The sequence below is a fragment of the Pleurodeles waltl genome, chromosome 6 (assembly GCF_031143425.1).
Source record: "Pleurodeles waltl isolate 20211129_DDA chromosome 6, aPleWal1.hap1.20221129, whole genome shotgun sequence".
In the NCBI taxonomy this organism is placed as follows: Eukaryota; Metazoa; Chordata; class Amphibia; order Caudata; family Salamandridae; genus Pleurodeles; species Pleurodeles waltl.
In genome coordinates this window covers 770,700,447-770,844,625 of record NC_090445.1, presented here as the reverse complement: position 1 = coordinate 770,844,625, position 144,179 = coordinate 770,700,447, and positions in this window count along the sequence as shown.

Genomic DNA, 144,179 nt, shown 5'->3' with positions numbered 1-144,179 from the left:
AAGTATTTTTGATTTTTCAAATGTTGACAAATTTTTTCGAATTACTTCATTTTCGATTTTTCTAAATTGTTGTGATCAATTGGTGTAAAAGTTTTTTTTAAGTGACACAAATCTTTAGCGAGACCATGGAGCTTGAACTGGCTAGCCTACCCACACTTACTGCAGCTGAGCTTAGGGTGTTGTGTAGAAAGAGGGGATCACCTGCTACTAACCACCTTAGGAAGGCTGTGATGGTTGGGTCCCTTGAAGCCTGGGTAGTCCAGAAAGAGACAGAGGAAGCTTTAGAGGTAGGAAGGGAGAAGGAAGATGTCCTCTCCATCCTCCAGGAGGAGGATGATGATTGCCTCACTGTGATCTCAGCAGCTGGGGCCCCATCCAGAGCCAGTGGGAGGGAAGGGTCTGTGGCGTCAGACCAAGAAGAAGCAGAATTGGGCCTCAGGGAAAGGGAACTCAAGGCCCAGGAAGCCCTCATAGCTTTGGAGGTAGAGAAGTTGGCCTTAAAGAAGAAAAAGTGGGCAAGAATTGAACAGAGAGATAGTGGCAGCAACAGAGAAGTTGAAGTGTCTATGGGTGGGGTTTTTTGTCCCAGACTACCCAAGAAGGTGGTTCTTGCTTATGTAGAGGGGGATGACATAGACAAGTGGTTGGAGTTTTTTGGGAGGGCACTCCAAATGAGAAGGGTTAGGCCTCAATACTGGGGTTCACTTCTATGGGAGTTGGTCTCCAACTCAGGGAGGGATATGCTTCTAACCTTAAGTGGGGAGGAGGCAGATTCGTACCGTAGTACACTCACTTAATCACAAACAGAATACGTAACAGATAACTAATGGGCAGCATCAGTCCACATTCCCTTGCAAACACAAATATGCTGCAGTGAAGTCAGCAGTATTGAAAGCTTCCTTCACTTACTCAAAAATACTCAGCACAGGCAGCTCAGCAAGTCTATGCCACATACAGAGCATGCATGTCACAAGATGCACAGTGTGCTCTTCTCTCCACACACAGATGAGGTACACCACAGATAGCAGCAGTGGAAGCTTATGCTCCACTGACTGAACAGGTTCAGTACAGTCATCAGCATTCTAGACTCTGTCTTCACACAAAGGAACAGACACATAACAGGCAGGAATAGTGCGGGCTTCATGCAAATACTATATAGAAATGCTGGATGTGTCAGTTCTCTCTTAATTAATATGAAAAAAGTACAGTGCTGGCCACAGCACTCTGAGCTCCCTTTACACACACAGCAAATACAGCACTTTAAATCATAGTGCAATATTCCCAAACAGCTGCAGAAAAGGAATCAGCATTGTAGACCTCACACAACAACACACAGGGGGTCATTACGAGTTTGGTGGGTGGAAAAAGCCGCCCGCCATACCCCTGCGGTCAGGTTGCAGCCAGTGCGGCCGCCTTCTCGTGGGCCCCATTACGAGTTCCCTGCTGGGTCAGCAGATGGAAACTGTGTTTCTGCCTACTGGCCCAGCAGGGAACAGCCCACAACATTGACACCAGCTTATACAGACAGTGAAAAGCAGAACAGGGCTGTCCACGGAGGCCCCTGCACTGTCCATGCCAAGTGCATGCCAATGGCAAGGGTTGTAATCCCCAGGGTGGTGCTGCATGCAGCGCTGCCCTGGCCGATTAGGACTACCAGCACCGACAGTCCCACCAGCGAAGGTAACTGGCAGTGCTGGCGGTCCGACCGTGGCGCAACCGCCACAGTCATAACCGATGTCCTTTGACAATAAGACCCTACTTGAAATATTTTGTACTATAGATGGCTGTCAGGTGAAAAAGGGTGATCTTAACTGGGTGATTACTCTTAGAAATTTTCTAAAGTTATTATATCATTTTCAATGAAGAGTTGTAGGCACTAGATTCCATGCACACTTGAATGCTTTTTTGACTTTCTGTCAAACAGTAATGTGTTGGGAGATCTAGCTGTGATATATTTACTTATATTGTTACCAGCCTATTTGGTGTAGTTTCCGCTATCACTATTTTGAGTGCAGACATTTTAGTACTCAACACTGGTGCTAAGATAGGGGATCTAATCTATCCACTGAAAGTGTATACAGATCACTGAATGCTATAGAATGCACAGTGATGTCATGCATTGCTTCAGTCATGAGAGGAATTGATGGATCACAGTGTCAGACTATTGAATAAAAAAGTCCCCCATGATCAACGTATCAAATATATGCAGATAGTCAAGCATTATTAACTGTCTTTCTTTAAATCTCAATTACGTCAAAAATATTGAGATTTCTGGAACTTCAATGACTGGAAAGCAATTACAACCCATTAGTATCCCATATTTAGTACAAGTGGGGAATGTGCAACTGAGTCCATGAATGGCCACTGGTATATAGGAGTGATTTGTTACAAAGTACATATGTATGTGTCATTCATATGGATTGAACATAACTGGAAAGGAGTGGAGCACAGTTCCAAGTCAAAGGTCAGTGGGAACCAGAAATGGCATTCAAAGGAATTCAGAAACCATGCCTGAAGCCATAGTACAAAGTCAGAGCATCATTTGCCTTCCTGCATCTACTCAGCAGGTGAGCCAAAACATTAAGTTTAATTAGTGAGTGGGTTTTTACCACAGGAATATTGTTATTGTTTTGGGGAGTGCTATTGTTTGCTCTCTCTGTGTTTCCTAAAACACTTGACTTTGGGGTGCCCCTGGTTCCACAAAATGGGCATGAGTGTTTAGACCTGAAATCTGCCACTTTGAACCGGTTTTCTTGTTGAACTGCCAATAAGCAAGCTTTCTGTTACTAAAGTCTTTTTAAAAATGAATTGAATGCTCATACCTGGAAGAATGCCTTGACTGAATCTCAGGGAAACAGGTGTTGACCTCCCTCTGATCCCATGCAACCTCGGGTCGATTTGCTTTCATTTGCCTGAATTTTGTATCATACCAGAATTTGGAATTGTTAGAAAAGTCACAATCATGGAAAGATAGGCAAATAGCAAATGGGCAATGGGGACACTTCTTGCAAAGAATAGGAGTGTACATGGAGAACCCTGTGATCAAGTTCTCAATGGTCTTATCAGCCCAAACTCTCTTCACTTTTACCTCACCATCCTTACTCACTTTTCTCTTCTCTTCTATCACCCTGAATTATTTAAAGAGAAAACAATGCTGAACTCCCCTTTCCATATCTTTTCAGTTATGTGAGAGGAGGGATGCGATGTTAGTGGTCTCACTGCAGAAAATGTAGAGGACTCACTTCCAAAAATTATGTGGTGGTGGTTGGAAAGATTGGGCGCAGCCATACCCGATGTCCACCAGAGGTTAGTTGAGGATGAAGTGTACTCAGCAATCCTCTGAAATATCTAATCCATTCCAAGTAAGTGCACTGACTCCAAAAACTTACCCACAAGTATAAGTCATTCATTTTTATTGGTTCAGTGGATGAGTGCAAGTCTGTACCCCGCCAGCTTCCTGCGGGATGAACGCTTTTGGAGGGGACATGATAAGACAGAAGAAAAAAGATCAGTATTGGTCATGTTGTGGTTGGTCTTGAAGGAAGGGTCAAAGAGGTGGTTCAGAGAAGGGGACCGTCCCAAATTTATCTGATCATTTGTGAAGAAAGTGGTTTCCCCCATTAGCAGCCCTCAAAAAGTAATGTTTGAGATCTCAACCCCATTGATGTTAACTGCCAATAAATGGATAGGCACATCAGGGCAACCCTTCTCTTAATGGATGAAGGTCCCCTAAAGTGATCCAACCACAATGTACCAAACACACATATTTATAGACCCCTCAACTGTACCAGAATATTACCATTCTGAAAAATGCCTCTGACACTGCCTCCCAGAAATAGGAACCCATAAGTCAGCTGGTAAGCTGAACACAAACTGAAACTGAAAGCATGCAGCTCATAAAAGAAACCCATCCTTCTACTGGGTCTACATAAAGTTAGTGGAGCAAAATAATGATGTACTGACAACTGCCTGCCTTCTCGGGAAAAACACCTAATCCCAAACATCCTACAAACCTCGATGCCTCACAACTGCTCTCATGCACAGAATGAAGGAGAGAAAATAAAAAGGCAGCTCATACTGAGAGAACAAGAACCCAACATTCAACAAGCCCTCCTAAAGATAAAGCAGCAACCCTACAACAACATCCTCCTGTAACTTTCTCCTCCTTTACAGACAACTACCTAGCACTTCTACATTCCCAGACACATTTCTAGACACAGTTTCAAACCTTCTAACACTATACTCCAACCTGTGCATTCTTGGGGACCTAAACATTTGGTTTGACAAACCCAATATGCCCGATCTAAGAGCTATAATCACTGGCCTATTTCCATAGAACCTACATCAGATTGTACACAATCCCACACACATCATTGGACACATCCTAGATGTTGTTTTTGCAAACCCAGAAGTAGTTACCATTCAAAGCATCACACCAGTCATATGGTCAGACCACCATTTGGTAACTTTCCAACATAAAACATCACACATCAACACACCCAAGACCACCTTACATTCATCCACCTATTGACCATTGAAAAAACTCAATTTTTAACACTTAGAAACATAACTAACACCGATCTAGAAACAATAAATTCTGTTCAAAGATTTTACAAGTGGCTGCAGGAAGTTTTTGATATCTCAATACCACCAGAAAAACTAAAGAGGACAAAAGAAAACAAGCACCTTGGAGAAATACTGAACTAAAAAAGATAAAGCAACTGCTGCAAGTAATCTGTCTCAAATCAAACAACATTCAAGACAAACTTCAGCAATGCAAACTTAACAGAATATACAAATCAACAACCAAAAAAGCTAAAGAAAAGGTACTATTCAGACAGAATTCAAAATGCTATATCCCAAAAAAAGAATAATTGTGCAAGCCTAAATGCATGATAGGAACTCAACCCATTACGCAAGATTTTGCAGACAAACTGGTAAACCATTATACAATCAAGGCAGACACATTGGACTCATATTTAAAAGAAAGGAAAAACACCAGCACCAACCTGTTTCATAAAATCCCCTCCAAGAGTAAGCCAACTCAGCCTCTGCACTCCTTCAAACAAATATCACAAAGTAAATGTATTGATCTGGTCAAAGCAAGCAGGCCTTCCGGCTGCCCTTCTGGCCCTTGTCCACCAGACATCTTCAAGAATATTCTTTTATCTACCTCTGCTGCCGCAAAAGTAAGAAGAATCATCAATAATTCTTTAACTATGGGAATCTTTCCTGAAGATCTTGAAAAGGCATGCACATGTCTGTTATTAAAGTAAGCAAATCCGGTCCCACAGGACCCCAACAACTACAGACCAATTACAAATGGTCCTTCCTGAACAAACTGATAGAAAGAGCAGCTTTTGCCCAGATGTCACAATTTATTGAAGATAACTCCATACTTTCAGACTACCAAACTGGATTCCGCCCAGGAAGAGGCACTGACTCTGCCTTCATTACCATCTGGGATGATCTAAAAAACACAATAGACTGCACTGGAGTTGCTGCACTATGTCTCCTGGACCTCTCAACTGCCTTTGACACAGTTGACCATGACACTCTAATACAAGAAGTCTGAAAAGCCGGCATAGAGGGGACTGCTTGCGACTGGATCACATCCTACCTTCAAAACAAAAGTAATGTCATCCATACTCTCCCTCTCCCCGCAAACCCTACTTCACAAAAGCAGGGGTCCCTCAAGGTTCAATCTTCCCTCCGGTAAACATTGTTCACCCTATCCCTCTATAATTCTATCCTCTATCTCTACTCTCTGACTCATCCCAAACCCATTCTACTACAATGATCTTCAACAAAAACATTCCAAGACTTTTCCCTCCTCTACCTGTCCTGGCTCACCCTTCCTGGTCACCCCAAACCTCAGTTTACGATTATGATCTCCCAGACAACCCTACTAAATGTTCCCTCATCTCTCTCTCCTTCGACTCATCCCAAACCCTATTGAACTACTATGATCTCCATAATCCCTTTGTACAGAATCTCCCATCCTCCACCTCCCCTTTACTCATCCCAGACCTCATCTTACTACTATGATCTCCTAATTAACACTTCTAGATTCGTCCCTCCTCTATCCATCCATTATTCTATTCAAATCAACTAAGACTCACATGTCTTCCACTCAAATTAATTCATACCTCCCAATACTAATACTAATACTGTACTAATATTTCCCTATACTAATCTACCACTAATCCCTTTGGGTTCCAGAGTAGCGTGCTACTCGCCAAAAAGCACTTCAGCATCTCATCCGGGGTAGTAAGTGCATACAAATACAATTACAATTACAACTGCATCTCATCTTGAATACCACCACTGGAGTATCAAACGCATTTTTCACCCCTTTGCTAAAACGTAATGCTAAGAATCATACAGACTATAAATAGTTAAAGTGCTATGACAAAATTGCACCTGGCTGCCTGATCACCCTCGCCTGCAAAAAATTGCTACTCCATGAGAAGGTGATTTAGTCGACGTCAGGAACAAAAAGGGAGATAAGGGCACTGCGTAGGTATATAAAAGGCAGGCCCCACCTTCTATCCCTCCCTTGAGAAATCCCCTTGAACCTCTGTCCACCTTCAAGAGTCCCAGGCCACTGCACACTTGCTTGGCGGGATCTCAACAAAGAAAGTGTGGGATCTGTCCTTCTCAGTATAGCAGAGGGTCAGTGATGCCTCGCAGTGGCATAATGAAACTTGAGGGCCCCCCCTGCAAAGTACCTGTAGGACCCCCACCCCTGGATCCAGTCAGGGGCCTGCCACCTGTCAAAAGTGTACTGTAATAAGGGGGGCCCCTGGAGCTCTTGGGGCCCTCACACCATTGGGGCTGTGGGGGCCTTTGTTATGCCACTGATCCCCCTTGCTCTAATACTGGGGGCAAAATAGCGAATCCAGAAGGCTAACTGGGTGACCCCCCTTGGACCTGCTATTGCCTCCCCAAGCTATCTTGCTCAGTCCAGGTACATTAATGTTGGGTCGAAGGCTAAACATCACGGCACACTACTAACAATGAACCAATGGCAGAGTAAAGATATAGGGGGTCATTACGACCCTGGCGGCCGGCGGTAAGTTGGCGGTAACACCGCTAACAGGCTGGCGGTGTTCCGCCAGCAATTATGACCATGGCGGAAAAGCCACGGCCGTACCGCCGGCCCCTCCACTTTCCCGCCAGGTTTCCGCCTGGCGGTCATAATCCCCAGGGCAGCGGTGCAAGCACCGCTGCCCTGGGGATTATGAGTCCCCGACCGCCAGCCTGTCCGTGGCGGTAAACACCGCCATTGAAAGGCTGGCGGTAAGGAGACTTGGGGTGCCCCTGGGGGCCCCTGCACTGCCCATGCACTTGGCATGGGCAGTGCAGGGGCCCCCAGGCATAGCCCCGTCGCACATTTCACTGCCCGATTTTCGGGCAGTGAAATGCACGACGGGTGCTACTGCACCCGCTGCACATCAGCATTGCCGCCGGCTCTATTACGAGCCGGCTGCAATGTTGATGTGACATTTCCGCTGGGCCAGCGGAAATGTCATAATAGGGAGACAGGAATACCGCTGGCAATGGCGGTATTCTGTCTCCCGCGGCCTCAGCGGTCTGTTTCAAAGACCGCCGAGGTCGTAATGACCCCCATAATGCTGTAGATTTCCACTTTCGGTATCATTAACAGGGGTCTTGGGAAAGTACAGTGAATATCTCATTGACAGCAAGCCTTATGCAGGAAAGCATACAGCAGTGGTGTGGACATTGTGTGGACATTGTGGAGGGACAGCATCAGGGACAGAGGTACAGCCACTCCTACTCTACTGAGTGAGCCCAACAACACAGATGTGGAATGTCTTGTGGTAAAGAGGAAACCCACAGGAGGGAAGTTTAAACACTCATGGGTGCAAGATATGATTCAGTTCACAGTGCAGGAAGAGATGTGAAATCATTCGCTCAGAGTAACATTTGCATCAGTCCCAGGCACTCTCATCTGCTTTACTGCTTGCTCAGTAACAAACATAAGTGATTTATTTTGTAGTAAATGCATTCCCTTCTCATCCTGCTCCCCATCGCAGTCCATATTCAAAGAATAGGAATCTTCATACATCCTAGACAAGCACCCTAGGGCAAGCTCTGTTTCCCAAACCTCAAACTCCTGAAACCTGAAGCAATGTTAAAAGAGTTTGTCCAAGTGAATGTAGTTAAGAAATTTAAACAAGTATGTGGTAGATGTACTAAAAACTAATGTTGCTGTGCCTCATTGCCTAAGAGGGAGAGAGAAAGACAGCATCATATCTACTAGATATGGCACTGCCCTTCTCTCTCCTAGCGCTGGCGCACGATCAGGCTTGCCTCGCACAATGCACACACCTTTCCACCTTAACGAAAAGATGTTTGAGTCATGTTTAGTGCAGGTTTTGCCCTGAAAAGGTACCTTTCCAGTACAAAAGACCATGCTTACATAAACTTTCACATGTTCCCACTTTGGGTGTGTGCTGTACAGTGCACCACAGATACAAAGTTGGAAAAGTTTGGAAAATTGAATAACATTTCACCTACCTGAAAGTGATGATTTTCTGTGGCGGGAAATGCTTTGTACCTATGTTAGCACCTAGGGATTTGCATCAAAAAACATGGATGGTTGCATGGGAACACCCATATGCTAGAGATGGAAAGCACTTTGATGCAAAGTAATCTAAAGCATTGCGCAAACGCCATTGAGCGAGCCCCCCTTGGTCAAACTGCCAATACAATCAGCTGTTTGCCCAGGGGCAGAACTAAAATTAAAGCATGTAGAAGTCCCCCCATTCCTGGGTGTCCAGGCCACTTTCTTTCCTGAACTTCCAAGTGCTAAAATGTAGGAGGGTGAAGCACTGCATGTTTCTCATGCATGCAGGTACAGCAGCAGCACTAGACAGTTTATGCATGAGTTAAGTGGCAGCATTGGGAGTATTCTCCAACATCAATACCTTCATTTTGTTTGGAATTGGAAAAGTGATTGGCAAAGAAGCCAAAAAATAAAGGTAAGAAAAATTAATGTTTTTTAAAAAAAATAGAATTATATTTGATTCCTTTACGGCAGATGGGAATATTACACCCAAGCAAAATACTGTCACTATTAGTGTATGATGGCAGTGGCTGAAGTGTATTGACCCACTGCCCACAATGTATTCTCTGGTGGGCATCAGAAAATAGCTAATGACACTATACCTGATCAATGGATGAAAGCTGATGATACAAAGCCATTTTCAGATAAATATATATTTTAAAACAGTAATCTATTGGGACAGCTAAATCTATCTCAAAGGTTAGACCTATAGATATAGTATAGACCACCTGAGGTAGTTCAAAAGAAAGCAAAACAGAATTGTTGAGTTTTGCCTTGTACTGATGCGGTATCAGATTCCTGAATACTTCCAATTCGTGGCTGGATTAATGCAAGGTTTAATTTACAAACTAAATAAAAAATAAGGAATGTTGGTTATGTAACTCCCTTGGGTACTCTAAAACCCCTACATGAGCACAGAATGCATCTTGTGTCAGGTCTTTAGGCCAAAAAAACAAATTACACAGCCTGAGAGCTTACTCAGATAATTTTCTTTGGAATAGTGATTGGCATAGAAAATAATCTTTGTAGATGTGATCTACGTTGTGATAGGACAGATGTTTTGTAATCATGGCGCAAAGAGTTTATTGCACCTCTATAATAAAAGATTACATAAAGAACTGATCTCTTCTGGATTGCCTTCACTGCTCGATGCTAAGCTACTATCTCCTCTGAATGGTTTCTGAAACAGAAGAGTTGTGTATACCAATTTTTTTTCTGGATTCTTTTTCATATGGATATTGCACAGGTTTTCCTTAAAGAGCAGCAATATCTTTCATTGCTGAAACTTAAGGTTGTTCTCCCATTAGTCTATAGGACCCTTTATTCCTGAAGCATCTACTGGATATTTTTCATACCAAAGAATTGAGATTCATGTATAGCTTTATGTGCCTCTTTACGCCATTGCAAGAAAAAAGGATGCCACTGCTCAGCATCTAGCTTGTATTGGCATGATTTTGCTTCTTTTCTAAATTCCCTAATCTTTTAATATGAAAGGCACCATGTTCAGGTAAGGACTTCCTATCCTTGTTAGTGAGTCTCACCTTCTCCTTTATATATTTGCATGTGCTTTTATCATACATCTCTCATAATTCATATTGCTAAAACTGCACAATATGCAACAAACAATGAAAGGGAGAGGCAGGTGGGCTTTGCTAAGGGGAGAACAGAGAGTGAAGGGGAGGTGAGCGGGAAGACAGGATGGTTGAAGAGCAGGAAAGGAATGGCAGGGCTGGAGGAGAACCCCAGGAAACGGAGGCTCATATTTCACCTGTGAAAATAAAAGATGATGGAGGAAAGATTGTCCCAACCGGTTCTGAGTGCACCTGGTTTTATTGACCAAGCTGAGTTTCATCAGATCAAACAGAAATCCTACCATGAATTTTAGGGCAGCCCAAGAGGTTGTGCCATGAATACCCTAATCTTACTAGATAAGAAACGTCCCCATATAGATTTTCTCAGTAATGGTAAATGTACCACTTGCCCTCATTGACACTGGCACTAGTTGCACTGATTTAACAATTTCCAAATTTACACTGTTGTGCTATGTTTAACTAAACACCATCTGGGTTACAAAACACAGTGTAATTGAGCTTGCAGAGAATGTCTCTACCTAGTACTTGTGAAAGGTCAACCAACAGAAAAAATACCTCAGTACTCACTTTAGCATAAGGTGGAGGATGGTTCTGTCTTTTAATAGCAAATATAATTAAGCATGGGGTTTAAAAAACAAATGTAAGCTAGTGTATCACCCTAATTCTTCTTTTCTATCCACATTCACGAGTCACAAGGAAAGTCAATACTTCAAGACAATATTTTTTTTGTCTAATTGTGATGGTGTCAAATGTCTTGGGCATGACTCCCATAAAGATTTACAGAGTGTACATCAATGTTTTCCCATGCCCTAAACAAAAATTGGGACACATTGGTTTTCACCCTGGGTTCTCCTTTGGTTTAGTACATTGATGATCTGTTATTGGAATCTGTTTCTCTAGGTCACTGCCAGGTGGATTCCATCCAGATCCTCATCAACTTTGCTAATAAAGGGCATATAGCTTTAAAAGAGAAACTGAAATTCTGTATTCCCCAATTACCTGGGTCATGACATTTCAGTTGGAAAGTGGCTATTATCCTCTGACAGAGTTGAAACCATCCATAAGTTGCCTTGTCACATCACTGTTCCCCATTCACATACTTTTCTGGGTATGGCTGGGTGCTGTAGATAGTTAATTCTTGGCTATGTTAAAATGGGAAATTCACAGAACAATTAAATCAGAGAACATACCCTTAAACCTTTGCAATGGTCTAAATAATTTGTATTATTATTTGACAGGGAACTACCAACTTCAAAAAATAATCATAACTCTTGTCAGGGCAAACCCTTACAGTCACCAAATTAACCTGAGTGCAACCCCTGGTAGCTGTGGCACAGAGGAGACAGGCTTAACCAAGTGAAATGTGTAAAGTATTCATGCGGTTCCAAAACAGTAAAATGTCAAGAAGCTGAAATATAAAAAAATAAAATCCTAAACTGAATTACAAGAATAGGGCAACATGTAATAAACAAGGACACTAAAATGACAAACATCCATAAGAAAAAATGGGAGTTATGAATTGATAAGGTTCAGGTAGGAAAGCTCCAAGAAGCATTAACAGCCAAAGATAGTAAATGGAGGTGGTAGACAGGAACTTAGGCACAATTTGATGCTGACTGCAATGGAGCGCAGGTTGGATAAATGAACCAGGTTCATGCTAGTCAAAGTGTTTACCTTCTTTTTTTTTCCTCATAGTACCGCCATTGAGCACCAACTAGGTTTCCCCTACCCGATGTACTCATGATCAAACCTGTTGTGAGTTCACTAGGCAATGGAATGAGACAGGCTTCCCAGTACTACTGAATCAAGACGGAATAGCATGTCATATCTTCAGCAATTCCTAAAATTCACCTTCCCCTCTCTCATTTACTCCTCTCCTTCAATCTCCTTAAAGAAGAGCACTGATCTTTTCCATGCATGCCAAGTAGGGGCAGATGTTTGAGCCCAACACTTGGAGATTTCCCTCCTTGTGAGCAGTACCAAGTAAAAAAACAGGCCTTGATAATGCGCATTGGAGGACAAGCCACCCGTATCCTGATGCTCTATCGCAAACAAAATTAAAGAGGGGCTTACCTCCATAGCAACACTTGAAGCACGAGAGATGGTCGTACCCACCGCTGTCCAAAATTCCTCCAATTTTTTGGCAAGAGGCAAACATGCACATCATTTGCCTCGCTGCTGCCACACCGTTTACAATTACAGGTTGCACTCCCTTTTATCTTTGCCAATTTCTTAGATATCCAGTACGCTCTGTAAAGGGTGAAGAAATTATTTATTCTTAGTACGCCAGGCTTAACCATTGAAAATAAAGTAGAAAAAGATACTTTCCATACTCTTCCAGCTCCACATCTGGCAAGTACCAACTCCCACAGCATACAACGCTTTCATCCTTTGCTCGACTGCCATCAGGAGATGTGAGTACCACCATGCCACCTCCTTCTTCATAGCCTCACGATCTTGAAGATCCATTTCCATTTGTCCTGGTTCAGGGCCAACCCCCATCCCCAGCTCTTGAGCCACACATTCACCTGATAAATCATAAATCTGGAGACAGTCCCCTCTGTTTTATTGCTCCAATACTCTGTGATGCTATTAATTGTGTTTGACCAATGACTTTGTGTTTCACCACTGCGCATATTAGTTGCTCAATGTTCACCAGTAGCACATTATGGGCCTGATTACAACTTTGGAGGAAGGTATTAATCCGTCCCAAATGGGACGGATATACCACCAGCCGTATTACGAGTCCATTATATCCTATGGAACTCGTAATACGGGTGGTGGTATATCCGTCACATTTGGGACGGATTAACACCTCCTCCAAAGTTGTAATCAGGCCCTATATGTTTTGTTCAGTTTAGCTGCCTATTGGCTTTGACATGACATTAGACATTACATTTGATATTCAGTTTAGCTGCCTATTGGCTTTGACATGGCATTAGCCATTACATTCTGTATTCAGTTTAGCAGTTTAGCTGCCTATTGGCTTTGACATGACATTAGACATGACATTTGATATTTAGGTTAGCTGCCTATTGGCTTTAACGTGGGGTTAGACATTGCAGTTGAGACATTGCAGATGAGCTGTGTTTTTCCAAGCTGTGTTTTTCCACAAGATGGACCAAGCTGTTTTCTTCACACTAGACCTTAGCTGATAAGAGCACGTAGATTTTGTGTTTACCTCGCAATCCAGTCTGAGAGCGGAGGCTTGGGAGAATTGACCACTCTCCAAGGTTCTTGGGCTCTCACACTGAGTTTGCTTTTAAGGATGACTCTGGGCTACAGAGAAGTAGATTAAATCTGCTTGACTTCAGACAGGAACTAGACGTCAGTTGCCTGCCTCCCGTTTGGGTAGAGAATCTCTTTCTCGCAGTTTACCGGAGTCATCAACTTGCAGACCCCAGAAAGATGAAGCTGATTATAGGCCCTACCGCCTTGCCCATACGGTGATGAATTTTTACTTTTATTCTTTGCTTTGAAGTTATGCTACAATATAATCACCTATATTTGCTGTGTACATTGCAACTGAGAAGTACTTTGATATATTTTGCTTTCATTGCTGCGACTACTTTTGAACGTGTGCTTCCAATCTACTAATTTTGTCTCTCAGGAACTTTTGGGTGGGGAATTAATAACAATAAAGGCCTTCTTTAAACTCAGAAGTGCATTACAGAGAGGTTCTGTAAGCTCGGTTATGAGATAAGAGGGAAAGCAGAACATACTCCCAGGTTAAGCTCTGCCCATCATTCACCATCTGCCCCCTTATAATGACACCACTTTGTTCTAGAGACTTAGGGGGTCATTCCGACCCCGGCGGTCAAGGACCGCCGGGGCCGGGGATGCGGGAGCACCGCCAACAGCCTGGCGGTGCCCCGCAGGGCATTCTGACCGCGGCGGTTTGGCCGCGGTCAGAAGAGGAAAACCGGCGGTCTCCCACCGGTTTTCCGCTGCCCTGGGAATCCCCCATGGCGGCGCAGCTTGCTGCGCCGTCATGGGGGATTCCGACCCCCTCACCGCCATCCTGTTCCTGGCGGCTCCGGCCGCCAGGAACAGGATGGCGGTGAGGGGTGTTGTGGGGCCCCTGGGGGCCCCTGCAGTGCCCATGCCAATGGCATGGGCACTGCAGGGGCCCCCGTAAGAGGGTCCCACTTTGTATTTCAGTGTCTGCTTTGCAGACACTGAAATACGCGACGGGTGCCACTGCACCCGTCGCACAAACCCACTCCGCCGGCTCCATTCGGAGCCGGCTTCCTCGTGGGGAGGGGTTTCCCGCTGGGCTGGCGGGCGGCCTTCAGGCGGTCGCCCGCCAGCCCAGCGGGAAAGCCAGAATGGCCTCCGCGGTCTTTCGACCGCGGAGCGGCCATATGGCGGCTCCCTCCAGGCGGGCGGCGACCGCCGCCCGCGGGGGTCAGAATGACCCCCTTATTGAGGCTGTCCAATAAGTAATCCAGTGTTCCAGGAGAAACCCAGGTGGGAGATAACTTGCTATTATAAGCAATGCCCAGAAGGGATCTAATCTCGTGCCAGGTGGTGGCTGCTGCCCACATACATTTCAGCCTGACCTTCTTAAAGAATTTTGGTACCCCACATTTATAAGGGAAACCACCCTCAGACAGGTCTGAGAGCATTTCTCCAAACATTACCCCTACAAGGGTCTCATCTGGGTGTAGTAACAACATCCTATATTCTTCAACTGGAAAGCCCAGCAATAGAGCTGCAGATCTGGGAGACCCAACCCACCTAAAAGAACCCTCCCTCTTATTTTTTCCAGGATAGACGTACTAGCCCAAATAAATTAGGTTATCTTCCCTTGCAGTTTTGAAATGGCTTTTTTTAATCAAAGGTTAAAGGAATATTGTCAAACAGAAAGGTAATTTGGGGTAAAATAGACATTTTCACCAAGTTAATCTGCCCATACGTACTGAGTGGGAGATTGCCCCATTCTTGAATAAATCTCCAACTTCGCAATCCACCTTCTCGAGATTTACAGCTGCCATTTTCCCTACATCTTGGATTATTTTTATGTCCAAATATCTCATCTCAGCAACACTTCTACCTTCCCCATAGTTATGATTCCAAGACATTCTTTCTGTTTTTTCTTCATCTCATATCCAGCAAGCCTTGCAAAAACCCTAGCTTCTCTCATAAGATGTGGAAGAGCAGAGTTAACATCTGAGGTGTACACTATTAAATCGTCGGCACATAGAGTGATTTTCCTAAAATATTTCCCTACCACAAAAGGTTTTATCTGTTCATTTAATCTCAGACTCTCTGCAAAAGGTTCACTATGAAGGTCAAAAAGAACAGGAGAGATGAGGCAGCCTTGTCCCCCTTTCTATTTTCACTGGTGAGGATAAACTACCATTCACCAGAATCCATGCTGTTGGCATACTTTAGATCCTTGACAGCACATTTATCAAGGTTTTGCCCACTCCAAAATGGGCTAAAACTGCCATAAGATTTTGCTAATTAACGTGGTCAAATGCCTTAGCGGCATCAACTGTCATGACCGCTAACGGGATACCCAAGATTGTGGCTATATAAATTGAACCTATCATGGTATTATTAAGTTTTCTCATATTCCTCCGTGGCAGGAATCCCCTTTGATCCTGGTGTACGAAGTACCCCACCACTTCATTTAAACGTGCTGCCAAAATGCTGGTAAAGACCTTGTAATCACATTAAAGTAACAAGATTGGACAATAAGATGACACTGTAGGGGATTCTTACCTGGCTTCAATATTAGTGAAATTAATGCTTTATTTCAAAACCCCGGAATTGGATCACCATCTATCAGGATGGAATTGAACAACTCCAACCAAACTGGGATAATCCCCTCCGCATTTGTGGAATGAAGTTCACTAAGGATCCCATCAGACCCTGCAGCCTTTCCCTTTTCTGACTTCCTTATTATCACCAGAATATCACTGCCAGTAATTTCCTGGCACATGAATCGTTGCTGATCACTAGACAATTTCGGATACGTTTCTTCTGAAGCCACATTTCCACTGCCTCCATATATTCCTCCAGAATTTCTGTATATAAATCCTGAAAAAAGGTATTAAAAGCAGCTTTGATCTCACTACTTTCTTCAGTAACTATCCCCGAATTGCCTACCATAATCTTCCTAATACTATTCTGGCTCATTTCCAACCTTGATTTACAGGCAAGCAGCTTCCCACAACATTCCCCATGTATAATATCCCTTCTTCTACTAGTTTCCTATTGCTGTAACACTCTTTCCTCCATCTTAACTCTGAACTTTAGCTGTAAGGTCCTTTAGATCTTCTAACCTCTTCACCCTTCCTGCCTCACATGATAGGTTAGTATTTAACACATCTTCCATTCTTGCTCTCTCTTCCTCCATTTGAGAGAATTGTAGTATCTCCTGCTTTACCCAGTGTACCAATATGTTTTGTAGAGCCCGCCTCTTAACCAGGCCTTATATGCATCCCAAACTTCATTCCTTTGAGCAAATATCAAGTTCCAGGAAAAAAATGCTGTCTGTTGTTGTATCTTTGCTGCTAACTCTGCCTGCAACAAAATCTGCATGGTCTGATAAATGAAGTAGGAGATGTTCTATTTCCATCACTTTTTTCCATTTCCTTCCTATCCACAAAAAAAATCTAACCTTAAAAAATGCCCATTCTTTTTACTATGGAATGTATAGTCCCTATAATTACCTTTTATACTCCATAAAATGTCACACAGGTTAAAATTTTCCACCATATCCATCAAATATGCCTTCATTCTTGGGCAACTGATTTGGATCCTCACTGAGGATCCATCAAGAATGTTGTCTAGTAAGACATTAAAATCTCCTCCCAAGATGATAGGGGCTTTAAAATGCAGGAGATTTGAAACAAAGCTGTGACGGGGGGTGATACCATCCACATTTGTGCCATAGTAACTTACTAAGGTATACCGGATCAGATGAACCTTTACTTCTGCAACTATCCAACTCGCCCCTTCATCTGCTTTACATCAAACTAAGTCCACCCCTGACTTCACCTGAAATACCAGGGCTGTCCCTTTAGTACATTGTGCTTGATCCGTAGCTACAGAAAAAGATCCCTGCATTCCTGTCTCAAAAGATGCGTTTCTTGAAACATAATTATTTGGAATTTACAATCTTTTAAGTATTGTAAAACAGATTGCGGCCTTTTTGCTACAGGCAGCCTGTTTAGGTTCCAGCAAAGAATTGCCAAAGATTGCCTCCTGCCTGCCTCTCCTATACCCATCCCTCCCATATTCCTTTTTTCCCAAAGCCTGCCAGTTAGAAATGGGGTCTTTGGTTGACAGTCAGGTTACCCCCTGTTCAAACAAGGACCCTCACTCTAGTCAGAGTAAAAGAGAATCACCCTCAGTTAACCCCTGCTTACCCCCTTGGTAGCTTGGCAGAGCAGTAGGCTTAACTTCAGAGTGCTAGGTGTTAAGTATTTGTACCAACACACACAGTACTTAATGAAAACACTACAAAATGACACAACACAGGTTTGGAAAAATAGAAAATATTTATCTAAACAAAACAAGACCAAAATGACAAAAATCCACAATACACAAGTCAAGTTATCAATTAAAAAGCAAAAAGAGTCTTTATGTAGTTTAAAACACACACTAACACTGTTAGCGTGAAAATGTACCTTGGTTGCATCAAAAATAACCCAGCAAGGACAAGTGTGCGTCAAAAAGGGCTTGTGATGCGTCGATTTCACTCACGAGCGAGACCTTGCGTCGTTTCTCCTTTTGTCGTGTCGGGCGTGTTGTTTCTTCTCTCTGCAGGAGAGCGATGCGTCGATACGGTCAGCACTCTCAGGTCCGGGCAGCCCTTGCGTTGTTTTTACACACCTAGCGGTGTTTGCGTCGGAAATTCAGCCACACAATGATCCGAAAACCACGCAGCGCAGGTTGCGATCTCCCAGCCTCCGCCAGCGATGCTGCGCGTCGTTTCTCCAGCTCTGTGCGTCGATTCTTCAGACGCGTTTCTGGCGATTGTCAATTTTCAGCTGCGGACCCGGCGACACGTTGTTTCTTCAGCCGCAGATCGGAGTCAAGTCGATCTTTTACCCATACGGCGCTCTATGCATGGATTTCCTCTGGATGGGCACCACAGGGCAGAGTAGGAGTCTTTCCAGAGACTCCAGGTGCTGGCAGAGAGAAGTCTTTGCTGTCTCTGAGATTTCAAACAACAGGAGGCAAGCTCTAAATCAAGCCCTTGGAGATTTCTTCTCAAGATGGAAGGCACACAAAGGCCATTCTTTGCCCTCTTACTCTGGCAGTAGCAGCAATTGCAGGATAGCTCCACAAAGCACAGTCACAGGCAGGGCAGCTCTCATTCCTCAGCTCTTCAGCTCTTCTCCAGGCAGAGGCTCCTCGTGTTTCCAGAAGTGTTTCTAAAGTCTGTGGTTTTGGGTGCCCTCCTTATACCCAATTTTTCCTTTGAAGTAGGCTTACATCAAAGTAAAGTCTCTTTTGAATGTGAAATCCTCCCTTGCCCAGGCCAGGCCCCAGACACTCACCAGGGGGTCTGAGACTGCATTGCGTGAGGGCAGACACAGCCCTTTCAGGTGTGAGTGACCACTCCTCCCCTCTCTCTTAGCACAGATGGCTCATCAGGAAATGCAGACTACACCCCACCTCCCTTTGTGTCACTGTCTAGTGTGAGGTGCAACCGGCCCAACTGTCAAACTGACCCAGACAGGGAATCCACAAACAGGCAGAGTCACAAAAATGGTATAAGCAAGAAAATGCTCACTTTCTAAAAGTGGCATTTTCAAACACACAATCTTAAATTCAACTTTACTAAAAGATGTATTTTTAAATTGTGAGCTCAGAGACCCCAAACTCCACATGTCCATCCGCTCCAAAAGGGATTCTACACTTTAATCAAATTTAAAGGTAGCCCCTATGTTAACCTATGAGAGGGACAGGCCTTGCAACAGTGAAAACCGAATTTAGCAATATTTTACTGTTAGGACATATAAAACACATTATTATATGTCCTACCTTAACCATACACTGCACCCTGCCCTTGGGGCTACCTAGGGCCTACCTTAGGGGTGTCTGTCTTGTATGAAAAGGGAAGGTTACACTTGCCAAGTCAAATTTACAGTTAAAACTGCACACAGACACTGCAGTGGCAGGTCTGAGACATGATTACAGAGCTAGCTACTTATGTGGATGGCACAACCAGTGCTGCAGGTCCACTAGTAGCACTTTATTTAGAGGCCCTGGCATCTCTAGTGCACTTCACTTGGTATTTACAAGTAAATCAAATATGCCAATCATGGATAAGCCAATTACATTCACATTTTGAAAAGGAGCACTTGTACTTTATGTGAGAAAGTAGCCTCTTTCTAGCCTTGTTACCCCCACTTTAGGCCTGTTTTGTGAGTGTATGTCAGGGTGTTTTCACTGTCTCACTGGGATCCTGCCAGCCAGGGCCCAGTGCTCATAGTGAAAACCCTATGTTTTCAGTATGTTTGTTATGTGTCACTGGGACCCTGCTAGTCAGGACCCCAGTGCTCATAGGTTTGTGGCCTATATGTATGTGTTCCCTGTGTGGTGCCTAACTGTCTCACTGAGGCTCTGCTAACCAGAACCTCAGTGGTTATGCTCTCTCATTTCTTTCAAATTGTCACTAACAGGCTAGTGACCAATTTTAACAATTTACATTGGCTTACTGGAACACCCTTATAATTCCCTAGTATATGGTACTAAGGTACCCAGGGAATTGGGGTTCCAGGAGATCCCTATGGGCTGCAGCATTTCTTTTGCCACCCATAGGGAGCTCTGACAATTCTTACACAGGCATGCCACTGCAGCCTGAGTGAAATAACGTCCACGTTATTTCACAGCCATTTTACACTGCACTTAAGTAACTTATAAGTCACCTATATGTCTAACCTTTACCTGGTAAAGGTTAGGTGCAAAGTTACTTAGTGTGAGGGCACCCTGGCACTAGCCAAGGTGCCCCCACATTGTTCAGAGCCAATTCCCTGAACTTTGTGAGTGCGGGGACACCATTACACGCGTGCACTACATATAGGTCACTACCTATATGTAGCTTCACAATGGTAACTCCGAATATGGCCATGTAACATGTCTATGATCATGGAATTGCCCCCTCTATGCCATCCTGGCATAGTTGGCACAATCCCATGATCCCAGTGGTCTGTAGCACAGACCCTGGTACTGCCAAACTGCCCTTCCTGGGGTTTCACTGCAGCTGCTGCTGCTGCCAACCCCTCAGACAGGCATCTGCCCTCCTGGGTCCAGCCAGGCCTGGCCCAGGATGGCAGAACAAAGAACTTCCTCTGAGAGAGGGTGTGACACCCTCTCCCTTTGGAAAATGGTGTGAAGGCAGGGGAGGAGTAGCCTCCCCCAGCCTCTGGAAATGCTTTGTTGGACACAGATGTGCCCAATTCTGCATAAGCCAGTCTACACCGGTTCAGGGGACCCCTTAGCCCTGCTCTGGCGCGAAACTGGACAAAGGAAAGGGGAGTGACCACTCCCCTGACCTGCACCTCCCCTGGGAGGTGTCCAGAGCTCCTCCAGTGTGCTCCAGACCTCTGCCATCTTGGAAACAGAGGTGCTGCTGGCACACTGGACTGCTCTGAGTGGCCAGTGCCACCAGGTGACGTCAGAGACTCCTTGTGATAGGCTCCTTCAGGTGTTGCTAGCCTATCCTCTCTCCTAGGTAGCCAAACCCTCTTTTCTGGCTATTTAGGGTCTCTGTCTCTGGGGAAACTTTAGATAACGAATGCAAGAGCTCAGCCGAGTTCCTCTGCATCTCTCTCTTCACCTTCTGCCAAGGAATCGACTGCTGACCGCGCTGGAAGCCTGCAAAACTGCAACATAGTAGCAAAGACGACTACTGCAACTCTGTAACGCTGATCCTGCCGCCTTCTCGACTGTTTTCCTGGTGGTCCATGCTGTGGGGGTAGTCTGCCTCCTCTCTGCACTAGAAGCTCCGAAGAAATCTCCCGTGGGTCGACAGAATCTTCCCCCTGCAACCGCAGGCACCAAAAAGCTGCATTACCGGTCCCTTGGGTCTCCTCTCAGCACGACGAGCGAGGTCCCTCGAATCCAGCAACTCTGTCCAAGTGGCCCCCACAGTCCAGTGACTCTTCAGTCCAAGTTTGGTGGAGGTAAGTCCTTGCCTCACCTCGCTAGACTGCATTGCTGGGAACCGCGACTTTTGCAGCTACTCCGGCCTCCGTGCACTTCCGGTGGAAATCCTTTGTGCACAGTCCAGCCTGGGTCCACGGCACTCTAACCTGCATTGCACGACCTCCTAAGTTGATCTCCGGCGACGTGGGACTTCTTTGTGCGACTTCGGGTGAGCACCATTTCACGCATCCTTGTAGTGCCTGTTTCTGGCACTTCTCCGGGTGCTACCTGCTGCTGAGAGGGCTCCTTGTTTTGCTTGACGTCCCCTCTCTCTCCTGGTCCAATTTGCGACCTCCTGGTCTCTCCAGGGCCACAGCAGCGTCCAAAAACGCTAACTGCACGATTTGCAGCTAGCAAGGCTTGTTGGCATTCTTTTGGCGAGAAAACACTTCTGCACGACTCTCCATGGCAAGAGGGATCCGTCCACCAAAGGGGAAGTCTCTAGCCCTTTTTGTTCCTGCAGAAACCTCAGCTTCTTCTGTCCAGTAGAAGCTTCTTTGCACCCGCAGCTGGCATTTCCTGGGCATCTGCCCATCTCCGACTTGCTTGTGACTTTTGGACTTGCTCCCCTTGTTCCACAGGTACCCTAGATTGGAAATCCACAGTTGTTGCATTGTTGGTTTGTGTCTTTCCTGCATTATTCCTCTAACATGACTTCTTTATCCTTAGGGGAACTTTAGTGCACTTTGCACTCACTTTTCAGGGTCTTGGGGAGGGTTATTTTTCTAACTCTCTCTATTTTCTAATAGTCCCAGCGACCCTCTACAAGGTCAGATAGGTTTGGGGTCCATTCGTGGTTCGCATTCCACTTTTGGAGTATATGGTTTGTGTTGCCCCTATCCCTATGTTTCCCCATTGCATCCTATTGTAACTATACATTGTTTGCACTGTTTTCTAAGACTATACTGCATATTTTTGCTATTGTGTATATATATCTTGTGTATATTTCCTATCCTCTCACTGAGGGTACACTCTGAGATACTTTGGCATATTGTCATAAAAATAAAGTACCTTTATTTTTAGTATAACTGTGTATTGTGTTTTCTTATGATATTGTGCAAGTGACACTTGTGGTACTGTAGTAGCTTCACACGTCTCCTAGTTCAGCCTAAGCTGCTCTGCTAAGCTACCATTATCTATCAGCCTAAGCTGCTAGACACCCTATACACTAATAAGGGATCACTGGGCCTGGTGCAAGGTGCAAGTACCCCTTGGTACTCACTACAAGCCAGCCAGCCTCCTACACTTTAGCATTGGTTAGCAGTGGTAATGTTCCCAGAGTAACAAAAACAGTAAAATCAGAGTCCAGCACACATCAAGAACCTGGGAACAGAGGCAAAATGTTAAGGGAGACCACGCCAAGGATGAACAGTCTAACACTGCATATCTAGTTGGTGTTCCCCCATGTGTGTTAATCACCTGACTTAAATTGAGGACATTGACTTTTTTATTTTTCCCCCCATGCTCCCCACCACAAGTGTCCCCCCATACGAACCCTCCCAACTATATTACTAGCCATTTCCTAATGCTCATTCCAGTTCAGCCCCTTGGGAGTGCCAGCAACTCCCTACTTCTTGCTTTAATTTCTGCTTGGCTGCCCCTCCTTCTTCTCCTGTGCAATAAAATTATCCACGTCCCCTGGATCATAAAAATTGTGCATCTTTTTCTGCCACATAACCTCCCAACTTCTTTTGCTCCTCCAATCTGTTTCCCAGCTCCCACTGCCTATCAGCTGTCTCTTTAGCGATGTCAGATATAATCCTAAAGGTAGCCTCCAGTGCTTGCAACGATCCCGATCTCAGGACTAATCCCAAAATGTTCTCCTTTACAGAGTATGACAGAAAATTCACCAAAAACTTTTGTGGGTTTTTCTGCCCAGGGTGCATTTTAAAAGGATCTCTGTGCACTCGCTGAATTTCTGACTCATGAACAACCACAAAACTTCCTGCGAAAAGATAATATTCAGTAAATTAATTACAAAATATTTCATATTCGCCCCTTCCATCCCTTCTTTCACCCCCATGATTCTGACATTGTTCCTTCTAGCAATATTCTCCGTTCTTTTAAGTCTTGCAGACAGAGCCTTCTCACTCTGCTTCAGATACACCACCTCCTGAGTATTTTTTTGCACCACAGTTTGAAGGTCCTGGAGCCCACCTTCCAAATCCTGTGTATGGTGGGTTAGGCTCTCTATTTTAGCTTCTAAACTAGAGCAGTTTGCTTCAGCGATTGAAAAATGTTCTTTCTTCTCTTAATTTGGTTAATTGGGTAAACATCTGCTGAACCTCATCCCATCCATTAGGTCCACCGTCCCCTGTGCTTGAGACCTCAATAGCCTGGATCTCACACTGACTGCTGCTTTCCTCTTTTGGAATCTTCTCTTCAACTGGGTCTGTCTCTCCCGCTTCCAGGCCTGAAAATGTATTATAGATTGATACTACTGGGAGGGCTACAAGGGTACCCAGATCTTTGGATTTCATACTCCCAGTTCCCATACTCCTAGTTTCATTACTGCTCTCACTCATTGTACCTCCACTGCCACTTCCATCTGCCTCACTTTACCCAAACTGGAGATAATTCTTTGCTCACCCACTCCAGAGACCCCCTTTAGGTCGGACCATATTTTAAAATAAGATTTTAATGAAGGTGTAATTCTTTGGAATTTCTTAACCAAGGGGGGCTGTTTCTCATTTGGGGGTGGGGGTGGGGGGGGCAGCTGCTACTATTGTTGCAGAGGATCTCCTAAAGTGAGAGGCTTTGGCTTAGGGAATCGTAGCCCAAGATTTTACCTGTCTTGCAAGCACCTTTACTTTCGCGTGGTCCAGTTCCACGTGGTCCTTTTCAACAGCCCACTGGGAATTGCAGGACCTTAAAGTGTACCTGTTAACACTGTCCTACAGAAGCCCGTCTTATCTATAGTCTCCCTACCCTGCTGCTTGTGGGCTGCATGTCTAATGCGTTGAGAAACTGAGCTAACGCCTGCGCCTGGACCAAGCTCACCGTCAGACCGCTGATAAATCAATCTCCATTAACGTGTAGTACTGCCTGCTGTCTCTGGCTACAGGAAACTTTGGGGGTTATTCTAACTTTGGAGGAGTGTTAATCCGTCCCAAAAGTGACGGTAAAGTGACGGATATACCACCAGCCGTATTACGAGTTCCATAGGATATAATGGACTCGTAATACGGCTGGTGGTAAATCCGTCACTTTTCCGTCACTTTTGGGACGGATTAACACCTCCTCCAAAGTTAGAATAACCCCGTTAGTCTCCATCTTCTCTCCTTCGATTACTATCTAGCTGCCCCAGGCGTCACAACTCATGCTATCTCTGCCGACGCTTCCCCCTTTGTAACCTCGCTGCAGCAGGAATCACAGTGCAGCACGGAGTTCCCGGTGTGCCCCTGCCCAGTAGTCTAGCACTGCTTCCCCAGAGCCACCAGTCACCCAACCAACCTCAAGGGAGGACAAAGAAGGTTGGAGGGGGTAGCTCCTAGGACCTCAGGGGAGGCACTTAGAGACTCACAGGGTGTCAGGCAGAGGCCAAACTGCAGGGTCCAGTCCAGGTTCCATTGCTCCTGGTCATCTGGGCAGGTGCAGGAAATGCCCTCTTATAGTTTGTTGTGTCCCTATGGCTTTTACAGTAGGTCAGCCTTATGAGCCTTGAAGACCACTTCTTTTTCCTGGGAAGGTCAAGACCTTTAGGGCTCAGCTCAGGTTACAGACAGCAGACTTATTCCTCGTCTGATCTTCCTCAGATCCAAGTGTTCTAAAGTGGGTACAGGATGTGCCACATTTATGACTGGCATGGGCTTCTGGGTGGGAATCATTGCTGGACAAATCCTAACCAATGAGGTAAAGGTTCACAGGCCACCCCTACCCACTTTGTACATTTTTAAGATGACAAAAGTCTTTGCCCACACTACACTTGGGTCCTGAGGGCCTGGGGTGTGTGTGGAGTGTACTATGATAATGTTAGTGTCCTACCACATCTAATACGAAATCCAGTTGCGGGCAGTACCCACAATAAACCCAGAGACATAATTCTGGTAGAACAAAGAGTGGATACAGAAGACTTTTTGTGGCGCCCTTTATCCACTCCTTTCAAGCCTGCCCCTAGTGTTGTACATAAACCCAGCAGTCTTGTCACTGAGGATTTGACACTAATGTCAAAAAGGATTTTGGGCCAGATGTAGCAAAACTTGGTTTTGCGACTCGGAAATTGCGACTCCGAGCGACTCGCAATTTCCGAGTCGCAAAACCATATGCAGAACGGTGTCTCAGACAATATATTAATATTAATGAGGTGGGTCGCAAATTGCGGCCCCATAGCGACTATGGGCACTCACTAACATGGAGGCCTGCTGTAGTCAGAAGACCTCCATGTCTGTGACTGTTTGTCAATAAAGCAGTTTATTTTTTTTAAGTGTAGCCCGTTTTCCTTAAAGGAAAACGAGCTGCACTTAAAAAAAAATCCGCAACCTTTTGTTTCGGAATTTTTTCAGTGCAGGTAGTGGTCCACTACCTGCCCTAAAAAAATATTTTGGGGTCCATTCACAAAGGGGAAGGGGTCCCATGGGGACCCTTTCCAATTTGCGAGTGGGTTACCATCCACTTCAAGTGGATGGTAACTGCGACTCCATTTGCGACCGCGTACGCGGTCGCAAATGGAATTGCATCCCACTGCGAGTCGCAAATAGGAAGGGAACACCCCTTCCTATTTGCGAGTCGGAAATGCATTTTGCGAGTCGGTTCCGACTCGCAAAATGCATTTCTGCATAGGAAACTCCGGAATGCGACTCGCAAATGGCAATTTTTGCCGTTTGCGAGTCGCAAACTGTTTCCTACATCTGGCCCTTTGAAAGCCCTACCCTACATATTTTGTCGGCCTCAAAGGAGGCATCACTGCACATACACGTCATCCTATTGGTTGCTCCTGGGAGGCACTTTGCACCTTTTTCACACCTATTCAAATGCTAATTACTGGCTGTTAGATGTGGACGAGCAAATGCAAATGTAACTCCCAAAACCTCCAGGCAAGAAAAATATTATTTATAAATGTTACTTTTTCTTTACATTCTTTAAAAATCCAACTTCACCATTGAAATAAATGTTAATACTATTAAAACTAGTTGTTTAATTAATTTTCTAGTTAGTTACATTCAGCAGATACAGAAATAGGATTTTTAATCTGTGGTCTAGTTTTCTATAAAGAGCAGCTAGCCGTGAAACAGTGAAAAGTACCTTCTGTTTTCTAGTCACTGTAAGAACATGTGAACATTATATTTCTTTTTGGCCTCTTTTTTTAAAAAAAACAAGGGACCCTGCCTTGATGGCTCCACAAATGAAGGTTTTAACCTGTCAAAAATGTTTAAGCTGACAGGTCGAATTACAGTGTTTAAACTGCCAAAGTCGAACTACACTTGTAGTCCTGAAGCCATGCATTACACTGTCACTGTAGTGGATGGCAAAATAGGTGCAGCAGCCTACAAGTGACATTCAACTTACAGGCGCTGGGCATACTTCATTCCATACACTACAGACTCAAAAGTAAGTTAAATATGTCAATTAAGAATATGCCAATTCAACCATGCTTAAAAGGGGGAGCACATGCTTTTTACTACTGGCTAGTCGGGGTAAAATGCGCAGAGTTCTTGAGACAGCAAAAATATGGGGTCCTGCAATTAGCAAAAACGACAGGGAGACCATGCAGAAAAGGAGGATTTTCTACAGAAGTCAAAAATGCATTTATAAAAATAAAGCAAACGTTGACCTGGATAATCCAAACCCCTCGCTTTGTATTGCCATAAACATGTTGGGTTTGAGCTAGGAGTGTTAGTTTAAAGTCATGAAGGTCAGCGAAAGTAGGTAGTTTACTGGTTGATTTGACTGATATACCCATTGCCAACAGTGAGTTAATATACTGTGTATACTCTGTACCATATTGTAGAGATTTGTGGTTTCGCGAATTTAAGGTAATCAGAGACTGCTTTCTAACCACAGAAAAGATTGTAACTGTGTACATGAATTCAAAGTATGCTTTTGGAGAGACACATGACTTTGAGCTGCTTTGGGTTCAAAGTGAGTTCTTAACAGCTGCTGGAGCCATCATTATGCACGGGCAGTATGTTCAAAACCTTCACAATGCACTGCAGCTACCAAAGAAATTGGAGTGTTCACCAACGCCCCCATACCACAAGTGCTCTAGAAGAAATGCCCTGATTGATTCAGCCCATACAAATGTTGCATTGTCTTAGTCTGCTGATGTTGCCTTGTATGTTGTGAAAACTAAGAAAGATGTGGCAGGAGCAAGTCTGTGAGAGTGAGAATCAATACTGGATCGAACAGAAATATGAAAGAGACTCTGGCAGAGTGTGGATGGACAGCATTGAGTGAATGGTTGCACTGATTTTTTTCCACAACCTTACAAGGGTTTGTCTTCGTGAAGCTGTTGTTGAAAAGAATAGAGTGATCTATGCCACAGCACCTGCACAGACCAAAATTATTTCAAATCCTGTGGCACCCATCAGTCACATAATGCCGGAAAAGATATTAAGACCACTCCTACTGCACACCCTCCCTCTTGGGGACCCTTTAACTCCCCAGATGGATTTTATCCAGACGCAGAGGTGTGCTTCCTGTTCTTGGTGATAACGTGCTTTTTGAATGAGAGAAAGCGTATTCATGCAGATGCCATTACTGTAGCAACACGCCTACTTAGAGATTTTATTCCTTGGTTTTGAATTCCAAATCAACTTTCAAATGATCAAGGAACACATTTCTTTTTAAAAGGAACAGATCTGCATTTCCACTGTGCTAACCACCTAGAAAAGTAGAGAAGAACAAAGAATAAGATAGCCAAGACACGTTCAAAGATATGCCCTGCCCTTTAGTGCTGTGTTTCCTTAGAGTAGTTCCATCCAAAAAAACTAAACTCAGTCCTTATGAAATCGACATGGGCTGACCCATAATTGTGCCATTACATGCTCCAATCTCAGCTGCAAAGTTAGACTTAAATTGCTTGATGATTTTCAATATTGTCCAAAGCTTATGCAATGTCTCTTAACTTTCCATTTGCAGATCCAAACAACCTTACACAAGTGTCAAGGCCTACAACTGCTGGCAGCCTGGGGACTTGGTTTATATTTGAGTGCACCCAAAGAAAACCACACTGCAACCTTGTTGTTGTGGACGCTACTAGATTCTGCTCATCACCAACACAGCTATCAAATATCACGCTCTGAAGACATGGGTGCCCTCATACCAGTTCAAGCGTGCTGCTCTGCATAGAGATGACAACCCATTTTCTTCCTCTTCCAGGCATGCTTCCAGTCCAGTGGTATGCAAACTTTTGAATGCCTCTCCCCCTCATTGAAAAAAAAAATCAACCCCCTCCTCCTCCAACTTTTTCACCTTTGTTCTATTAAATTGGCAATTTTTTAATTATATGCAAACTTATTTAAACATTGCAGTTTAGTTATTACTGTTTTAAGAATGCAATCAAATACATGATGCCAAACACACCATTCGGGTCAGGCAGGCCTTACTAATGTATAAAGAGTGTACACAGTGTGATTATTAGAAGTGAGGGTAGGGATTTTGAAGAGGATTTGGAGTTCCTTCTCTTTTGACACATACTCCCAGCTTGGATATAAATGACAAAACATGTTAGTGATGTCCCATTACATAGCGGTTTTCTGCTGCAAGGTTTTTCAGCTTTAAACAAAGCCCTGTTATCAGCATAATATTTCCTTTGGACAGAGTCTGGCACCATTCTGGAATCATTTGAGGCACTGTTAGGGGGGTTGCCCCCCAGTCTGAAGACCCCTGTTCTAGTTGGATGTGAGGCCTACTGCTGGAACTATTCTAGTTGTCGCTTTGCTTCTTGTCATTGGGAGAAAAACCATTCCAATGATGTACCTGCCACCCTTCAACATTAGCCACTCTGTATGTGGTAAGCACCTATCTTCTGTAAACTGTATCCCTTTGTAGGTCTGGCCTGCTGCACAGAATATTTGGTTGTTGGTGGTATACATCATTGCTGTTGAATGGAAAGTTATGAAAAGGCCTAACTGTACTGAGACTCTACTTGGACTTAGATTCCGCTCTGTCTATATGAAAAATGTATATGTGCATTTGCTTGGGAAATACAAACTATTAATTTCTCCACTTGCTACATTTGCAATCACATGTCTGTGGATTTGGAAGGGAACGTACCTTTGATCAAAGTGCTCTTTGTAAAGAATGAAACTTGTTTTAATAATTTTTTCTACCATCTGTTCAAACTGCGCACAGATTTGTCCCAGACTTATCAAGGACTTGATCAGTACAACAGTCCCCAGGGTGCGTTACGATCCAATGTCACACAATTCGCTATGTCATAGCAGGAAATGGATTGTGAGCCCTGCGAACCCAGTAACTTGATTGTTTTTCTGAGTAGAAATTGGTTTTATACTGTGGTAAAGACTATTAGCTTCGAATTTCCCCCTTATAAATGCCGTCTTGCGACTGGTATGGTGTTTCACAAAATCATCAAGAAGGTTATGCTTGTTTCATCTGTGAGGCTACAGCCCATCCTCAGAAGTAGACTGTGGTCTATTACGCTGGGTATGTTTTGTGTACCATCAAACGTTCTGCTGTTCACCCTCCTCAGAGACTGTGGTGCCTCTGTGAGATTTCTGAAACAAAGTTATTATTTTCCATCCTCCTAGGAGTAGATGGAGTGGTTTCTATCACATTTTCACTTTTCTTTGACTTGCATTGAGAGAAAAGTGTATAAAATATATCAGAAATTCGTGGATGTTAGTACTAATGCTCAAACTGGATTTTAGCAGATGCTCTGGTCAACCAAATGACAATTGGCACTTATTAGTTTACTTGCATGTTGGGTATTTTGGAATGAAATTCATGTTAGACCTGTGGGCTTCCCAATTTGCTCTGTATAATTTCACAATTGAAAACCATTTTGAAATCAGGCTGGTGTAAAAATGATCAGAGCTACAACTCAAGCTAGATTTGCTTTCAATTACAAGTCATTGAAATGGTATAAAGACCATAGATGGAAAGTTCACCAGATCAAAGTAGTGACACTTACACATGGGTTTCCTGGATTTACCCAGACCTCTAATTACCTCAGACATAAAGATCTGTTTAAGACAAGCTAACCTATTTAGCTTTCACATCAACAAATCATATGTTGTGTATTTAAGGGATATTTAAAGGTGAAGTTGCCAAGTGCTGGACGCACTCACAGTAGCCAACAAATAATCCAAGATTGTGGATAATAAAATTAAGAATCACATGGAGAAACCTTTACAAGGGTTTCAATTAGTTCTTTCATTGCCATTGACGTAGTAAATTAGCTTTATTGACAACATGTCTTTTATATCTGATGTTTAGTCGGGGCTATAGTTAAATCAAAGAACAAAAACAAACAATGCTTCTGTGATTAAGAAGTTATGTGTGTTCAAGAATGTATATCTCCATTAAGGAGAAGGTTTTCTGTACATGCTTACATCATGATACTATTAATATAACACGTCATTCAAGATGAGTCTGACAACAATCATTTGCCAGCAAGATTTAAAAATATCTTAGTAGTGCACTACATGATTATGGTAAATTAGTTTATTTTGGATAATTAAAACCAAACACATATTACAAATAGATTAATTTTAAAACATTTTATTAGTTAATGGAAACATAACAGCATTTAAGCCAATTAACTAGCATTAAAACATCACATTTTATAAATCACCTTATAGAAGAAGTACCTGACTTCTGATACCGCCTCTGAATAAATAAATTAATACTGCATATTTGAAAACGGCGAATACATCCAGTCAGACTAATGAGGTGATAGGCCTTCACTCAGGCCTTTCAGGGCGAGTTCATTTGCATCTATTAGTCAACATCTAGTCGGCTAGAATGCTATAGTCATCTATGGCAAACTCTATTCCAGGATTCGACTGGAACTTTCAAACCACATTGACTACCAAATCCTACTGAACAAAATCAAAAAAACAATAAAAGTATAAATTAAATGCAAAAATTAGTCACATTCTCCCACATGGCCAGATCGTCCTGCTAGAAATCAACTCACAAAACACAGCCTCTCTATCTCTCTGTTGGAGGGATACCCGAGTTTAAATCTGTTCAGTACACTGTTGAACTTCCATGTTGTCACCTCCCTTTCATGTCCTCACCAAACCTGTCATCAGGTTCCACACATTTGTGGATAAAACCCAGTTCTTATTCACACAAACACATAATTCAAGCAAAGATTCAGAACCTGTCTATAGTCTCCTGTATACTCTCAGACAATGGATGAATACTGGCTGAACCTCAATTGTACTTTTATAAAAAAATAAAAGCGCCTACCAGCATTCTCATAGAACACTCTGGATGCTTGGATGGCTACTTCATTGACCTGTATTCAAAATTCAAATATTTGGCATTTTATTTGAATCTCAGCAAAGCATCCAGAAGGAATCGCTGCAGGCCATTCAAAGTCGTCGCACATGAGGTATCTTACAAACAATCAAAGTGTCCCTTCAGAAAAAAGAAGGTGCTACCATCACATGGTCAGTCATTGAAGTCAAAACTGACTACAGAAACATATTTTGCCTTGGTGCAAGCGTTCAGTTCCATTGACTACAAAAGGCAGGATTAAATGTAGTTATTATATCAAGGAAAATGGGTAATGAGCTTGTGGCCAGCTCTAGGTTTTCTAGTTTTATTAGTTACAGCATATCTGTCTCACTAATAGCAAATTGATATTTGTATAATGATCAACGTGTAATAAATATTTGAATCACATTTACCTGTAATATTTGAGTATAATTAAATGTATCTAATAGATTAAGAATGAAACATTATTGTACAGAAATCATGAAATAAACAAACAAAAAGCCCAGACACCAAGGGGTAGATTATGACTTCGGCAGATGGAAAAGCCTGTCCGACGAAGTCCCGATGGGCAGGTTGCCCCCAGTGCGGCTGCCTCCCTGCGGGCCCAATTACAAGTTTCCTGCTCGGTCAGCGGGTGGAAACTGAGTTTCCGCCCACTGGCCCAGTGGATTTCTGCCCGCTGGCCCAGCGGGAAACGGCCTACAGATTTGTCTCCAACTCATAACAGAGCCTGCCTTAATGCTGTAGTGTGTAGGGTGCACCAGCACCGGTCACGATATTTCACTGTCAGCAAAGCAGACAGTGAACATCGCAAAGGGGATGGCCAGGGAGGCCCCTGCACTTCCCATGCCAACTGCATGGGCAGAGTAGGGCTCCTCCGGGGTCCCCTGCACTCCGTCTCCTCCAGCCGTTTCATGGCAGTGCTACCGCCATGAAACCGCTGGCGAAGAGGGGAGTCGTAATCCCCAGGGCAGCGCTGCCAGTCCGTTCTGTGGCAGAAGAGTAGCGGTGCTGGTTGTCTGACTGCGGCGCTACCATCGCGGTCGTAATGTGGCTGTCGAACCACCACATTGGTGGCGTTCCGACCGCCACCATGACCCTGGCGGTCTTAAGACTGCCAGGGTCGTAATGAGGGCCCATGTGTTTTGTAACACTTATTACATTTTCAAGTAAACTTGTTGGAAAAAAAGCACTATTTAATTACATAATGGTCAGCCATATATTCTCCCTAAGTGCTCAAAAGGTTTCCAGGCAACAGATTATCTGCATTGTCCTTAATAATTATTGAGTTCCTGTATTCAAAAACAAAACACTCTTTATTTTCATTAGAAACATGCTGCTCATTATGACCGCATATGGGTAGTCATATATCTTTGAGAACAGACATTCCATCATCCACGGAACAAATATACACTTTTTACCAAAGTGATCACTGTCCACTCTGTAATCTCATTCATCACACCTAAATGTGTCCTCTTTCCTAGTCTTAACTTCATCTTGATATTTTAAGAGGATGTCCTCTAATATTTGATAGTTTTTCCTTGTCCCTTCCCAAGTTTTCAATCAGAAATCTCTGCTTTACTTTTATCAATTTTTATTTGTAACTCATTCATTTTGTGCTCCAATTGTTCTAAAAAAAATGGTATCGGTTTTCAGGAAGCTTCTCTAACACTATGTTCCCAGTATTCAGCCTGCTCCTCGTTGATATCCTCAACAGCAGGAAAAATATTGATCCAAAGTCCCCTCAGTGTCCATATTGCCTTCAAATATTGTCTCATTGTACGCACATCCCACCATTTTGAAGATCCTTTTTCATCAGATTTTTCAGTTTGAGAAATAATTCCCCAAGACCTTTTTCTTGATTCTGAGCATTCTCTTGACTTGATTTTGATGACCCTGAGTTGGTGTCAAAAATATTCTCAGCAAGTTCCTCTTGTTTACTCAGGAACGTAGACTTTTTATGCTTTTTAATGATGGAGAAGATATACCAATGAAAGGTAGTACTGTGCCAACTCTATTTTCAATTTCAATTAATATAGCAACCAAAAAGGTGTAAGCATATTATGCCTAGTGGTAAGTGCATAAATCAGGAAATGAACAAAATGATGTATGTACAATATTGTTCCTTTCTTTATCTAATAGTACTCAAAGAATAACAATACATGTTATTCACATATTTATTACATGTTGATGATTACACAAACATGGGTTTGCTATTAATGAGATCGATATATTGCAACTAATAAAATGAATTTTTAGTACAGGGTAGATTCTGTCTTCAGCATTTGCAGAGAAATTTGAATCCACCAATATCATCTCCACCCTGGAACATAAGCTGTAACAAACAACCCACAACATGCTACGAATCCACCAACTCGGACATTTCTGAAAAGGATGAAGCCACACAGCTGCCCATGGCCCCTGTAGTCTCTGACTCAACATCATATTGAACCCCATGATACATGCACTCAACCACTAGAAAACTGAAAATTGCCATAGTGAGACACAATCTATGAAATATACTTCCTGCTTCCATTTGAGCAAAATCCAACCTGTCAAATGTCAGAAAAAACTAAAAATACATCTCTTCAGAGGTCAATATTGACACATCAAACATATTGGGCCTGATTCCCAAAGGTAAGCTACCTATACTTTTAAGTAACTTTACACTTTGTAATAAGTTTACTACTTTTGGCATTCACAGACTCCCACACACACACACACACTAGTGCCCCTCTCACATGTATTGCTAAATCCTATACTTACATGCACACAGACTCTGCAGTTAGGGTGGAGAGCTTCACACATATAGGTATAGGATAAAAGTATGCTTTGTGGTAGATTTTTATAGTACTACAAAACGTAGTACAAATTGCAGTTTGTGAATCAGGCCTCTTCTTAATCATCGTTAGCCACCTTTCATTTAAACCGTTCATCACACTCCTACTTCAGACCTATGAAACAAACTACAGACAGTTCATTGAATATCCTAGGCCGTAAGAGCTCATTAAAATAGCCAACTCATCAATTCATAAAACGATTATAGGAGCTGATTACCAACTCAAATAACGGATCAAATCCTTCTTCTTTGAGTCCTAACAAGATCTGATCAGTGAGGAACCATTTAATCCTTGGACTCAAAGTGGAGTTAGCGTGTGGGTAGAAGCTACTCCATGAAGCTGGCAGATGGTCTGACTATTAACAAATGTAGAACACCAAATCTATCACAAGTCTTGGAACATGATGATTTCTATGGTATATGAGATAAGGAGCAGGGACAAAAGGGGTAGACCTTCAGGTTGACGCCATTCATCTCAACGCCAATAACTGTTGTGAGATATGGGAGACTTGGGGTACCCTCATCACATTCTGCAGCTCGTCCTCATCATTTTGCGTTATACCACTAATTGGTGAGCAAGACTCCGGTTGCTGCAATGCCTGATTTTTATATCAGAAGTGTTTAAAAGCTATTTTCCAGTTTGACGAAAATGAAATAGTTTCATGCTAATATTCCTGAAACTAGATTAAAACCTATCACGTGTATACAATGATTTCCTAGCTTTGACAGCGATGAGTCCTTGTTTTACAGATGAGAAAGTCACCATTTTTGATGGATGAATGGCTTCATTAAATGTCTTTACAGCTTGACAAAATGCAGCACATTTAAAATGCAATGGGCTTTTCAGTCAGAATCTGGTCTCCGCAGTCCCAGGAGATTGACTCACTGCGTGTATAGAAAATGAAAATAATTCAGCCCATTCCATAGGGACCTTGGAAAGAAAGCCTCATTATTCAAACTTGCATTGGCACTTCATTTTATTGAGTTCACAAGCCGCAGAATGCTGATCCAGGAGAACGCTGCATTGAGCCAGTTGAATGTAAAAATCCCAAAAGATGTTCTTCCCATAGCACCGAGCCAGCATTCTTGCAAAAATGACAAGAGAAGTGACTTATGGTAAGGATCTGCTGCACATCACAGAGAATTCCTTTGCATCCACAGGTAATCTTGTCATGGGGGATTATTTATGGATTACAGGCAGTGGCGAACATGCATTTTATTGTCACTATATAGGTTATTTTAAATGTTTAGCCGCACGCATGAGGATTTTCATTCTTTTTATAGAGATTTTCTTGTTATCCTGAAGCAGGAAATACGGCCCTATAGGTCCTGCCTCGCTAGTATATTTAAGATTGCATTCAACAACTTAAAGTGTGCAACTTTGATGCTTGTTTAATGCGTACAATACCCGCTGCATTGTAGAAACAATTAGATTTTTTCTCCATACCGTGGACAACAAAGGTTTTGTTTTTGCATCATGACCCATTCTCCCACAATATTCCTTGGATCTCACGAATGCCAACATGAAAAAGGTCATTACAACAAACATAACTTCTCCAAGGAATAGGAACTCGTCATTCAGGTAGAACAAAGGTATTTGCAACAAACGTACTATCTAAGCATTTAGATTGAAGTTCATACTATACACTGCTTATCAAATCCATAAGCAATAGCCATTAAAGCCTGCATTTTACAAGTATTAATTATTAATGGTCGGTCAGTGTCTCTTGCATTATGTTACGGTACTTGTTTATATAGCAATTTGTAGACCAAATCCTTGGCTCCATTGGTGCTCTAGATCCTTGTGGGTAGGCTGATCTCGGCAGTCTTGGAATAATCCCATGGAGGGTTTCTGTGAGGGAGGTGGTATTGAAATTCCCCCTAACTCGTTAAGTATGGGTAAAACGATTTGAAAGATGAGTTTTCTCCCCTGCGATGGTGAGTCACTGGGGCAGGCAAAACTTGCATCCTTGTCTACTGCACATGTGGCCCTAGTTCCATGGAGCAACATCAAATGCATTATCCCCAGTGGCACAGCTGTCATTAGAGAAACTGCTACGATGGAACTAGACCCAGAGGGGGAGGGGTAGCGCTTAATTGGCCACAACTGCTACTCCTGTGCCAGGCCAACTAAGTGCCTTTCAACGTTCTTTGCCTTCCCCACGCTATTTCCCCGTGTAATTTGCCCCCCTCTCCCTTGGAAGTCATAATTAGATTGTGCCTCATCTTTGAAACAACGGGTGCTCTATGAATATTACCAACGTCTAACAAAATGTGTGCTGCGTCATGGCGTGGGGTCTAGCCTAGCAAGCACCATGTGCTGCAGCCTCACAACACACAAAAAGACAGCGTAATAATGAGGAGCTGGCTAGCCCCTGCTAATAAAAAACCTTAGTCCCTGCTCCTCGTGTGGTTGGTGATTTAGTACAAACCAGGTACAAAAATCATATTTCATCTCATACCATATTTTTGCCATTTCTGCATTACAGTAGCTCAATGGACTTCACAATATGTGTGCTCATAAGCAGAGTGTACCTTTGACATAGAGAACCGACTTTAGCACTGATGGTGCCCCGTGCGGCAATCATTTTTGGTGACCCCCAAGCCCCCTACTCCCCATGACCTCCTCGGATTCTCTCACTACCTCCCAACAATGGTGACCCTCATCTCTCCATTACCCCACTCTTGCATACATGTTATTTGTTTTAAATCAGGGCTAAAGGCCGGCTTCACTAATAAGAATGTATATCTACCCAATCAAACTATTTTTTGCAAAATGAGGAATAACTAATGAAAGACTGGGAAAAAATATAACGTCCTACCCTATTTTATGCAGTTTGTGTGTAGCTCTTTGATGACAGTTCGTAATCACTGTTCTGTGTTAGGGTTGATAACAAAAAGATATCTGTGACAAAGCAGTAATCCACTCAGGTATTTACATAAAATACAGATCTGTGATCTGCATGGTACCCCTCATTGCAGCAGGCATATTAACTATCTGCACTACATTTTGGCAAGTCAAGAACTTACACTAGACAAAACTCAGATCTCTTTCTCTAGCAGGAACATTGATTACAAGAGTTATCCTCACGCTTTTATTGCTGCCTGAAAGGTGGGCACACAACAAATCTGCAGCTGGTTTAATTAAATCATAAGTTATTGCTTAGCACAGTGCCTCCCCTGAGGTCAGCACCCCCCTCCCCAGGTCAGCACCCAGTGCTCCTGCACCGGTTGCATCACCCTAAAGTCCTCCCTGCCCAGAAATCAGCACAAACCTTTCCAAAAAAAACACATCCAGCTCAGTTCCTTCATAAAATGATTTGCACTTGTCTGCCAAGTGGGGTTTTAAAAAAAATGGGAGTTCCAAAATGTAGTTTTCCCAAGTTATTCCAATGCAAAACTCTGCTTTCTGATACAGAAAAAACAACCGAACAGAATTGCATCAAATGTAGCAAAAGAAAAACTTTACTCAGACAGTGGGTTATATTGTTTTGGTTTAAATCCATTTAGTCGGTTTTGAGAGTTAATATTTCAAAAGGTGCTCCTGTTGGACATGAAGAGGTTGAAAAGTTGGGTATATCTGAACAGTTGGACCTATGGGAGTCCCACAATACTTAAAATTTAAAAAGTGTGCCTTCTGATTGTCTGAGGGACTTTTTTCTTTCATTGGCCAATTCGGTACTGAATGAGTGGTCCCAGTCCCATGGTATTGAGTGATCTGATTCACTGGCTGCAAATCTGAAGAGAATGTTGCTGCTGCCATTACTGGACTCAGGATTCTGTCCCTGGGTTCTGAATGTTTTTTTTTTTTAAATAGCACAAAGAGACAGGTTATGGACACTATGGCCCAAGGCGCTTGTGGGGGATCCCAGAAGAAACACCAAAAGGTAAAATAAAATAAAAAAAATCTTAGCCCATGATAGTAAGGTACTCCTGTGGGAACCAGCTTGGCCCCCCTGTGAAGTACAGCTGTACTATTTAGGGAGGCACTGCACAAACACCCACCCCCTGGTAGAGCACTATTCTAGCTTCCTTGGGGAAGCTGGTAAATTACAGCAGTGCCAAGGTACGGAAGCTTGTGTGACACATACCAAAGGAGTACTGCAGTACCTGAAAAACAATTCAAGTGGAAAAGGCTATGTAAATGTTAGTTGTATGCCAGTGGGAGTTTTGGCATCCTTAGGGGTTTGGATGGCTGTGTTGGAGTTGAATGCAGGATGTGGCTGGAGGTCAGGCTCGGTGGCCAACCTGCGGAAATGTGTAGTGGGGGATTGGTTGCCCATGTCAGCGATTGATGTAGGGCCTGACGCTACACATGGCTGAAGGTCATGCACAGTGGGGGTTGGATTGAAGTAGAGGTGTGGGTGCGAAGCCAGGCCCTACTGCCAACTCATTGCTCTTCATGGCTGAAGGCCGTGAAGACTGTAGGGTACATCGGGTTGCCAGTCACAGGGGTGTAAGGCACAGGTCTGGCCAGAAGATAAGTCCTCTGGCCATACTCCTGCTGCACATGGCCGAAGCAGGGTTGGGCCAGTGACTGACAGAAATACAGTCCTCCAGCCAACCCCCAACGTTGCACAGCTAAAAGTGATGCAAAGTTGTGTACTGGATTGATGTGGCAATGCTGGGTGTAGGAACTGGCCGGAAGCCAGGTCCTGCTACCGACTCCCCACTGGCTGTGGGAGGTGGGGGACCCACAGGGGTATTGGAGCAGGGTCTTGCCAGAGTCAGGCGTCAAGGTGTTACAGTGACTGTAGGTTTCCCAAGGGGGCTGACTATACTCTGGTTTGAATATGATTTAAAAAAACTGAAATGTACTGAAAAAAACAAAGGTTAAATTGATGTTATTCTTAGGTCATAAAATAAGATCAAAACACATTTTTAGAAAACAAAAATATCCTGAATTTCATTAGGTATAGTTTACTGAGCTAACAATAACTTGCAGTTCCACCATGCAGTGCATATGATCTAACATATTACATCACTTATGACTTATGAAATTACATCATTGAGGTGGGCTCCTTATTAGGGTCATTTAAACTGTGCTAAATGCAGATTATTTGTACAAAAATCAGCAGAGGTCCCACATCAATCAAGATTCCTCCACCTCTTTGTACTGATGAGGCAATCATTTGTCTCCAAGAAAAATCAGTATCGACCCCTATGCATTAAAAGAAAACTTACAGCATGTTAAGGCCACCCCTTCATCGGAGCTTTGTTTCTATGAAACAAAACCAGTGCCAATAGGGCAGGTATGATATGGCGAACCTCCTGGCAGTGCATTTTATCTGAAAGTTCTTTCACCAGGTTGACACAAGTACTTTGAGTAAATATGTTCTTGTTGTTTCTTCAAGAAACTTCAGATTCAGTAGCAGGCCTCTAGTGACCTGGAAGAAGCAGTCTATCGCCATCCCTATGGCTTGACAGAGCCCACCACTGTGGGCTAAATAAATCCCTAACCAGGTGCTACATTTTACCCTTTTGGGGAAATTTCACCAGAATTTTCATGTGACAGGATTCCCTTCCCAGAAAGCCCCGTAAAATTGACTTTAATTCCTAACTAGTTTGACTAATTTTTGTTCCCATTAATGCATTAAAATGCACCATTTGGCACAACATTTTTTTAAATGTGTCTCCACGAGAAACTTAATTATTAATTTGTGTGGGTAACTACCCAACTCAGGGAACAATCATGACCCGTGTCAGGGTGAACCTTTGAAGTCATTAGATTAACTTGAGCTCAAACCTCTGGTAGCTATGGAAGGCTTACCTAAGGGCAATGTTTAAAGTATTTATGGAGTACCAAAACAGTGATAAAGTAAAATAGCAAAATTTTTAAAAACCCAAACTGAATTAGGAAAATACAGCAAAATTTAATAAGCAAAATGATAAAAAAATAATAAGAGGAACCTGAGATGTGTGTTTTTTCAAACTTTTAGGTAGAACGAGTGCCAGAAAGCACCATGCACTAAGGAGAGTCAGTGGTAGCTGTAGGCCAGGACCTAGGCACAATTTTAGGCTGATCACATTGGAGCTCAGGTCAGATACACCAACTAGGTTCACCCTGATCAAAGATTTTACCTTGTGACTAACAGCCATATTTACGCTACGTGGTGTCAGAATGACGCAAACCTTAAGTGAGAATCATGAAGCCATGCAAGACCACTTTGCATGGCTCTTTGTGGCCTCATAAATCTCGAGTAATGTAACACAGAACAAATCACTGTGTTGCATTACTCTGGGCCTGATTATGACCTTGGGGGTTGGGATACTCCGTTACAAATGTGATGGATATCCCATCCACCATTTTACAATTTCCATAGGATATAATGGTACTTGTAATATGGCGGATGGGATATTCGTCACGTTTGTGACGGAGTATCCCATCCGCCAAGGTCGTAATGAAGCCTTCTGTGCCAGGAAGGCATTTCCAAGGGTGTTACGTGGGTGTTCCCATGCAACATCCATGGAATTTGAATCATTCTCAGATTTACAAGAACTTGTGAACCTGGGAATATGCCAGAAAGATACTCCTCCCCAGGAGAGGGATAATGAGGAGAAATATGTTTATTTCTCCTTGTTTTTCCTCTTTCTATGTGTGCTGCAACTTGTAGCATACATTTAAAGAGGAAAACGCCTCTCAAGATTGTTTTTGTTCAATAAGATGTCCCTTCCTGAACAAAAACACTCCTGCATTGGTGCTAGGCTGCCAAAGGGGCACCAGTGCAGAGGGGAAGGACAGGAATATGCTGTATTACATAAATACAGTGCATTCCTGCCCTTTTCCTGTGATGTAGGGCAGTGCAGCATGGTGACTTGCTATGCTGCCCTGCACCATAAAGTCCATGAATCTGGCTTCAGTCTTTTAAGTCCCATTCCATCACAGGGGTACACTTTTACAGCCCCCCAGGACCTCAGGGGAGCCACGTAGAGATTCACATGGTGTCAGGAAGAGGCCAACAACACAGTGCAATTCAGGTCTTTTTGCAACTGGTTGTCTGGCCTCCTGTAGCCTGGTGTATCCCTGTAACTTGAACTGGGTGTCAGAATTAGAATTATAACCCTGGAATCCACTTCTGTGTCATTGGTACAAGAGGGAGCAATGCCAGAGCTTCAGGGCTCTTTTCAGGTCATAGACAGAAGGTCCAGTCCTCTTCTGCTTGTCTACATGTTTTCTGAAGAGGGTGTCTGGAGGTGCCATATGTGTCCCAGACAATAGGTAGTGGATGGGAATGACTCCTGTGCACATCCTAACCAAGGAAGTGAAAGTTCCTGGGGCCAACCCATCCCACTTTGGGCATTTTCAACATGGGAATTGCTCTGACACACTAAACTTGGGCTCTGATGGCTGAGGGTGTGTGTGTGGTGAGAGTAATTTGGTAATCTTAGTGTCGTCCCCCATTCAACACAAAAATCTAGTTTGAGGCAGCCTCTGTACCCACATAAGCACAGATGGAAAAAGAACAGATGATGGATGGAATACTGAGTGGCTGAGATTAGTTCAGGTATTCCATCCATCATCTTGTTGTTTTTGCATTTGCCACCCAAAGTGTGCCGGTCATGCCCAGGCGTAGGTCCTGGGCTTACTGTGCCACTGGATTCAATCCTGACTGAGGGGTTTATGACCCCAAAACTGGTCCCAGGATGTTTGTTTCCAGTCCAGGGAGAACCTACCCTGGCAGGTCAGGTTTGACTGTTCCCATGGGAAGTAGGGTCAAGACGCACAGTCAAGACTGATTTGCATATAGCTGGGTCCAAACTGAGGTGGCAAAAAAAATGATGGATTGGGATGTGGCCCGAGCGATTGCCAGTGGCTAAAATTAATTTAAGCATTCTTCCCATCATCTTGTTGTTTTTGCATTTGCTGACCTTAGTGTGCCAGGTATGCCCAGACATGGGCTCACTCTGCCACTGAATTCAGGCTAGCCTGGCTGATGTGGGGTGATTCCCCAAAACCCGTCTGTTAAACCTGGCATCCTTGGCCTGGCCTTTTTTGCCTCTGCTTCCCATGTTTAGACTGTGTGCTGACTCTGTGTTTGCAATTTTTGGTACTCTGGGCACTTTACCCCTGCTGACCAGTGCTAAAATGCAAGTGCTCCTGTGTAAATTGTATGCTTATTCCTGATTGGCATATTTGATTTTCTAGTAAGTCCCTAGTAAAGTGCACTAGAGGTGTCCATGGTGTGTAAATCAAATGCTACTAGTGGGCCTGCAGAAATGTTTGAGCCACCCACATGAGTAGCCCTGTAAACATGGCTCAGACCTGCCACTGAAGTGCCTGTGTGTGCAGTATTAAACTGCCAATTCAACCTGGCAAGTGTACTCACCTGCCAGGACTAAACCTTTCCTTTTTCTAAATGTAAGACACCCCCAAGGTAAGCCCTAGGTAAGTAGCTTGTTGAAGTCTCAGGGCCATCAAAGACTTCTTCTGCCAGCACCTGGACTCTCTTGTGAGGCTCCTGTCATGCTAAGTGGTGCCCCATTCAGTCCCTAGGCCTTTGAAAGATGAAGCTGGTGGAAAAGGATGAAATCCATGCAAAGATTGATGCACCATCTGCAATGCGGCTGATAAACAACGCGATGCAAGCCTCATGGCTGGAATCAACATTCCACCTGAATCGCAGCTGGAAGATTGATGCATCGGGGCTGGAGAAATGATGCGCAAAACCCACTTGTGGCTGCTGATAATGACACGAACCCCACGCAGCTCAGTTTCCTGACACCGTGTAACCAGATTTCGAATGCAACATTGCTGGATGTAAAAAATCGATGCAAGGCCTGCCTAGATGCGAGGTGCCCGTCTGGAAATCGACAAATTGCTCTCTTGCAAGGGAGAAAAATGACGCATCGCCGACCCGACGGGGGAAGAAATGACGCACGGCCTCACTTGCGAGTAAGGAATTGACGCATCGCTGACTTTTCCGATGCACGCTCGCCCATGCAGCTTTATTTTTTATGAAAACAAGGTACTTTGTGTAACAACAATGTTTCCCTTGTTTTCTATGGAGGATGACTCTAATTCATTTGAAAATTCATATCTTGACTTGTGTATGTTGGATTTTTGTTGTTTTGGTCTTGTTTGATTTAGATAAATATTACCTATTGTTCTAAACAGGTGTCGTGTCCATTTTGTAGTGTTTTCACTGTATTACTGTGTGTGTCAGTACAAATACTTTACACATTGCTTCTGGGGGTAAGCTTTTCTGCTCGTGCCAAGCTAAAAAGGGAGTGAGCGGGGGTTAACAAGGTATGTTTCTCCTTTCCCCTGACAAGAGTAAGGGTCTCTGGTTGAACAGGGTGCAAACTGACTGCCAAACAGAAACCCCATTTCTAACACCGTCTCAGGATTCTCGTTTCTGTTCAGGGTGGACCTGGCCTGGTAGTTAGGCTGGACTGTTCCTAAGGGGGGGCGGGGTCAAGATTGATCTACATATGGCTGGGTGCAAACTAGGGTGGCATAGTGGACAATAAATTGATGGATTGGGATGCGGCCCAAGCAATTGCCAGTGGTGAGATTAGTTTAAGTATTCCATCTATCACCTTGTTGTTTTTGCAATTGGCATTCTAAGTGTGCCTGGGCTCACTGTGGCACTGAATTGAAACTAGCCTGGCTGATGAAAGGTGCTAACCCCAGAGAGGTCTCAGGATGCTTCTTTCAGGTCCAAGACTGATTTGCATATGATATGGCTAGGTCCAAACTGGGGTGGCATGGTGGGCAAAAGAAATATGGATTGGGATGTGCCCAAAACAATTGTTAGTGGCTCGGATTAATTCAATCATTCCATCGATCAACTTGTTGTTTTTGCATTTGTCGCACTAAGGCCCATATTTATGGGATTTGTTGAGCAAGGCAGTGCAGCAAGTCACCTTGCTGCATTGCAGTGCATCACAGGGAAAGGGCAGTACTGTGCTGTATTTATCCAACATGGTGCATTCCTGTCCTTTTCCCCTGTGATGTCACCCTTTTTGGCAGCCTAACACCAATGCAAGCACCATTGCATCAGGGTGCAATGTGTTTGCGTTGGATACAGGATTGTTGCTGTGCAGGAACGGGCATCTTCATACACAAAAGCAATCCTGAGAGGCTTTTTCCTCTTTCTACGTGTGTTGCAAAATGCAGCACATATAGAAAGAGTTAAAAATGAGGAGAAATAAACATATTTCTTCTTGGTAACCTCTCCTGGTGCCGCATATTTTTATGGTGCATATTTAGGCTTACAAGTTCTAGTAACTCTGAGAATGAGTCAAAATTCACAGATATTGCATGGGAACACCCACACAACACCCATAGAAATGCCTCCCTAGTGCAGAGTAATGTAACGCAGCAACTTGCACTGTATTACATTACTCAAGATTTATTGAGGCACAGAGGGCCATGCATGGTGGCCTTGTGCGGCTTTATAAATCTCACCTATGGTATGCATTGCTCTTGCACTATGTTGTGTGGTACAAGAGCGATGGAAACTGGGTCATAAATATGGCCTTAAGTGCACTGGGTATGACTAGACGTAGGACTCGGGCTCACTGTGCCCCTGAGTTCAAGCGAGCCTGGCTGCTGAGGGGTGATACCCCGAAACAGGTCCCAGGATGCTTGTTTCTGGTCCCGGGGGGACCTGGCCTGGCAGTTCAGGAAGGACTGTTCCCATGGGAGCAGGTTTCAAGACTGATGGCTGGATCTAAATGGGGTGGCATGGTGACCCAAAAAATTATGGATTGGGATGTGGCCGTGAGCAATTGCCAGTGGCTGAGATCAATTCGAGCATTCCATTCATCTCCTTGTTGTATTTAATTTTGTCAGCCTAAGTGGTATGCCCAGATATGGGTCCTGGGCTCACTATGCCACTGGATTCAAGCTAGCCAGGATAATGAGGGGTGATACCCTGAACCTGGTCCCAGTTGCTTGTTTCAGGGCCTAGATGTCAGGCCAGACTGATCCCATGGACAGCAGGGTGAAGACTGATTTGCATATGGCTGGGGTTAAACTAGGTTGGTATCGTGGGGAAAAAAATTATGGATTGAGAAGCAGCCCGAATGATTGCCAGTGTCTGAGAATAATTGAATCAATCCATCCATTACCTTGTTGTTTTTGCATTTGCTGACCTAAGTTCTCTGGGCATGCCCAGACATGGGTCCAGGGCTCACTGTGCCACTGGATTCAAGCTAACATGGCTAATGAGGGGTGATACCCCAAAACCATTCCTTAGACATGTTTCCGGTGCAGGGAGGACCTGGCCTGGGAGTTCAGACTGGACCATGGGGAGCAGGATCAAGACAGATTTACACATGGCTGGGGCAGCATGGTGGGCAAACAAATTATGGATTGGGATTCGGACTGAGCAATTGTCAGTTATTGAGAATAATTCAAGCATTCCAAAGATCACCTTGTTTTTTTTGCATTTGCCACACTAAGTGCACTGGGTATGCCCAGATGTGGGTCCAGGGCTCACTCTGTCACTGGATTCAAGCTAGCCTGGCTGATGAGGGGTGATACCCCGAAACCAGTCCCATGATATGTTTCCGGTCCAGAAAGTACTTGGTCTCGCAGTTTGGTCTTGACTGTTCCCATGGGTAGCAGGTTCAAGACTGATTTGCATATGGCTTGGTTCAAACAGGGTTGATATGGTGGGCGATACTGGATCTGCTAGAATTGTCTTGGCATCCTGTTCTCTCATCTTTAAAGTGTGGCCCAAGGGTTATATATAAACCCAGAGACAGATGTCTGGGCAGACAAAAGCAGAGACCTTCAGCAGCCAGGCAGAAGATTTGCAAGAAATGTCTTGACAACCTGTTCTCTCTCCTGTCAAGTGTTCCCAAAGTATGATATGTGAACTCAACAAACCTGTTAAACAGAATTTGATTCTCAAACAGAATTTGACACTGTAATGTCAAAATTTATGCCCACACCCCCCACCCTGCATATTTTTTGGGGCTCAGAAGAATCATCTCTGCCCGCATTGTACACCTGGTCAAACCTTTTCAAGGCTAATTACTGTCTGGTAGAAGCTAGAGAGCAAATACAAATGAGCCTCCAGGAATTCAGACAGGGAAAGGTAACTTTCTGAATGTTATTTTTTTAAAATATTTGTTAAAAATCTGACTTCCCCATTGCAATGGATTTTTAAATATTTAAATAGTTGTTTAATTATTTTTCTAGCTGATCCCTTTCCAGAGATATAGGGTGTCATTTTGACCCAGCGGTAAAAACCGCCTACCGCCGTGGCGACGGCCGCCAAAAGACCTTCGCCGTGGCTAACAGCCATCTGCCGGAATATGACCACTGCCGGATTTTCGCTAGAAAGATGGCCGAAATCCAGCTGTGGCCATGCCAGTAAGGTGGCGCTGCTGCATGGCCGGTAGATGGCGTATAGGTGGCGCTGCTGCCAGAAGCACCGCCACGCCAGTAGACCTCCGTCAGCCGTATTTTGAGAATAATACAGCTTGGCGGTGTTCTGCTGGCAGCAGCGCCCCGTCCCGTCTCCTGCTGGAGGACCCCCTGACTTCACGTAAGTCATGTGCTCCGACGGCAGGGGGATGGGGGTGTTGTGTGTGTGTGGGGGGAATGTATGTCTGTGCGTGCGTGTATGCGGGTGTGTGTTGCATGTTGTGTATGTGTGCATGTTTGGATGTGTGAGTGTGTGTATGTTGAGTAGTGTGAATGCATGTCTGCGTGTATGTATGTAAGTGTGTGTGGATGTGTGTGAATGGATGTATGCATGCGTGGATAAATGTTGGAATGGGTGTGTGTATGCGTGTGTGCTTGTGTGAAGGGAAGGACGTGTATGAAGGGGGGGTCTGGAGAGGAAGGGGGTGGGGAGGAAACCTGGGAAGGGAGAGGGGACGGGAACACCCCTATCAGTGACAGGTAAGCATGCCACAAAACCCATGGCGGTAGGTGGGGTCATAATCCTGCTGACGGGCAAGTGACAGGTGCTGGGCTGGAGAGTGAGGTGTGGGACATTCACCAATGTCATAATATGGAGAAAAGTACTGCTAGCCTGTTGGCAGTACTTTCCTTCATATTAACACCAACCGCTGGGGTCATAATGACCCCGATAGTGTTGTATTTTATCTGTAATCTGGATTTCTACATGAGACAGCTTTTCCTGCCACAGTGAAAATCACTTATGGATGCTAGTTACTGTAAGGATATGTTTACATTACATCTCTACATATCCTGCTAAATACCAGGCATTGTGACTTGTGAGCTTTAAGGCCTACATAAGTGTGACATTTTAAGATATAACATTGAGGTTTTTACCTGTCAAAAAAGAATATATTTTGACAGGTCACAGTATATGTTTTGCACAGTTGCAGGCACATTACAGTGGCATGCCTAAAGATAAGTTTGCACTGCCACTGTAGTGGATGGCACAATATGTGCTGCGGTCCACTAGTGGCATTTAATTTCCAGGCCTTGGGTACACTTTGTACCATATACAAGGGACTTATAGTTAAGTTAAAAATGGCATTTAGCAATATGCAATTTCAGACATCCTTAAAGATGCTATTACTGGGTAGGAGAGGTAAAGTGCACAGAGTTCTTCAATCCATCAATCAAGCATTTGTAAAGTGCGACATCTTACCTGAGAGGTCTCAAGGCACTGATGGGGGGACGCAGTTAATCAGTCAGAGCCAGATCTTGATGTCCTTCCTGAACTGAGCCAGCAAGGGGGATTGCCTGAGGTAAAGTGGTAGCGTGTTCCAGGCCTGTGCAGCAAGGTAGGAGAAGGACCTTCCTCCTGCCATGTTCTTCCCGATCCTAGGGATGGTGGCGAGGGCCAGTTGAGCAGAGTGGAGTTGCCTGGGGGGTGCATAGAACGAGAGGCAGTGGTTGAGGAAGGCAAGTCTGATGTTGTGAAGGACCTTGTAATCGTGTGCCAGAAATTTTAAAGTGCTGCTTTTGTTGATGGGGAGCCTTTGTAGGTCTCTCAGGTGGGTGGAGATGTGGCTGTGGTGGGGGATATCCAGGATGAGAATGGCTGTGGCGTTCTGTATTCTCTGAAGTCTTGTCTGGAGTTTCTTGTTGATGCCAGCATAGAGTGCATTGCCATAGTCGAGTTTACTGCTGACAAGCGCATGGGTGACTGCACTTCTCATCGATGGAGATCCACTTGAAAATCTTCCAGTGCAAGCGGAGTGTGTGTAGGCACAAGGATAAGATGTCATTGACTTGGCGGGCCATAGACAGTGAGGAGTCGAGAATGATGCTGATGTTGCATGCGTGGTCTGTGGAAGATGGGCAGTTATGAGGGCAGTAGGCCACTAGGAGTCATCCCAGGCAGTGGGGTAGGGCCCAGGATGAGAACCCCTGTCTTATCCGAGTTGACATTGACACAGCTGTCTTTTATCCAGTCAGTGACTGGCTTCTTTCGGTTGTGTAAGTTGCTTTTGGCTATCGATGGTTTGTCGATGTGGAAGAGAATTAGCTGTTTTTCGTCGGCATATGGTACGATGTTGAGCCTGTGCTGTATGACTATCTTGGTGAGCGGAGTTATGTAGACATTGAAGAGGGTGGGACTCAAAAAGGAGACCTGGTATACTCCGCAGCTGGTTTCTTTTGGTTTCGAGGTTCTTAAGTCAACAAAAGTAGAGGGTTGAGGAAAAGGTGAAACATTTAGGGTGACCGTGCAGAAAAAGTGGATTTCTTACAGTCCCTTTGTGTCTAAAGATTGGGAATAAAACTTGGAATGAGGTTCTATGGTTCCAAATCATGAATATACATCATATAGCAGCATATTTACTAAAAGCCTACCTTTTCTAGAACAGAAGAAGACTAAACCATGGACACACATCTTCATTATTACTATAGTATTGGCAATAAAAAATAAAATGGGGCAGTATAAAAATGGCTTCTAAAGGAAAGTAATAGTTTTATCCAATTTCACGCTTGCAAAACATTTTGCATCTTGTAGAGCTAAATAACCCCTTACTAGATGGTGCCGAAATGTGGTAGAAAAGCTGAGTCTGTGTTCCAGGATTTTCACATGCAGTTGTTAGGTCTGTTTTGCAGTGATGTTGGCTCATAAATCATCTTTTGCTTCTTTCCCCAAAGGTCTTGTCCGATGCAGCGCTGGGAGGCCTTCAGGTAGCCATGCGCTTTATAAATCTGCATAACCTAACATAACATAACATGTGGAATTATGGAAGAAAAAGTCCCATAATCCTTTTTTTCTCTAAACTTTGCCAGATCATGACTCACATCTTCTATCACTGACAACAGGACAGAAGCTTTGCTGTTTGAAAGGCTGTGGTGCATCATTTAGGTAGTGCTGACGTGAAAGTGTGTCTATAAAGAGTAAGATACCTGAATTATCTTCAAGGCATCAAACGGTGACTCAATGATGTCCACATGAATAAATAGCAAGCCTAAAAAACAGCTACAGTTCTAAGGAGGAAATAATCTGCAATGGCCATAATATTGTCGAGGTTTCAGGAGTACAAAAAGTTGCAAAGATGTTCTCTTTTGAGCTGGCAGTAATTCCTGCGAAAAGTGAGATTTTTGATGGTGTTAGAAATGGGGTCTTTGGTTGGCAGTCAAGTTACCCCCTGTCCAAGCAAGGACCCTCACTCTAGTCAGGGTGAAGGAGAATTAACCTCAGTTAACCCCCTCTCACCCCTTTGGACGATAGGCACGAGCAGACAGGCTTAACTTCAGAAGCAATGTGTCAAGTATCTATATCAACACACGCAGTAATACAGTGAACCACTGCAAAATAACATAACCCAGGTTTAGAAAAATAGGTAACAAGACCAAAATGACGAAAATCCAACATATACAAGTTATAGTATACATTTTCATAAGAATAAGAGTCTTAATCCTTGGTAAACAGTGAGAATGCTCTTATGACACAAAATACCTGGTTGGCATCAAAAACAAAGCTGCACGGTTGAGCGTGCACCAGAAAATTCAGTGATGCATCAGTTCCTTACTTGCAAGTGAGGCTGTGAGCCATTTTCTTTTCCGGTCGGGTCGGCGATGCATCATTTTTCTACCTCGCATGAGACTGATGCATCGATTTCCAGACGGGGCACCTCGGGTCCAGGCAGGCTTTGCGTCGGTCTTTGACGCCCAGCAATGTTGCGTTGAAATCCGGTCGCACAATGTCAGAAAACCGTGCTACATGGGGTTTCGTCATCATGAGCCTCCGTAAGCGGGTGTTGCACCTGGTTTCTCCAGCCACAATGCATCGAACTCCCAGCCACGATGCAGGTGGAGCATCGATTTTAGCTGCAAAGCCGGTGGCATGTCGTTTATCAGCCGCTTTGTGGAAGGTGCATCAAAACTTTCCCCGCACAGCGGTGTTTGCGTGGATTTCAGTCCTTATTCACCAGCTTCACCTTTCAAGGGCCCAGGGACTGAATGAGGCACCACTTGGCAGGGCAGGTGTCTCACGAGAGTCCAGGTGCTGGCAGAGAGAAGTCTTTGATGGCCCTGACACTTCAACAATAGGAGGCAAGCTTAACTCAAGCCCTTAGAGATTCTTCTCAAGTAGGAATGCAAAACAAAGTCCAGTCTTTGTCCCCTTTCACAGGCAGAAGCAACAACTGCAGGATAGTCCAACAAAGCACAGTCACAGGCAGGGGCAGCACTTTCCTCAGCTCTTCAGCTCTTCTCCTTGGAAGAGGTTCCTCTTGATTCCAGAAGTGATCTAATTTTCAGGGGTTTTTGGGTCCACTACTTATACTCCTTTCTGCATTTGAAGTAGGCAAACTTCAAAGTAAAGTCTCTCTTCTTTGTAAGATCCTGCCTTGCCAAAGCCAGGCTCTAGACACACACCAGGGTGTTGGAGACTGCATTGTGTAAGGGCAGGCACAGCCCTTTCAGGTGGGAGTGACCACTCCTCCCCTCCTTCCCAGCACTGATGGCTCATCAGGATATGCAGGCTACACCCCAGCTCCCTTTGTGTCACATTCTAGAGGAGAGGTGCAAATAGTACAACTGTCAAACTGACCCAGACAGGGAATCTGCAAACAGGCAGAGTCACAGAATGGTTTAAGCAAGAAAATGCCTACTTTCTAAAAGTGGCATTTTCAAACACTCAATCTAAAAACAAACTTTACAAAAAGATGTATTTTTAAATTGTGAGTTCAGAGACCCTAAACTACACATTTCTATCTACTCCAAAAGGGAATTTAATAATATAAATATTTAAAGGTAGCCCTCATGTTATCCTACGAGAGGATCAGGTCTTGCACAGGGAAAACTGAATTTACCAATGTTTCACTGTCAGGACATATAAAACACATTAGTACATGTCCTACCTTAAACAGACACTACACCCTGCTTATGGTGCTACCTAGGGCCTACCTTAGGGGTGCCTTACATGTCTGAAAATGTAAGGTTTTAGCCTGGCAAGTGGGTACACTTGCCAAGTCAATTAGGCAGTTTAGACCTGCACACACAGACACTGCAGTGGCAGGTCTGAGCCATGTTTACAGGGCTACTAATGTGGGTGGCACAACCAGTGCTGCAGGCCCACTAGTAGCATTTGATTTACAGGCCCTGGCACCTCCAGTGCACTTTACTAGGAATTTACTAGTAAACCAAATATGCCAATCATGGAAAGCCAATCACACATACATTTTACATGTGAGCACTTGCACTTCAGCATTGGATAGCAGTGGTAAAGTGCCCAGAGTATCAAAAACAGCAAAAACAGAGTCCAGCACACATCCACAACCTGGGAAACAGGGCAAAAAGTTAGGGGAGACCACGCCAAGGATGCCAAATCTAACAGGTGGTAATTCGTGCATGTGGATTTTCAAGTTGAAACGGGAATGCCTGTGTCAACAGCCATTACCGCCAGTCGCGCACCCACATGAGTAGCTCTGTAATCATGTCTCAGACCTGCCATTGCAGTGTCTGTGTGTGGAGTTTTAACTGTAAATTTGACTTGGCAAGTGTACCCTCTTGCCAGGCCTAAACCTTCCCTTTTTGTACATGTAAGACACCCCTAAGGTAGGCCCTAGGTAGCCCCAAGGGCAGGGTGCAGTGTATGGTTAAGGTAGGACATATAGTAATGTGTTTTATATGTCCTGACAGTGAAATATTGCTAAATTCATTTCTCACTGTTGCACGGCCTGTCCCTCTCATAGGTTAACATGGGGGCTACCTTTAAATCTGAAAAAGTGTAGATTCCCTTTGGGAGCGGATGGACATGTGGAGTTTGGAGTCTCAGCTCACAATTGAAAAAGACATATTTTAGTAAAGTTGATTTTAAGATTGTGTGTTTGAAAATGCCACTTTTAGAAAGTGAGTATTTTCATGCTTATACCATTTCTGTGACTCTGCCTGTTTGTGTATTCCCTGTCTGGGTCAGTTTGACAGTTGGGCTGGTTGCACCTCATACTAGACAGTGACACAAAGGGAGCTGGGGTGTAGTCTGCATATCCTGATGAGCCATCCATGCTAGGACGGAAGGGAGGAGTGGTCACATGCACCTGAAAGGGCTGTGCCTGTCCTCACACAATGCAGTCTCCGACCCCCTGGTGAGTGTCTGGGGCCTGGGCAAGGCAGGATTTCACATCACAAGAGACTTTACTTTGAGGTAGGCCTATTTAAAAGGAGAAATTGGGTATAAGAAGGGCACCCAAAACCACAGATTTTAGAACACTTCTGGAAACAAGAGGAACCTCTGCCTGGAGAAGAGCTGAAGACCTGAGGAAGAAGAGCTGCCCTGCTTGTGACTGCGCTTTGTGGAGCTATCCTGCATTTGCTGCCTCTGCCAGAGTAAGAGGGCAAAGACTGGACTTTGTGTGCCTTCCATCTTGTGAAGAAATCTCCAAGGGCTTGATTTAGAGCTTGCCTCCTGTTGTTTGAAGTCTCAGGGACAGCAAAGACTTCTCTCTGCCAGCACCTGGTGTCTCTGGAAAGACTCCTGCTCTGACAAAGGGTGCCCTATCCAGTCCCTGGGCCCATGAAAGGAAAGCTGGTGGAAATCCAAGGAAATCGTCTTTGGATGACTTTGGACCAAAGCCGCTGCTGAATCAGGTGACGCTGCCTGCAAGCGACTCCGTGATCCTCACTGGAACGCGACGACCTTCGCAGGCCTGACGCCGCTGCAGCCCCGCTGAAGTCCGCGACTCCGTGGAAGTCGCCGCACCACATCGTGACCCCCGCCACTCGAAGTGCGCAGATTCAACATTTTGCACAGACGCTGTGATCCTCGACTTCGCGCATCGACTTGTTTTCACTCTTCACCAAAGGTACTGTACTTGGGGGTCTACATGACTCCATGTCCGGCACCGCTGGTGTCAGCGTGTTGGAAACGACTCCGTCACGACGCCGTGTTAACACCTCATCGAAGCATTTTGTGTTTCTGAGAGCTATTTTTGAGTTTAATCTTTAAAAATTCATAATTTGACTTGTGTATGTTGGATTTTTGTCATTTTGGTCTTGTTTTGTTTAGATAAATTTTTCCCATTTTTCTAAACTGGTGTTGTGTCATTTTGTAGTGTTTTCATTAAGTTACTGTGTGTGTTGGTACAAATACTTTACACCTAGCACTCTGAAGTTAAGCCTACTGCTCTGCCAAGCTACCAAGGGGGTAAGCAGGGGTTAGCTAAGGGTGATTCTCTTTTACCCTGACTAGAGCGAGGGTCCTTGCTTGAACAGGGGGTAACTTGACTATCAACCAAAGACCCCATTTCTAACACTTATGTTGAACATTCTGTGCCTCTACCTGTCCCTGAATACATGCCTGGGTAGATGACAGCTGGGCTCTTGTGCATTCCCCTAGACAGCCATACACAAAGGGAGTGTAGGTGTGCCTGATGGGCCAGCCACATCCTGATGGGCCATTAACATCTTAATGAGTCATCCGGGGTAAGATGGGTGAGATGTGCCGACACTTGCACATAAATAGGCTGGGTCCTGAGCCCTCAAAAAGGAAGTAGTGTCTGGAGCCAGGGAATAAAGGTCAGAGACTTTCACTTCAAAGCCCTCTCTTTGATGTCTCCCTCACTTCAGTGGCACAACTGGGTACATGTAGAGCACCCCAACCCCCCAAATCAGTACACTTCTGGGCCTGAAGACATTCTGCCAGGAAGAAGGACTGCTGTGCTGCTAAAGGGACTGTCACTATGGAGGAACTCTGCTGAACTTTACTGTACCCCTTCTTTGCCGTTTGTACATCTCTTACCCAACTCCAGGGCCCAGTGTCATCATTGGTTGGGCCCCACTCGACATTGGCAATGAGGACAGGTCACCCTGTGCCTCCTACCTGTACCCTTGAGCGCAGTCATCCCCAGGGACACCGTAGCGCGGCGATTGAACCTCCACCCGACTACACCGCCAGAGACGTGGAACAGGTGGGATCCGTTTCAAAGTACTGTGCCTGCTGCAGACTCCTCGTGCAGCCTGTGAGGACCCTTATAAGAGGTGTATGGGGGTGGAAGCATCCACCATTAACCCATACGGTGCCGACCCACCGCCCACAGGGCAGGGATGGAAGGAGATTGCTTCCCCTTCCACCCAACCCCCCCCAGTGATGTCTGATGATGTCAGCACATAAATCGTGGGCAGACCTCATCAGAGATCCCCTACAATCGCATGTCAGAGGTGGGGCAGGAGAGGCATGAAAGGAAAGGAAACACCTTTCCTTTCCTTGCATGTCTCTCTCAGCATTCCTGCTGCCCGATCGCAGTGCGATAGGACAGCAGAAATGCCCACTAGACACCAGGGAATTTTTTTAAAATCTATTTCAATAAGGGGAGCGGCCCCTTGGGCAAGGGTTGCTCCCTAGGAGGGCAATAGTTTAAGGTCTTTTCGGCCCTCCCTGGGGGCAGATCGGCCTATTGTTATTATGCCGATCTGCCCCTAGGGGGGGCAGAAACCTCCAGACACCAGGGATTATGTATTATTATTATTATTTTTTTGTTGCAGGAGTGGAGCGACCCCTTAGTTAAGGGTCGCTCCCATGGGGGCAAATAATGTTTAGGCCATTTCTGCCCCCAAGGGGGCAGATCAGCCTATTTTTATTAGGACAATCTTCCCTCGAAGGGGGCAGAAACCACTAGACACCAGGGAGTTTTTTAAAATGTATATTTATGTATAAGGGGAGCGGACTCTTGGGCAAGGGCAGCTCCCCAGGGGGGCAAAATATTTGTAGGCCTTTTCTGCTCCCCCTGGGGGCAGATCCGCCTATTATAATTAGGGCGATCTGCCGCAAGGGGGGAAGAAACCCCTAGACACCGGGGATATATTTTTTTTTTTATATATGGGGAGCGACCCCTTAGGCAAGGGTTGCTCCCCTGGAGGTGGCAAATTGTAGTTAGGTAATTTCTGACTCCTTTGGGGGCAGATCGGCCTATTTTTATTAGGCCAATCTGCCCTCAACAGGGACGAAAACAACTAGACACCAGGGATATTTTTTTGTCAGTTTCACATAAAGGGAGTGACCCCTTAGGCAAGGGTCGCTCTACTGGGGGGGCAAATTCGTTATAGGCCATTTCTGCCCCGCTTGGTGGCAGATAGGCCTATTGTAATTGGGCCGATCTGCTCCCGGGGGGGGGTTGAGAAGTGACCCATTAGGCAAGGGTCGCTCCCCTGGGGGCAAATTGTCTTTAGGACATTTCTGCCCTTCTTGGGGCAGATTGGCCTATTCCTATTAGGCCATTCTGCCCTCGGAGGCAGAAACTACCTAGGCACCAGGGATTAGTGTGTGTGTGTGTGTGTTTTTTTTTGGGGGGCATCCCCTTGGGCAAGGGTTGCTTCCCATGGGAGCACATTACTGTTGGTCATATCTTCCCCTCTTTGGGGCAGATTGGCCTATTTTTGGAAGGCCCAACTGCCGCCAAGGGGGGCAGTAAGCCCACCAAAGATGAGGGATTTTTTTTTTCTTCAAAATAAGTGGGTGGGGTATGGCCCCCACTCCAAATAAATGGGGCTAAATTTGTTCTGCCAACCAGTGGGCAGATGGGGCAATTACCCCTGATCCACACCCTGGGGGTAGAAACTCTACTAGATTCCAGGAAATTAAAACAAAAACAAATATTGGGGTGGTGACTTCCAACCAGTATGGGCCTGGTTATGCCCCCAGCCCATCTGAAGGGGGTAACAGTCTTTCAGCTCTCCTCCCACACACTAAAACATCTCATCCCACGGCAAGCAAGAGGACATTTGATTATTTTGGGTTTTGGTTTTAAATTTGGGCCATGAGAGCTTGGCTAACTCTCAAAATCATCCCATTTGGAATAGTGAGGGCTGCACTTTTTTTACTTTGGGATGTTGCCATGTAGAAAAATCCACATGACCTAGACACTTCTGAAAACTAAACATCTGGGTGATTCCAGGGTGGTGTGCGTCACATGCACCCCACACCATTTTCTTACCCACAATGCCCTGCAAACCGCCAACTTTTCTGGAAATCACAATTTTTTCCCACATTTTTGTGATGGAAACATCCGGAATCTGCAGGAATCCACAAAATTCCTACCCAACAGTATTGTCTCATCTATACCGACAAAAATTCTGCCCCACTTGTCAGCCTAAAAATGTTTTTTTTCAAACTGCCCTTTTGGACCCGCTTTGGTTCCACCTCAATTTCGACACGTTTTTGCCTCTTCCCTGTCACAGGCACTTGGCACACCTACAAAAGTGAGGTATCATTTTTACCGGGAGACTGAGGGGAACGTTGCATGGTAGGATTTGTGTCCCAGTGTGGTGATCCCACACAGAAATGTGGGGAAAATGTGATTTTTTTAGCTAACTATGAGGTTTGCGGAGGATTCTGGGTAAGAAAACATTGGGAGATCCACGCACGTCACACCTCCCTGGATTCCCTCGGGTGTCTAGTTTTCAGAAATGTTTGGGTTTGGTAGGTTTCTCTATATGGCTGCTGAGCCCAGGACCAAAATCGCATGCAGGTCCCCCCCCACAAAAACATACAGTTTAGTATTTCATAATTTTGATGTGTCCACCTAGTGTTTTGGGCCATTTTCTTTCATGGGCACTAGACCTACCCACACAAGTGAGGTACCATGTTTATCAGGAGACTTGGGGAAATGCTGGGTGGAAGGAAATTTGTGATTCCTCTCAAATTCCAGAACTTTCTGTCATCAAAATGTGAGGAAAAGGTGTTTTTTAGGCCAAATTGTGAGGTTTGCAAAGGATTATGGGTAACAGAACCTGGTGAGAGCCCCACAAGTCACCCCATCCTGGGTTCCCCAGGTGTCTAGTTTTCATACATGCACAGGTTTGATAGCTTTCCCTAGGTGCCAGCTGAGCTAGAGACCAAAATCTACAGCTTGGCACTCTACAAAAAACAGCTCTGTTTTCTTTGGGAAAATGTGATGTGTCCATGTTGTGTTTAGGGGCATTTCCTGTCACGGGCGCTAGGCCTACCCACACAAGTGAGGTAGAATTTCTATCAGGAGACTTGGGGGAACGCTGGGTAGAAGGACATTTGCGGCTCCTCTCACATTCCAGAACTTTCTGTCATCGAAATGCGAGGAAAAAGTTTTTTTTTTTGCCATATTGTGATGTTTGCAAAGGATTTTGGGTACCAGAACATGGTTAAAGCCCAACAAGTCACCCCATCTTGGATTCCCCTAGGTGTCTAGTTGTCAAAAATGCACAGGTTTGGTAGGTTTCCATAGGTGCCGGCTGAGCTAGAGGCCAAAATTCACAGCTAAGCACTTTGCAAAAAACAGCTCTGTTTTCTTTGGGAAAATGTGATGTGTCCATGTTGTGTTTTTGGGCATTTCCTGTTGAGGGCACTAGGCCAACCCACACAAGTGAGGTACCATTTTTATCGGGAGACTTGGGGGAACGCTGGGTGGAAGGAAATTCGTGGCTCCAGAACTTTCTGTCACCGAAATGTGAGGAAAAAGTGTTTTTAGTCAAATTTTGATGTTTGCAAAGGATTCTGGGTAACAGAACCTGGTGAGAACCCACACGTCACCCCATGTTGGATTTCCGTGGGTGTCTAGTTTTCAGAAATGCACAGGTTTGATAGGCTTCACTAAGTGCCGGCTGAGCTAGAGGCCAAAACCCACAACTAGGCACTTTTGAAAAAAAAAGCTCTGTTTGCTTCGGGAAAATGTCATGCGTCCATATTTTGCTTTGGAGCACTTCCTTTCGTGGGCACTAGTCCTACCCACACTAGTGAAGCACCATTTCTATCGGGAGACTTGGGGGAACACTGGGTGGAAGGAAATTTGTGGCTCCCTTCAGATTCCAGAACTTTCTATCATCGAAATGTGAGGAAAAAGTGTTTTTTAGGCCAAACTGTGAGGTTTGCAAAGGATTATGGGTAACAGAACCTGGTGAGAGCCCCACAAGTCATCCCATCCTGGATTCCCCTAGGTGTCTAGTTTTCATACATGCACAGGTTTGATAGGTTTCCCTGGGTGCTAGCTGAGCTAGAGGCCAAAATCCACAGCTTGGCACTCTGCGAAAAACAGCTCTGTTTTCTTTGGGAAAATGTGATGTGACCATGTTGTGTTTCGGGGCATTTCCTGTCACGGGCGCTAGGCCTACCCACACAAGTGAGGTACAGTTTTTATCGGGAGACTTGGGAGAATGCTGGGTAGAAGGAAATTTGTGGCTCCTCAAGGATTCTGGGTAACAGAACATGGTGAAAGCCCAACAAGTCACCCCATCTTGGATTCCTCTAGGTGTCTAGTTATCAGAAAATGCACAGGTTTGGTAGGTTTCCCTAGGTGCCGGCTGAGCTAAAGGCCAAAATCCAGTTAGGCACTTTCCAAAAAACATGTCAGATTTTAGTGTAAAAATGTAATGTGTTTATGTTGCGTTTCCTGTCGTAGGCATTAGGCCTACCCACGCAAGTCAGGTACCATTTTTATCAGGAGACTTGGGGGAACACAGAATAGAAGAACAAATGTTATTGCCGCTTGTCTTTCACTACATTTTTTCCTTTCAAATGTAAGACAGTGTGGAAAAAAGACATCTATTTGAGGAATGCCCTGTAATTGACATGCTAGTATTTGCACCCTGGAATTCAGAGATGTGCAAATAACTGCCCTTCAACACCTTATCTTGTGCCCATTTTGGAAGTACAAAGGTTTTCTTGATACCTATTTTTCACTCTTTATATTTCAGCAAATGAATTGCTCTACACCCGGTGTATAATGAAAACCCACTGCAAGGTGCAGCTCATTTATTGGCACTGGGTAGCTAGGGTTCTTGATGAACCTACAAGCCCTATATATCCCTGCAACCAGAAGAGTCCAGCAGATGTAACAGTATATTGCTTTAAAAAATCTGATATTGCAGGAAAAAGTTACAGAGTAAAAACATTGAAAGAAATGGCAGTTTTTTCACCTCAATTTCAATATTTTTTTATTTCAGCTGTTATTTCCTGTAGGAAAACCTTGTAGGCTCTACACAAATGACCCCTTGCTGAATTCATAATTTTGTCTACTTTTCAGAAATGTTTAGCTTTCTGGGATCCAGCATTGGTTTCACACCCTTTCTGTCACTAAGCAGAAGGAGGCTGAAAGCACAAAAATTAGTAAAAATGGTGTATGTCCCAGTAAAATGCCAAAATTGTGTTGAAAAATTGGGTTTTCTGATTCAAGTCTGCCTGTTCTTGAATACTGGGAAGCTGGTTATTTTAGCACCGAAAACCCTTTGTTGATGCCATTGACATGAAAAAAACCACAAGCCTTCTTCTGCAGCCCTTTTTCACATTTGTTTGAAAAAAAAAAAAAAAGTTTGCTGTATTTTGGCTACTTTCTTGGTCTCCTTCAGTGGAACCCACAAACTCTGGGTACTTGTATAGTCCCTAGGATGGTGGAAAAAAAGGATGCATATTTCTCATGGGTAGCTCATGTGGACAAAAAGTTAGGAGGGCCTAAGCGCAAACTGCTCCAAATAGCTAAAAAAAAGGCCCGGTACCTGAGGGGGAAAAAGGCCTGGCAGCGAAGGGGTTAAACCCCTGGACAACCTCTCTAGATAGGCAATAACAGCCTGCCGCTCCCTACAACATGGCCAACATACCAGCTCTTGAACCCCTCACAATTACGGGGGCCCCACCCACACAAGCGGCGAGATGGAAAGCCTGGATCGAACGCCTTGAAACCTACTTTGACGGCAGGCCATACAGGAGTGGATGGTCTAGTACTTGACAATCTTAACTTATTTCATGTAGCGTGTTAATGGTTTCTCTAGTTCTGTATCCGATCGCATTTTGGCACTTTTGTTTTTGACACTTCGATTATGAACACAGAGATACATGTGATTTAATTCAGGGTGAAGAGAAGCATCACACAAATTATCTTGTTAATCTGCTTGTGGCAGTTGTCACTCAGGATGGGTGTCGCACATGACACAAGCATCAATTCGAGGAATGTCATAGGTGTTAACACTCATGTCTTACAACTGACCTCTTTACCGGGAAAACTGGAGGTTGGCTTCTCTGCTTGAAAATAATAGCTGTATCAGATGATGGATCTGAAAACTCTATTTTAGGTTAAAAAATACACTTGAAGTCTTTGTTGCATGCTTGTGTTTAAGAGCTCTTCTCTAGTCTGGTCAATATGTAACACATGAAAACAAGGACGGCTACAATATCTTCAAAACCTGGTAAATGCTATCCTTACCACAGTATAGATTTACACTAGTATAGTACCGAGAATGAAAAGGCCTTTCTTGTGTGTTGCTGGACATGCGGGGTCTTTTATTACCTGTTACTAAGCATGTGTAATTTGGAACTACCTGTCGCAGAGCTTGTTGTAGCTGGCTGTGCCTGCTGCTGGGCTCGTGGATGATGACATGACTTGCTGCTGAGAAGGTGGATGCTATCGATTCTGTTTGTTTGGGTTGTGTGTATTGTGTTTACATGTGCATCAACTATTTCCAGTCATTGGGACTAGAAAGAGTGCGTTTCCTGTTACTGAGCATGTTGCGCCTGTATTGCCTCTGATTCAGCATATGTAAAGTGTAATTTGATTTTGTTCGTTAAATTACATAACATTTTTATTTGCTTTATTGGACATATTTAATTTAAAATATTTAAAATGCACCATTAGGCACTATTGTTAGAATTCCTTGATGGAGTTGATGGACCCGCACAAAGCAATGGTTCTATGCTTCAAAGCTTTGAAAAGTGTTACTTCGGCAACCTTCTTTGAACGTACCATTTGGCACCATCAGACTGGCACATTTCGTTGAGGATAGCCTCCAGCCACCCAAAAAATGATATTCAAATCCTTTTTTATTTTTCCAGTGTTACTGGTCCAATGTGCTGTAAAATGCAACATTCAGCAATATTGTTCCAAAAATATTTTGAGTGAAATTGCCTAAATTCACCCAATAGTAGTTTTAAGTCTTTTACTGTTTTGCCACCATAAGAGACTCAGTAGACATTCTTATTTTCTTTCTAAACATGTGTAGCAATTTGGATGAATGGTGTGCTTTGTGCATGATCATCTGGGATTTATTTTTTGACTTTTTCTGCACCAATTTTTGGTGGATGTTAGGGCTGTGTGCACAGTATACTGGTATTCAGTGTCACAATGTGAGTATTTGTTTTTTTGGATTGTGGTGTGAAACCCCCCTTAAGCAACAACCACTCCCTGTTAGGGTGAACCATAAAAGTCACTAAATTATCATGTCCTTAAGGCTCTGGTAGCTTGGCGCAAAAGCAGTCAGCCTTAGCTTTGAGGCACTGTGTAGAGAAGGGGTACCCAAACCTTTGTCTGATCAGTGAAAATCATCATGAGCTACTGAAGGCAAAGCTACTTGTGTATTGCCACCAGACACTCTAACGCCCAGTTTCATGCACTGTTAGCCTAACGTCCATAGAGACAGATACTATGGTTTGACCAAACTACTTTGACAATGGCCACTATGAAAGTGCTTCCATGTGTGTCATCAAGAGTGTGGTCTTTGGGGATGTATGAACATATGTGTGAATGATTGGGATCTATGTGTATAGGTGACTGACAGCGTATGTTGTATGTACTTGTGGCACAGGAGAAACGTTTCACCATGTGTGGGACTGTGATGTGTAACACAAACATACAACCAGGAAAAATTAAAAGTGCAGAAAAATGTTCTGCAAAAATGTTAATAATCTGGAACGTTTATATACACTTTAAATTTCTCTACGTTTAAAAGATAGCTCTATTTTTCAGGTATAAATATGGCACCGTGTCTACTGGCAAATGGGAGCAAGAGCCGTTCTGCCTTGCTTTGAAATAGGAGAAAATAAAATCAAAAAGTAACTTAATTATTAATAATTTTATTTTCTCCAATTTAAAAGCATTTAAAAGCATCCAGAAACATCATTTTGTTCTTATTTCCCAATATTGATTTGACAAGGACTTTTATTTAAGAGTTAAATACCTCAGTGCTTCAGTGCTTCATCTCTGTGCCCCAGACTGGGACATTATTCTGACTGACCACTGCTCGTTATCAGGTTCTGCTGTCTGCAACCTGATGTGGTCTCTAGTTGGCAGTGGTTTGCACCCTGTCCAAGTAGGGACCCTCACTCTAGTTAGGATAAGGGAGTCACACAGCTAAGATAACTCCTGCTCATCACCTTGGTAGCTTGGCACATGCAGTCAGGCTTATCTCAGAGGCAATGTGTAAAGTATTTGTGCACACACATACACAGTAATACAGAGAAAACACCACAAAAGTACTCCACAAAAGTTTAGGAAAATAGCCAACATTCGCCTGAGTAAAACAAGACAAAAACAACAAAAATCCAACATTCACATGTAAAGGTATGACATTTTAAAGATTAAATCTTAGTAAAGCGTTTGCGCAGTTTTGTGTGAAAAAGTATATTGCCGACTTGTGAATTCCAGGGCGGCAGCCGGGGGCCATATTAATTGACTGGCACAATCCGGCGCAAAAGGTGGGCTAGTGTAAAAATAAATAAAAGATGTTAGCCTGGTGGGGGTGGCGGTACGGGAGAAGGGGGTTTGCACCAGGAAAATGACTTTAGGCTGGTTAGAGTAAAAAAAAATGCCTCTAACCAGCCTGGAGTCATTTTCTGATGCAAAACCATCCATATCACATGTCTCCTGTCTTATAAAAGACAGGAGTCAGGCCCACCCCCCCAATGGCAAGCACAGGGGACAAGGTCATGGCCATTGCACACAGTGCCATGTAGGGGGCCCATTTCATGACCCCAATGGCACTTTGAAAAAAAAAATAGTTACCTCTATTTAGCTAGGATGGGGTCTGCCACTCCTCTGGTGTAACTCTGGTGTGGGTGGGGATGTTCCTGGGAATTGGAGAGGGCACCTGTGGGCTCTTTCCCTGATGTTTGATCATGGAAATGGGTCCACAGGTCCGCTAACGTCTGGCCTGACCCAGGAGTTACATAATGGCGCTAAGAAGGCTTAGCGCCATTATTTAGGCCCGCCTTCCTCCCGTGCACCATTTTTGCACAGGAGGAGAAATAAGACGCAAGGACCTTAGAGTAATTTTTTGGATGGGAACACCCACCCTGCATCTCATTGACGCGTGGTGGGTTCACACATCCAAAAAATGACTCTAACTCCATTATTTTGACGTTAGACTAGTTTAGTGTCAAAATATAAATATGGAGTTAAGTTTGCACTGAATTAGCATATAAAATATGACACTCATTCAGCGCAAAGCAAGTATAAATCTACTCCTTAGAAACACAATAGCTCCAACTGGGACTATCATGGCATCTTGACGGAATGTTCCCAACAGACCAAAGCAACTCAGGAGGGAGTGCGTGCTGGTCTTGGAGTTGCAGAGACTCCAGGTACAGTACCATAAAAAACAATGAGGATCAAAGACGTTGCAGAGTCTGGGAGGTGAGGCATCACTGGAGCCAGTGCACCGTCAGTTGCTTACTGCTACTAGGGAGGTTAAGCATCAGTTTCTTACTGCTAGGCAGGGGAGGTGAGGTGTTGGTTCCTTACGGTTGAAGGGGAGGTGATGTAGCGTCACTGGTGAGGTGATGGTTTCTTATGCCCCGACGGGGTCAATGAATCCAGCAGGTCAAGATGTGAGGTGTCAACTTTGTGGTGTCACAATCACACCACAAGGGCACGGGTGCTGCCGTGGAGTTGGGTGTCACGGGTTTCGGTGGCATAGCACTTGGGACTCAAGCTGTGGAGGTACTTCAGAGGTGCTGCTGCGTCATCAGGCCTGCAGCATCATTTGCAGTTGTGGCACTCAGCAGGGACCATTGCTCCGGTGCAGTCAGCAGCATAGAGCTGGACAGCAGTGTCGGTTATGAAGTCACTCTGGAGTTGAAGTGCTTGGTTTCTTCTTGGTTGCACCAGAATTCACTCTAAGAGTACTGGTTTTGGCACCACTTGGAAAGTCAGGACTCTCAGCAACAGAGCCCAGGTACTGTCAGATGAAGTCTTTGATGGCCCTGAGACTTCTTAACATGATGCAAACTCAGTCCAAGCCCTTGGAGAACCTGGGAAAGCAGAATGCAGAAAGTAAAGTCCAGTACTTTCACCCCCAAGACAGAAGCAGCAAGCAGCATGTGTTAGGAAAACTACTTTTCAACCCTCCTCAGAGTGACACAAAGAAAACCCCAACACAAGGCAAGGCTCCGGAACAGATGAAATGTGTCTTGAGGTACCAAGGTTTATTGGCAGGCCAGGGCAGAAGGCAGACGCACATCCCAGTGTTACGTCTTACAAGCTGGCATCTTCTGCCCTGAAGCATATAAGTCAGGTACAGCAAAACCCCAAAAGGGGACATAGTCCAAACATGGGCATGCACATACAAAAGAAATGCTGCATATACAAAACGTAAAGTCCATAGAGTAAAAATATACATGATGCAGTGTGAGCATGAACAAGTGAACAGACAACAGGTGGTCCCTAAAGGAAAGAGGGCTGGGTTGCTGACTGGCTGAACTTTAAGTGTGAGACCGAGCTAAACTTTACAACGTGGTTTGGAGAGGTTTGTTTGCACAGCTGGCTTAGGTGTCAGAGATGTCAAATAGCTTTCTGGGATTCAGATAATGGAGGAGAGAATTTGGACTAAAGTATCATATCTATAGGTACATACATGTGAATATATATCTTTCTCAACAATACCTCCTTTTTGATAGTAACATCATACTTGATTGCAAATATATATATATACATGTCAGAAGCATAGTAATAACGTATCAATAAAATACATATTTCGGATGGCATTATATATTTTGTTTAGATGAAATACAGATATTGTCATCTAGATATACACCTATGAGGTATTCATTATTTAAACATAGACCAAATGATATGCTAGTATCCAATGCATTCATGTGTTATGGGTCTATAGCCATTAAATCAAACATTTTTTTATGTGCTTCCTCTACATCTGGTTGTATTCTAAGATATCTGTGGGCTAGCTCCTGCTCTGTAGGAGGTAGAAATTTAACTGTAGAAATAAAATAGATGTTCTTACTACAAAATTGCTGGAGCATGGCAAAAGTTATAGATATAGATAGGAAGTCTTTCCGTTACTCAGTTCTAAGCCATTTTCTCTAATTGTCAGTAAAGCAATGGCACGCATTGTGCTGTCCTATGCCTCTCCCACTGGTCTGCAGTTGTCTTGTTCAGGGGCCGGTGTCCTCTTCAGTCTATTTTTCTGCAGGTGTGACCATCACCTTTCTTCGAGACTATGTTGGGTGCTTTACTCAACTGAATCGGTTGGTGTCACCTGACACTTGATGAGAAGTGCTCAGTGTGGTTCTTAGGAATTGTCTGGTCTGTCTCCCCCTTTCCTGGTATGTTGCGCTGCTCCACAGGTTGCAGGTGCTCATCTGTTGTGGGCACCTCTGTCTCTGTTGTTGTTGGTGCGGGTCTGCACCTGGTGCCGTGAATCCACTCAGGACCTACCTGCACCTTCACCACTGTCCGCGTCACCAGGAGCACGAGGTGTGGTCCAGTCCACCTAGAACTAAGAGAAACATCTTTTATTTTTTTCACCATGACCATGTCTCCAGCTTTTGAAAGCTTCCTTCACCTGGAGATGTTGATGCCTCAAGACTGCTGACAACTTTATGGAATAATTGTTTCATTTGTCCACAGCAGTGCTGCTTCAGATGCTGGGAGATGCAACTTCAACCCCACAGACATAGGCCGCCCCATCAGCACCTAATGGGGGGACAAAATGGTTGTTCTGGATGCCGCTGCCCTTATGGCATGCATCATTAAAGGCAGTGCATCAGGCCATTCCAGGTCTGTTGCATGAGTTGTTTTTGCTAATCTATTTTTTATAGTGGAGTTCATCCTCTCCACCTGTCCTGAACTTTGGGGGTGGTAAGGGGCATGCAGTTTTCACTCTATTCCCAAACATTCACACATCTTTTGCACCACTGCAGCCACAAATTCACCCCCTCTGTCGCTACTATTGGACTGGGGGACCCCAAATCGGGGTATAATATCTTTCATCAAGCATCGCACCACAGTTGCTGCATCATTCTTCCTTGTGGGAAATGCCTACACCCATCGACACACACCAGAAAAAATTTGAATCCATTCACTGGGGGCATATAGGCAAAGTCTATTTGGACATTGGTAAACAGCCCCTTTGGTACTGGTAAGTGATCATGTGTAGCAGGGGACCGCCCTTTAGTATGTTGGGCTCAGACAAGACATTGGGAGCAGAATTGTGCAGTGAAGGCTGTTATCCCTGGTGCAAACCATTCCTGTCTAATTAGCTCATTCATCCCCCTTGTGCTATCTGAGTGGGTCCATGAGAAAGCCTTGTAATGGGAAGGAACATACTATGTGGAGCTACAGGTCTCCCATCCTGGTGGACCCATAATCCCTCATCATTTTGCAAACACCCAGCATCAATCCACACTCTTTCCTCAGCTAGTGTTGCAGACCATTGTGCTTCCTTCACATCAGCTAGCAAAAATTGTCACTAAATAAGCTGAATTTTTTGATTTTTTTTTGCCATTAGGGGCTCCATTTGTACTGGCTGTAACATGCCTTCCCTTGCTGCTTTGTCAGCCATGGCGTTTCCTCTGGCTATCTTGGTGTTAGTCCCTGTATGGGCCTCACATTTTATGACTGCTATGCCGTTGGGTAGTAGTATTGCTTTTAACAAGTTCTTTACTAAAAGGCCATTTTGGATGGGGCGCCCTGATGCTGTTATGAAACCAAGATACTGCCACAGCTAGCCAAAATCATTGGACAACTCCAAATGAATAACCTGAGTCAGTATAAATGTTAACAGTTTTCCCCTCCGCTAGGATGCATGCTCTTGTTACAGCATACAGCTCAGCTTGCTGGGCAGATGTGCCAGGGGGCAGAGCTGCACCTTCAATTATGGTGTCTACTGTTGTTATAGCATACCCTGCTCTGTAATCGGTGTCTGTTAGTCTACTGGAGGAACCATCAGTGTACCACTCATAGTCTGCCTTTTCTAACGGTGTCTATTGTAAATCTGGTCTGTGGGTGGTTCATGTTTCTACAACCTCAACCCAATCATTGTCAGGGGTCTCATCAGAATCTCATATTGCAGGTAATAATGTTGCCAAATTAACAGATAGGCATTTATTTTTAATGGTAATATTAGTGTTAGACAACAACGTGACCTCGTAACCCGTGCGCCTGGCTGCCGAAAAATGCTGTGTTGCTGCTGATGACAACAACAACTGTACCAAATGTGGCACATAAAAAATAGAAGGATAGTCCATCACAATGGAAGTCGCCCTCTCTACCATCACAGTGGCTGCTGCCACTGCTCTCAAACAGGCTGAATGCCCAGTCACTGCAGAAGGCAAAGTCACAGAGTAATACTCCACGTCTTTTTCCAGAGCCATGCTGCTGTGTCAGTACACCATCTGCAATGCCATTTTGCTCTGACACATAGAGATGGAAGGGCAGTTTGTAATCAGGCAGCCCCAATGCTGGCGCAGTACACAATGTCCCTTTCAGTTTCTTGAAACATTCTGCAAGTTCCTTAGTCCATACAATGTTGTTGGGTGCATGTTGTAGCGTGCATTTCCTCAAGAATCATCATAGGATCTGTACTCAGGGATCCACTGGCGGCAGTAGTTCATCATCCCCAGAAAGGACATCATTCCTTTCTTGGTGGACGGGGGCTGCATGCTTTGAATCATTTTTATTCTGTCAGGAGATATGCAGCGCGCACCTTTGGATACCACATAACCAAGGTAAGTCACCTCTTTTTGGCAGCACTGAAATTTTGACAATGAGGCTTTGTGTCCTCTCTCCTGGAGGTGGTTCAGCAGAGCTACAGTGTCTCTTTCACAAGCCTCAAGTGATGGGCATTCCACAAGGGAATCATCAGCATACTGCAAGATGTCACTGCTGCCTTCCAGGTGTAGGCTGTCCAGGTCTCTCTTTACTGCCTGTGCATAGACCATGGAACTCACTGTGAAGCCTTGGTCCAGTCTTGTGAAAGTGTACTGGGTATCTTTTACTGTGAAGGCAAATAGGTAATCACTCTCTGGATGGATCTAATACTGAAGAACGCACTTGAGAGATCTATAAGTGAAAAGTTTTCTGCTTCTGCAGGTATAGAAGATAATATAGTATTGGTGTCAGGCACAACAGGTGCTAAGGGAACCACAATGTTGTTTATCTGGCGTAAATCCTGTATGAATCTATACTGCCCAGTGTTGCCCTTGGGCAATGGAATTAGTGGACTATTACAGGGGCTAGTGGTCTTTTTAATGATACCCTGTTGTAAAAGAGACTCAATCACAGGTTTTATTTCCTCCTCTGCCTGAGGTGACAGTCTATACTGACACACATAAGGTAGTTCTGCATGTTCCCTAAGCGTCACTTTATGGAGAGGGCATGTTTTTAATTATCCTGCCTCATTTTTGTGTTTGCCCAAACCTCTGAGTTCAGTTGTTCTAGGACCTTGGGCCAGATGTAGCAAAGTTGGGAATTGCGACTTGCAATTTGCGAGTCGGAGCGACTCGCAAATTGCAAGTCGCAATTTCCAATGCAGAACGGTGTCTCAGACACCGTCTGCGACTCGCTATGGGGTCGCAATGACCCTCCTCATTAATATTCATGAGGTGGGTCGCAAATTGCGGCCCCATAGCGAGTCTAGGCACTCGCAAACATGGAGGCCTGCTGTAGTCAGCAGACCTCCATGTTCGTGACTGCTTTTAAATAAAGCAGTTTTTTTTTTTTAAGTGTAGCCCGTTTTCCTTAAAGGAAAACAAGCTGCACTTAAAAAAAAAAAACGAAACCTTTAGTTTCAGTTTTTTTTCAGGGCAGGTAGTGGTTCCTTGGACCACTACCTACCCTGAAAAAATATTTGTGGGTCCATTCACAAAGTGGAAGGGGTCCCATGGGGACCCCTTCCAATTTACGAGTGGGTTACCATCCACTTGAAGTGGATGGTAACTGCGACACCATTTGCGACCTATTTGCGATTCTGAAATGCATATTGCGAGTCGGTACCGACTCGCAATATGCATTTCTGCATAGGGAAACGCGATTAGCTCAGGTGCTTGTAAGTAAATCCCATTTCTTGAAAGCATATACTGTTGCAGAAATTGTGGCAGATGAGGTATCTCCCCAGCAAACTGGTGGGGTACATCCATATTAAAATTAAGAAATCTCCGACCTTAGCTGGAAACATTGTATTCTCTTCAGATGTGTCAGATACCTCCATCATAAAGCACAGAGTTCATCGGTTTTCCGCTGCATGGGTCATCTCTCTCTCTGCGTCATCCTATGTTCCAACTTGTTTTCTCTGGAAAGCGTTCCTCATGTAGTGCTTTTTCTTCTGTAGGCCTCTTGGCATGGGCAAGAATAACATGGATCCCTAGTATTGTCTCCTTGCTGGTATCCTTGTCCTCCATCTTATCTACACTGTGTCCCTTGATAATGTTATTCAATGATGTAAGGTACTATTCCTCAAGAAAACAGCAAAAACTCTGCCCTGTCCCTAACAGAATCTGCAATTCTTCCTTTATCCAGTCTTGTTAGTCGCATACTGACGGTCCCTCAAGCAAGTTACAATCCAGTGAGACACAAGCTCCTTCTTTTACTTATGTTTTTATTGACACTGCAAAATGCATCATAAGGGGGTCAATCAGTTTAATTCTTGGACCTAGAATGGACCTGTGGTGTTCAATTTAGTTTCAAGTGGGCTGAATCAAGGCCAGAATTGTATTGCTACCACTTTGGTATTTAAATTACTAATGATATCCTAAAACAGTTTACATGTATTCAGCATCAATTTGACCCTCTTTTTACTAAGCAGAAGGTATTTCTTGCACATATTATCTCTATTTACCTAGTATGTTCTGGTTTGTATATTACTCGAAGTGGGTTCTCCTACCATGGAATAGTTAGAAAATGTAAGACATTAAGTTATTCCTAACCTACTGTTCAAAATTACAAGCATACATTATATATTTTTTTCTTCGGTCCGTAGTACCTATTTAGAACAAGTTGCACTCCAGTGTGTTTTTTTTTTTTAACTCTTAGGAAATTGTGCTAATTTAGGCCCTCATTACAACCCTGGTGGTAAATGCCTCCTACAGCTGTGCTGACGACTGCCAACATACAGTGACCACGGCGGTAATCCGCTATGGGTATTATGACCCACACATAGAAATCCGCCACTATCCAGACACCCACACAAGTCTGCCACACCAAAGGTCAGTGATAAGCTGGCGATAGCAAAACCCACACTGTTACGCCAACAGGAGTACGCCCACAGCATCACGACCGACGAATCATCACGGCGATCTTTCAACCGCAGTAAACCATTGGCAGTACACACCGCTGCGCTCAAAATACACACATATTTACAAAACAACACCACATTGGACAATTCAAACCAGACATACCTGATACGCATACACATACCACACCCACAGATTCACACCACTATAAAACACACACCCACATTACCCACAACCCTTTCAATAAAAAAATAAATATTGCTAACTGAGAGAGACACAAGGCAGGAGCACCCACTCAATCAGAGGCACAGAACACCATCACCCATACACCATCCACACACCTCACAACACACACCCCAGTATATCACCCCACACACCCTCACACATATACTATCACCACAACCATGGCACCCCAAAGACACCCCGGGTTTTCAGAGGAGGAGCTAAGGGTCATGGTGGAGGAAATCATCCATGTAGAGCCACAGCTATTCGGATCACAGGTGCAGCAGATGTCCATTGCTAGGAAGATGGAGCTATGGCAGACAATCATGGACAGAGTCAACGCCGTGGGAATGCACCCCGGAACAAGGGATGAGCTCAAGAAGAGGTGGAACGACCTACGGGGGAAGGTGCATTCCGTGGCTGCTAGACACCAGGTAGCTGTACAGAGGACTGGCGGTGGACTGGCACCTCCTCCCCACAACTAACAACATGGGAGGAGCAAGTCTTGGTGATCATGCATCCTGAGGGCCTCACAGGAGTAGCAGGAGGACTGGACTCTGGTAAGTCAAATCTTAACTACTTTATCCCCCCGCCCTACCTGCATGCCATCACAAATACCTACCCCTACCCTCACCCCATCATCCCACCATCTCACATATACCCCTCTACCACAATCCACCCATCCCAATACCAAGCCCTGCATGTTACACCAATGCATAGACACCCATCACAGACCTGCATGGACAGACATCACCACAGCATGCCCACCACAGAGAATCACCCAGCCCACAAAACCAGCATGAACACAAGGTCAAGCTGACAGGGAAATCACAACCATACAGGGAAACACACCCATGCACAAGATGGCATACACAGGTACATTAACACTGCATTTGCATCCCCACAGGACCCCTACTGAACTTCACCTGAGAGGAGGTACCAGCTACAACCAGTCCAACCCCTGAAGAGGCCCACAGTGATGACAGCAGCTCTGCCTGCCTGGATCAGGATGACCAACCTGGCCCATCAGGGACCTCTGGGCAGCCGGTAACCCTGCCACAGTCCCAAACCACCACAGAGCCTCCCCCTCAGGAAACACCAGCACAGCACCCACCCAGCAGGCCCATTCCACTGTCCCCAGGACACGTCAATCATCAGTGTGTCCACCACTACAGGGACCCCTGGCAACCCTACAAACCGAGGATGATCAGGGACCTGGGGTCAGTGGTAGTGGGCACACGGTTCAGGGGAGAGAGGCACAGGACAACAGGGAAGCTAGGAGGACTGCTGTGCGACAGGGGGAGGACAGGCACAGGGAACCCACTCTCCACAAGGCACTCTCCAACATCCTGGGAGCATACTACCATGGGCCAGATACTGGCCAAGCTGCAGGAGACCCAGCGGCTGCAGGAGGGACAGTACCTGGGGATCAGGGATGACCTAACAAACATCTACACCATCCTGGTCACCATTGCAGGGGTGTGGGTGACATGGCCAAGACAATGAAGGAGGCAGTGGCACAACAACGGCTCCTGACACTAGCCAAACAGATGAACAGCCTTCCAGCTCTGCCGGCGCTAGTAGACAGGAGGCCTCGCCACAGGACCAACAGTCTACCAGCACCCCACCCCCTGCAGAAGGAGAACCCCCGCAAACGGTCCCTGCGATCTAGGCAGAAGCCAGAGAACATTGCCAAGACCCCTGCCAGGAAATAAGACTCTCCTAATTGTCACTCTTTTGTCCCACTCTGTTACCCTGTCCACCTTGAACTGCCATGACTCCCCTTCCTATGCCCCCTTGGACAATGCACCTGTGATGCCAAGAGACTGGACTCCAACTGGACCTTCCTCCACCATCACCCCAGCCCATTGCACATCCCCCTCTACTTATGAGAACTTAAATAAACACCCTTGGACCAAATACAAGTATGGAGTCTGTCAATTGATTGCAATATGTATTAGTTTAACAAGCTGTAAACATTTCAATCCATATGTCCAGTTATATATATTGGTATGACCTGTAGTGGGCAGCAGTACACATAGCAGGAGCCAGAGTGGGGCACACGGATCTGAAAATAGAGATGGCAAAGGGTTCAGTCAGTGGACAGAGACATAGGGTAATAGGCTGCCTTGTACAATGTCCAACAGATAACTGAAATGTAAATTGAACGTACAATGTCTTACCTGTGTGTCACTGCAAGTATTGCTGAATTATGTTGCTCCTGTTGTCAACATCTTCTTCCTCTGCCTCCTCTTCCTCACTGTCCACAGGCTCCACCGCTGCCAGAAGACCATCTCCAGGCTCATCCTCCTGCAGAAAAGGCACCTGGCGTCTAAAGGCCAAGTTGTGCAACATGCAAAATGCAACAATGATCTGGCACACCTTCTTGGGTGAGTATTACAGGGATCCACCTGTCAGACGGAGGCACCGGAATCTGGCCTTCAGGAGGCCGAAGGTCCTTTCTATAATCCTCCTTGTACGCCTATGTGCCTCATTGTAACGTTCCTCTGCCCTTGTCCTGGCATTCCTCACTGGGGTCAGTAGCCATGAGAGGTTGGGGAACCAGAGTCACCTGCAAATATCGACAGATACCTGTTAGACACACACTCACCCTTAGGGCCAAACCCACACCCATATACCTACATCAACTGGGTGGGGGCCATGGGCTCACCTATTAGCCACACCCGGTGCCTCTGGAGTTGAGCCATCACATATGGGATGCTGCAATACCTCAAGATAAAGGCGTCATGCACAGAGCCAGGGTATTTGGCATTCACACAGGAGATGTACTAGTCCGCCAAACACACCATCTGCACATTCATAGAATGATAGGTTTTTTCTATTCCTGAACACTTGTTCATTTTCCGGGGGGGCGGCAAATGCCACATGTTTACCATCAATGGCACCTATGATGTTGGGAATATTTCCCAGGGCATAAAAGTCAGCTTTCACTGTGGACAATTCCTCCACCTGGGGGAACACGATGTAGCTGCGCATGTGTTTCAGCAGGGCTGACAACACTCTTGTCAAAACCTTAGAGAACATTGACTGAGACATCCCGGATGCCATGGCGACTGTTGTTTGGAAGGAACCATTTGCCAGGAAATGAAGCACTGACAGGACTTGCACTAGAGGGGGGATACCAGTGGGCTGCCGGATAGCTGAGATCAGGTCTGGCTCCAATTGGGCACACAGTTCCTAGATTGTGGCACGATCAAGTCTGTAGGTAATGATAATGTGTCTGTCCTCCATTGTTGCAAGGTCCACGAGGGGGCTGTACACCGGAGGATGCCGCCATCTCATATTCTGCCTCAGCGGTTGGAGCCTATGGAAGAGAACGGTGAGCAGAGTGTCACATTCCCACATCTATTGCACTAATGCAATGTAACCCAGTCAGCCCTGCTGCCTTCAGTGAGGAGGCTATTGACCACCTGAGATCCCTTACTGTTGGGAGGTCAACCATTCTGAATGCCATCCAGGGTCTAGCAGGGCATTTGCAACAAACAAATGCAGACCTGGAGGGCATTCACTCTGGCATGGCAGCCCAACAGAAAGCATTTCAGGCTCTGGCCTCAGCACTGATGGCAGCCATTGTCCCTGTGTCTAGCCTCCCCCCTCCAACTTCCTCTACACAGTCCCAATCCCCTCAACCCCAGCCTATACCAAGCACATCTTCAGACCAGCAATCACCCAAATCAACACACAGAAGTGGCTCAGGCAAACACAAGCACCACACACCATCCCACAGGCACTCACACAAGCACCATACCCATGCAGACACACCAACATCCACTGCCTCCACTGTGTCCCCCTCCTCCTCCTCGTCCACCTCCCTCCGAGTAGCAACTCCACTCACATCTGCAAGCACTACATCCTCATCCACTACCTTCATCACCAGCACGCCCATCACAACACATCCCTCACGAGCAGTCACCACCCCCACAACCATACACATGTCCCCTGTATCCTCTCCCAGTGTGTCTGTGACCCCTCCAACCAAAGTACACAAATGCAAGTGCCCACCCATCCAACAGCCATCCACCTCACAACAGAATCCAGCACATGCCCCTTCACCCACACTCAGCAGACAGACATCTCCTAAAACCTTCACCCTCTTCCTCCACTCCCAAACCCTCTCCCTCTTCCCACCCCAGTGTGTCTAAAAAACTTTTCCTGGCTAACTTTGAACTGTTCCCTACCCCTTCCCCCGTCATTCCCCTCGGGCCAGTGTGTCCAGAACCCAGCCCAGCACCTCAGCCACCAAGTCGCCGTCCAATGTGGAACCTGCAACTCTCAGAGGCTCAAAGGGGTCACCCATCAGGAAAGCCAGTGTACCACCAACCCCTGCAAAGGATGAAACCATTCCACCACCTGCTAAGGTGAAGAAAGGGACAACATGCAGCAAGGGCAAGGAGCACGACCCACCCAGCAAGGCCTCCTCCAAACCTCCAGCTGACAGAGCCAGGGGCACAACATCATCTGCCAGGGTGAGGAAGGGGCAGAAAACTGAAGGCAAAGCACTTCAGCCGATGGAGGATGCAGTTGAAGCCATGGTGCCCACCAGCAGAACCGCCAGCCCCACTACCTGCACCGCGTGTAGCACCGCCTGCAGCCCCGTCACAAGCACTGCCACCTGCACCGCCACCTGCACCACCGCTGCCACCACTACTGTCAGCAGCAGCAGCCCCACTGAGCAGCTGTCCGAGGCTGCAGGAGAAGGCCTGGAGCCTCCCTCCACCACTGGCAGCACCGGCACCTGCACCCCGGCCAGCACCACCAGCAGCCCCGTCGCAAGCACCGCCGCAAGCACCACCACCTACACCGCTGACAGTAGGACCACTACCAGCACCAGCAGCCCCAGTGGGCGGCCGTCCGAGGCTACAGGAGATGGGCTGGAGCCTACCACCACCAATGGCAGCACCCCCACCAGCACCAGAACTACCAAAACTTAGCAGCCTTAGTCGCCGCAGGATGGAGTCTAGCCCTGCCTCCATGAACTATCATGCTACCTGTTCCCTGCTAATCTCGTGCCTCAGACACCCAGGTGAGAGAATGTGTACTGACACACCCCAAGTACTGCATCACTGAGCACAAACGCCCCTCCAGAACCAGTGGAGAGATGCATTCACTCACCCAATCATTGACAGGTTGTAGCACACAGGGCACAAAGCCCCCTCCAGAACCAGTGGAAGAAGGCATCCACTCACCCAATCCTTGGCAGGGTGAAGCACACAGGACACAACGCTCCCTCCAGAACCAGTGGAAGAAGGCATCCACTCACCCAATCCTTGGAAGGATGAAGCACACAGGGCACAAAGCCCCACCCAGAACCAGTGGAGAAGCCATCTACTTGAGAGACTGTGGCCTTGCACTCCCCAGGACGAAGCAGTGGGCAACCCACCCACTTGAGAGACTTGAGAGACTGTGTCTTTGCGCTCCCCAGGACCAAGCAGTTGGCAAACCACCTACTTGAGAGACTGTGGCTTTGTACTCCCCAGGACCAAGCAGTGGGCATGGAGCCCCCTTCAGGAGCAGTGGCTTAGTACCATCTTCTGGCTGAGGTGCCCCCCCCTTCCACATCCCCCGGAGGTACCTGTGTGTTTTAGACCTGATGCCCCTGCAGTGTTCTCTCCGTATTGAGGCAGGAGTCAAGTGTGGGCTTGGCCCACAATTTTTGGCCTAGAGTCCCACGAACATTTGCAAAGGACAATGTATGAACTTATGTACATATTGTATATTTTTGTAAATACTGTTTTTTAAATCATTACGTATATCTGACTATTTCTAAAATATCACTGTTTAACTCAATTCCTTTTGTCCTTGCATTCTTCCAGGGGGTTACGGGCTGTAAATGTAATGTTGATGCATGTGTTTGTGTGTGTGGTGTTGTGGGTGAGGGTGGGGTGTTGGCAGTTGTGTGTGTGTGTCACTGTATTTTTCCTCCCCACCTCCCCTGTGTGCTAGGTGCAGTACTCACCGTGGTCGTCGCCACCACCTTTGATATTCCTGGTGTATGAGGAGGTACACCAGCATCGGGAGGATCTGTAAATCGGGCTCCATGGCTCCCTGGTTCTTCGTTGAGTGTCGAGAGGTGAGTAGTTTCCCTTCCAAACACTGTTTCCGCCATGATTTTGATGGCATTGGTACCGCCCCGGAAAAGCTGGCGGATTGGCGGGTTGTAATGGGGTGAGCGGTACATTGTCTTCTGCCTGTCTGTTGGCGGTGACCGCCGCAGTGTTTGTTGCTACCGCCGTGGTGGTCGGAGTGTTAAAGTGGCTGTCTATGATGGCGGTTTCCGCCGTGGTAGCGATTCCATTTTTTTTACCGAAGGCCTGTTGGTGGTATTACCACCGCTTTTACACCGACCGTCAGGGTTGTAATGAGGGCCTTAGTGTGGTGAGGGCTAACATGACACTACACTGTTTGCACATGTGTGGAAGAGAGCCATCTCAAATGAGGACACAGCTGCAAGCCTCCCTACACAAAGCATCTGTTGCAAACCATGAGAAATAGAAGCGAAACTGTTGAAAAGAAAAAGCATCTCCTCCAAACCAGCCCCCCCTTTTTTTTTTCTTTATTATTATTACAAGTGGTATATGCTAAATGTACAAATTGCATTAACACAATTACAAATGTACTTGTATATAGACATATATATCTCATATTTAAAATATGGTGATGACCTGCAGTCATGCTTTCACAGTCTACTGCAGACCCTTCAGCAGTTTGCCAAGCTAAGCGTGTGCATGTGTCCCTTTCAAATCATTTAGATAAAACCAGTTTAATCAATGTACTGCTAAAAATCTGGTGTAAAATAGGATTGCCACAGTTGTCATTACTTATTTTCATAACTTTGAATGAGGAAATGTTCAAAGCTGCCCTTGAGTATTTGTTTGTAACAGCAGTACAAGTCAGGACTAAATACAGAAGCTTAGCATCTGCCACTTAAACCTGCTGTTGTAAATTCACATCCCCTGTCCCAGCACAGTTAACAACTGCTGTTTAGTGTTAGACCTATGTGAGAGTCCTACCAGAGCTCTGCAGGGCCAGAAGCATGATTGCTTTGCCTCAACATTTTCAGTCTTTGGAAAGGTAGGATTTAAACGATGTTGTTTTTGTATTTCTATACCGTGCACTCTCTACCACCAATTGACACCAGTAGGGAAAGGTAACCTTCCAAAGAACCGGCTCAAGAAAATTTAGAATGCCAGTATGCGCATAGAAATCCTGTGCAAAAAGGCAGGCCAGGAGCTGGGGTACTTGAGAAACACTGCAGCCATGAGGCCACATTAAAACTAAAGCTCACATTTAAATTTTGTCTCTAAGATACAGGAATATTGGCATTGTTAGAGCTCAAAATCATCCTATTTTGTATTCAAGATATTTACTGAATTAGACACAGAAACATGAGTGTGTAATTTACACGTGTTGAGAAAAATGACACAGAAAAGTAGCAGCACCTTAAATGTGTGCTTGAAGCTGTAGAAATGCAAAATTTTAACTGCTTCTTAATAAGATGTTATAACAGAATACTTATGAAAAGGACAAATTAAAATCATTATGTTGACAGAATAATGCAATTCTAACGATGTGCCTTAGCCTTTCTGTTACTTTACATTGTAGTACATTGTAGTGCACCATGAGAAGAAAGGGGTGCAAAAATGTGTGGGAACTAGTTACATAGCTGATATTTACAATAGTGATATTAGACATTATAAACATCATAAAAATGCAAAAATGATTCTAGTAAAATTAATTTTAAGAAAAATGTACATGTATGTATGTTGAGCAAACTTTGTGGTAGTTGGCCATATTCATCCTTGGTCATTATTGAATAATGTTTTAAGGTCTTCAAGCTGTAGCTTCACACTGTAATACGTGTTTATTCAGAATTTACATTTTAGGTTGATCTCTTTATTGCTGCGAACATGATCCTTTACTGAATCCTAGAAATATGTATTTTATCTTTTAGAAATAAGTAATTATTTTCCATCCAACCACAAATGTATTTGAAAGGTCTTTTTTTAAAGTAGTATACCATGTGCTCAGGGCCGGTAAATTATATGCTACTAGTGGGCTGTAGTACTGGTTGTGCCACCCACAGATGTAGCCTTTCAAACTTGTCTCAGGCCTGCCACTGCAGCCTATGTGCGCAGTTTACTGCCAATTTGACCTAGCATTTAAAACTGTTTGCCAATCCTTAAAACTCTCTTTTTGCTACATAAAAGTTACCCCTAAGATAGACGCTAGGTAGGTGGGGCATGTACTTTTAGGTTCACATGTCCTGGTGGTGTCACGCACAAATTCGTTTTTTTTTCTTTCACTACTGCAAGGTCTACTCCTCTTAAATTGAGTGCGCTTTTACCATTAAAGTTAATTTTATCATCACTATGTTATAAATGTCACTTCTAAAATGCAGCTATTTGTCTACTGTTACAGTTCTGCATGCATGCAGCCTGTCTTTAATACCCACGCTTTGTTACAGCTACACTCTTTGCTTTCCCTCTCTCTGTTCACATTAGCAATCAAACTACTTTACATTTGTTAGACAGTCTGTGTCCTTCTTACCTTGCTCTATAGGGTTATCTGGTCAAAACATTTCTCTCCTGTCATCTGTTTGAACAACTTTTTCGTCTTTTTCAGCATTCTAGGGCTTACCACCATTATGTTTCCTTTACACTTGCCTCTGCCCATTGTACCCTTCCCTCACAATTTTACAATCTGGAAAATAAACACAATGGTTGTATCCTGCAAAAAATTGGTAAACGCGGGGAAACAAAATTGTTATGCAGTGGTGGATAGACAGAGAGATAGAGAAAGCAAGAGCTGTTGACAATTTAGAGGCACAACATAAAACAGTTTTTCTTGTCTAATACAGTGCTGCACTACTTTACATATAATTCCAAAACATTGCATTAAAACATAGTGGCACATTTACACTTAATCAACACATAATTCAAATACAGCCATTGATCAATGACAGACTATTTGTTTGTGCACATTTCAAAATCATTTCCTGTGTCCCGGTTCCAGCTGATCAAATGCTTCCCAAGCTTCACTCTGGGAGGGTTTTACTTAATTAATTGATTTATTTATTTTCCCTCTGGGATTCCTGTAAAACAAAAACAAAATTCTCTTCTCTCTGTCCAGTCTCTCCTGCGGGGTCTTACTATTGGCTGCACAAATTTGCCTTTATCATTTAACATAATGATACGGATAACTTTGTTACTCCTCAGTCACCTATTTAAGAAACAAAATTATGTTCCATCTGGCAAGGTTCTCTTGCATGGTCTTATTATTCGCTGTACGAATTTGCCACTATCATTTAACGTAATGATACGGGTAACTTAGTTTGTCCTCAGTCACCTATTAAATTGCCAGCTACATATATATATTTTTTTACCTCAATCCCCAGTTTAACTCTTAGCTAAATTGTAAGCATTGAAAGGCCACAACAGCAAGGCATTTAATTAACTTACCGGTGGTGGCATTTCACGCATGCCACTTCTGACGCCATGTGTTAGGGAAACTACTTTTCAACCCTCCTCAGAGTGACGCAAAGAAAACACAAACACCAGGCAAGGCTCTGGAACAGATGAAATGTGTCTTGAGGTACCAAGGTTTATTGGCAGGCCAAGGCAGAAGGCACGCGCACATCCCAGTGTTACATCATACAAGCTGGCATCTTCTGCCCTGAAGCATATAAGTCAGGCACTTATATATGTTAATAAGTGCTGTCACAGCAAAACCCCAAAAGGGGACATAGTCCAAACATCGGCACGCACATATAAAAGAAATGCTGCATATACAAAACTTAAAGTCCACAGAGTAAAAATATACATAATGCATTGTGAGCATGAACAAGTGAACAGACAACAGGTGGTCCCTAAAGAAAAGAGGGCTGGGTTGCTGACTGGCTGAACTTAAAGTGTGAGACCGAGCTAACTTAACAACATGGTTTGGAGAGGTTTGTTTGCACAGCTGGCATAGGTTTCAGAGAGGTCAGTAGGGAAGTCTTGGAGCAGTTCTAGAATAGTAATGCGGATGAGCTGGTTCAGCCCGTGAATGAGATGAGCAAGTGTCTTGGAAAGAGGAAAGAATAAATAGCTTACTGGGATTGAGATAAAGGATGAGAGAATTGGAACTAAAGTATCATATCTATAGTACATACATGTGAATATATATTTTTCTCAACAGCAGGCAGCAGGCCAGCACAACAAATCAACAGGCAGAGTGCAGTCCCTCCTACAACATCCAGCTCTTCACCCTGTTAGAACATCCTCAGTCCAAAAATGTTCTACGTTTGTTGGGTCAGAGGTCCAGTTTCTGTCTTTGAAGCAGGCAAACTTCAAAGAGAAGTCTTTGTAGTGCACAAGAGCCTCTTAACACAACGGGCAAGGAGGGGAGAAGAATTTAAGAAACCATACTGCCTCCCCTGGGCATGCAACAAAGAATATGGGGTTTCATGTAGGTACAAAGTAAAGTTAAATTAAGTTAAATTGTACTAGACCGTCTGTATCTCCCGGACTTCGGGACCTATATGTGTGGTGAGGCTGAGAGGAATTTCTCCTTACGGACTAGGTGGTCTCACACACTATTTAGTGTCATGCTTCATCATATGACCACCTACCCCCATCTAGGTAGGAAAGTACCTCAACCTCATCATCAAAAGAACTTGGAGGGATGCAGAGATAACATTTATCTGGATAAAATCAGGATCCAGTTGTACTACATAGAGTCTAAAATCACCTAATCAATCTCCTGTGTAACATTACACCTTTAGTGACAGTGATTGTTGGTGAGATTAAAAGCACAGAGGGACACTTCTAGAGAATAATGACTCGGAGACCATGCCTTTCCTGCCCTGGCCCTAGACACTGTCAGGATACTTCAATTCGATTTCCTCAGAAGCAGAAGATAACTCCTCAGTTCCGACCCGAGCTACTCACAACGAATATTAATCCTTCGTGCTGAGTACCCCAGAGGGGGAAAGGGGAATGGGATGGTAGAGAGACTGCCACAGAGATGATGAACGCCAGTACTCAGTCTGCCTCTTCACATCTAAGATTGGATACAGCACCTGCAAGAGTCACAGTCGCAATTACTAGGGACATACAACATCAGTTTTTCACTTTCTACTCTTAACACTTAATTCTCTTTAATTCTATTATTTCTTCGCTCACCCTGAGTTCTATGTAGCCTTGCTTCTCTCTATAAATGATAGCTCTTCTTAAAAAATGCTTATTACTGATTCTGGAAGAACTTCTCAACCTTTGTTAGAGATTGGTTTTATGTTGCTATATATATATATATAGTTGGTGATAATGCGTTCTTCAAATCAGCTGATGTTATTTAATTTCTCCTGTCTTATTGTGACTTCTGTCAATACTTGTATTTGTAAATGCTTGTTTATTAAAGTTTGTTTCTCCTTTCTTACTTTGACATTTGTTGATAACTTGTATTTGTAAATGCTTGTTTATTACAGTTAGTTTCTCCTTCCTTACTTCGACATCTGTCGATAACTTGTAGTTGTAAATGCTTGTTTATTTAAGTTTGTTTCTCTTTTAAACTCTATTTTGGTTTATTACCATTGAATTTGTAAATGCTTATTTGTTAACAGTTCGTTTCTCCTTTAAACTTGGCCTTTGTTTATAACCTTGACATTTGTAGATACTTGCTCTTTTAAAGTTTGTTTTTTCTTTGACTTTAATATCTTAAACAAGAACCTTGTAAACATAAGGTAATTCATACATTAACTCTGTAGCCTTGCCGACTTCCACGGGAACGGTCTACTATCAAACTCTTCGAATAAACCTTGACAATATTTATCCGTTTTCTGTAATATAATCTTCAAATGTAATTTTACCTCACAGGAGTTTCTGTTCTAAAGCGCGCTCTCTCTCCACACAGCTGATTCCTGTCAGACCCCAGTTGAAGTGCAAGGCTTCCAGCTGGAGAGCTCGTAACCTAGCAACCAACCGATTGCAAGACTAGAACTGTAACTAACCTTCAGGACTCACAGCGGCCATCTTGGATCTTCTCTTCTTGATTCTTCCTTTGAAATAAGCGCAAGATTACTCTGCAAACCTTCTTCCAGTTTGGGCTTTGCTGTCTCCACTGAGGATATCTCTTTGCTTTTCTCATGCACTTCTTTGATTTGACTTGGCAAGTTTGTGTGGTCATGACAGTACTCCCCCTCAAGGAACAGTTCTCCAATTTAGGTTTGCTTGGGTAGGTTCTATGAAAGTTTCTCACTAATCTTGAAGCATGTACATACTCGTGCAGTTCCCAGGATCGTTCCTCTGGACCATAACCTTTCCAATCAATTAGATAATAAAGATGGCCATTACGGATTTTGGAATCTAAGATTTGATTGACCTCATACTCTTCTGCAGAGCTAATCTGGATAGGAATTGGAGGGGAGTTTTGACGTAAATTTGGAGGACTGTTCTTTAACAAGGAGACATGGAAAACAGGATGTATCTTTAGATGAGCTGGCAACTGCAATTTAACTGCCACTCGATTGATCATCTTGTCAACTTTGAATGGGCCTATAAATCGTGGATGAAATTTGCGATTTCCTTTGAGACGTAAATGACGAGTGGATAACCAAACTTTGTCTCCTTTCGAATAAATGGGTCTCTCTCTTCTTTTTCTATCAGCCTGAGTCTTATATGAGTCTTTTGCTTGAATGATGTTTTTTCTAGCCCTAACTAACGTGGTCTGCAAATCCCTCACCATCTCTTCTAATGCAGGCACTGAATCATCTTCTTTACCCAACATTACATTAGGATGTCTACCATGGTTCAGATAAAAGGGGGTGAACCCAGTGGTGGAATGAACAGCATTATTGTAAGCAAATTCAGCTGCCCACATCAACTCAGGCCATTCCTTGTCTTTATCAAATAAATTGAGTCTTAAATACTGTTCTAACTCTTGATTCACTCTCTCTGTTTGCCCATAGGTTTCAGGATGGTAACTGGTAGAGTAACGAGAATCAATTCCTAATCTTTTACTAAAGGCCTTCCAAAAGCGAGAAACAAATTGGGACCCCCTGTCTGAAACTAGAATTTTTGAAAAACCATGGGCGCGTACTATGTGTTGTGTAAACAACTGTGCAACCTGTGGGGCTCGAGGGATTTCTTTCAAAGGAATGAAATGCGCCATTTTAGTGAAAGTGTCTACAAAAACTAGGATAGTGTTAAAACCTTGGCTACTAGGGAGGTCCACTATAAGATCCATAGTAACAGTATGCCAGGCATGGGGTGCAGTGGGCAAAGGTCTTAACAGACCTTGTGAAGCTGTTCTATTTGATTTCCCTCTTTGACATTTGTCACAAGTTGACACATATTGTCTTATCTGAGTTTTCATTTTTGGCCACCAAAATTCTCGTTGTATTAGATTTTGAGTTTTTTAATTCCTTTGTGTCCAGCCAATTGATCGTCATGATAAGCCTGAAGAATTGTTTCTTGCAGCTCCACAGTCAGAACATACAGTGCACCTTTAAAGTATGTCAAAGCTTTTTTGATTTCTCTTCCTTGGCCTTCTTTGGACCACTTCAGCATTCCTTCGAATGTTAAGTTTTCTTGAATTTCTTTGGCTAAATTTTAATACAATATGGCAGATATGAACTTCTCTTGTGGAATAATCAATTCTTTTTCTAGAGGCTCTTTAACTGCACCGGTATCAATTCGAGATAGAGCATCTGCCTTCCCATTTACTTTTCCTGGTCTGAAAGTGATAACAAAATCAAAGTCTGCAAAATAGAGGGACCAACGCAGTTGCCTAGCTGTTAGAGTTCGAGCTTATTTTAAAAACTGTAAATTTCAGTGGTCCGTGTAAATGGTCACTTTATGCTTAGCTCCCAAAATTTAATGCCTCCACTCACAAAAAGTTTATTTGACTGCCAATAGCTCCTTATCCGCAATTGAATAATTTATCTCTGGTGGTGTTAATTTTCGAGAGAAATAGGCCTCTGGATGTAATTGACCTGTATCTTTATGACGCTGGGAAAGGATACCTCCTATGGCAACATCTGAAGCATCTGCCTCCACATAATATGGCTCATCTGGATTGGGGTGGAGCAAGATTGGAGCTGAGACGAAGGAATTCTTCAAAAAATTAAAAGCATTTTCAGCTTCTTTTGTCCACTCAAACTTCACTCCTTTCTTCAACAATCGAGTAATGGGTGTAACTGTTTGAGAAAAATTGGATATGAATCTTCGATAAAAATTAGCGAACCCCAAGAAACTCTGGATCTCTTTGACATTGCAAGGAGAAGGCCAATGTTGCACTGTCTTTATCTTGGCAGGATCCATACTAACTCCTTCTGATGACAAAATGAATCCTAAGAACTCAACTCGTTCCACATGAAATGCACACTTCTCCAATTTTACATAGAGATGGTTTTCTTGCAACCTTATGAGGATGGATCGAACATGGGAAATGTGCTCCTGTAGATTGTCGGAAAAGATTAAAATGTCATGTATATAAACCACGGCAATCCGGTCGAGGAATTCTCGTAATATATCATTAACGAAATGCTGGAAGGCAGCGGGAGCATTGCATAACCCATAAGGCATCACTTGATATTCAAATAATCCGTATCGAGTCCAAAAAGCTGTTTTCCATTCATCCCCTGAAGTTACTCGAATCAAATGATATGCTCCTCGCAGGTCCAATTTGGTGTAGATTCTAGCATTCTTTACTTGATCTAATAAAACTGACACTAAAGGCAGTGGGTATCGATTCTTGATGGTAACCTGATTGAGGGCTCGATAATCAATGCAAGTTCGAAGACTCCCATCCTTCTTTGGTATGAAAAATAGTGGGGATGACACTGGAGATTCAGAAGGACGAATAAAACCATTAGCAAGATATTGATCCAAATACTCCTTTAAATGTTGATTCTCTGCTTCGGTCAATGCGTATATTCTGCTACATGACAATATCGCACCTGGCTCCAGTTCAATTTTGCAGTCGTAGGGTCGATGTGGTGGCAATTTCTCAGCCTCCTTTTCATCAAAAACGGCGACTAAATCCTCATATTCTTTTGGGATTTCTGCTGTCTTTAGTGCACAGATCATTGAAGAGTGTGATGATAAACAGGCCGCTTGGGACTGGGTGGACACTTCAACTCCATCATGAAAGCAATTCTCTTTGCAGTAAGAGGAATTCATCTTGATCGTTTTTTTGCTCCAATCAATTTGTGGATTATGTTCTGTAAGCCAGGGCAGACCCAAAATGAGTTGAAATTGTGGAGCATCTATCAAATTAAAGATTATCTGCTCCTGATGTCCACCAAAACCTTGCATCTGAATTGGTTCGGTCTCATGGGAAATGGGTCCTGAAGAAAGATTGGTTCCATCCACAGCTCTTACTACTTCCAAAGTAGATTTCTTGATAAATCGAATACCCATTTTACGAGCGTATTTGATATCACAGAAGTTGCCCGTAGCTCCAGAGTCCATCATAACTGAGATCCCTTGAATTTCCTTCTCAAGGGTCTTAACTGATACTGTTTGTACCAAATGTGGTGCTGCGGTTTGTAAGGTATTCGCCACTCGTTGATCTAAAGGAGTTGTCTTGGGTTCTGCTTTCATCAGGGCAACTCCCTCTACTGATAAAGCTGGCCTTTTCCCGACTGAAGAGCTTTGGGTTTCTTGGGACAGTTTTTAACAAAATGCCCAGATGCACCGTAATATAAACATAGTTGATTCACTCTTCTTTTCTCTTTTTCTTCCTTAGATTAAGGACCTCGGATGGAACCAATTTGCATTGGTTCTTCTATCGTTATCCATTCTCTGGATCTCGTATGATCATTTCTTACACGATCAATTCTCTGGGGAAACGGTCGATACTCTCTTCTCTTTTCTGCTCTTCGTTCAGTTAACCAGTGGTCAATCTGTAACACAAGATCAATTAACTCTGAAATTTCGGTGGGTCTATTTGGAATTTGTGCTAAGGCATCTTTCAATTCATCTCTCAGTCCACGATAAAATATGGCGGCTCTTTTAGACTCCGGCCAGGCAGTCTCTACAATGAGTTTATTGAAATGAGCCAGATAGGCTACTAGATCTTTATTACCTTGCCTGATTTCCAGTAGTTCATTGTCAGTGGCTTGAGCTGCAGTCCGCCGATCAAATATTCTTAAGAACTCTTCCTTGAAATTTTGGAAATTATATAAAACAGGATCATTTCTGGAAATTATTGGCATGGACCATGCGGCTGCATCTCCTGTCAGATAAGACAATATAAATGCCACTTTGGACTGGTCTTTGGAAAAAATGACTGGTCTACATAAAAAATGCAATGAGCATTGGGTCAGAAAAATCTGCGCCTTATTTGGATCCCCACCGAAGCGCTCGGGTTGAGCCAAAGGAATAATAGGGGAAACCGCATGAATTACTTGAGTGGATATACCTGCAGACTGTGAAGTGCTAGGGATTTGTGAAAACACAGATTCATTTGATTTAGCGGTGTTCCCTAACTCATTTATTGGCTGTTTTATTTGGACTGTTTCTTCTATGGTGTTATTTAATTGTTTCTGTAACCCTTCCATAACGGTGGCTAATGCTTTTATATCAATTCCTTCTGCCATTCTGCTCAGGAGGAAATCTGTTTTTTCCCTAAAATTAGGATGATGGCACTTCAATCTGTCAGGATACTTCAATTCGATTTCCTCAGAAGCAGAAGATAACTCCTCAGTCCCGACCCGAGCTACTCACAACGAATATTAATCCTTCATGCTGAGTACCCCGGAGGGGGAAAGGGGAATGGGATGGTAGAGAGACTGTCACTGAGATGATGAACGCCAGTACTCAGTCTGCCTCCTCACATCTAAGATTGGATACAGCACCTGCAAGAGTCACAGTCGCAATTACTAGGGACATACAACATCAGTTTTTCACTTTCTACTCTCAACACTTAATTCTCTTTAATTCTATTATTTCTTCACTCACCCTGAGTTCTCTGTAGCCTTGCTTCTCTCTATAAATGATAGCTCTTCTTAAAAAATGCTTATTACTGATTCTGGAAGAACTTCTCAACCTTTGTTAGAGATTGGTTTTATGTTGCTATATATATATAGTTGGTGATAATGCGTTCTTCAAATCAGCTGATGTTATTTAATTTCTCCTGTCTTCTTGTGACTTCTGTCAATACTTGTATTTGTAAATGCTTGTTTATTAAAGTTCGTTTCTCCTTTCTTACTTCGACATTTGTTGATAACTTGTATTTGTAAATGCTTGTTTATTACAGTTAGTTTCTCCTTCCTTACTTCGACATCTGTCGATAACTTGTAGTTGTAAATGCTTGTTTATTTAAGTTTGTTTCTCTTTTAAACTCTATTTTGGTTTATTACCATTGAATTTGTAAATGCTTATTTGTTAACAGTTCGTTTCTCCTTTAAACTTGGCCTTTGTTTATAACCTTGACATTTGTAGATACTTGCTCTTTTAAAGTTCGTTTTTTCTTTGACTTTAATATCTTAACCCCTTAGCTGCTGGGCCTTTTCCCCCCCAGTGCTGAGCCCTTTTTTGGCTATTTGGGGTAGTTCGCGCTTAGGGCTTCATAACTTTTTGTCCACATAAGCTAACCACGCCAAATTTGCGTCCTTTTTTTCCAACATCCTAGGGATTCTAATGGTACCCAGAGTTTGTGGTTTCCCCTGGAGGAGACCAAGAAAATAGCCAAAATACAGAGAAAGTTTTGTTTTTTCCAAAAAAATGGGAAAAAAGGGCTGCCGAAGAAGGCTTGTGGTTTTTTCCCTGAAAATGCCATCAACAAAGGATTTCTGGTGCTGAAATCACTATCTTCCCACCTTTCAGGAACAGGCAGACTTGAATCAGAAAACCACATTTTTCAACACAAATTTGGCATTTTACTGGGACATACCCCATTTTTACTATATTTGGTGCTTTCAGCCTCCTTCCAGTTAGTGACAGGAATGGGTGTGAAACCAATGCTGGATCCCGGAATGCTAAACATTTCTGAAAACTAGACAAAATTCTGAATTCAGCAAGGGGTCATTTGTGTAGATCCTACAAGGTTTTCCTACAGAAAATAACAGCTGAAATAAAAAAATATTGAAATTGAGCTGAAAACAACAGCCATTTTTCTTTATGTTTTACTCTGTAACTTTTTCCTGCGATGTCAGATTTCTGAAAGCAATATACCGTTTTGTCTGCTGGACTCTTCTGGTTGCAGGGATATAAAGGGCTTGTAGGTTCATCAAGAACCCTAGGTACCCAGAGCCAATAAATGAGCTGCACCCTGCAGTTGTTTTTCATTCTATACTGGGTATACAGCAATTCATTTGCTGAAATATGAAGAGTGAAAAAGAGGTATCAAGAAAACCTTTGCATTTCCAAAATGGGATCAAGATAAGGTTTTGAGGAGCAGTGGTTATTTGCACATCGCTGAATTCCGAGGTGCCCATACTAGCATGTGAATTGCAGGGCATTTCTCAAATAGAAGTCTTTTTTACACACTCTCTAATATTTGGAAGGAAAAAATGTAGAGAAAGATAAGGGGCAATAACACTTGTTTTGCTATTCTATGTTCCCCCAAGTGTCCCGATAAAAATGATACCTCACTTGTGTGGGTAGGCCTAGTGCCCGCGACAGGAAATGCCCCAAAACACAACATGGACACATCCTATTTTTTATATAGAAAACACAGCTGTTTTTTCCAAAGTGCCTACCTGTAGATTTTGGCCTCTAGCTCAGCCGGCACATAGGGAAACCTACCAAACCTGTGCATTTCTGAAAACTAGAGACCTAGGGGAATACAGGGAGGGGTGACTTGCGGGGCTCGGACCAGGTTCTGTTACCCAGAATCCTTTGCAAACCTCAAAAAGTGGCTAAAAAAACAAGTTTTCCTCACATTTCGGTGACAGAAAGTGCTGGAATCTGAGAGGAGCCACAAATTTCCTTCCACCCAGCGTTCCCCCAAGTCTCCCGATAAAAATGATACCTCACTTGTGTGGGGAGGCCTAGCGCCCGCGACAGGAAACGCCCCAAAGCGCAACGTGGACACATCCAAATTTTTGGAAGAAAACAGAGGTGTTTTTTGCGAAGTGCCTACCTGTAGATTTTGGCCTCTAGCTCAGCCGGCACCTAGGGAAACCTACCAAACCTGTGCATTTCTGAAAACTAGAGACCTAGGGGAATCCAAGGAGGGGTGACTTGCGGGGCTCGGACCAGGTTCTGTTACCCAGAATCCTTTGCAAACCTCAAAAAGTGGCTAAAAAAACAAGTTTTCCTCACATTTCGGTGACATAAAGTTCTGGAATCTGAGAGGAGCCACAAATTTCCTTCCACCCAGCGTTCCCCCAAGTCTCCCGATAAAAATGATACCTCACTTGTGTGGGTAGGCCTAGCGCCCGCGACAGGAAACGCCCCAAAGCGCAACGTGGACACATCCAAATTTTTGGAAGAAAACAGAGGTGTTTTTTGCGAAGTGCCTACCTGTAGATTTTGGCCTCTAGCTCAGCCGGCACCTAGGGAAACCTACCAAACCTGTGCATTTCTGAAAACTAGAGACCTAGGGGAATCCAAGGAGGGGTGACTTGCGGGGCTCAGACCAGGTTCTGTTACTCAGAATCCTTTGCAAACCTCAAAAAGTGGCTAAAAAAACAAGTTTTCCTCACATTTCGGTGACAGAAAGTTCTGGAATCTGAGAGGAGCCACAAATTTCCTTCCACCCAGCGTTCCCCCAAGTCTCCCCATAAAAATGATACCTCACTTGTGTGGGTAGGCCTAGCGCCCGCGACAGGAAATGCCCCAAAACACAACGTGGACACATCACATTTTTCCATAGAAAACAGTGCCTACCTGTGGATTTTGGCCTCTAGCTCAGCCGGCACCTGGGGAAACCTAGCAAACCAGCACATTTTTGAAAACTAGAAACCCAGGGGAATCCAAGATGAGGTAACTTGCGGGGCTTGGACCAGGTTCTGTTACCCAGAATCCTTTGCAAACCTCAAAAAGTGGCTAAAAAAACAAGTTTTCCTCACATTTCGGTGACAGAAAGTTCTGCAATCTGAGAGGAGCCACAAATTTCCTTCCACCCAGCGTTCCCCCAAGCCTCCCAATAAAATTGATACCTCACTTGTGTGGGTAGGCCTAGCGCCCGCAACAGGAATGGATCACACAAGGGTCAATGGTAGTCACTGCTTGAGGTCTACTGTTAACCCTGGAGTGATTCATTCCTGAAGCATGGACTAGGCGCAGGCACACAAGCGGGGTTGTGTTTTTATCAGGACAAGTGGGGAAACACTGGGTGGTAGGAATTTTGAGGATCCCTGTAGATCCCTGGACTTCTGCTCATTGAAATGCAAGGAAAATATGTTTTTTAAGCACATAATGTAATTTCAAGGGGATTCTGGGTGAAGGAAAACTGGTGAGAGCCATGCAAGTCCTGCACCCTTGGACTCCCCTGGTACTAGTTTGTTAAAGTTAACCCACCACTCACACTGGTTGGTTTTAGTACCTCCAGAAATTATGGTTTCAAAGCATGATTACTTATCAAAGTATCTGAATATTGAAACCAAGCCTTCTGAAGGTGGGCCATAAAGCCGCGTCCAGGCACCAACCTCTTTATGGTCCATTCACACGCCATTCACGCACAACAAACAACCCTTTCATATCACCAGCCACGGGCCCAATCCAATCAATCACTCCACTCACATTAACTTACCGCTGCCAGACAAGGGCCCATCACTTTCACACACCACAGAACGGAATAAGTTTGACTACATTTTACCACCTGTCAAGTAACTGCCTCCTTCTTCCTTAACATTACCAAATGCATGCGTAACAAACCTTTACTAATGACTCCTGTGACAGCCACCTGAGGCTCAGGAAGACATGTTTTTCATGCGCCTTTAACGCACTCTCTGTGCTAAATCCAACTCCTTCCAGTTTGTGGATGCAAGTTGGGGGTGTCCGAGTATGCCGTACAAAGCGATTCCTCGAACTGAGTGAGCATATCTACCTTTGAAACTAAGGGAGACATGCTGGGGATTTCTCATGCTGTTACCTAAAGAGAAGGTCATAGGCTACCTGCCTCCTTCTTCCTTAACATTACCAAATGCATGCGTAACAAACCTTTACTAATGACTCCTGTGACAGCCACCTGAGGCTCAGGAAGACATGTTTTTCATGCGCCTTTAACGCACTCTCTGTGCTAAATCCAACTCTTTCCAGTTTGTGGATGCAAGTTGGGGGTGTCCGAGTATGCCGTACAAAGCGATTCCTCGAACTGAGTGAGCATATCTACCTTTGAAACTAAGGGGGACATGCTGGGGATTTCTCATGATGTTCCCTAAAGAGAAGGTCATTGGCTATGGAAAAGGGTAGTGTTTGGTACATAGGGGAGTCCATGAGAACGTAGCATATGTCCCAGCCAACATTATGTGCAGTGATGTGACTATAATGCACTTATACAGCAAACTGAACATCTACTAAGTTCTGATGGAGGATGAACATGAAAAGCAGGTCAAACACTGACCTATACAAGTCATTCTCCTTCAGTGCTGGGATGGCACCAATGGGTTTGAATCCATAGGTGTAGATAATGTACATCTGTACTACCTTTACTATCTGCCTTCTACCTGTGCAATAACACTGTGAAGGCACACCTACCATAAGCTTACCTTACCCATCCATGTCTCTGTTCTCATCAGAGTCCTGGCTAATCCTGTATAATAGCCAAGTGAACCTATACTAGTTTGTGGAAGCAAGTTGGGGGCTTCCAAGTATGCCCTACAAAGTGATTCCTCGAACTGAGAGAGCATATCTACCGTTGAAAGTAAGGTAGACATGCAGGTGAAGAAAGGGTACTCCGTGGCAATGTGGCATATGTTCTGTCCACTAGTATATGCAGTAGGGGGAAGAAAATGCATGTTAATTGAACAGAACACCGACCACGCCAAAAGGAAGTCCATGATGAAGTAAAATTCTATGGCTCCTTGCCTAACGAAGCAGTGGCCCATGGACGTTCGGTATCCATGCACTGCCACTGAAAGGATTACCCAACAGCAGCTCAACCTCAGTCGATTTCCCAGAACTTTGCTTTAGTATGATACAACGTAAAGCAAGTAGGGATACAGAGGCCTGGTTGTGATGGACACTGGGGACAGTAATACCGACTCTCCTGCCGCTTTCCATGCTTTGAGCACACTTTACAGCGACGACATGGACAATCCTTTTTGGGTGTTTTAGGTATGCGATCAGCAAAGTGTCGCTCCTGCAGCCTTGCCACATCCTCCAGAACATATGAGGTGGAGGCTGCTGCTTCTTCTGTAACAGCAGTGAGGCTTTCAATTACAGACAACTGGAAGTCAAGGAAAGTCATGAGTCTTCCTGTTGTTGTCTGACGGAAAACAACATACGCATTATATGTTGCCATCTGAATCAGGTGGGTAAACAGTTTCTTGTACCAAGTGCGAGTTTTACGACACGCATTGTATGGTTGAAGAACCTGGTCGTTCTTGTCCACTCCACCCATGTACTTATTGTAATCGAGTATACAGATGGGCTTGTGGACTTCGGCCATCTGACCCCAAACCGTAATGGGAGAAGTGCTCTCATCATGAATTGTAGTGAGCACGTATACATCACGTCTATCTAGGAACTTGACTGCGAGCAGTTCGTTAGAACGCAATGCAGTACTCTGTGATTTCTGGAGCTTCTTGCAAACAAGCTCCCGCGGGAATCCTTTGCGGTTACAACGAACTGTACCGCAGGCCACAGTGCCAGCTTTGTAGAGCTCACTGAACAGCTCTACTCCTGTATAGAAATTGTACACATAAAGGTTATAACCTTTGTGAAGAAGTGGCTGGACAAGTTCCCATACAATCTTACCTGTGACCCCTAACACGGGAGGGCAACCTACAGGGTTTAGGGTAGAATCCTTCCCTGTATACACTCTCAGGCTGTACACATAGCCAGTAGAGCTCTCACACAGCATGTACAGCTTTATGCCAAATCGAGCTCTTTTGCTCGCAATGTACTGTCTGAAAAGCAGCCGTCCTTTGTACAGGATCAAGGACTCATTGACTGCTATATTCTTTCCAGGAGTATATATCTCTGGAAACCTGGCAGACAAATGTTCCACGACAGGCAGAATTTTGAACAACCGGTCATGATCTGGATGGTCCCGGGGCAATGCAGCAGAATTGTCATTGAAATGCAGCATGCGCTGCAGTAGCAAAAAACGATCTCTGCTCATGTATGGTGCGAAGATGGGAGTTACCCAAACCGTGCGAGTCGTCCAGTAGGACTGCAAGGTGGGTTTCTGTACTAACCCCATTTTGAGCGTAAGGCCCAAAAATATCTTCAACTCCCCCAGCGAAGTGGGAGTCCACTGGCGTGCCCTAGAACGGGGCCCTAGAGTGCCTCCGCGCTCCCTCAGAAATTGGTCTGCACGCAAATTTGTTTGCTGCACAACTTTCTGAAGAAAGTCAACATCCAAAAACAGATAGATGTAGTCGACTGGCAAAAAGTTAGCTGTATCGACTTTTACATCCAGCGTCACCAGTAAAAGGTGGAATTTGGGGCTGAACCAAACAGGGGGGCTGCCAAGAGAGCACTCTCTCTGTGCTTGCGGCAGCAAGCACGTGCTCTCTGGGTTCGGCTAACCCAATGTGGTCCCGCTGCCCAGAATGTGCTTGCGAAGGGACAGCACGGATGTCGTCATGGTCTCCTTCAGACTCACTGGAAGAGGTGTCGTCAGATGGGACTCCGCCGACTGAAAAATCACTCCCAGAATCTGCCCCATTGTCCTCTCCCTCAGATGCTGTCTCAGTGTCTGCTGTCTCAGTCTCTGAGCCTACATCAGAACTGTCCTCCATAACCCGAGCTAGGGCTTGATCAGCAGTCATCCAACGAGACGCCATATCTGCAACTGGCTAAACTGTCCCTCTAAATTACTAGCCTACGTAGAAGGCAGATAGTCACAAAATTGCTTGTGGGTATGTTTGTTGTGTACAACAGGAAAGGTCGTCACCTTACCTTCGCTTCTTCTCCAATTCTGCAGATTCTCTGAAAACACTGAAAAAAACAATAAAAAAATGTATTACTTCACCTTACCACACACCCTGTGCAACAGTCATTTTTGGTGCTCTGCCTCCCATTACCTGCTCTTCTAATTCCCTCAGTACTACCCAGCAAAAGTGCCACTCATATCTCCATAGTCCCCCTGGCATTACATTTGTTTTACAGCGCAGGTAACGCTTGCCTTTACTAATCCACTCAGCTACTTTATGGCAACTGCCACTACAGAAAAGACATGCATGCATGCATACATATATATATATATATATATATATATATATATATATATATATTGTGTGAACAAGATTCTCACTCCACTCCACGAGGTTCAAATTGGCATCTTTTATTGCAAGCAACAGCCACGTACGCGTTTCGACTCTCAAGGATTCTTGATCACAGTAAATGAGTCCCTCTTTTCTTTCATTGTTTATACTTGCAATAAAACATGTCAATTTGAACCTCGTGGAGTGCGGTGAGATTCTTGTTCACAAAATATTTTCGAGGTTGCTCTCCTCCATCACTGAGCACCGGCAGTGGAGTGCGCTGCGCAACAATCTTTTTAACCAATTTGTGTTGCATATCTATATATATATATATATATAATAATATATATATATATATATATATATATATATATATATATATATATATATGTTTAGAAACAAAGTGGTTGAAGGGTTGCTGGGCGGCACACTCCCCTGCCGGTGCCCAGTGACAGAGAAGACCAATCTAGAAATGATCTAATGCCGAAAAATTTCACTGCACTCCACGAAGTACAAATACACGTGTATTTTATTGCAGTCAATAACCACCAACGTGTTTCAACTCACCAAGGAGTCTTGATCACGGTCCTCGTGGAGTGCGGTGAAATTGTTCACCATTATAAAACAACACACACAAGAATAACAAGCATTTACAATGCAATGGGTCTCGCATCTGCTCGAGTTAGAGCTATTAGCGTTATAAACTCCTAACCCAACTTTTCTTGCCACATAAATTGATAATTGAAAGTTAAACTCTTTCACATAAGAGAGCCGATTCACAGCGCCACGGCCACCATGAGCATCATATGAAGAGTTACACAAAAGGAAAAGAAGTTCGCTCGCAGTTAAACGTAACAGCAAAAGTGCAATTAGCCATGTACCAGGGGCGATGGCCAAGGCGATAACAAAACCTCCCCAAGGAGGGACAAAGGTAAATAATTTTCCAATGTCATCAAAGGATTTTTTAAGGGCAAGCCCACGAACGAGTGGTAGTGATGGGCGTGAGGTGGGCGTTGTTAGAAGCCCAGATACACACCAACAAGTCAGAAAAGCAGCACATGGACGCTGCAATGCTTGTCTATATATATATGTAGCCTCCCCTTTCCATCGATGCCTCCCTGGCATCTGGGGAGGCCGTTTTGGCCTTTTTTTCCCCACCGGAGAAAGAGAGAACGCTTACCTGCTTCTCTCCTTCTCCGGTGGGGAAAAACTGTGATGTCTCGCGGCGCACTGACGTCATAAGGGGGCAGGAGGGGGGTGGGATGGAGACGCGGAAGCTCTTCCGCGTCTCGTATGGTAAAACAAAAAAAATAAAAAATCCTGCGGTGCATTGCACTGGAGGATTTTTAACCCCCTCCCTGGTGTCGGCCACTGGTCGTGACCAGGGAGGGAGTGTGGACGCCCACATTCAACAGGTTAAACAAGAACCTTGTAAACATAAGGTTAATTCATACATTAACTCTGTAGCCTTGCCGACTTCCACGGGAACGGTCTACTATCAAACTCTTCGAATAAACCTTGACAATATTTATCCGTTTTCTGTAATATAATCTTCAAAGGTAATTTTACCTCACAGGAGTTTCTGTTCTGAAGCGCGCTCTCTCTCCACACAGCTGATTCCTGTCAGACCTCAGTTGAAGTGCAAGGCTTCCAGCTGGAGAGCTCGTAACCTAGCAACCAACCGATTGCAAGACTAGAACTGTAACTAACCTTTAGGACTCACAGCGGCCATCTTGGATCTTCTCTTCTTGATTCTTCCTTTGAAATAAGCGCAAGATTACTCTGCAAACCTTCTTCCAGTTTGGGCTTTGCTGTCTCCACTGAGGATATCTCTTTGCTTTTCTCATGCACTTCTTTGATTTGACTTGGCAAGTTTGTGTGGTCATGACAGACACACTCCAGGGGATTGGAGACTGCTGTGTGTAAGGACAGGCACAACCATATTCAGGTGCAAGTATCAGCTACTACCATCACTCTAACTCAGGAAGACTCTTCAGGATATGTTGGGCACGCCTCAGCTCCCTTTGTATGACTGTCTGGAGTGAATTCATAAACAGCCCAAATGTCATCCTGACTCAGACGTTTATTCCACACACAGGCAGAGGCACAGAATAGTTAAGCAAGGAAATGCCCACATTCTAAAAGCAGGATTTTCAAACTTCAATTTAAAAACTACCTTTACCAAAAGATGTATTTTTAAATTGGAAGTTCAGAGACCCCAAGCGATCCCCATATCTCTATCTGCTCCCAATGGGAAATTACACCTAAAAGATATTTCAAGGCAATCCCCATGTTTTACTTTGGGAGAGATAGGCCTTGCAATAATGAAAATCAAATTTACCAGTATTTCACTTTCAGGACATGTGAAACACAGCAGTACATGTCCTACCTTTTTAGTACACTGCACTCTGTCCATTGGGCTGCCTTGGGCCTACCTTACTTGTGACTTACATGTAGTAAAATGGAAGGTTTGAGCCTGGCAAGTGGATGCACTTGCCAGGTCAAAATGGCAGTTTACAACTGCACACACAGACATTGCAATGGCAGGTCTGAGACATGTTTACAGGGCTACTCACATGGGTGACACCATCAGCGCAGCAGGCCCACAAGTTGCATTTGATTTACAGGCCCTGGGCACACATAGTGCACTTTACTAGGGACTTCCTAGTAAATCAAATACGCCAATCATGGAGAAACCAAGCACCAATACAATTTAGACAGAAAGCATATTCACTTTAGCACTAGTTAGCAGTGGTAAAGTGCCCAGAGTCGTAAAGCCAACACAAACAGGTAAAAAACAAAATAGGAGGAAGGTCGCAAAAAGTGAAGGGATAAGCCTGCAAAAAGGGCTAGGTCCAACAACAATCATGTAAAATAAAGAACCTTTCTTTAACTTTAAAATGAAAAGGTGACCCTTTGCTTATTTAAAAAGAACTCAATGCTGTGAGCTTGTCTGAAGGTGTCTGTGAGCTACTGGAAGCTGGTGATTGACTAGTTGGAAACACCAGGCGTAAAGAATTTATGCAGCACACAAACAGTAATAAAGTGAAAACACAATGCAAGAAAAATCCTACACCAAAAAACAAAAACTGAGAAATTTAAATGGAGTAACTTTTACTACATACAATTAGACCAAAATGACAAAATTCCAATCACTAGAACCAGAGATGTGGTAATTCAAGGATTTAGATAAATATATATCAAACGACACAAAGTGGCACTTGCAGTTATCTGATCATGCTAGACCTAGGGCCCAGGGCGGATGGAGCTTGGGCCAGACACAGGGATCATGTTAGTCCCCCTGAAAGAGTTACCTTCTATAAGTCCAGTACAAAAACTTTATTTTGTGGTGGAGAAGGCCATAAGGAGTATGGTAGAAGGTAGACATAGGGAAGGAAGTAGCCATGCCTGAGTAGGGAAAATGTTATTAAAACTAGCTAGTGCACAGGATGAGACTGGCACTTCACTACAACCCCCTCAGGATATCCTTTTACCCGGGATGTCTGCTCTGTTAGGACTTTCTTCCTGGCACCCAGCTACTGTAAGTGCTGTCCGAAAGTCAGGTGGATGATCTCATGTTGGTCAAAGAAAATTAAAGGGCCATCTGACTAAAGAGCACTGAACCTAGCAAGAATCCTCACTGGGCAGAGACTGAGTAACTAGAAGCTTGCCCTGTGGATATGGTGGTTCCAGGAGTAACCAATCAATCAACCGGTGCTTGTAAAGCTCAGCTACTCATTAGGGACCTTGTTATGGTCTCAAGGTGCTTGGGGCGGAGTATAGCGTATACCAGTGAAGTGGTTTAAAAAAGCCTCGTCTTCAGTTCCTTCTTGAAGCTGAGGAGGGAGGTGGTTTGTCTGATGTGGATAGGTAGGGCGTTCCAGGAGGTGGCTGTGAGGTAGGAGAAGGAGCATCCTCCTATCCTGGTTTTCTTGATGCCGGGTACTTCTGCGAGAGAGCTGGGCTGAGCGTAGGGCCCTGTGGGGTATGTGGAAGTTGAGTTTCTGGTTCAGGTAGGCTGGTCCAGTGTTGTGAAGGGCTTTGTGTGTGTGGGAAAGGATCTTAAAAGTGATTATTTTCTCTAAGGGGAGCCAGTGCAGTGAACGTAGGTGTTGTGAGATGTGGAAGTGTCGGGGTAGGTCGAGGACCAGTCTGGTGGTGCCATTCTGGATGTTTTGCAATTTGTGGGGTGAGTTTTTTGTTGATTCTGGTGTAGAGTGCGTTGCCGTAGTGTAGTCTGCTGGTGATGAGGGAGTGTGTGACTGTCTTTCTATGTTCGAGGGGGTACATTTGAAGGACTTGCGTAGGAGGCAGAGGGTGCAGAAGCAGATGGAGGTGACTGAGTTGATTTGATTGTTGATGTTGATGCCGGGGTCCAGGATGATTCTGAGGTTGCAGGCTTGGCTAGCAGGGTGGGTGGGTTTCCGATGGTTGGTTGCCAGCAGGTGCCGCTCCATGCCTTGGGTTGAGGGCCCATGATGAGTACTTCTGTCTTGGTTGTGTGAGTTGAAGGCAGCTGTTTCTCATCCAGTTGGCAACTGCTTCCATGACTTCGTGGAAGCTGTGTCTGGCCTTGTCGGGTTTGTTGGAGAGGGAGAGGATGAGTTGTGTCTTGCAGTGTAGGAGCTGATGTTTATTCCGTAGCTTGTGACAAGGGTGGCTAGCTGAGCCATGTAGACGTTGAACAGTGTGGGGCTGAGGGAGGATCCCTGGGGCACTCCACAGGTGGTAGGTGTGGGAACTGCAAGGAAGGGGGGGAGTATCACTCATTGTTTTCTGCCGGAGAGGAAGGATTGGATCCAGTTGAGGGTCTTATCTCTGATGCCAGCTTTGTGGAGTCTTCTTATCAGGGTGTGATGGGAGACTGTGTCGAAAGCTGCTGAGAGGTCTTGTAGGATGAGTGCCACCATCTCTCCCTTTTCCAGTAGGGAGCGGATGTCATCTATTGTGGCCAGGGGGCTGTTTCGGTGCTGTGGTTTGTCCTGAATCCAGATTGGGAGATGACGAGGATATTGTGGTCTTCTATAAACTTGGTGAGTTGGCTGTTGACTGCTGTGTCAATGACTTTCACAAGAAATGGAAGAAGGGGGATGGGCCTGAAGTTTTTAAGGTCAGTGGGGTCTGCCGAGGATTTCTTGAAGAGGGGGCTTATCTCTGCATTTTTCCAGTCATCGGGGAAGGTGGCAGTAGTCAATGAGTGGTTGATGGTGAGGCGGAGCTTGGGGGCGATGGTGTGCGCAGCTCTGTTGAAGATGTGATGGGGGCAAGTAACTTTCCCAGCAGTTGCAGAAAAGCAAGACTTTTTCCACCTCAAGTGAGACAAGATGCTGTAACAGTCCAAGCGATGCTATACTCAATGCAGGCAAGTAAACCAGACTCATACTGTTGAGAGCTTTTAGCCTTGCATAAGATTAGATAAGCCAGTTCAGTGGAACCCCATAGAACATGTAATAGTCTCAAGCAGCCCTACCCACTTGCAGCTTTCAGCCTTGCCTTGTTGGAGGACTTTGAGATCAAAAGATAACTTTGGACCTGGGCGAGATGGAAAATCCATCCAGGTGACAAAGGAAACCCAGTGATTACAAAATCTAGCTTTGTCTCAATTGGTACTTTGGGCAGTAAACCCAATGGCTTCAGAAGGAGTTCAGTAACACAATCATTAATTTCAAGCAACCCTCACTGACCTCAGCTTTAGACATTGACCTGCTGAAGAATTTTGATATCGAGTTTAGGAGCTAAGAGCCTCATTACAAGTTTGGTGGTCAGACTGCTGGACTGCCATGTTGGTGATCCTGAAAAGACCACTATGTTGGTGGTCTTTCAGACCGCCCAATTATGAGGGTGCCAACCAAAAAAGGCAGGCTGCCAGTGAGACAGTGGCCTGGGAATAGGCAGTCTGACCTCCAGCTCCGTCAGCACCGCGGCCAACCATCGACCTTATTACAAGCACAAAGTTGTTGTGGCGGTCCCCCATGGTGGTCAGCCAATAGCGGTCTGAACCATGGTGGTTCACCGTCAACAAAGCAATACACAAATGCACATTGGGTGAATTTGAAAACAACAAAGCTGACACACATTGCCGCACCAGACATGCCTGCAAAGGACACTATAAATCACACCCCTTCACAGACCACAATCTTTTGCATTTTCAACGCAAAACACAGAAGCCAGAATGCTTTTTGTCCACAAAGTCCATATGTTAGGCACCCCTTTTTTCCACCATCCCATTGAACACCCTGCACACACTTTTATCCATTCACACCCTTTTGCACCTCTCCGTTTAGTAAGTCCTGTAACCCATTTTCTTTGTTCCACCATGTCACGTTCCAAAACTCCCCATTTTTCAGAAGATGAGTTAAGAGTCATGGAGGACAAAGTGATTAGAGCAGAGTCACAGTTGTTCGGAGCACAAGTCCAGCATACTCCTCTCAGTAGGAAAATGGAAATGTGGGACAGGATTGTTGACAGAGTGAATGCTGTAGGCACCACCCTGCACACAAGGAAGGACATCAGGAGGAGGTGGAACGACCTCAGGGGCAAGGTCCGTTCCCTGGTCACCAGACACCAGCTGCAGGCCAAGAACAGTGGTTAAGGCCCTCCCAGTGGCCCATTACATCTCTTTCCCTTGTGAGGGGAAGGTCGTGGCCATCCTGCATCCTGAGGGCTTGATAGGAATACCTGGGGGAGTGGAGTTTGGTAAGTCACAGCACGAAACGGTCACAAAAATGCTATGTCATGCATGCTCATAGTTCACCTTTCGCCTCATTTACTGTTATTCACTCACCAGACCAGTGTTCACCAGTCCAACAAACTCGATTTGGCAACTCCCAATTGAAGTGTACTCACCTGAGGAGATGACATTTGTATAGTTTGTGTAGTACAGGGACTGACATGACTACAACTCCCAGCAGCCCCTGTACCTGTAACTACAAACACTAGCACAGTGGTCACATACTTCAATATATCTGTTTCACAATCATCAATTGAAACAGAATCACCTCAGGTGATAACATCTGCATAGTGTGTGTAGTAGAGAGAGTGACATGACTGCAACTCCCAGGACGCACTGTTTCAGCATCTCCAAATACCAGCCAAGTGGTCACTTGTCCAAAAAAACAATGTTTGGTAAACTACAAATAAAGTGGACTCACCTGGGAGGATAACATTTTTCAAGTGTGTGAAGTACACGGAATAACCTGACTGCAACTCGCAAGAGGCCCTGTTTCTCTCACTCCAAACACCAGACCAGTGTTAACTTATCTAAAAAACCCTGTTTGGTAAATCTTAATGTAAGTTTACTCAGCTGGGAGGATATCACTTGTCAAATGTGGGCAATAGAGGGAGTGTAATGACTACTAAAGCCAGGAAGGCCCTGTGTGTGTAAATCCAACCACCAGCCCAGTGTTCTGTAGTCCAAATAACCTTGTTTGGTAACTCCAATTAAGGTATGCTCAGCTGGGAGTGACCAAGATACACAGCATGTTCACCACTGAGATGCGTCTGGCTACCTAGCTCCATCTTGACCTGCTAACCCAAGATGAAACTAATTAGTGGGGGGAGCACAGCTTACCCAGTTTGCAAAACAATGATCATTAAGGCCTTAAGATGCATAACCAGAATGGTATTGGCAGCAGACACATTCACACTGCCTGGCCACATGATGATTCTAGTCACATATACAACAAACTCCTGTGTCCGCCTGCTTCGCAATCAACTAGGCTTCCAAATTGCCAAAGCCATATCTTGTATAGCCACTGTTTTGCTTTCACTGGTGGCAAGATGTAATTCTCAGCCCATCCTTCCAAGTGCTAATGATCTGTACATTTCAGCAGCTGATTCAGTCAAAAAGATCTGGCATGCTCCACAAATGTCATGTCAATACAAACAACATAATGGGTACTTGCCACAATTGGATTAACTGCAGGTTAACTTTGTGCAAGGTCTATGCTTACTGTAACACTAAACTGTTGAATGTAGATGTCCCAATACTACCAGTAACAGTGTATATTTCACATCAACAGGTCACACAGGGGCCACAGAAGAGACTGCCACTACCCCCCTGGATGAATCCCTCAGTGAAGGAGACCCTCTTGGATGTCTGGACATGGAGGATGGTTTTGGCCCATCTGGGGAACCTGGTCAGACACCAACAGTGAGTCTCACTGTGGCTACATCAACACCTCTCAGGCAGGTTGCCACAACATCACAGGCAGCCATTTGCCCCCAACCTGTACCGAGCACAGTGTCTACCATATTGTGCTCGCATTCCTGGATCCTGAGTTGCAGTGCAACACTTCTGACAATGAGGGTCCATGACGCAGTTGGAGAGGGCACCCTGTGGCAAGGGCATTGTGGGGGTCTGGTGAATTGTACAGATGCTGGGGGCCAGTGGGGTGAGGCCACCGGGGCTTATCTTGGCTAGTACACCATTAGCCAGCTCTTGGGGGTCTATCAGGAGTCTCAAGTCGTGATGGGTCAAGTCTTTACCAAACTCCGGGAAATCAAGCAGCTGCAGAGGAACATGCATAGGGACCGGCAAGAACAGATGGAGGCCAACAATGTCAACATGGCCTCCTGAAAAGGGGTGCTGAGGAACATTCACACAGCCCTGAGTAGGGCTTTTCAAAATCAATCTTCCGCCTTGTTTGGCTCATCAACATTAGGCCCATCAATATTGGTGCCAGCCACTGGAAGTAAGGCCCAGCCAGAGGGTGAATAAGACCCAGACCCCCATGCCTCTGTAGCAGCAGATCCTCCCCACACAAGTGGGGATGTCCAGTAAAGAATCCAGGAGTTGCAGATGGCAAGACACCCACCACTGCCAGAAAGTGACCTCTTCCTAAACCACCTCCTTTGTGTGCCACACATTCACTCTGTTGACTGATCCTCAAACATCTACCAGTTCCAATGTGAGGAGAACTCTGGAATTTGGACTCCCAATGGTGTGGCATCAACTCCAGTGATTTCATTCACCATGACTGACCACTTCACTTCAAATTTTTGTTCCTTTCTGTCCAAAAATTATTATCTGGATTATTATTGCAATAAATTCACCCATCACAAGCTCATTGTCTGCTTGCTTAATTTCCACATTTTGAAATGTAGAGATGTAAGACCATGTGAACCATATGATGAGGACACACGCTACTTGTGAAAGGAGGGATATGATACAGGGACACAATGTCCTACTCAGGATTACAGACATTGCACACCAACACATTAGTGCAAGTGCCTGGTCACGCCAAAAATGTAATTGCAGTGTACAGAATATAGGCTTTCTACATGTTAGGTCTTTTTAGAAACAAGAATGTGTGACTCAATCAATCAATCAAGAATTTGAAAAGTGCACTACTCACCCGTGAGGGTCTCAAGGTGCTGAGGTGGGGGGGATAGGAGGGGTAGGTGCTGCTCCTCATACTGAGTCAAAATACATATTCCAAAGCACAGCTCCCCAGACCACAGAAGCAAGGGATTTGTCAGACAGTCCCCTGTTGAATAGGCAAACATTAAAGTGGATGATATCACCAGCTTGAGCCTTACCACATACAACACCAAAGTAATCCAACATCACATAATCCACGATACAGACAGATGGCAGTACAACAGTCCCTGATCCCAGGCCCATCATAATCCATTTACCATGCATCTGGTGGTATGACAAAAACATATGGCAGAGTTGTGACACAGGCACTGTGGCCTGCAATGATGAAACACATCTACAGCTACATACCAGTCATACAAAAAGTGTTTTGTCAATGTGAAGGTAAAATTACTTGGTCGCATTCAATGACTACATACTTCATGCCCACATGATGACACATATGATGCAATCAGCCCACCACTGCACACAAATCAAGTCCAATGGGCACTTCTGACCATCCATCCAAACACTGTGCAAGCTGTGTTGGCAAAGGTCACTGTAATGGGTTCTCGTTCTAAACAGGTTTGTAAAGAACTATGGAGACACCTAATTCAGTGGTAACACTCTTTTTCTTTTATTGTGATATGGGTTAGGGGAATTATATACGTTGTTCAGGTTCTTTCTTCTTGACCAATGTCTCGGATATTGCCTTCTTCTCGTTTAATGAGGAAGATGATAATTTCTCTGTCCTTTCTCTAGGGATTCCAGGTGTTTGTCGCGATCCCAGCCTCAAAAGGAAGATGACATTCCCCAAAAGAAAATGTTAAGAAAAACCAGGTAAGTGTAGACGTTTGGGTTTAGATATATATATAGGTTAGTAGGGATGTGAGGGTAGGGTGTGGGTTGGGGTGGGGAGCAATTTGGTTTATTGTGTTTCACCCGTCCTGTGGTCCTAATTTTCTCTCTTTCTCTCTGTCTCTTGTTTATATGGTAGGAAAGTGGTTTATTTCACCCCCTCCTTACGTGTTGTTAGGGAATTTAAGCACTCCTTTTTAACTTCCCTCCTCCCGGTCCCTTCCCGGTTCCTCGCTCCCTTTCTCTCTCTTTTTCTCTACCTGCATCCACTCGGGTAGGACTTTTACAATAAGGTACGCCTGTACCTGTGAGAGCCACGCCACTCCAGGGACGTGGCGGCGTTGATCATTATCCCTTGGTTTCTCGGCGTCCTCGTCGTCGGTTTCTCCGTCTTCCTCTGTGTCTCCTCCCACGGTCCTCGATCCAGCACTCGGACTGCTCACTCTCTCTTCAGGCTCCGCTCCTCCCGCCTCTCCTGCGCGTGCCGCCTCTCGTCTCTCTTCCTCTCCTTTTGCGTCTCGCTCCCGGATATCCGTATCGGATTCTACTTCCAGGTTAGCGACTCTCGCGGCCGTGCCCCTGGGGTATGGGCCGTTGGGTTCGGGGCTTTGTTGTGTAAGCGTGGCAACAGGCGCCCGGTTACAGTCACATACATCCAAACATGAGGATGTCATGGTGAAGGTACCTGTACAAAGACAAAATAGGGAGTATAAGCTTGAAAGCATACCTCTTACAGAAATCACATAGCAAGCATCTGGAAAACAAATTACATTGAAAGGAAACTGACACAGACAAAGCAACATCATGAAGGTGTGGATGTGTCAAAAGCTGTCTTATCATGTAGCCTTTGGCTGAATATTGCAGAATATCACCTCCCTAGCTGTTTCTAAAACAATAAACTACGCGTACAGTTCATTGTACAGTCACAGTCGTTACATCATCCATTGGCACTGTAGGCTCCCCCTCCTCTGGGATGGATGGGATATTGCTCTGCAGGGCAATGTTGTGGACATGCAGCATGCCACAGTGTTCTGACACACATTCCTGAGTGAGTAGAGAAGGGCTCCACCAGTCATGTCCAGACACCTAAATCTGACCTTCAGGAGCCCATAAGCCCGCTCCACTACCTGCTATATTCTTCCATTTGCTCATTAAAGCAGACTTCCCCTGGCATAATTGGATTCCTTAATGGCATCAACAACCAAGGACGGTTATCCGGAAGTCTCCTGTTAAGGAATGGGACGTATGTTCAACAATGAGTCACTCCATTCATGATTGTAGCTCCTGACATTGCACACACACAATTAGGACAGAGGTGACTTCCCAACCAGCCAGGCCCTCTCTAGGTACAGTTATGACATCAGCTGGGGTATGGAATGTACTGCAGTATGAAGGGTTCATGGACTGAACCTGGAAAATGAGCACAAACATGTGAAATGTAGAGATCCGCAATACAGACAACTTGAACGTTGACGGAATGGAAGTTCCTTCTGTTATGACAAACTTGTTACTTGGCCTGCGGTGAAACCAAGCCAAGATGTGTGCCATCAATCTCCTCACACCACATGTGGCTAAATCCTCTCACCAGGGGAAACCGGACATAGTTGGCAAGGAGTTTCAACATTGCAGAGAGGCTATCCTTAAACACCAGACTGAACATAGGTTGGAACATAGCAGATAGGGCCACTGTATGTTGGAAGGATCCTCTGGTTAGGAAGTACAATACTGACATGACTTGTACAATGGGTGGCATGCTGGTTGGATAACCAATAGCTGGCACCAGATCTGGCTCCAACTGATGACATAATTCCACTAATGTTTGCCTATTCAGGCGGTAGTACCTGATAATGTGGCATTGCTCCATTATCTGAAGGTCTGGCAGTGGACGGTAGACAGGAGAATGTTGTCTCCTGCCTCTCCCTGGGTACAAATGTGTGACAAGACATTATTTGTAGCATTAATCAGTGTGTCAACAGCAACATACTGTCACGTTGGCTCTCATTATCCCAGTGAGGCTGTTGACTTCAGGAAGCAGCATTACCTGAATTGTGGGGAACGGAGTCCAGTCCCATACCATGTGACAACTGTCGACCTAATCTGTTTCCAGCCAGCAAGCAGCACCTCATCTCTGCCCAAGAGCAGGAATGATTTGTGGCAATTGGGTACTTGACAAGATGACTTCTCAGGGAAATTGTGGTAAATCAGAACTCATCCTTTTCTCTCAGTTACATTAGTCTCACATATGCAAAGATAATCGGAGCCACAAAATGGTTCAATAAGATTTATTGAATCAGCTGCGTCTTAGATAGAGTGGGATGAAATACAATAATTAGAATGATGAAACATAATATAAGCAAAATAGTGACAAGAAAAGTGAAACACAAGAGAAGTCCCACCACACTCACTATGAGTAATATATGTGATTCCTCCCTAAGCTATGTTAGAGCACAGAATGATAAGCCCTAATCTGCCCTTCATGATTCCCCCCTGGAAAGACATCATCCCCATACCTGAGCAAGGAAGCCTGTTGTCTATAGAGACAACTTCCCCATGTAGGCAAGGGATCCGGTAGTCTCAGCAAGCAGCTGTAGCAAAGTCAATCAGCATGTGCTTGTGGTCATCTGGCTGGAATCTCCCTCTAACGTGCATGGGACAGAGAAATGATTTTATAATAAAATAACTGATGTTCTGAGAAAACGTCCCTACGTAGGATATGTGTGTGTTTCTGTTAACGTTAGAGATGTGGTGTACCACTTGTGCCGGCAACCCTATCTCGCTGCAGCCTTCAGGAAAGCACAAAGTGAAAATAATGTCTTGCTAAGAAATGCAATGTTTTCCTAGGAGAAAAAGCAAGTAGCTAATGAAAATAAAACAACACTACGAATGAGGCCGCTTCTGAAATAATAAAATCAAGCAGAATAAAATGTTACTAGGCTAAAGGGCACAAGCAGCAGGCCTAGTCACTTATATAATGTTGCCAGAGACATTACTAAAATGGCTATAGAACAATACATGATGAATGCCAATAATATCATGTGAAATGGAAATTCTGACTGTATAGACATGGCACTTAGTACACATCCCAGCTGGCTACTATACAAGGGTCACATGTGACTCCCATGGTTTTTAACACATGAATCCACAACATGGATTTGGATCAAACTCAAAGATGTGCAACACAATTGCCCCTCAAAATGTGCCTGTATATTCCGACCACAAAGATGACCGTCGGAGGTGGTGGATTGTGCACCGATGTTAAATACCATCTGTGCCCTGCAACATACTACAATGTTGGTTGAGTAGAAGGATCGACATGACAAGAAAGGATAAGGATGTTTGTGAGGTAGCAAAACATATTTACCGGTATGAGGCAGTTTATAAAGCCCAGTACAGCATTTGAGGCTGCCAAAATTGCAGATGCCTGACCTACTCTACTAGACATTGGGAACCGCCTGCAACCGCCGGAGGAAATCGCCACAGCGATAGGCGGTTGCAACTACAGCGGACACAGCATTAGGCTAACATTGTTGCCAGTAGCAGTCACGGGCCAATGACTGTGTCCGGCGGCAGTGACAACCGTGCACATGGCTGACGTGACGACCATGTTGTGCAGATTCACTCACTTGACTCCTGACACTGCTGCCAGCAACATCTCCATGATCTCAGCTGCTGTGTGCTGCCTTTGGGAGCAGTCATGCCACGTCCAATAGGTGATAGGTCCCCTGACGTCTCTCCAGAGGAGTTGGAGAGGTTTGCCAATGAGGTCATACCCCTGTATTGACAGCTCTATGGCTCACCAGAGGAGCAGGAAAGTACCTCATGTTCACAATTTTTTTATGTACTTCACCATCCTTTTCCTCCTCACAGGCTTCAGTGTGCCCCTGTGTGCCAGTTAGACTTATTGTGTGGCTGTTGTTGCGGTCTGGGTGGCATCAATGGGATGCACAATGTGCAGATACTATTGGCCGGTACCATATGATAACTTCAGTCACATTGTGTTTTGTCAGGTTTTTGGGGTCCTAGATCCTCCTTGTGTTGGATGCACATAACTAGGTAAGGAGACATAACTGTCATCCAATGACATCTCATTCTCCATTATTATGGTAAATGTTGGATGTGTATGTGCATGACAGCATAAGCTGTGTATGCATCTTGTATAAGTCATTTGAGAATCATGTGAGCAGTGTGTAAAGTGCAACAGATCTTACAACTCATATCTAAGCTTGCAGAAATGTTGTGTAGAAGGCATATCATGACTCACTCTTCCATTCAGTTTTGCGCACAAACCACATGTCAAATTGCTGATGGGCACATGATATACTGTCACATATGGAAGTGATGAAAATGGAGCCACAAGTAGGGTCTGTCTGCTCAGCCTGCAGAGACTAGGGCCTGTCAAATGTATCTCCCAGCATGGGACCTAATGCACAAATGACAGTCCCATAGTACAGACAGTGTGTTGATTCCTGGGAGGCCTTGATGTGTGAGTCAATAGATTGGTCACATAGCAGAAACTGTACAATGCATGCCTTTGAATGTAGGATGCCATCTCTGTAGGATAGAGACATATGTCCAAAGGGCTGTTTTGTGGTACAGGTATATACCACAGAACCCATCCCTCGAAGTGGCATGAGTCTGCATTTGGTAGGCCACATGTCCTCACATGGACAAGGAATGCACTTTCTGTACCCACCATGCCAGCCCATTGATTGTCACTCAAGTGTAATAGTGAAATTTGTAATATGGCAGTTTCCTGTAGGGACTGAAGGCAGTGAGTCAATCTCACACAGTGTGAATGTGTTGGTCCATTCAGGCCTAAGGAGTTGATTCTTCGGAAGCCACATGAGTGTGTAGTGTTTCATTGCTGGAGCATGGGCTACCTGATGTCAGTAAGCTTGCTTAGTCATTGTAGGCCCTGAGCAGGGTACTGGGTTAGCCTGCAGATTTAAGTACCTATGCCTGTAGTCATGCCCATGTACTTACTGGCTTCTGTGTTTCACACTTGTAGAATGTTAACAAATTAAAAAGTTATATCTTGGTGATTCTGACACGTATGTGACACAACCATTTGTGCCAAAACTTGTGATTGTAATCTTTTGATCGATCTTTTGCCTCCATGCAGGTCAATTCCCAGTAGAAGAAGAAGCTATGGAGAGCCATCGCCCAGAAAGTGCGGACCCTGGGAGTCCAGAGCCAGTGGACCATCCACTGTCAGAATAGGTGGGAGGACCTGGGACGCTGGGCCTGGAAGATCCCTGAGGACTGCTAAAGATGTCTTCCCAACGTGGACGGGGTGCACGTCGGACCATGACACCCCTAATGGCCTGCAGTCTGGCAGAGGCCAACCCAGACCTTGACGGGCGTTTGAGGGCAGCACATCAGCCACAAGGGGGTAAGTGCAGGGCATGCTACTGCCTGTCACAGTGCCAAGTGAATGTGTTAGGTTCTGACATCTCCCCCCGATGAATAGGGATAAGCCTTGTGTGACACAGTAGATGAGTGACTGTTTGTGCAGACATGTCATGTGGTGCATACAGATGTGTCTTACCTATTGGCCAAGGGACCTAGGACATAACTGTGCATACTCCACAAACAATTTGCTCTCCAGGGACAACATATGGCTGTGAACATTGATTAATCAAGTACTGTTTGTTGTTGTAGTGGGGGTGAATTATATGCAACAGACCACTACTTCTCGGTGTTACAGACCAAAAGAAAGGGAGTGATGGATCACTGTCCTCAGCCATGTGTCTGGTGAAATTAGTATATTGTCATCTTCCACCCAGAGGCTACTTGTCGTCAGCGTATGATAGGTGCTGGTGCCATACTACTGTCTGTAATGTGAAGATAGCCACCATACATGTGAGAGTGCACACATTTTTTGGTTTGGATCTACTTTTCTTGGTAAGTGGGGAATGTCCATTGACATGATTTGTGTGCCATCACTGTTGCCAACATTCTTTGTGCCTTCATGTCAGCATGCTTCCCTTTCTCTTTTGAAAGTCATTTGTTGTTTCATGCATGGTGTACCTGTGTTGATGGGATATATGTGCGTACCAACCTGTGTGTGGAATAGGACATTTACAGTGGGGGTACAATTCTTTTTGTGCCACAGACAAAAGTGTGTCACAATTGATTATTGGCTGACACATACCATCACCCATCATAACATGTCATTAGGCATGTACAACTGCAGTAACACTGAGGCATATTATAGGAAGGCCTAGAGTTTTGACCCACAATGTGCATTTCCATGCCATTGATCTAGAATCATGTAGCAAAGTGCTTTGCACGTGTGAAATGGGGAAAGTTTGTAACCTGACTGTTGGCATGCATCATGGAATGACTTGCAGTAATGTTGGAATCACATGTGGTTGGGTGCAACTATTCATCCACAGACATCTGGGTTTGCATGACCAAAATTAGGGCAAAATTAAGACAATGATGTAGCTTCCCATTGGCCAACATGCTGAGGCCCTAGTACAAATACTTGCAAATCTCTGGGCCTCTCCAGCATCCCAAGGATTAATGGTGTCTACTGATGCAGTCTGAGTATTTCATTGTAAGGGGTGCCAGACATTAGTGATGATTTCCCTGGGACCTGCTGAATCATTGTATTGTGGATTTTAGAGACATCTCTCTGACATTTTGCATATTTTATCTACAGTGTACATTTCCATGCCAACTATGTGACATATCTGAGCAATATTAGTACTACCTCCATAGCTCCATTGGAACATATTTCACTTGGTGAAGTGTGCATTGTTGCTATGTTACCAGTGTGACATGAGTACTTCCATGTCACCTTCTCCAGGCTGTTGTACTGTTGTCAGCAACATGGCAGGTTTTGGGAGCATCATTTCTTTTTATGTGTGACTGTGTATGTGACAAATAGATGTCTGCATGACCTTGTGTGGGATCCGTGGGAATGCAGTTGGCATTGGTCTACTATTGTATGACAACAGGTAAGTGATGTATGCTCAAAGAGGCAAAGCACTGAAAGTGATGTGGTCTCCTACTTGTTCAATGGTTACTGTGATTGCACAACTTGATCCATGCAATTGTAGTTGTCTGAGATCCTGAATTTCCTTGGGCAACTGTTAACAAGTCAGTTGGCATGCATGCATATGGTATGGTACAATGTAGGGGCCACCTAGGTGGAGTTTGTTGCTGGGGCCTACTTGACTTCATGGTAATGTTTGCTAATCACAGTTGTTGTTCAAGTGTCATCATGGACATGTGAGGACCCTATTTGTCTTTGTATTTGCAGTATTATCCCAGGGAAGCACAGGAGACAGGGCATGGCTGGGTGGGTATGTATCTGGCTACGAGACCTTGGGTCAAGACACCACTGACAAACAGGGACCCAATAGCTCGGAGGGTAAGGGGAGTGCACAGTGGAAACCCGATCCACATCCTCATCATCATCAGATTCTTTCTCCATAGTGGTGGCGGACCCATTGGGACATACTCCTGTACCATCTTTGTCCGCCACCCCCAGTTCTATTGCCACCCTCCCTATTGCTCCCCACTCAGTTGGCCCTGCCCGCTCACCCAAGATGGTGGGCATCCCCTTTGCCGCAGGCACCTCCGTACCAGCCCCTGTTATCCCTGCTGCCCTGAGTGAGGAGGCTCTTGACCTCCTGAGGAGTATCTCTGTGGGTCAGACTGCCACTGTGAAAGCTACCCAGGGGTTCTTCACCCAACTGTAGCAGATTAATGCATTCCTGGAAGGCATTCATAGTGCCATGTCAGGCATACAGAGAACTTTTCAGGCTCTGGCCTCCTCACTGACAGCAGCTAGTCACCCTCCACCTTCCATCCCCCCTCCTCTCACTCTTCCCAACCCAAATCCCCATTCCCCTACCTATCCCAAGCACATAGACAGATCTGCACACTCCCACCTCAACACACAAAAGCAGCACACATAAGCACACACACCACAAGACACAATGGCATGCACTCTCCATACACCCACACACACATCAACCACCACTTACCCAGACACCCCCACCACCTCCACCAGCCCACAGTCACATACCCACCATACCCACAGACACTACCCCAACAGACACACAGATATCCACCACACCCACCATACCGGCAGACACCACCCCAATGGACACACAGACATCTACCATAGTCACCATACCTGCAGATCGTATCCCAAAAGAGACACACAATCCACCAATGCAAGCATACCCCCAGACACCACCGAACAGATACACAGCACCTCCAACTCTGAGCCCCCCAATACACGCATACACCCATAGTCACACACATAACAGACACCACCAAAATAGAAGCATACCTCACAAGTGCACACACCCAAGACATCCACACCAACACAGCAGACAACCACTCCCCCAACCTCCAAATCCCCACCCCCTTTCTGATGACTGTACCTGTGTTCCTAAGGAAAAATGTTGTTTGACCTTGCCATTTCCACTGTTCACTCCACCCGCATCCTAAATCCAAGAGGCCCTGACCCACCTCCCAACCAATCCCTTCCACCTCCAAGTCCTCCCCTCTCTGTCACACCTGCTTCCCTCGCAAGCACTCATACCCCTTTCCCCCAAGAAGAAGCCACACCTCCAAAGAAGCAGTCCACCCCTCCCAAACCCACTGCTCCAAAATCTGATCCACCTGGATGATCCCTGAGGTGTCTGCCTGCTCACTTGATGTCCCTTCCTGTGGAGGATCTCTGGCAGTAAAGGAGTCAAGTATGAGCACAGTGATGTGCATGGACAATAGAATATGGACTGGCCAATGGCGTTTGCTCATTTTCATATTGTTTAAAATAAACCCAAACAGTTGTTTTTGGGGGAGTACACATTTGTCCTGCAATCCCTTTTCCACCTTTAAGTTTTTCCAGAGTAACTTGTGTTGTCTGCCTAGAACTGTGTGAGTTTCAGCCTGATTGCTGATCCGTTTGCTGTTGTCTGAAGTATCTGACTTTGTGGGCAGTGCTGGTGTCACCCAAGACAAAGGTAGCTATTGACTGTATGGATATGTGTGTGGTTGGCAGTCAAGGTGCACTTTGTCCAAGCAGGGACTGCTGAAAATCTGAAAATTTTGGGTTTTCGGTCCACTACTTATACTCACGTATGCCTTTGAAGTAGACAAACTTCAAAGGAAAGTCTCTGTTGTTCACAGGATCCTGCCTTGCCCAGGCCTGGCCTCAGACACACACCAGGGGGTTGGAGACTACATTTTGTGAGGACAGGCACGGCCCTGCCAGGTGTAGTGTCAGCTCCTCTCTTCCCACTCTAGCCCAGAAGACTCATAAAAATATGCAGGAGACTCCCCAGATTCCTATGTGTCACTGTCTAGTGGGAATTCACAAACAGCGCAACTGTCAGTCTGACCCAGATGTGGATTACACAAGCAGGCAGAGGCACAGAATGGTTAACTAAGAAAATACCCACTTTCTAAAAGTGGTATTTTCAAACAGACAATCTAAAAACCAGCTCTACCAAAAGATGTATTTTTACATTGTAAGTTCAGAGACCCCAATCTCCGCATCTCGATCTGCTCCCAATGGGAAACTGAACTTAAAAGATATTTAAAGGCAGTCCCCATGTTAACCTACAAGTGAGGTAGGCCTTGTAATAGTGAAAAACTAATTTGGCAGTATTTCACTATCAGGACATGTAGAACACATCAGTACATGACCTACCTTTTAAATACACTGCACGCTGCTCATGGGGCTAGCTAGGGCCTACTTTAGGGGTGACTTACATGTGGTACAAAAGGAAGGTTTGGGCCTGGCAAGTAGGTGCACTTGTCAGGTTGAATTACCAGTTTAAAACTGCACACACAAAGACACTGCAGTGGTGGGTCTCAGACATGTTTACAGGGCTACTTATGTGAGTGGCACAATCAGTGCTGCATGCCCACTAGTAGCATTTGATTTACAGGCCCTGGGCACCTCTAGTGCACTCTACTAGGGACTTACTAATAAATCAAATATGCCAATCAGGGAAAACCAATCACCAATACAATTTAGACAGAGAGCACTTGCACTTTAGCACTGGTTAGCAGAGGTAAAGTGTCCAAAGTATCTAAACCAGCTAAAACAAATGACAGCACAAGGTCCAAAAACTAGAAATCAGAAGCAAAAAGTACAAGGAAACCACACCAAGAGCTGCCAGGTCTAACACATGTCCCCTCCAGCTGAAAGTGGTGTGTCATCTTCACCAAGGTGGAAAAATCTGAAAAGACCATCAGCGATGGTGTGGTCTGTTCCAGGGCGGTGTTCCAACATAAAGTCCATTCCATGTAGGGAGATGGACTACCTCAACAGTTTAGGATTCTCACCCCTCATCTGCATTAGCCATCTGAGGGGCCTGTGGTCTGTCTGAACCTGGATATGAGCCCCAAACAAGTAGGGTCTTAGCTTCTTCAGTTCCTAGACCACAGCAAAAGCTTTCCTTTTTATTGAGCTCCACTTCTGTTCCCTGGAAAGTAACCTCCTACTGATGAAGGCTATAGGTTTATCTAGGCCATCTTTGTTCAGCTGTGAGAGCATAACTCCCACACCATGCTCTGAAGCATCTGTCTGCACCACAAACTCATTAGAAAAGTCAGGAGCCTTGAGCACGGGTGCTGTGCACATGGCCTTCTTCAGGGTCACATACGCAGTCTAGCACACCTCTGTCCAGATCATCTGATGTGGCTGTTTCTTGGAAGTCAGCTCTGTCAAGGGAGCAACAATGGTGCTACACGCCTTGACAAATCTCCTATAATAGCGGGTGAGTCCTCAGGAGGTCCTCAACTCAGTCTGGGTCCTGGGGTTACCCAAACCAGAATGGTGTCAATCTTTGCCTGTAGGGGTGTCACCTGTCCACTCCCTACCTGGTGTCCCAAGTACACCACGGACTCCTCCCTCTGCTCAGCTGGCAGAGCTAACAGAGGTTTTGGAATTCTGCACTCCTCTTGGAGGGTGGAGTTAGTCAAACATCCCGCTAGCCCTGCCAGCGGTGGGGAGCTTTCCCGGTGCACGCTGTAGCCCAGTTATGGACTGCACAGTACCTGCGCAGACAGACTGCTCTTGGGCTGTGCAGCCCATAACTGGGCTATAGCGTGCACTGGAGCCCGGGTGCAGAGGCCAGAGGGAGGTGAGATGACAACAAGGAGAGGAGGACCTCTTGGAAGACCCGGGTAAGTCCTTGCCTCTTTCTTTGTTTTGCAGTTGTTTGTGCATACTGGTGCACAAACAAGGACTGAAACTGCAGCTTTCTGTGCCTATGTCCCTGGCCTGAATTCAGGTCAGGGCCGTAGGCACTGAAAGCTGCTGTTTCAGGCCTCTTGTGCACTGGCCTGTCCTGTGTGCAATGCACAAGGGGCAGGCTGGTGCACAACAGGCCTGACCCTGCTTAGTGCTTCTGATATCGGGTGCATTCAGGACTCCACGGGTCACAGAAGTCTGCCTCCATGGAATTCCACAGAGTTTTTAGTCAACTCTGCGGATTTTACACAAAGTTGGACTCTGTGAACTCAGCCTAGGCCTAATAGTGAGGCCTGCACTTTGCAGGACCTTCAACGCTTCCTGGAGGTGGTGCAAGTGGTCCTCCCAGGTGGTGCTGAAGACAGCAGTGCCATCTAGGTAGGCAGCATTGAAGTTCTCCAACCCCGCCAGGACCTGGTTTACCAGTCTCTGGAAGGTGGCATGGGCATTCTTCAACCCAAATGGCATGACACAAAACTGGTAGAGCCCCTCAGGTGTTGAGAACACCGACCTCTTGTTTACCCCCTCGGTTAAGGCAATCTGCCAGTCCCCAGACGTCAGATTAAATGTGCTGAGGAACTGGGCTGATCCCAACTGGTCAATGAGCTCACCAGCTTAGGGGATGGGGTGTGCGTCTGTCGGGTGACAGCATTGAGACCCCTGTAGTCAACACAGAACCTAAGTTCATGTGTGACACCAGGTTGAGCAGCCTTGGGGACCAGAACCACAGGACTGGACCAAGGGCTGTTTGAGTGCTCATTCACCCCTAACTCCAGCATCTTAGAGACCTTCTCCTTGATGCTGTCTCTCACTCTGTCAGTCACCCTGTAAGACTCATGTTTGACAGGTAAACTATCCCCAGTATCAATATTGTGGGGGCACCAATATGTGACCCCAGAGGTGAGTGAGAACAGCAAGGCAAACTGACCCAGTAACTGGTGACAGTCCCTCTGCTGTTCTAGGGTCAGGGTCAGAGTAGGAGAGAGGTTCACACCCTCAACTGACCCATCCTGCTCTTTGGCCTACAGGAGGCCGGGGAGAGATTCACACTCCTCTTCTACTCCATCATCGGTGACCAAGAGCATGCTCAACTCAGACCTTTCAAAATGCGGTTTGAGGCGGTTCATGTCTAACACCCTTTAAGGGTTCCTAGGAGTCTGCATGTCCACCAAGGAGGTTACACTACTTTTGCATTCCTTCACCTCAAATGACAAGGACCAATGGTCTTGGAGAGCACTGGGCTCTACTGTGGCCATCACCATCACCAACACTTTGTGACCAGGCTGAAACTCAACCAGAGTGGTCTTATGGTCATACCAGACATCAATGTCTTCCTGGCTAGCTTCCAGATTCTCTTGGACGAGTTGCAGGAAGCGGGCTGTCTGGTTCCTGAAGGCCAGCATGTAATTGAATACATCCTGGGGGTGCATCCTGTCATCTTGCTCCCAGCCCTCCTTCACCAAACTGAGGCCATCTCACAGAGTGCCCATACAGAAGTTCGAAGGGGATGAAGCTAACCACCTTCTGTGGTTCTTCCCTGTAGGCAAACAACAAACATGGTAACAAGATGTCCCACTTACGCCTCATGGGTTCAGAGAGACCCATAATCATGCCCTTCATGGTATGGCTGAATCTCTCAACCAACCCTTGGGGGTGGTAAGGCCTTCACGTACTGCAACATGAAATTGGTACCCTGGTCAGATACCACCTCCTTGGGAAAACCCACAAGGGTAAAGATTCCCATGGCCAGTTAAAGAGCCCTGGCCATGGTGGGTGCAGTCACAGTCCTCAGGGGGATAGCGTCCAGGTACCAGGTGGCATGGTCCACCAAAACCAGAATAAAACTGTTGCCCATGGCTGTCTTGCGATCCAGGGGCCCCACAATGTCAATGCCCACCTGCTCAAAAGGGGTGCTCACGACAGGTAAAAGGTGGAGAGGAGCCCTTGCACCTCTTTCCAGATTTTCAACTCATCTGGCATGTCTGACAAGTCCTGCAGAACGCATCTGAATGCTCTCTCATTTGATGCCAATAGAAGTGGGTGACAAGTCTGTCAAAGGTGTTCTCCTGCCCCAAATGACCTGCCAGTGGCACATCATGAGCCAGACCCAGTAGGAAGGCTCTGAAACACTGGGGTACCACCAGCACACAGGCTGCCCTAGGCTCCTCAACCTTAGGCTCATTAAACAGGATACCATTCTCCAAGTAGAGTAGGTGAGTTCCAGAGGTGTTCCCACCTGCCTGGGCCTTGGCCTTGGACTGTTTTCGAAGACACTCAAGGATGGGGCATGTTTTCTGAGCTGTGCGGAACTCTTCTCTGGTGGGGCCCCCTATCTGCTGCCAATGGGTTAGATCAGGCCCGTCCACCAGTTCAGCCACCTCTTCCCCTTCTTTTCTTGGCAGGTGCCTGGGCCACTGTTTCAGGTTCCAGGCCCTCTTGACTACCCTCTCTGGTGGACATGGACCGTGTGGTCATGCATGCCCACTCTGGCAATCACAACATTTCAAAATGGGACCTGAGCTCCATCTCCTTCCAGGCATTCCTTGTAGGTCATTCTCTAGCAGACATTTAACAGGCATGGATTGACTCACAGCTACCCTCAAGGAACCTGAGACACCTCCACTTCAAAGGGAACCTGAGCTACCAAGCATTGACGCTCACTGTTGTCTACAGCTACAACTTCACCACATTAAGGACTACCTGCTCTTGAGACACCAGATGACAGCAGACTGTTGTCATACTGGCTCCTGTGCATCTAAGAGCCTCCACCAGCCTCCCATTGATGGTCACCCACTGCCTGTTCTTCTTTGAATTATCAGGTATGAGTGTTGTCTGGACCACCTCATCCTCAACCAGGGAGACAGGTTAACTCAGCTCGCTCCCTACCACTAACTGGGGCCAGGTATTTCCGAGGCGCAACACTGGCCACTCCATGTGTCCGCCCACCGGTGGGGGCTGTGCCCACTTAGGACACTTGGGAGTCCCTCTAATGTGCCCTTCCTGACCACAGGCAAAGAACTTGTTGGGTCCCTTCCCTGCAGGCTTACCTGAAGGGAACCAACTCTTCTTCTCAACAAGAGGATGAGAATCTTTGTCCTGTGAACTAGTTTGCAGCCATTTAGAGAACTCCTTACTTTTATCCTTGTCCCCCTTCTTCTTATGTTGGGGACCCTGCCCACCCTTGACAGAGTCTCCCCCATACAACTTCTTGTGGACCCTCGTACTCACCCAATGCTCCGCCTCCTGAGCAAGCTTCCTGGGCTCAGTAAGCCTGCTGTCAATCAAGTGCTGGCGCAGCGCTGGAAAACACAGAATAGTCACGTTCTCCAATACAAACAAATTGTAAAACCCCTGGTAATCTGTTACCTCACTGCCCTTCACCCAACCATCCAGTGCTCTCCAAAATGAATCCACACACTCAAGGCAGGTCTGGGAATCAAGTTTTCTACTTTCCCTGAACTTCTTTCTGAACATCTCTGGTGTCAGTTCATACCTGGTGATGAGGGCATCCTTCATGTTAGAATAGTTGAGCTCCTTAACTGCCCTTAGTGCTACCAAGGTGTTTCTCCTCTCTGCTGTGAAGTAGTTCCACATGCCTGCCACCCAATCTCACTCATGGACCCCATGTATGTGGGGAGCTGCCTCAGAGCCTTGAAACCACCTGTGGATGTCATCATCCTTAGTCTACCTCTTACATACATTCTTGGGAAGGTGCACTCTCCTCGCAGATACCACTGAAAAAACACTGCCACCATCTATGCTGGACCTGCTCCTGCAATCCAGCTCCTTCGAGCTCCGCTCCTGAGCTAAATTCATTTTCTCCTTTTCAATGGCACTCCTCTCTTTTTCCATAGCAACTCTTTCTTTCTCCTCCTCCCTCCTCATCCTAACCAGCTCCAGCTCCCTTTCATGCTTGAGCCTTTCCATTACAGTTGGTACCTCCTGGTTTCCCGCCTGTCCTCCAATTCCTCTTGAGACAGTCCTTTGGAAGGCACAGAGCTGCCTGCCCTGGAGACCCTCCCTCAAGGCAGGCCTTGGTTGTCCAACTTAACATCATGGATACTTTGCACCTCCACCTTCCCAGTGCCATTCTCCTGCTCTGTGTGCACATTACCCCCCTTCGCTGCCAGCCAGCCACTCAGGGCCTTTTGCAGTTCCTGCTTTTTATTGAGGCTTTTAACAGGATACTTAAACTCCCTCCAGAGCTCTTTGAGCTGAGGCACAATATAGGTCTCCAGCCTCTCCTGCTCAAACACTACTTCTGCACCTCCAACTGATGGGTCACCAGCCTGAGACATGATTGTGAGAAGGTTCAACAAAGGTGCAAAGTTCAGAAGGCAGGAAAAATCAAAACAATGTCAAAGAAAAAACAGTATGTGGTTGTGTAATGGTCTATAATAAAACAGTAGTGCACACCAATCACTGCATGTCAAGTAAAAATACAAGTCCTAACATCACCACTGATCACCAGTGTTAGAAATGGGGTCTCAGATTGACAGTCAGTTTGCACTCTGTCCAAGGAGGGACCCTCACGCTAGTCAAGGTAAGGGAGATATACAGCTCAGACAACTCCTGCTCACCTCCCTGAGAGGCAATGTGTAAAGTATTTGTAGGAAACACACACAGTAACACAGTGGAAACACCAAAAAAGGACTCCACAACAGTTTAGAAAAATAGCCAATAATTATCTAAATTAAACAAGACCAAAATGACAAACATCCAACATACACAAGCAAAGATATCAATTTTTAAAATAAAAAGAGTCTTAATCTATAGAAATCAATGGATGCGTTGTTTTAGCACAAAGTACCTGGTATGCGTCAAAAATAAAGCCGTAAGGGTGACGGTGTGAAATAAAAATAAGCAATGAATCGATGACTTACTCATAAGTGAGGCCTTGGGTCGATACTCACACTGGAAGCCATGCGTCAATTCTTTTCTCGCAAGAGAGGCTGTGAGCCTATTCCAGGTGCGCAGCCTTGGGTTTGTGCAGTGATGTTGAAGACTTTGATGCCCAAGATCCGTGCATGTAAATTTCTGACATGCTGTGCAAAGAGTCCACAGTGAGTACAGGCGCTGTGTCGTTTCTGCAGCCGTGAGGCAGGGACTGTGTAGAATTTTCAGCTACGAAACATGCCTCGATTTTTCTTACACGTACACAGCTGTGCGTGGATTTTCCCCGCGTGGATTTTCCCCGCTTCCACTTCTAAGGGCCCACTTATTGGATTTGGCACCACTTAGCAAGTCAGGACTCCCAGCATGAGAGACCAGGCACTGACAGACGAAGTATTTGATGTCCCTGAGACTTCAGAAGAGGGGGCAAGCTCAGTCCAAGCCCTTGGAGAAACTTCACAAGCAGGATTTCAGAAAGCAAAGTCCAGTTCTTTCTCTGTTCAGTCAGAAGCAGCAGCAGCCTAGCATGGCAAAACAACAGGCATAGAGGCAGGTCTTATTCAAGCATCACGCTCTTCTTGGCAGAGGTTTCTCTTGATCCAGAAGTAATCTGAAAATCTGTGGTTTTACTTCCACTACTTTTACTAATTTCTCCCTTTGAAGCAGGCAAACTTCAAAGGAAAGTCTCTGTTGTTCACAAGATCATGTCTCGCCCAGGCCGGGCCCCAGACACACACCAGGGGGTTGGAGACTGCATTGTGTGAGGACAGGCACAGTTCTTTCAGGTGCAGGTGTCAGCTCCTCCCTTTCGACTCTAGCCCAGGAGACTCATCGAGTGTCACTGCCTAGAGGAAATTCACAAACAGTACAACTGTCAGTCTGACCCAGACGTGGATTACACAAGCAGGCAGAGGCACAGAATGGTTAAGCAAGAAAATGCCAACTTTCAACAAGTAGCATTTTCAAAAGAACAATTTAAAAAACAACTCTACCAAAAGATGTATTTTTAAATTGTGAGTTCAGAGATCCCAAACTCCATATCTGCTCCCAATGAGAAACTGCACTTAAAATATATGTTCATGAGGCTACCTAGGGCCTACCTTAGGGGTGACTTACATGTAGTAAAAGGGAAGGTTTGACTCTGGGTATGGGTGCACTTGACAGGTTGAATTGTCAGTTTAAAACTGCACACACTGACACTGCAGTGGCAGGTCTGAGACATATTTGCACAAACAGTGCTGCAGGCCCACTAGTAGTATTTGATTTTACAGACCCTCAGCACCTCTAGTGCACTTTTCTAGGTACTTACTAGTAAATCAAATATGCCAATCATGGATAACCAATCACCAATACAATTTAGTCAGAGGGCACTTGCACTGTAGCACTGGTTAACAGTGGTAAAGTGCCCAGAGTATCAAAACCAGCTAAAACTAATTACAGCACAGGGTCCAACAACAGGAGGTCAGAAACAAAAAGTATGGGGAAACAACACCAACAATGTGTGTTTGTTATTGGAGTGTCATTGCACCTTGTTCTGATTGGCACAGTATTTAATCTTGTGTTGTCCATTGAGAGCTTGTATGCTGTTATACTTGTCCCCCTGATATGGACTGTAGATTCATCTAATGTGTGGCAGCTTAAGTGTTTTTTTGCAGACATGGAGTGTGTTTAATTGTCTTACCTTTGTTTCCATTTGACTGTGCATGTGTCCATTTAGCTGTGTGTACCTTGCAGCTACTTCATGTAGATGTATCTCCCATCCAGTTGGAGTTGTATTTGCTTTGTTGACTTGCACTTCCACATTGAGATACCTGAAGGGCCAGTTAATGTGCAAATGCTATTTAAAGGTCATGTGCATAGTGATATGTGTCCCAATGCAGCACTCTTCCCTGAGTGCTCCTGATGCTCCCATCCCTATTGTGGCGGTATTGTTTGCATAGTGAGCTGTGTATATTTGTGTTTATGACTATTGTGCATCCTATTGTCCTTCCAATGTGTTGCAATGTGGGTGATGTGTGTGTCCATTGAAGGGCTGGTTCATGGGAGTGGTGTTTGGGTTCCATGACACATCCATACATATGTGTGTTGAATGTGATGGCAGTTTATGGCATGTGTGCAATGTGTCAGTAGTATTTGTAGATGTGATTTTGCTGTTTTGTAGGTGTTGTGTGACACAATGTTGTGTACACTTCACTGTCCCTGTGTCTGGGATGAGCAGATGTGTTTTTTTTTGTAGTGTTGAGGCGCAGTGTGAGTGACCCTCTCAAAGGGGGTGTTCTGTTACTGTGAATGTCTCCTTCTTTGTGAATGATTCTGAACTGGGACACAATAAGACGTTGTTAGAAATGGGGTTTCTGGTTGGCTAGGGTATGCACCTAAGCTAGGCAGAACCTACCCACTCGAGTCAGGGCATGGGAGTTACACGTCCAAGATATCCCCTGCTCACCCCTTTGGTAGCTTGGTATGAGCAGTCAGGCCTAATCTGGAGGCAATGTGAAAAGCATTTGCACAACACACAACACACGTGATGCAAGATGTACACCACAAAGTAAACACAACACTGAGCTATGTAAAAATAAACTGTATTGCACAAAACATAATTAGACCAGACATTACACGTCAGTAATACCCTGCTACCTTAGCAGTTGTCAGAATGTTACACAAGTTACTAATACTCTGCAAGAATAAGCAGTTGTCACATTAGAACACGTAAGTACTCAGGATTCTGCAACATAAGCAGTAGTCAAGAATCACAATAAAGAAATATATGTACTTGTCATAAACACATCATAAATAGCCATAATAGGAACATTAGAGAAGATATGGGAAGTCATAAAGTACATATCAGCATATCATGCCCATAAGAGGAACATGTAGCAAATATCTATGTTGCAAAAAGAGTACCTAGTGCCTGGAAGAGGAAGGTAGGCCCCTGGTGCTCCTGTGCGCTAAACGGGGGCCACGTTCAGCTCCTGGGGAAGAGGAGTGGTCGGCATCCTCTCTGTGTCTCTGTTACCCCCCCCCCCGGGCCTCCACTGGCCCTTCCGCCGGGGGGGGGGGGGGCGGAGACCAAAGAAGGCCAAACATTAATTACTGGGGCAATCGCGCCCCTAAGGCAGTGGCCGGGGGGAAATTCCCTTCCCGCCCGTGCCCTGCGTCTGCTAGACAGCTTCCCGCATCCTCGGGACAGCTGTCAAACACAAAGGTATGGAGCAGGGGCCTCCGATGAGGCTCTCCTCCTGCTCTGGAGGGCAGCCGCACCCGGCACAGTGCGAGAGCCGCTCTCCCGGCTTCCTCGACGTTTATGGTGAGCAGGCACCGAGGACAGTGCCTGCTGGTGCCCCAGGGGCACGCCTGTAAGTGAGCTTTGCCCCCGGGGCACGGCTGGAGCACACTCACTCCTCTCTTCCTGCTTTGGCTGCCCCGGAAGCGCCAAAGACAGCGTGGCTCCGGTGCGCTGGAATCCCTAACAGCCGGGTTGCGGCAGTGATATTTCACGGAGGTGCAGCGCTTACGAGTGCAAAGGGCATTCCAGGAAACCCCAGGTCACGGCGGTGATCATTGAAAAACCACAACGCGCTTCACAAAGCTCAAGAGGCACCACGTGGGTCCCGGGCTGCAGCGGTGATATAGGCAGCATGGGAAGCGCTTTAAAAAACGCACGAGGCAACCCTTGGATCCCGGGCTGGGGTGGTGATTCCTTTTTTTTCCAGCAAGTGCGCAGGATGCACAAGGGAGCCCAAGGAAGCGCTCCTCTAGGCGCTTTCCTGTTACCAGCAGCACTCCTCATGGCAGGGGTCAGGGGCCACGAACCCAGCTACAGGCCAGCACAAAAGTGGATGCAAGCGGTGGCAGTTCCTCGTGTGGGTCACAGGTCAGCACAAAGGCAGCAGTCCATGGTGGTCCCTGGTGAGTTCTCTTAGCAGCCTTCTGTCCAGTTCCAAGAATGTTCAAAGAATGTCCACATAGTGGGGAAAATTCCCCTGTACTTGTACTCAGTTTACAGTGTCTTTGTCAATGAGGAGGAGAGGGGGTTCCAACCAGTTACAACTGGTTCTGGGAGTGCCCCTTCTCTCCTCCAGCACAGGCTCCAAACATCAGTGGGGGGGTAAACGACCCTATTGTGCGAGGCCAGGGCACAGCCTTTACAAATGCAGGTGTGCCCCGCCTCTCCCTTCTCTTAGCACAGGAAGACTATACAATATGTAGAAGCACCTCTGCGACACCTCCACCCTCCCTGTGTACAGGCTGTCTAAAAAGTATGCACAAAGCCCCAACTGTCAGTCTGCCCAGACGTGGTTTGGAGTCAAGCTGCAAAAACACCAGAGTCAGAAGCACGGATAAATGCACACTTTATAGAAGTGGCATTTCTGTAATAGCAATAAAAAAAACACTTACACCAGTAAGCAGCATTTCTTGTCACTATCACAACCATACCAAACATGCCTACGCTACCCCTCATAAATCAGACAATACCCCTTACACATAAGGCAGGGCATTTCTAATGCAATCCTGTGAAAAGGCAGCACTTACAGCAGTGAGACACCAAGATAGGCTGTTTGTCACTAGCAGGACAGGCCACGAAACCTGGCACATGTCCTGCCTTCTACATACATGGCACCCTGCCCATAGGGCTAGCTAGGGCGTACCTTAGGGGTGACTTACATGTAGTAAAAGGGGAGTTCTGGGCCTGGCAAGTAAATTTAGATGCCAGGTCCCTGTGGCAGAAAACTGCACACACAGGCCCTGCGCTAGCAGGCCTGAGATAGGTTTGAAAGGCTACTTCAGTGGGTGGCGCAAGCAGCGCTGCAGGTCCACTAGTAGCATTTAATTTACAGGCCCTGGGTATAGGGATACCACTTTACAAGGGACATATAGGTAAATTAAATAAGCCAATTAGGTATAAGCCAATCATACCAATTTTACATGGGAGAGCACATGCACTTTAGCACTGGTTAGCAGTGAAAAAGTGCTCAGAGTCATAAAGTCAGCCAACAAAGGACAGAAAAATAAGGAGGTAAAAGGCAAAAAGTCTGGGGAATAACCCTGTAAAAGGGCCAGGTCCAACAGACGTGTACATGGTGCCCTAGTGTGGCCCCCATATCATGTGGATGACGGTGCAACAATCTGTTATTGAGCGTAATGACACATGTAAGTGTGTGTACTTATGGTGGTTACATCCACAGCGGCTTGGTTTGTGGGCTCCTTCAATGACCACCAGCAGCAGTAGGACATGTCTGATAGGCTCCATGGCAGCACTGTACGTATAAGGTAGGTGTCTCCCTTTATATTCCCAATTTTCACCTGCTGAGACATGGTGGTTGGACTGCCATGGTCACATTGGTGAGGTGTATCCTCATAATGTGTCCGGCGGAAGCACTGTCTCCGCTGACCTGTTTGTGCTGCTGCATGACTGCGGCAGTCTGCAATATCTGGTGGTGCCGGCAGGACAAGCAGGATTGTGGCGGTCTTTGCTCCATAGGCTTGCATGAGTTGTAATACGATGGTCTGACTGCCAACGTGACGGCGGTCGGACCGCTGACTTGGTGATCCACGGACAGCCAAACTTGTGATGAGGTACTAAGATAAAAACTTTGATTAGGGTGCCCTGTTCTCCTTATAAGATTTTCAGGTTTTTGGTGTCTTTCTGCTCATAAATTTTTCTCTCTTTAGGTAAGTTGGTTTGGAAATAGCATTTTGCTGTTTATTGACTTTCTGATACTGCTTGAACTTTACATGCATTTCTCTTGGGAATTGTCTGCAGTTTGTATGTTGCTAACGGGGGATGCGTGGAGTTTATCTGCGACCTGTGTTGACACCTAACTTGGTGTATTCATTGACGTTTCAAAGGCCTCCACATTCCCAATTTAGTAATCCACTTTCTATCAACATACACTACCAGTATTTAAGAACTGTACATTTATTTTTGAAAGTCAGGTGTTATTGCAATATTTTGCTTTGTCCAGGGGGATGCTGGGTTGTGACCAACGAACAATGTGGCCATTGGTCAAACCATTTTTTGCCCCCTCTCAAAAATAGTTTGTAAGTAATTTGGCTTAGAAATAAACAAGCAGTCCTGCTACATCTGCCAGATTCCACCTTTAAAAATTTGTTTAAAGTGTACTCTTTAAGATCATGGCCAAAAAATCTTCAGCTGCAAAGCACAATGGTGTAATGTTCCTGTTTATGTGCATTCTAGACATATACTTCCTTTCAAAATACTTCAAATAAATGCATTTTAGGTGTCACAGAAAGGAACCCTTGATTTCATTCGTACAACACTTCAACCCATTAGTATAGTAGTAATAATAAATTTATTCGACTTTCAGCAAGTCATAAAAGTATTAAATATAACACATCTAAATATAATAACACAATAAATAGATAATAAAAGAATAAATAGCTAGAATAAAATACATATCATAAAATTTCCCATTAGCAGATATTTAAATAAGATGATTAAAATTACACCGCTACCCCCATAGGCTTTCTTACAGTTAATACAGAACATAAAAAGTCAGCCAAAATTCCACACATCTCAATAGAAGATAAAACCTGAAGGCTAACATACGCAGTACGACACTGGCGCAAGTTAATTGATCTCAAAAGGGGCACTAATAAGCGCCTTCTCTGCTTAGCAAAATTGCAGAATAAGACCACATGGATCATAGTTTGAGATGTCTTTGCGTCACAGGGACATACCCTTAGAATGTACTCCAGTCATTCATAGTTGGGAAAGTTACTAAGCGGTGAAAGGTATCTAACCTTAGTCTTGTAAGAACAAAACGGTGTCGGTGGTTTACCACATTTACCAAACAGGGCTGCATGCCCTCCGCCGACAGAATTAATTGGTTAGACATAACAGTGGCCTTATTTGATTCTGCCTCCCATCGCAGTTCTTCTAAATACTTTAATGTCAAGGCCCTCAATTCCTTCCTGGTAATTTTTCCTAACGAAACTGGGTTTGTGTAATAATCTTTAGTACCCATATTTTCGAAGAAGGTCATAATATATCTCAACCAGGGGACCCTCGATGAGTATGTTGACGCCATGCAATAAGATAAAATAGCCTTATTTAATCCAGTGTGCTCAGAAGTCCAGTCTTTATGCCATAACAATAATGGCTGGATCTTTATCAAATCAGCTAAAAAGGGGACCCCCAACTCCGAGTGACTGATGTACGATGATGTACCATTTGGTACCATTAACAGGTATGTAAGAAAATTATTTTCCACCGTCTGGACCGGGTTACAGTTGATATACCCCCAAATTCCTGACCCATACATAGCGGCCGGAATACACTTGGCTTTGTAGATTTTTATCATATTCGGCGGGGTAATCCCCCGAGCCTTTTTGAAAAAAACCTTAAAGCCACCGTTGTCTTATTGATCTGATCTCTTTTCGTTTTCATACAATGTGCCCAAGAACCCTGTTTGTCAAACATTATGCCCAAATATGAGAATGTTCGAGCTATTTCGACCCTCCCGTCCTGGATGGTGGTGTTGTAAGTCTTACTGCGTTTCCTACCGCAGTTCATAATAAACGTTTTAGAACGATTAACGGTGAGTCCCAAGTCTGACATAAAAGTAATACAAGTAGTTAACAGTTTTTGAGGAGCTAGTGGTGTCCTGGCCATAAGTACTGCATCATCTGCATAGAGTAATGCCGGGACAGCGCGATTACCTATTTGAGGTAGGTCTTTACATTTGCTTCTCAATTCACTTTCTAAATTATTTATATACATTGAAAACAGGAATGGAGCAAGAACACAGCCTTGGCGCACTCCTCTATGTATGCCAAAAGGGCTAGTGCATGCTCCTCTTAACCCATACCTTACTCTTGCTCTACACCCTGTGTACATGTCCCATATGAATTGAATTATAGTTGGTTCTACCCCAATGCTGCTTAAGCTGTCCCATAGCTTGTCATGTAGTACACAGTCAAATGCTGATGATAAGTCTATGAAGGCCAAATACAAATTACCTGCTCTAATCCTTGTATACTTCCCGATAATAATGCTTAAATTCAGACTCTGCTCCACTGTACCTATTCCTGTGCGGAAGCCATACTGTACTGGAGATAGAACGTCCTTTTCTTCCGCCCATATTTGCAGTCTGTTCAGAATAATTCTCCCTGCTAGTTTAGCTGATGTATCAAGCAGGGAGATTGGCCTGTAGCAGGCTGGATTGAGGCGATCACCTTTTTTATATATAGGGACAATATTAGAGTCTCGCCACGATCGTAAGGGTCCTTGAATACAAATAGCCCTCAATGTCTGCGTCAGTAGGGGACCCCATAGCTGCGTATTGGCCATATATAAATCTATCGGAACGCCATCGGGACCCAGCGCTCTCCCTGCTTTGCTTGAGTTTATGGCTTCCACTACCTCCTCTAAGCTGAACTGAGGGGTTATGGTCAGACGTGGGCCTTCCTGGGGGCCTGGGCCCTTTGCGGAATCTGTGGGATTTATATCACCAGCCTGCGAATATATCTTGGAAAAATATGCAATCCAGTCCTCTTCAGAAATGGCAATTTCCATCCTAGGGGTATCTCTATCCCCTAGTACAGGAGAGTTTATTGTTTTCCAGAAGAGGATATTATCCTTCATACAGCTTGCTTTGTGTAAGGTTTCCCACAAGGTTCCTTTCAAAATCGATTTCCTTTTTTCCATGGCTATCTTATATTCTTGTCTACACATACGTATTTCAGTCAGGCATCTTTTTGGGGCACTTAAAGCCTTTTTTAGTCTCTTATGTGCTTTTGTACAACTGTGGTCAAACCAGCCCGTTTCCCTTTTCTGTCTGTGATCTGTGTAAAAGCACTTAAGCATTTTCCTGGATCCAAATTCTCATTAAGACAGTCCACAAAGGCTTGATTGCAATCGCATATTAACTCCTTCAATGGAATCTTTGGATCTATCTGAGACCATCGCAGTGTGTATCCATTGCGCAAAACTAATTCAATGTCATTTACCAGCGTGGCCCTGTTAACTTTAGCCGATATAAAGGAAGTTAGTGAGAGATTCAGGCTCTGAGGAAAGTGATCACTAATTGCGATGTCATGCAGAATATAGTTAGTAAGATAATGTGAGAAATGGTTTGACATTAAGACAAAGTCAATCACAGTATTAGCACCCCTTCCATTGTAAGTTGGTTTAAACTGAGATTCTTCAGAGTGTGATTCGTTTACAAAAGACAAGTTATAATTATGAGCCATTGAGGTCATTGCATCTCCTTGGATGTTATGTGAGAAGTGAAGTCTTAAACCAGTGCCTTCAGGATCCCAACCACATACCTTTTCCTAGAGTTCTTTACAAGGATGGACATTAAAATAACCACCCCAAATAATAAAGATCTCATGTCTATTATTTGCACATATATTTTTTAGATTCTCTCCCATAGAGTATTAGAAAATTCTCCTAGAGATACATTATTATAAAAGTTAATAATTACTAAATGAGTCTTATGATCCAAATTACTCTCTATCATTTGGTAATGCGAGCTCATAGTTTGCATCTCTAAATTCTGTAAGCATAACTTATTGGAAATATATGTACATAGGCCTACTTTTGGCTGCCATGTCTGTTACGACTCTGTCGTCCCATTTCCAGGGGGCGCTGCAAGGGGACTGTCAGAAGCCTGGGAATCACCTTGAACACCTATCTAGAGTCCCTTGCTGACTCCTGTTTGTTTCTCCTTTCTCCATGGTACACTTGTGTAGGACTACATTTGCTTCTTGGGACTGTAAATCCCATAATGCACAGTTTGGTAGTCAGGAAAACCCGGATTCTGTTTCCCATTGTTTTCAATGGGAGAAGTCCAGTTGCTCCTTTTCACTGGATCCTCTCCTCCAGGACTTGCAAGTGTCCGAAACCACACACACCTGAAACCTCTCTTGTGCAGCCCAGCTTGGAACTGCTTATAAGCAGCCATTTCCCCAAGCTCCCCGTCGTGCATCGGACTTCAATTCCTTTGTGTTACAGACCCCTTGTCGGATGGTGTTCCAGTTTTGTTCCTGTTCTATTCCAGCCTGATCCTGTTTCCTGTTTCTCTGCCCTGCTCCTGATTGTTCCAGCCTGAACCTTCTCTCTGTTTCCCAGTCCTGTTTACTGCTCATTTCCTACTCCCTGTATTCCAGTCCTGTCCTTGCCTGTTCCAGCCAGAGCCTGTTCTCAGTTTCCCAGTCCTGTCTCTGTCTGTCCCAGCCAGAAGTTTGCACCCTGTTTTCAAGTCCTAGACCCGCCTTTGCTTCAGTCTGAGCCTGTTCCTAGTTCTTGCCTCTGCCTCTTTGTTTGTTCCCTTCTGTTCCTGTTTCTTCTTGGTTCTTTGTGTCTGGTAAGTGTTCTATCAGTCTTCACCAGTGTATACGTGTCCTCCTGTGTACTGGGGTTGGCTCCTGGTTTCCAGGAGGCAATTCCAGCCCCATCCTTGTCCAGTGTTATACGTTGTATTTCGTGCCTAACAGTGACAGTGTGCTATTGCTGTTTTCTCAGGGATCGCCACTGTGTTTCGAGCTGGACCCACAAGAGCGTGTCCTGTGTATCTAAGTACTATCCTTGTTTGTGCTCTAGGGTCCAGAGACAGAATCACTTCTGCTGCCTCCTTTCTATGGGGCTGGCAGGGTGACTATCTGTAAGAGCAAACTGCACAGAGGCATTGAGATTCCCTGTCACTGTGGGAGGTTCTGCGCCTTACTCTGTGTACAACCCCAGCGTGTTTGTCCACTGGTAATCCGTTTCCTGTTTGTTCACACAAGGGTTGCTCTGCTTTTACTTTCCTGTTTCCTGTGCCTATCCATAGCTGTCCTTCCCGTGTATGCCTTTAGCTGCTCCTCTGCCCCAGTGTACTACCTCTTTAGGATATTCAGTGACCTCAAGGGGTGTCCCAACCAAACTCCTGATCAGACCCGCCCGAAACCTTGACAGAATGCACGACCCAAACATTTCAAGCTCCCCTGGCAGTAAAGGCACACACAAACCTAAAGGGCTTTCCTATCATGTTAAAACACCCCTTTCTAAACCTATACATTCTCTGAAGACCTCTAAAAGAGGCCTTAGTTTAAAGGATAGACTTGTTAAAGAAAACCATAACTTGCAAGTTCAGTACTACACTGAGTGGCTTGCTAATCTTTCAATGACAGACTATTATGTTATTTGTGGCTATGACCCCCAGTCCCTGTCTGTAGAAGAATTACAAGGACGTAATGAGTTTTTGCAGTATCTTTTAGCTGAAGCCAGTAAGAATGTTCGTAACCGTGGAAGTGCTTTTGCTACCTCTGCACAAGACATTTACTCTCAAGAAAAGACGGTTAATTCCTTGCCTCATGCTAGTGCATCCCAAGTTCACTTCCAGCACTCTGCCAAAACAAAGAACCCTGACACTGTTCAAGAAGCCACACTACCGATTCCCTTGTTTTCTGTTGAGTGCTTCAGCCCATCTAGGCCAGTTTCTCAGAATTCAAAGTGCAGTGCTGACTCTTATAAAGACCTATCAGTCCCTCAGAGTTTTCAAGTCAGCAGGCTAGACCCTGTATCTAAGGGATCAGTAAAAACTGTGGGATTCCTTAGTTCAACTCAAATGGCTTGTGCTCCTCCCAAATTGGGTGACAGTACATCAGTCTCAATTCCTAAGTGTTGTGCTGACTCGTGTAAAGATCTACCAGTCCCTCAGTGCTTTCAAGTGAGCTGGATAGAACCTGTATCAAAGGGATCAGTAAAGACTGTGGGATTCCTTAGTTCAATTCAAAAAGCTTGTGCTCTTCCCAAACTGGATGATAATATACCAGTCTCAATCCCTAAAAGCTCTGCTAAACCCTTTTCTATTCTGAGTGGGTTTGATGACAATATGGACATACACACACTAAAAGAGCAGTTTTGGCAGATTAAAAGGCAGATATCAGACTTCTATGATGAATATGTTGTAACATACACAAGAAATCTTTCACATGGGCTCTTTTCATCAATGCATATTTCACTGCTGGCAGAACCAGACATTCTGTTTATCTGTAAGGTAGAAGAAGTAACAGAGCAGCTGATGGAAACTACTGCAAGGCAATTTGAAAACCTGAAAAAAGAAAATGATCACCAGCTTTCGCTTAAAGAACAGTATGCTACCTCATGTGCCTCTCCAAAGACTGCTATAAAGCAGATTTTCTCTGCTATGAATGAATGTCAAGAGACTGCTCCAGTTATAAATATATCAGCCTCTTCTTCAGACTCTCTCTCAGCTTGTAGTTTTCTAGAGAATATCCCTGTGCAGTTGACTGAATCTCTGACATCTCTGAGAGATTTGACACCTCTTGATTCAAAGGATAGATCAGAGTCTTCAGAAGGAAGTGTCTCAGCCCCTCTATCAGAACAAATAAAGCAAAAGGAAGAAGAGAGTTCTGATGCAGACTCCAATAGCTGCACCTTAAGAAACCAAGCTATGACTTTACTGGAGATTAATGGCAAGTTGTGCAACAGTGTTGAAGAATCTGAATCTAGTGATGACAGTGGTTCCTGCCTTGCCATGAACAAACCTACAAATAGTGCTGTTCAAATGGCGCACACACCAGAATTTTCAGATTGTGGGGATACTCCTGCCCTTTCAAACAATATCATAGAATTTTCAGATAATGAAGAGACAGTTCCTGTTTCAAGTGAACTAATGGAATTTTCTGACCGTGAAGAAATACCCGCAATTACTAAGAATGTAATGGACTTCTCAGAAAGTTTAAAAATCTCTTCTGTGTCAAAGCAAACCGTGGAGATTTCAGACAAGGAAGAAAGCCAGCAATCTGAAATTAAACAGCCTGTCATAAGAAATGAGATCCTTCACCTAGAACTGGACACAGTTGAAGCCTCAACCACTGACCCTGACCTGCTGAGCCCTGCCAATGTATATCCTGTTTCCAGCTCCACGATTAGTGAAGAACAGATCTCTGAGCTACCGGTATCTGATCTTGATGAAAAATCAGGCACACCAATGTCACCTGCTGTGTCCCTGAAACTAAAGACTCCTGAAAACCAGCAATCTGAAACCGAAGCTCAAGTGCTGAAAGATGTAATACTTCCCACTAAAACTAAAGACTTGAATTTGAATCTTGTATTCGAAGATCTGATGATAAGTACTGTTCTTAGTGTTTTATTGCAAGAAACCATCATCAATTCAAAGGCTAAAGCTGAAGATTTAGATAACAATGTAGAGGTGATTTCTGAAGAGACTCCAGTTCTATTTCAATTCAAAGAACAACCTTTCAGTGTTAACAGAGCTGAAGATCAACTACCTGTAGTAGAAACGCCTTGCAAAGAAACCATTTCTGATACCACGAATACACCACAGAGCACTTGCAATGAAGAAATCTCAGTCTTGTCAGAAGATCACCCTAAAGAATTAGTTTGTGGAACTTCTACATTTTCATATGTTAATCCAGTCTCTAAAGACATGAAAACTCCTGTTGCTCCTGAATTTGATACTCCAATGTCATCCAAGATGAAAGACAATTCTGACTTTTTCATGTTTACCTTGAGAACACCAGTTACCCATGTCTCCCAAGTCTCTATGCTTTGCAAGCCTCAGACCACAATCAATGCAAATACTGCTGCAGAAACAGACATATCTTGCTTGTCGGAAGGAGTTACAGACCTTACAGTTACTAACACGTCAATTATCTCCTCTAAAGAAGACAGTACTGAACAGGAAACTAAAGTCCTAAAGAATACCGCCCATAATGCCATTCCAGATCTCCTTGCTCCTGAATCCACTTCACCAGAAACCAACTCCATGCACTCCTCCCGTATCACTCTAACATTAAAGAGGAAAGACATTGGAGCCCATATGGGTATTAATACATGCTTTGCTCATTGGATGATTCATCTGTGGCAGGACTGTAAACTTATCAACCAAGGTTGGTGTTGGATTTTCTTGCTGTGGCTTTTCCTCTTCAACTTTTTTCAGCCAAAGGATCGCCTTCTCTTCTTGAGCAGACTGGTGGGAGGGAGTATACTGTTACGACTCTGTTGTCCCATTTCCAGGGGGCGCTGCAAGGGGACTGTCAGAAGCCTGGGAATCACCTTGAACACCTATCTAGAGTCCCTTGCTGACTCCTGTTTGTTTCTCCTTTCTCCATGGTACACTTGTGTAGGACTACATTTGCTTCTTGGGACTGCAAATCCCATAATGCACAGTTTGGTAGTCAGGAAAACCCGGATTCTGTTTCCCATTGTTTTCAATGGGAGAAGTCCAGTTGCTCCTTTTCACTGGATCCTCTCCTCCAGGACTTGCAAGTGTCCGAAACCACACACACCTGAAACCTCTCTTGTGCAGCCCAGCTTGGAACTGCTTATAAGCAGCCATTTCCTCAAGCTCCCCGTCGTGCATCGGACTTCAATTCCTTTGTGTTACAGACCCCTTGTCGGATGGTGTTCCAGTTTTGTTCCTGTTCTATTCCAGCCTGATCCTGTTTCCTGTTTCTCTGCCCTGCTCCTGATTGTTCCAGCCTGAACCTTCTCTCTGTTTCCCAGTCCTGTTTACTGCTCATTTCCTACTCCCTATATTCCAGTCCTGTCCTTGCCTGTTCCAGCCAGAGCCTGTTCTCAGTTTCCCAGTCCTGTCTCTGTCTGTCCCAGCCAGAAGTTTGCACCCTGTTTTCAAGTCCTAGACCCGCCTTTGCTTCAGTCTGAGCCTGTTCCTAGTTCTTGCCTCTGCCTCTTTGTTTGTTCCCTTCTGTTCCTGTTTCTTCTTGGTTCTTTGTGTCTGGTAAGTGTTCTATCAGTCTTCACCAGTGTATACGTGTCCTCCTGTGTACTGGGGTTGGCTCCTGGTTTCCAGGAGGCAATTCCAGCCCCCATCCTTGTCCAGTGTTATACGTTGTATTTCGTGCCTAACAGTGACAGTGTGCTATTGCTGTTTTCTCAGGGATCGCCACTGTGTTTCGAGCTGGACCCACAAGAGCGTGTCCTGTGTATCTAAGTACTATTCTTGTTTGTGCTCTAGGGTCCAGAGACAGAATCACTTCTGCTGCCTCCTTTCTATGGGGCTGGCAGGGTGACTATCTGTAAGAGCAAACTGCACAGAGGCATTGAGATTCCCTGTCACTGTGGGAGGTTCTGCGCCTTACTCTGTGTACAACTCCAGCGTGTTTGTCCACTGGTAGTCCGTTTCCTGTTTGTTCACACAAGGGTTGCTCTGCTTTTACTTTCCTGTTTCCTGTGCCTATCCATAGCTGTCCTTCCCGTGTATGCCTTTAGCTGCTCCTCTGCCCCAGTGTACTACCTCTTTAGGATATTCGGTGACCTCAAGGGGTATCCCAACCAAAGTCCTGATCAGACCCGCCCGAAACCGTGACAATGTCTGGTCTGTACAGCTGGTGTATGGAATGTTTTATAGCCGTTTATATGGACAGGATTTAATAGCCAAGTCTCCTGGAGACATATACATGAGAAATCTTCTATAAAGTTCACCCAAATCTCATTACTGATCTTGTTAGTTAGGCCTGCAATATTCCAATAAAGTAAGGCTATTTCTGCATTCTGTTGAGATTGACAATACGGGTCATTTGGAATTCGGAGAGGTATGCCGCCATCTACTAAATGAGTTACATTTGAAGGGAGGTTTCTCTGGTTTAACTGTATTCCTATTGTATTTCTTACAGATACCACTTTGTAGGGTATATCTTCCTTAGTCATGCCAGGCCCTTCTTTGTGTACTTCCTGGGCCATTTTGTGGGAAAGGTCTTTCTTCTTCATACTGAGTCAATCTAGATCTTCTAAAGTTGTAAGAGGATATAATCTGTTACGCGAAGGGATAGGGTCTGACCTGGTTCAAGATGTTCTTCTTACTGGTTGTGGATTCTTAGTCATACCCCGCAGGTCTTTGATAGAAGAAACCCAGAGGTAATAACGAGATTCCTTGAGGTGTTGCTTGCCTTGCTCCTAATTTGCGGATAATTCTATCCACTAAGTCTGGAGATCTAAATGAAAGGACCACACAATCTCCTTCCAGTGCTTTCTTACTACTTCCTATCGACTTACTCTTCTGACCATTTTTACATCATCAAAGAGGACCCCCACCATTCCAGAGCCCAAACGTATTCCTATTCAGTTAAGAGCCTTGTTCCTCAAAGCGCACCATGATTCCCGCTGTTGATCATCTATAGATGGAACATTAGCCAAGACCACTACATACGGAGTTACCTCCGGGGGGGAGATGTAAAAGGTCACTTGGAGAGGGTATAAGCTTCGAGGATCTTGTCCTACTAGATTGACTCCCTCCTAAATTTAACTGGGGCTGGGTTATCATCGTCCTGGGTTAAATATTATTTGTTGATTTTAATGATCTGGAATTTGGTTCTAATGGAAGTGTTTATACTTTAGTCAAAGGCATTGAAGTCAAGTATAATTGATTAGGATTTAGTGGTTGTAGTTTTCTCAGGGGCTTTACATTTGAATATAGATCATTTGTCCTATCTTGCGTGACGAGTTGGGTATTACTCTCATAATTTGGAGTCAGCAGTGGGGTACTGGAATCTTTTTTCGCGTAATATATGTCTTCAGGTTGTAAAGCCTTTATAATTCCTAAGCCTGCCTCAAGTTTACTCTCCACCACTTTTAAGTGCTCTGACATAGCGTCCAAAGTGGCCCTAATAGATAATTTCAAAGTATTTACTGATTCATGAAGATTTATGAGGAGAGATCGAGTTGTATCTCCTAAATTGCTTGAAGATTTCTTTCGAGATAATATCTTGAATGGCTTTTTAACTAGGGTGGTTATTGAGTCTTTCTTTGGCGTTTTTTTGGGGGTCTTATCTACCGTTTCTACCGCCGGTTTCCTTGGGCGTTTAGCTACAGGGGAAAGATCATCCAGGGAATGAATTAGATTAGAGGCATCTTTAATACATCCATTTGCGTGCCTTACTTCTATGTTCGTAACCCCGTGATCGCTAAGCGTAGAATTATTAGGCATCCCAATATGTTTTAATAATTCAGAAATTTGTTCTTTAGGCATCGACAGTTTCCCTTGCACAGAAGCGATTTGTTTATCTATCATCCCCATCGCCCCAGAAATATATTTTAATATAGATGTACTATCTTTTAGATTTGAAGGGTGATTACATTTTGAATGCTTCCTTTTACCCATATTTTGTGTGGTATCAAACTTATTCCAATATGGATGGTGGGACAAGAGAAGAAGTGCCAATTTAATTAGCTTGCTAGTCCACTGCAATACACTATCCCAATTAGATAACTTAGGGATTAAAAAGCAAAATCACAGTCAACACTCAGTAATCGCAGTTCCCAAATTGCTCAAAAGTCAAATGTCATATATAAAGGAACGTCCTCACTTGTGTGGCCGACATACAAAAAGCCTCTTGAAATGCTCCTGGGCCTTCGCACACTGTCAAAGGCTAAACAAGACAGGGGAAATCCACATCTGACCCAGAGTAATTAAGGCTTCCTTTTCTCCTCCTCCTAGATCAGTTAACACCAGAGTTATAAGAATCTGTCCCGGGGGGCCCAACGAAGAATTAAAGAGGGGGGGCCCAGCCCAGCCTCTTCCTGGCGATGAAGGGCGAAGGAAGGGCGCTTTCCTGAAGTTAAAGGGCTTACCCTGCCCTGCGGCCAATCAGAGCGTCCCGCGCGCTCCAAAAAGTTAAAGGGCTCCTGCCCCGGCACCAGCGTCCATTGTAGCGTGGCCCGTGGCAGCGGGAGCGCTTTCCTGAAGTTAAAGGGTTTCCCCTGCCCTGCGGCCAATCAGAGCGTCCTGCGCGCTCCAAAAAGTTAAAGCCTCTTGCCCCAGCACCAGGTCAATTGTAGCTCGTCCCGCGCAGCGGGAGCACTTTCCTGAAGTTAAAGGGCTTCCCCTGCCCTGCGGCCAATCAGAGCGTCCCGCGCGCTCCAAAAAGTTAAAGGGCTCCTGCCCCAGCACCAACGTCAATTGTAGCGCATCCCGCGGCAGCGGGGCGCTTTCCTGAAGTTAAAGGGCTTCCCCTGCGGCCAATCAGAGCGTCCCGCGTGCTCCAAAAAGTTAAAGGGCTCCTGCCCCGGCACCAGCGTCAATCGTAGCGCGTCCCGCGGCAGCGGGAGCGTTTTCCTGAAGTTAAAGGGCTTCCCCTGCACTGCGGCCAATCAGAGCGTCCCGCGCGCTCCAAAAAGTTAAAGGGCTCCTGCCCCAGCACCAGCGTCAATTGTAGCACGTCCCCATTAGTATACATATCGCAGCTTTATCAGGTGCAGGTTAAAAAAACATCGAGAAAGCCTAGATCACACATTCCGCTGGGAAAAAGCCACCTTTCTCTGCTTGAATAGGGCATAAACAGAGACGGTCTTATACCAGAGGATCCCCACCCACATCACACAAGACAAGGACATCTGGCGATCATATTTTATTAGTCACTCCCCGAGGCAACGCCATAGTCAGAGGAATTCAACTTCAGGAACATCACCCCAATGATGCAAAGCAGTATTAAGTATAATATAATTAGTGAGAGCCCCACTCGCCAGGCTGAGATAGGCTCTCTGGCAACCCCCTGCAGAACCCAGCCGAACCACGCTGTTCATGAATGACGCGGGGGTCAGTGGGGAAACTAGGTAGGCGAAGGGGTTTGATGAATAGAGCCTAGGCGACTGCGCAACATATTAGCACATCAGGTGAGGACCCCCACTGACCCACGGGTCTAGCGCCTCCTTCCAATCGAGACAAGGGCACCCGAGCGCTCCCCGGACGCCCTGGAGTTTCAGCAGTGGATTACCTCCATTGCCACACCTGACGTCGTAACGAATTGTCTTTTGTGTTGATGCTGCAAAATTGTTTTTCAATTCGCTTGATGCACTGTATTTGACAAAATATTATTTAAAAAAAACTCTATCTTTCACATTTTAAAGTATAATTAGTGAGGGTACTAAGGGGACAGATGAATAAGCAAGTTAGTCTCCACATGAATTTAAAAAAAAAAAAAAAAAACATGGGGCAAATATTGCCTGAATTTACAGAAACGTGCTCATGAAAAAGGTTTTTTAAAGAGTTGCTCTGCCTCTCCGTAGACTAGAGCCAAAGGTTAACTAACTACCCCTTGCACCATCCACAAAGCCTATTGCAATAAATAACACAACTACTTCCAAAATCCGGCCTGCCCTACTTCCTCGTCTGGAACTAATATAACTTGCACCTCCCAACCCAAATGAAAAAAATACCTCAACAATTAGAGCCATGGATTCTGGAGCGGAACCTCACCACCTCCAGTTAAGGAAAGTTCTGAAGCGAGAACTATTTAGGCTGACACATAGCAGAACAATTGCACCATCAGAGGATATTATTATAGAGTAACGTTGCACATAACACCTCGCATTCGGATGGACTCCTGCCACTCTTGTCATGTTAAACGTCGGCAGATTTGGATAGCACTTTGCAGTGGCTGTGATGTGGGGCGTTTTTTTAAACTATTAAAAAATAAAACACTACCGAAGACAGTGCTTTATCTACAACTCTGCTTTCCCTAGCACCATAAAAGCTTATTAAAAATAGATTGTTATCTTTTAAAAAACTAAAATGTTGCTAATAGATGCATTCGTTTACTGGACAGGCACCAGTAAACAAAGCCCCATTTGTAATCACCAGCGAGTATTATTTAATTAAAAGGTTCATTCTGTAATACACTAATCCGGAAGGCATCATTGCTGACTTGTAGCCTGATTAAACAGCTGTAAATGGTAGGCCTGTCTTGGAGTGAGATAGCATTAACCTCTGTGCCTGACTTCGTGGCAGAAGTAGAGGCACTTTTTTCTGAGGATGCTTCTCTTCTAAGCGCTAGTCGCATCTGGTCTTGTTGAGCACACTGTTTACAAGTACATTTGATAAACAGAAAGCACTCCTAGTATTCACCGCTAATGATGAGTTCTCTCCAGAAAAAAACGATATATTTTTTGCCATGCCAGGAAAATTGCTTACAAGGCAAGGTCCTTATTTATAGATAGTGAAATATTAATGTAAACATAAACCCCTTGAAATTGCAATTTCTTTTGGTGCTGTGGGAAAATATTTCATTAGAGGGACTCGCTGAGCTCGACAATGACGCCTTGGATTCCTGTATTAGCGCTATCTGAGCTCCAAGGTTCCGAGCGGCTCGATTATTTACTGACAATAAGCCAGCTGATTGATTCTCGCCCTGCCTGAACTCTATTTAAGGTTTCCTGAATGTTGCCTTGCTGTCTGTTCTTGATGTAAAACGCTCTGTTATGCGCCATGTTAGTGAATGACTGTATGTGAAATTGCTAAGGTTCAGATGTAAGCGGCGTGTGCACTGGGGTTAGATTATACAGTTTTCCTAGAGTCAGTTGCCTAACATTTTTAAAATGTAGAAACCATAGTCAATTGGGGAATAGAAGGGGCAGCACAGACCAAGACACTGAGGGGCAGATTTATAGGAAGTGGCGCTGCACCTAGTGCAGCGCCATTTTTCCTACACCCCTTAGCATCCCTCTACAGCCACCATGTGTGCACCGTATTTAAAATACGGCGCACCATGGCGCAGGGTAAGGGGCAATACTCTGGAGTAGTAGCGCCAAAATATTGGCGCTACTCCTTCAGAGTACATAGGGCCCCATTCTGAAGAATGGAAACCCTTTTTAACGACTGCTCTTAAGCAGTCTTTAAAAGAGCCGTAAAAATGGCACAAGGAAATCTGATAGATTTCCTTACACCATGTTTCTGGCTCTCCTAATGGGGGAACGCCCCCTTTGCATACATTATGCCTGGTGCAGGCATAATGTAGCGCAAAGGGTTACAGAGTGGTTCAATGCATGCATTGCACCACTCTGTAAATATGGCGCGGGGCTAAAAAATAATTACGTTAATGTGACACAAGGTGGCGCTAGGGCATTATAAATATACCCCAGAGTTTGTGTAAAAAATACAGCTTTTTTGAAATAGGTGCACATCTCAGATATCACATATAATAGACCCTGGCTGTTACCTACGTTTAACTACCTCCCACACCTAAAATGCCCCACCCCCCCAAAAAAAAAAAAAAACCTGCAAGGTTCTACCGCCTCCTGGTATAAGCTTCCTAACTTGAGGCCCTCAACCTGCCATATATTATTAATGCAACTATTAACCTCTACGTTAACTTGATAATGAACAGGAATCTTCCTGCCTCGTCCAGGCTTGTGCTTGCCTTCCCATTGACTCTCAGCATGGATTGTCGCTGTCAACAGCAATAAACTTGTCTACCAATGCCAACCTCTTGGTCCACAGCCCATGCACCTGCTTCAAGAGCCAACATACATAGTTCAGAACACCCTTGCACACCTGTTCCATCAAAGCTGATAAAAATATGGCAAAAGAAATTGAGCAAACCCTAGTCGCCTGCGCTTAGGGATGAGAGGGTAAGGGGAAGCTTCTCTTTCTAAATGTCAGCCACCATCTTACCATTTATAAAACAGTGGGTGACAATCTGAAATGGTTGTATATGTATCTTAAGAGCCAAACATAGCATAATGGAGCCCAATGGAGGACAAAACTCGCCGTAGTGGCCAGGCTGTACCATTTCCCAAATGTACCCTGGGAGGAAGACCTCTCTGTGATCATCTGCCCCCTAGACCCCATTAAGGAATAGCACAGATCCTAGACACCAAGCTTGTGTGAAAAAGGCCGCCTTATTGAAATAGGTGCACATCACATATAATAGACCCTGGGCCTTTCACGTTTCAAAACTAAACCTCACTATACAAATGAATTATCCACATTAAACTACCTCCCAACACTAAAGTACCACCCTCCCCACAAACTTAAAGCTGCAAGTTTCTACCTCCTCCTGGGCTAATCTTACTCACTTGAGGTCTTCAACCTGCCATAAGTTTTTAATGCAGCTATGAACCTCTAACTAAGTTAACTTGTTATTGAACCTTAAACTTCCTGCCTTGCTCAGGCTGTACATGCCTACCCATTCCCTTTCACCCTGGATTGCTGCTGTCTATACCAAACATGGATAACCCATGCCAAATTCTTGGCTTGCTGCCACCTAAAAAAAGGCCCTTCCCTGACTTTTTCTACTCCACTACCCTTAGGGTACTGTAAGCTCTAATGCACATGGAACATCTTAGCCACTACTTCTCACACATA